Consider the following 142,808-nt stretch of genomic DNA (forward strand, 5'->3'; position numbering starts at 1 on the left):
GGCCACATACTTTTCGACGGGGCCCAATTGGATGGGGGGTTGCCCGATGACGACACGTGTTTCATGGAAACGAGCGTATAATTTTGCCACTGGGATTTGATTGATTAGATTTTTCTTTTCAGCAGCAGTGTGAGGTGATATGTCAGCCATTGGTTTTAACTTTTGGATAAATTAAAAGAAATAAAACAGATAAAAGATTATTACATTAATTCAAAGGTTGAAAAAAGGATGATGAAAAGTGCTACGTACTCTAATCAACACGCTCATGCGTAAGTACTGCCTTTTGGGACCATTTATTTCCATGCTGTATAATCAACACGCTCATGCGTAAGTACTGCTTTTCTCGCACTTTAACTGTCTTATAATCTATCTACGTACCGCTTCTTTTTTAAAAAAAAATTCTACCACTTTTTCGCTTTCGTTAGTTTGATTTTCATTTTGCTTTTCATTGCCTGTGCTTATCTAATCTTTTCTCGCATGCGCTTTCGAAATGGTGATCTTTCAAAAATGTACTCCTTTCTTCCTACGGATATGTATAGGAAACTCGATACACTTTACCCTTTCCAACCTCGATCGCGTGAGATTTACCGGCATTTTGTTGTTGTGTGGCCGTATAGTTCTAAGTCGATCCTGTTTGGCGATGAAAATTTTTGGAAAAAAAATCAGATTTTTTTTTTTAACTTTATTTAAAAATCAACGTTTGATCATGAAAATTCTAAATAGAACTTGAAGTTGTATTTAAAATTTAGAAAACACCTAAAATTCTGTTTTAATTTTTTTTTTTTTTTTTTACTTTTTTCACTTTCAATATATTCAAACAAGCAAATATTCTTTGAAAAAATTATAATCAAACACAAACTCCATCTTCAACTTCGACTTCAACTCCAACTTGAGAATTCCAAATAAAGTGAAAACTATTTGGTTTTCATGTCCAAAGGCCTACTTCAATAATTTGCTTTGGAGTAACTTCTATAGGTATACCAACACTTAATATAATGTGTGAAAAAATGCAGCCATAATCTTAGGTGGTTGTAGGGTAATTATACTGTTGAAGTATGAACAATCTTACTATTTAAAAGTTTAAATGGTTAAATTTTACTTAATTATATCTATAACACAATCTATGCAAAGAGTTTAACATTTAAAGATTTTAGATTTGAACTTCTTGTATTTTAAATTTATGGGTTTATACCTATTATTTGTTGTAATTTTTTTTAATTTTTAATATAAATTTATGTTTGCATCAAAAATACTTAGTCCAAATGAACCGGGTACCGGTATTTTGGATCGGCCTCCGCATTTTTGTGCTGATTTAGTTTGAGTCCTTTTAATGAGTAGTCAAGCATATAAAAATTCTGTTTGATAATTAATTTCGTTAATTAAGACTTGATTCAAGGACCTCTAATATCTTATTTAAGTATGTGATCATCTTATCTAAAAGCGCAAGATGTTTGATTGAACATAACTTTATTTACATACTAGTCTTGGGAAGCGCGTGCTGAGCTCGGGCCCAAGATCAAGGTAGAAAATTTCACAATAATTTAAATTAGAAAAGAGATAATTTGATACATGATAAGCAAATATAGTTGGATGTATTTAAAATATTTTAAAAAAAAATTGACTATAAGAGTAGTCGACCATTTAGTTTTGCTTTTCTTAACAATGGTTCTGAAAAAATTCTACTCTCTCTGTTCTTATTTAAATGTCTTAGTTTTATTGTGCACGAGGTTTAAAAAATAAAATAAAACTTTTAAATTTTGTGGTCTTAAACTTTGACATGTAGAATTTTAGAATTAAAAAACTTATTAAATATAGAAAGATACAGTCTTTTTAGGACAGTCCACAAAAAAAATAAAAAACTTAAATTAGGACGAAGGGTATATATTATTTCAGCTAAGATTTTGATATATAGAATGCTCCTTTTATTTCTTCATCACAAATTCTTGCTTTATTTTCTTAAAAAGATCACACATCACCGTAAAAGTTAATGTTTAGCTAAACTAGAAATGGTTAAGGAGTTAGAAAAGATAAATAATAAAATTAAACTTCAAAAGTTACAAAATTGTTGCAAAGTTAAAAGTTATTAAAAATAAAAGCAAGGGATAAGGAGCTGCCCACTTAGAAGGCACAGTTACATCTCTTTCCCTATTGTCCTCCACCCCTAACTTAATTAAGCTGAATAAAATGTAAAGTTCGTTTCTTTTATTTTCAGAGATCTTAATATAATAATTCTTGAAAGTTTTGATATTGTAATACACTTCGGTGCAAAATCTTTTTTTTTTTTTTTAAAAAAAAAAAAAAGCTAGAAGGACTTGTGGTTTACATATGCGCGATTAGTAACAACTATGTTTTATGAACTGTCTGGTTCAAAAAAAAAGTATCAAACTATACATTCTACATTTACGTATCAAACTATACATTCTACATTTATTCTTTTGTTGAGGAATTAGTGAACTTACTTATAAATAAGACAAAATTTAAAATTTAAGAAATTGACACTTTATACTAATGTTAGTATATCCTAATTCTAATTAAATCATACTATATATCTAAAATATGAAAAGTAGCTACTTTTCTTAATTTAAACTTTCTTTTTTTCTTTCAAAAAATGCATGTGAGAAAATAACATTTCCCCCTTCTTTTCTTGAAGTCTAAGTTGATTATTAATTTGTAAATTTTATGTCAATAATATTATAACTCAGCTATAATATAATTATTACTAAATTTAAATAATTAAATCATGTTTCAATACAACAGCGTACTTAAAAAAATTATTTGTTCTCGCTTTTATTTTATGTTAAAATGCCATACCTAAATTTATATTTTCAAGATAAAAGATAAGATCAGGAGAAATTTAATTATAATCTTAGAATTTATAAAGTGAAAAATATCATTTAAAGACTTCTCTCTCAATACCAAATGAGGTATTCAAAGTTATTAGTATTATATAGTTTTTGTCGTTGTGGATAGTTATTTCTTTTGGATGACATCATCAACATTCACAATTTTTTAAGCATTTTAAAGAGTTTTAAACCTTTTTATATTTACCAATTGAAAGTGGCAACCTAAGCAATAAAGGAATAAAATAGGGCTAAATATATGACACAAAAAAAGTCATGGTACATACTTCACTTGCAAAAAGTTGAACTAGGGGGCTATGTAATTACCAAAAAGATTTGAAAGTGTCTTGATTTGGATGAAGCATACTTTAGTTTATCACGCAATAAATAGCAAGTACAAGGGCAAATTTGGAAGAGCTCTTCTTTTGATTAGCAAGATGTTCAACTAAATAGTTGAGATGCAACTAAAGACTACAAAAATCATTGGATTGTCCCTTATTATATATAGTAATTTCATCTTTCTCAATTTATGTGATACTCTTTTATTTTCGGTCTATCCCAAAAATAACACATTTTTATATTAAGCAACAATTAAACTCCAAACTTTTCATTTTACGCTTAATGAAATGATTTATAGTTATGCAAATATTTGTGACTTATTTTAGACCACAAATCAAAAGTATTCATTTCTTTCTTAACTTCCGTGCGTAAACGCTTTCACATAAATTAAAATGATGGATACTTTATTAATATTTGTAACTGGATGAACTAGTTGCTTTTTAATCTTTAAGGGGTCGTTTGGTGCACGGTATGATAAAGTCTGATATCCCAAACACTAATTTTATCATAGTGTTTAGTAGGAGGTATAAATTTATCTTGAGATAAATTTATACCTCCTACCAAACACGGTACAAAATGAAGCATAATCCCAAGGGTGGGATATCCCACCTTATCCCACTTATCCTGGGATTATTTTATACCATCTTTTATATGGTATAAAATAATTTCAAAAGGTGGGATAAATTAATCCTGGGATTATAATTCAGGGATAATTTTGACTACCTACCAAACGACTACTGAGTGTATATTTACAAACGCACTTTTCAAAACTATTTACTTCAGATAATTATGCCAATTGATTTTTTTCTTTTGGTTTGCGGTCGATGATTTTTTTGTTGTTTTGTTAGGAGTAGAACTGTAGCGATGGGGCAGCTGGCAAGGCTGAAACCGCAATATGAGGAAAGTGTCATTGTATAAATGTAGGTGGGTAAAATGTAGGTGGCTAAAAGCACGTTAAGAAGGCGACAAATAATGGAAAAGTAAAAGAATGACAATAGAATTAAATACAGTACAAAAATCACATCACACCACTTGCCTAATATGGAATTATTGGGGACATTTGTCTGGACGCATCTCTTGTCGCTTAGTGGAGGTGGCTAAGCAAATGTCACACACTACTTGTTCAACTTCAATAGGCTTTTTACAACAATTTAAATTTTAGGCATGATGATTTATAGTAATATCTTATACACAATATCTAATTAAGTTGCTCATAATTACTCATTTTAAGTTTCATTTTATATGATGCCATCCGGTGAGAGTGGCATTAGTGGAGGAAAAGATGGAATTGGGATTAAGATGGTTTGTGCTTGTGAAGAGGAGGTGCGAGGATGCGTAAGTACGGAGGTGTGAGAGGAGGTTATAGGAGAGAGTAGAGAGTAAAGTTTGAATAAAAGGGAGGTGATTAAACAGACATAAGACAACTTCGCACTTGGATTTCTTTACGCGTAAGCATCTATACCGTAGATTTGCTGCAGAAACACCAATAAATCTAAGGCCGCGAAGGGGATCCGGAGGAGCATACAAAGAGAATATAGAAAGAGTAAATTCACTCAGTCCATGAGAGAACTCCCTTTCTGATCAGCTTTAATTTGAGATAATTTTTGTCACTGGGAATCAGCTCAATGAGCACCTTTGCACGGTGCTTTCTCGATTAGACATGATGTTGGGTAGGAAGATATTGAGATAGATGATTAGATAGAATGTTAGTAGGTAGTTGGGTGTTGTTGCACTCTATGTGAGAGAGGGAGGAGGCTAGTCTCCTCCTCTCCTCTTTTCATTTAAGTGCGTAGATGTTTTCAGTTATCCCATAGTTTCTTATTATTCGATATGTATTACTATCTGTTGTTACATTGTTTTGTATCTTGCTACTTTGTTGTCTCTTTTCTTACAATATGCGCTGAATACTTTTTATTTTTAGACGATGGTGAACCAGAAACATCCTCTCTCCTCACAAATATAGGGTAGGGTTTGCGTACATCCTACTCTTTCTAGACCTACTTGTGGAATCACACTGGTAGTTGTTGTTGTCAATTGATTTGTTTTACTTGAGCCAAGTTTTTGTGACAAACAACCGCTCTACCTTCACGAGGTAGGGTAAGAATATGTACACACCGCCCTCTTTCAACCCCACTTGTGAGATAACACTGGGTATGTTATTGTTGTTGTTGTTTACAATAATTTAACTTCAAAAGTTTCGTTTTGTTTTCAACAACAATATATCTATTGTAATTTCACAAGTGGGGTATGAGGAGCGTGTTTCAATAATTCAAAGATATCTTTCCCTTTCCTTAATGATACGAATTTCTTTAGGTGTCTTCTTCTACTATCACATGTCATGTATCCATTATATTGGGATTATGATGTTTTGCAATTTCTGTTGTTCTTTCCACTATACCCATGCTTCGTCGCCAGTCACCCCTAAAAAAAAAAAAAAAAAAAAAGCCTCATACTAAAAACACTAAGCAATATTTTTTTTTAAAAAAAAAAGTGGACCTCACATTAAAAAAATCAAGCAATATAAAAAAAAAAAAAAAAAACGTGCACTCCATATTAAAAAATCAAACAATATTAATGCAATTCTCAAAGTATCCCATTAAGTCAATAATGGTGGATTCATTGCCACATGTGTATCAAACCATTAATGGGAGCAAATGAAATTATTTCTTCAAAAGGTTAAGTAGCCAAACCATACAATTTCCTTTCTTTTCTTATATTAGCCTAAGATCTAATCTAGATATTTAACTATTGTATTTGCTATTCCGCCATGTCATTTATTTGTTATGTTTACTAAAGGCCAAATGCATAGGCAGCCCCCTAAAGTTGTCAGAAAATTTCATTTTGACACCTCAACTATGACTTGTTCCTATTAGACACTCCAACATTTGTTAAAGTGTGTCTATTGGACACAAAAGATGAAATGGCAGAAAACGTGAGTTTCACTCATTTTGAGCGCGTGAATGCAAAAAAAAATGTTGAAATGCCTAAAAAAAAAACCCAACATCTTTTCTCTCTACACACCGATCTTCCTCCTCCTTTAATCCTCTTTAGTTCCACCGTTGTTGCCCAACATTTCTTCAATTTTCAAATTTGAAAACAGAGCTAACCATCGTTTTTTATCCACAACTCACGTTTGAAAGCCCTTCACAACTTCTTCACTTTAAAAATTAACACCAGGACCTCCCTTTCCCGTTTTCATCATCAAAGCATTGTTACAGTCGAGTACCATGCAAAAATAAAGACACACAAAAATCAGTATGCTCGCCGAAAATTAGTTCTTCTCACCGCGAAACACCATCTACTATTTTATGTAGGTGTCTTACTTTGTTTTTCTTGATAGAAAGAGATGAGAGGAGGGGATAGAAAAGAGAAATATTTTTTATTGAAGAAGATTGGACGACGAACTTGGGGGTGGGGCAGCATGGAGAAGACGGTGGAAGGGGGTTGGGAAATTATAAGAAAACTAATTTTATTACTTTAGGTATTAGCTTCTTTTTTTATCCTTACGTGTACAGTTTTTTATATTTTTGCTAATATGTAAAAATTTTATTGGTTTTGTTTTTAGTTTCAGAAGAGAGTAGCATCCACGCACCAAGACTAGTTTAAAAGTATGAAATATGTGTTTAATAGACACACTTTAATGAATCCGCAACTTAAGTAGTACAAAAAATAAAAAGTTGAACCAAACTAGTGCAAAAAAAAAAAAAATACATTAGTAGTATTCACGCACGAATTTCGTGCGTGAATGGAGTCCATAAAACGGTCCCCCATCTTCCCCACCACAGATCCGCTGCCTCCCCCACCCGCCCTTAATCGCGTTTCAGTGGTCCCCAACCCCCTTAAAACGCTAATTTCGTGTTATTTTTCATTCTAAAACTCAATATTCTTGGTATATTGAAGTGTAGGAACAAGTTTCTAAGGTTGATTTCGGAAGAGCGGCGTATAACACATTTCAAAAACTCAAAAAAAGCTTCAATCTAGGTATTTCACTACGAATTTTCTATTACATTGTTAAATATATTATTACCCTAAGCATGGTCATTGTATAACTGTGGTGGATTACTCGTAATTTTTTTTTTTTTCGTTTTTGGGCAGTCCGTGCACTGTTGGGACTGCCCATTTTTTCCTTTTTTTTTTTTAATTTGTTTATCTATTGTTAATTAGTTAATTATTTATTGCTTGTTTATTTAGTATTTGTTAATTGTTGGATTAGCGACTTAAGTATTTATTAATGGTTAGACTAGCTATTTCAATTGTTAGATCGGCTAATTATTTATTTTGTTTTTGTTAAGCCAATTGTTTATTTGTTAATAATTTCTTAATTGTTTCATTAGTTAATTAATTGTTTATTTGTTAAATATACGATAATAATTTATTAATTTTTTGATTAGTTACTTAATTGTTTATTTATTAAATATATGATAATAACTTGTTAATTATTTGATTAGTTAGTTATTTGTTTATTTATTAATTATTTATACTAATTGTATGCTAACTAATTGTTAATTATTTGACTTATCTTTATATTTTAGGAATGAAAACCCTTAGTTTATGATTCATAACCCGTAGCTTAGGATTGGAAACCCTTAATATAATTTTCGATAAAAGATTACATAACTAATATTACTTGTTAATGATTTATTTAAAATACGTAAAATGTATTGGTCACCACAATCTTTAATAAATTTTTCGATAAAAGATTACATAACTAATACTAATACTACTTGTTAATGATTTATTTAAAATGCGTAAAATAGATGGATCACCACCCTTCGATCCGGGCCCTTCGACCGAGAGTTACCGTATCTTCACCCCGAGCATAGGTCGCAACATATACGGACATCCGACCGCAGCTCGAGTCTCGTGTCCGTGCCGGTGCTAGGGACTCGCACGGGAGATCTTAGCCGCCGCTCCCCACATCCTCGTGTCCCGGATATACTACGTCGGGCGTATCTCCCAAGGCGTCGAAGCTTGGCCTGGCAAATCACGATAGGTCGCTAGCGACGGCATTGATTGAGAGGTGGCGGCGACCGGAGACGCACACATTTCATCTCCGCACCGCGAGGCTACCATTACCCTTCGTGACGTGGAGGTCATTTATGGCGGCCGGTGTCGACGGACGCCCATTGTATATCGGAGTGAGCCTCCCGTGCTTCCGCCTTACGGGACGAGTTGATTAGGCTCACCCTCGCGCGCTCGACGGTCATATTTCGCCGGTAGTCGGCTTTTGTTGTACGCCCCTTACGCTCACTCGCGCCTCGCGGCATACGCAAAGATCCGATTGGAGAGGGACACGCCTCGGTGATGTTGATCGACGCGCGCGTCTATACCTACTCATCATATTCGGGGGCCATCCTATTCCCCGAACACTTCGGGTTCGCATACGAGCTTCGAGGTATCTTCGGTATATCGACGATCTCGCCGAGATAGATGTTATAGTTGGGCGCCGCCGTGCCGGGCTACATGTATCGAGGATTCTGCCGATGTTCTATGGGCACGAGGGTAGAGGTCCCTGCATTTTGCTCGCTCCTTCAGGTTATATATTTAAGTGTGTGTAATTATACACAAAATATATTTTTTTAAACGACGACTGATAAATTTTTTTTAATTGACTATATCAGATATGGGTGTGGACTAGGTTGAGATCTTTTTAGCCCATACCGGCTGACCCTCCCGCTGACTATCTTACTGTCCCGATGCCATACGCGCGGAGATGGTCGCGAGGCGTACGCCGACGTGTGGAGACGCACCACAACCTTCTCCCGTTTAGGATCGCCTAGACCGCATGACGGCGCGGACGGTATATTCATATTTTGATTCACACGCTAGAACACATAACTACTATTTTAGTCTTATGTTGTTAACTAGTTCAATTCTTTTTACTGTGCTTTTATACGGACGCCGTATGATCATATTTTGGATGAGCGCCGGCGTTTTTGTAGGCGGTCGCACATGTGGATGTCGCGATGTCCATTGATACATATGGATATCGTCGAGTATCACGCGCCCGACCGCGTGTTACGCACGGGTATGTACGAGAATATACCCGCGGCCACGGTTTGAGCACGACCACTATGCGAGGGACGAGCGCGCGGGCGTCGATGACGCATGGCGACTCCATACGCATGCGACAGGTCCAGAGTCGGGATGCGAGGACGGCGAGCCTAGCGGTGGTCGGACACGACACTCCCATCCACGTGTACACGGAGCGGTACACGCGGATCACTCGCATCATTATTGGCAACCCCTCTAGGCGTCGTCCGTACGGCTTCGGGGATACGTAGCTCGGCAGAGCGTACGAGGCGCCCGGTAAGTTTTATTAGTCTTAAACTTAAACCATCGTCTTATGTACTACTTTACAAATTTATTAAATTGTTAATATTTGCAAACATACGTGTGCGGACCGTTCGCACGACGCGCTATGAGAGCACCGCCCGTACGAGTCCCCCGAGACGGCGGAGTATGCAAAGACGGATGATCGAGCTCGCCGAGACCGGTATGAGACAGTGCACATGACTTCGAGCGTCTCCACGAGCGTGTTCCCGTGCCCCCACCCGTGCAGCGGTCGGTCGCCGAGGAGCCGGTGGCCGTCGCGGGGGAGCGGTAGGGTTGGCAGGTAGCCGACGAGGCTCCATCGACTACACATATCCCATCGACTTCTCATTCCCCGCCGTCGACTTCGTCGTACACCTCTATATACGCCGGACCTTTTTTCGTGTTACGTGCCCCGGCCTTCACTTTCACATCCACCGCCGTGATCCACGGGGCGAGCGGCCGGCCGCGTGATGTACGTAGTGGCCTACATTTGCGCTCGACGACTCCATGTTCGAGGACTTCGTATTTGATATGGCACCATCCGCATCACCTCGCCGTGGGGGCCGCTCAGAGCCCTCTCACCGGCATCTCGCAGAGGCCGTCGACACACAAAGCTTGACTTTTACAATAAAGTAAAATAATTTATTAATTATTTATTTATTTCGTGTTCATTTTAGAATAAATCAAATCTAAATTATTTATATATTATTTCAAAGTTCGTCGTTCTACGCCCGCGGGTCCACAGAGCGACCCATCCATGAGACTACCTCATATTCACCACCCCACCCATCTCGTGAGCCTACAGACCCATCTCGAGCCTACTGTGCGCCCGTCGACACACAAATGTGTTCTATTAAATAAATAACGTTAATGTATTCAATATAAATAATAAATGGTACTAATTGTTATATACTTTTCGTGTTCATCCTTCGGCGCCCGAGGTGGCGACTCCCGACGAGGTAGAGGTCGAGACACCGCACCTAACTCGACCGAGGTTCGAGTGTGCCACGGGATCGATCCCAAGAAGAAGCACGTTCTAGTTAAGTGATCACGGCCGTGCGAAGAGATGATGATCATGACTTGAGCGCCCGGTTATAAGAGGAAAAAGTACGATGGAGACGACGACGAGGGCGGTGGGGATGGTATGAGCCTTAGGCCTGGGATAGTCTCCCGCATACTACACGCGGGACCCATCCTCGATAGTGTATATACATTAGTGTTGCAAAATTTATCGTAAATAATATATATTTTTTTGCATATTTAGTCTTTATTATTATTTCACATCGTAAATTGATAATAAGAAATTTTTTTTCCCCTTTCACGCACGTAATAAAATACGATTTTTTCACTTTCACGAACAAATTATGTTTTAAGGGTTAAATATGTTTGTTCCAACGCACGTATAAAGTGAAAAATTTTTTACCCTTTCACGCACAAATTCTGTGCGTGAAAGGGTAAAATATGTTTTTTCCACTTTCACGCACAGATTTTAGGGTTTAGGTAAGTTTGGACTTTTGCACTTTCACGCACGTATTGTGCGTGAAAGTGTAAAATATGATTTTTTTTACTTTCACGCACAAAAAGTATTGATTTGACAACACACCGTGAAAGTGCAACAACTTACAACTAAACCACTAAAAGCGTATTTTAGTGTTAGGTAAGTCATAAAACTTTATTATTTGTATTTTTTTTGTATTTCGCACCAATTTAATGCGCACTATAAGTATTGATTTGACAACACACCACGCATGACAATTTCGTGAATCTATGACACATAAAGGCTTGATTTGACAATACGTTGTCGCATTATTTGACCGTTTTGTATTGCGCACCAATTTAATGCGCACTATAAGTATTGATTTGACAACACACCACGCATGACAATTTCGAATCTATGACACATAAAGGATTGATTTGACAATACGTTGCCGCATTATTTGACCGTTTTGTATCGCGCACCAATTTAATGCGCACTATAAGTATTGATTTGACAACACACCACGCATGACAATTTCGGGAATCTATGACACATAAAGGCTTGATTTGACAATACGTTGTTGCATTATTTGCGCGTTTTGTATTGCGCACCAATTTAATGCGTACTATAAGCATTGAGTTGACAACACACCACGCATGACGATTTCAGGAATCTATTTAACTTGAAGGCTTGACGAGTGAAAAACTCATCAATTGCATAAGTCTAAGTCTTACAAGTCATAAAAAAAAAACAAACTTCATTGAAAAAATGTCTCAAAATGCTTCGCGTGTTAAGGTTTCACTATTTTGGGATGGAGATATCGTCGAGGACAATTACTCCATTCGTTATAGTATCAAACCAAAAGCCCATGTTAAATTTCCAACAACTTTAAATTATGAAACACTAGTCAGTTACATACACGAAAGAATGAAAACTACACCCACTGAGTTTGGAATCTCAATAATCGGCGATATCCACAAACAATATCAAACGGTGTAGGCGTTATGGCATGCACAATATCAACGATGATGAATCTTTGAGTGATTATTTGGGATCGCCTTAAGAATATCGTGATTTAGTATTCATTAATGTTCTTGAGATGTATGTTGAAAAGATACCTCGGGAAGAAATCCCTCAAGTCCAGCCTATTCATGGTAACACATATGGGGACTTTAGTTCTTATGGAGATATTTTGAGTGGTCAAGTGCGTCACTGAAAATCTAAGCCAAAGAATATAATCAAGCTTACAATGAAAATTGGTAAATATGAATTTTTTATATTATTATTATGTGTAGTAGCATGTGTTTGTTGTATGAATTGGTAAATAACCGCTTCAAATCTTTATAGAACTATTCTCAAAACTCACCAAAGGTACCAAATATGGATGTTGGTCAATCCTCTCGGTTCGGTGGAGTTGATCATTCTCCACACCATGATGCATGCTTATGAACAACAAAGTAAGTTCATCACCTTGATATTAAATTATCTATATATATGTATGACGTTGGTATTTAAAATATGTTACTTTTCATGTAGAGGATGAATGCACTTAATAATGAAGATTTTTCTAATTATTATGAGTCATCATCAAGTGATGACGATGAAATAGCTAATAATGCAGTAGGTAACCGACGATATGAAGACGATGATGATGACGATGTTCAAGTTGGTATGACCAACAATATTCCTCAAAGCCAAAACCAACAAGAACCAATACACCACCACATACCACCATCGATGGCCGAAAACCCAACTTCGAAAGCCCAATCCAGCAACAGCATTCTAACAATATCCCTTATCTTGATAGCCTCCCGCAGGTCGTGATGATGCATTTGTCTTCACAAGAGAAGATTATGATAGTCGCTAAAAACCGGATTGAACCTAAGGATCTCAACAAAGATCGATGCTACCTTGCAAAGGGAATGTTGTTCGCATCCAAAAAGCTTTGCAACGGTCACAAAATTTATTGTTTTAAGGACATGAGGGAGTTTAAGGTTCACCGTCAACCTCAAAGATATGGAGGCTAGTTTGTAGACGACGGTATCGTATCAAGGTCGTGAAAGTTGTTGCTTCGGGAATTGTTAAGCCCGATTTATGTGGGCTATCACAAAATTCCGCGAAAGACACACTTGTGATATGGAAGAAAATCGAGCGATCATTATAATTTAGATACAAACATGATTGCTCAAGTGTTACTTAAAGACATTGCCGAAACGCCAAGGTAACTTATCCTACCTAGTACATTATATGTCTTATATCAATTGAAAGATCATTACTAAATGTTGTTTGTTTAAACTTGTGGTTCCCCATTAAAGATTGTATTCGAAACGTTCAAGCCGTATATAGTAAAACTATAAGCAACGAAAGGATTTCTCGGGCGTAGACGCGCTTTGAGATGGTCTTTGAAATTAGCATACTTCTTTTCGATCGCCGCTAAGGTATATGGCAAATTTCACAACATTTTAATCATGGTACCGTTGTAGGTAGTGGCGACTTATAGAGGGTAAAATCTTCAACTTCGTATTTTGGACATTCAAACCATGCATTGATGGTTTTGCTCACCGCCGACCAAAGGATATCCATAGACGGTACGTACGTATATGGTGCCACGACATCAAGCTCCTAATTGCAATAGGAATGGATGCCAACGGGTCAATATTTCCTCTTGCTTTCGCAATTGCCGCTAACGAGAGCAACGACATATACCGGGGATCTTTTTGACCCATTTGAAAACTCATGTTATTAAGGATCGTATCGCATACGCGTGTTGTCGATCGTCATAAAGGCATATTGCACAATATGGATAATTTACCGGGTGGCAAAATTTCCTTTGTTTACCATCGCTATTGTTTAAGGCACTTGAAGGCAAATTTGCAATCAACGTTTCACAACGGCACTCTAAACAAATTGATGTGGGGGATGCGATGAGCATCAACAACGAAAATGGGTCGCAAAAACGGATCTCATCGGAGTCGGTGAGTGAACCCGATACATTTGGTTGATGAAGCTCAATGTTGAAAACGGACGCTTCATGCGCGATGGAGGAAAAAGATGGGGCATGCTCAACAACAAACATTTCGTAGTCTTTCAATGGCTTGTCGAAATCGCTCGAGGACTACCGTCACCGCAATGGCGAGAATGACTTTTAAACAGGTGGTGGAGCGATTTGTTGTTAGGACAAGGCGTGCCGTAGCGATATTAGCCGACGGCGGATACGGATGCCAAAGCCCTTCAAAACTATGGAGCATTATAGGCAAAAATGTGAGCGTCACCAAATGACCGAGTATGACCCAATTCAACACGTGTATAAAGTTAGGACGGGTTATTACAACGGTAAGGAAACGTGCATACCGTTTACGAGGCAACAAGAACACGCACTTGTGGTAAGTGGCAAACGTACCACATGCCGTGTTCTCATGCTGTCAAGTGCTTCGAGAGAATGAGAAAAACGGTAACAAATTATGTGGCGGGGGAATACAAGGTCCACAGTTACCTTAGAGCATATTCCGGCCAATTTCACCCACTTGGTAATGAAGCTTATTGGCCAAACGAGCCGTTTTCGATGGTTGCTAACAAGGATTACATTAGAAAATTGGGCATTAACTCACGGAGTCGTAGACCCAATCAAATGGATGTTAGTGAAAGAACTTACTCTCGCAAGTGCTCTATATGTAAGCAATATGGCCATGACAAGCGTTCGTGTGGGCAACAAGGCCGTGGTAGTACAAGCACGTCTCGAAGTAATAGAGCCTCTAGAACTTGAAGATTGTATTGTTATTGTAATTTATTATTGTATTGCTTTGAATTAGTATTGTAATTAAATGGAATGAATTATTTTTTAATTAGTATAAACCTCTCGTATTGGATGAATTATATTAAATCAAATATTTAAATTTGTACATTCAAATATAATAAAACACTTAAATCAAAACCCTATAAATATTACAAGTTTCAAAACTTGCTTCGGGCACTTTAGAACCCCTAAAACGACGATCCAAACGTTTAGGTGGACTTCATGTAATGAGCCGACATTATTGTACGCAAAAAAAGATATTAAGTTTTATATAAAATATTGATATTTTGGGATTTTGAAACATGACTAATCTTTGCCCAAAGTATGGAAAAAAACGTGATTGGAAAGGGCAACGCCAAAAAAAAAAAAAAAAAAAAAAACACCCCGTTCACGCACGGAATTCGTGCGTGAAAGGCGCAAACTGTATTTTTTGCGGCATTTCCTTTCACGCACGAATTTCGTGCGTGAATACTAGTAATGTATTTTTTTTTTTTTTGCGCTAGTTTGGTTCAACTTTTTATTTTTTGTGCTACTTAAGTCGCGGATTCCACTTTAATAGATGTTGGAGTGTCTAATAGGAACAAGTCATAGTTGAGGTGCCAAAACGAAATTTTCTGACAACTTTGAGGGGCTGCCTATGCATTTGGCCTTTACTAAATAAATATAATTAAGATATTGATATTTTAAAATAAGATAGAATTTAATTACTTTTTCATTTTCATTAATTTAATTACTTTTTTATTTTTATTTTTACTCTAATAAATGCGAAAAGAGATTAATGTCATAAAAGAAAAAATAATATTAAATGGAGATCAAATAGTTAATAAGGTAAATTAGTCAAATTATAATTCTAATTGACGTTTTCTTAAAAAATCATGCAAAAGACAACATGACAAGTAAAATGAGCTAAACCAAGAATATTTACCAAAAATTAAAAAATAGTAGTTCTTCATTTAAATAGAAAATCAAATTTCTACTTTGTTTCGTTTTAAACATGTAAAATTAATTTAATAATTTGAATTAGAATTATCCAAATCAAAATTTGATTAAAAAAATAATAAGTATTGTTTAGATTCAATCTACATACATTAACAATAGAATATTTTACACCTTTAAATTAATCAAATTAAAATTCAAAGTATCAACTGATGCTTAAATATTATTGTTATATCTCAAAGAGAGGAAAATAGTTTCCTTTTAAACAAGTCTTCTCTTTTAAAAAGTATTAATAAATTTTTGCTAATTTTGTATTCATAGCAAACACTAATATAGTAAAGTTTTAGATACGGGACAAATTATAATGTTATTTTAATATATAAATATATATATATATATATATATATATATATATATGTATGTATGTATGCATAAAAATAGTGCAAACTTATGTATGTTTATTAACAATATAAAATATATATATTATCACTACCTAAACTTAACAACATACATATAAATACATTATAATCCAAAGTATTGCGCACGGGCATACGCCGTCTAGTAATTTTATAAAGCTTTGAATTGAAGAATGAGACCAACAGTTGGGTAGGGATCTAAGAGGCTATTGGTTGGCTTCACTCGAACTCGCGCTATTAATGAGGTCAATCCCCACATTGTAATCTCCTTCTCCGTTTCCCCTTCCCTTACCCCTGTGTAATAAAAACAATTTAAAAAAAAAAAAAAAAAAGAGACCAACAGTTGAAAAATTGGCGTTTTGTGCGTTAGGTCAGCAACTAAAACAACGTTTGGCTTGTCGTACCGTTTTGGTCATTGCCACCAAGTGGAAAACAAATCCTTGTTTCTTTTGTTTTTTTCTCCAGTAGACTACTAATAGTCTAACATGCCAATAATAATAAAGTAGACGTAATTAAATTAGAGTGGTTTCTTTCCACACCAGCTGACACAACAAGCGAATGCGCAATTACTCCAAATTAGTCTTTTCTTCCCCTCGTTTTTCCATCTTTCACTTTCAACTGTTTTTGTCATTTTGTCGTTTCCATCAATATTTTTTGTTTGATTTTTCACGTAAGAATTCGATTAAATTTGATTCGCAGCAAGAAATCCCTCATCGAGAGTAATGCGGCTATGCGAGTTCATACGATGACCTGATACACCTAATTAAAGATGGATGAGTACTTTTTACTTCGACATAATCGGCGTGGTCATAAATAGTTGGCTCTCATGATCTAAAAAAATTAAGCTAAGTCTTCCTAATAGTTAATTGAGTTTATTTAAGTAAACTATGACTTTATGGTCATTTCTATATCAACTACTTGTCTAGTTAATTTGTTTTATTGAAAACAAAAAATAATTAATCAATCTAATATCAATGTAAAAGAAAAGTCTAACATCTCTCCTCTAAACTCTTTTTCGGGTTGACCTTTTGCTTTTTCGTTTTATGAGTTTTTTTGTGATTTTGGGCGATTAAGTTAGTAATAGGTCGTATCCTGATTTGACATTCTTATGAACAAACAATTGTAGGCTACTCAAACGAATCATAGTGCTAAAAACAAACTAATATTCCCAACCTAAACTAATTACTGAATTTAGAAGCAAGTTATTATTTCGATAGTAACTATATAGCTCAATAAGCACGGTAATCAACCTTTGTTATTAATTACAATCAGATTCATTGCAAATCCATGTTTTCAGAAGAATTATATTTACTAGATCTAATTTGGTGGCTCGAGTAATACTTTGTACAACCAAATAAACACTTGTAAAAGATTATAATCAATTCAATGTTACCAGAACAATAAGGTCTTTTGGCCACACTATTTTAGCATTTTTCATATGACTAAATTTAAACGCACTTAGTTTAACGTTGGAATTTGACATAAGAAATTATGTTAAAAAAATTTTTTGGATTTTGAATTTAGGTTATATTTTCGATTTTAAAAATATTTGCTTTAAGATTTTCATTGACTTATTTCACTTCGCATTTATTTATTTTTTCACTTACAACATAGAATTATTATCAAACATTTGAATAGTGTTATAGCATTATATTTATAAATATTCCCTTTTTTGTCAAACATCCAATCCCATAATGTTCTCGCAAAAAAGGTATGCTTTTAAGTTTTATAATCAATTAAAATTTAAATATTATTAATTTGAAATTATATATCAATTATTTTTTACAATATTAGTTACAAATGTATGATTATTAATTAACATATTTTCAAGAAACAATGTATTATTAGATAACTAATTTAATATCATTTATAAAGGCACATATTTTTTAAATATTAATTTTAATTTTTTATAATGAAAATTTATTTTTAAATTAAACTAACTCTGTAATTACACTTGTGCAACCAAACAACACGCTTGTAATTACACTGTAATTACATTATGTCAAATAAACAGGCCGTCGTAATTACAATACTGTGTAATTATTAGGCTGTGTAATTACTAGGGTAGTAATTACACTAATTCCAATTACCAGGTGGCTTTCCAAACAGGCTCTTAATGTGTTGAAATTTTAATATTGCCTTAAAGCAAGAACACAAGCCGTTATAAATCATCTTGTTACTAGTTACTACATTGTATTGATATTTAATACACAAGTAGTTATTTTGGTTAAAAGAACGAATCCAACCTCGTTCTTATAAAATCTACAAATTAACTTGTTTGTATACGATTATTATTGTTACTGTTATTCTGTAGGCGAACAATAAGTGTGCATCTGCCTGTGTATCCCGTAGGCTGTAGCTCTCATCTCTTGCCTATTTAAATAGACAGATTGAATAAAAAATTAATTATGGCCAGTAGCTTTTGCACTGACTCTATATATGTAGTTATACTACTAAATTTTTATAATAGTTGATTGTGAACATAATTATTAGCGTATGGTAATTTGAGATTTTTCTAAGAACCCATAAACATAAAATATTATATTCACCTCATTCTTTAGAAGTACAAGCTTGTCGATTAAATATGTATAATTAATCATGATTTATTAATATTCTATTAACAAATACATGTTATTAATTTATTAGAATAGTATAAACATCGGATACTAATAAATTTTTATCTGAAAGAGACAAGGTATTTGTAGCTTTTGGAAAAGCCAAAAGAGATATATAAGGACAGTGCATATATGTCCAAAATGTTAATGGGGTTAGCCTTTGGTAAACAGAGCACGCGTCTGCTAAAAGCACATCCAAACAATATACTTCACGACACAAACATGAACATACACATATTCTTCTTTCTTCTAAACTCTTCACCATGCAGTTTGCCAGAGTTGATTGATTGTACTTCTCTATCATCCATCAATTCCACAAAAATCCTGTACGAATTATTGCTAACTCTGCCTTTACGCTTTGCATTTGCATAACATGTCTCAAATTTGGATAAAGGAGGAAGATTATGATAAATTAAGTCTGTTAGTAGGACTGTCATGTACTGGGCTGGGAAGAAATGAGAAATATTACTTTTCGGACCGTTATTTAACATATAGCTATTTGTGATGACCCGCCACATTATCATGCCACCTAGGCGCCACGTGCAACTATTTTTGCCATGTAGGAAGCTTATGTGGATGCATACATGGAGAGGAGGTTAGCTTATGTGAGAAGGTTCTAAAGATCCGAATTTCCTATTTAATTATTTTCTGCAGCAATGGAATAATATTTATAGAAAGTGATCACACCTCTTCATGAATGGATGTACCCTTAAGATTGGATGACACCTTTTCACAATGAATAGGTGCATCCTTTAAAGAATGAGTAACGCCTTTTCATAATATATTTTGTCTTTCAAAAATGGTGCTTTGAAATTTAATCACTTCTAAATAAATTCCAACAAAGTCTCCTGCAGTTCAAACATCAATTTTTTTTAATGGAGCTTGAATTCATGTCTCATTCTAGACTCTAGGACAATGTTACTGAGCTTTCATGGTGTTCAATTTGAACTATTCAGAAAATTTCTTAGAGTTTCGCTTGCACCATTTCAAACTTAAGAATTAATTTGTGGAGTTCCACATGCACAAATTTGAAAATTACTGAGTTAATACATTGCACCATTTTGAACTAAAGAAGATTTTCATGGGTGATTGGTCGTATTGGAAGTTTTTCTTTTTTCATCAATGTTGATCCAGTTCTCACGTGTGCGCAAGTTTGAGAATGTTTATGCGATCACTCTATGTAATTCCTAAAACCAATTTATGCTTGTAAATGACGTAAATTAGATTGCAAGTTTGTTTATGTCCTTTGTTGAATCTCTTTAACGGCTTGATAGATAATTTGATAAGTCAATCATTTTTTTCCGCATAATTCTGTTCCAAGGATTCACATAAATACCTCGAAGTGCCACAAGCTATTCATTGTATCAAAAGAGGCTCGTTTGGATACTAACTAGACTGGACGATGAGAACAAAATGGCCCTTTGAAGAAAACAAAGACAAAAGAATGACCTTTAATTTATTTCTTTTATTTCTTTAGAAATAGTTTAGTCCAGAATATAGAGAACTATAATCAGCGAATTTCACGGATGATACCTAAGAATATAATAGAGTAATTTCATGGACTATACTTCTATAAAAAAATGAAATATTAAAGGTTCAAATTCCATAAAAGTGAACAGATAAAGGTTCGGGACGCGATGAATCTTTCCTGGAGTTTGAAATTCAAAATAAATTTGATTGCTGGAGTATCACTTATAAAAATTTCGAACTCCATCATCCTATGCTGCAATTTTTTTATATTTTAGCTAGGTAATTCTTTTCCTAATTTTATTTTTAAAAAGTAGTAATTTTTTAATTGTATTTTAAATGGTGGTCAAATATTAAAGAGCAGTGCAAAAAACTTGCCATCCGTGCTTTCACACTGGGATATCCTGTACTGAACTCAAGTCATTTAATCCACCAAGCAGCAGATAACTATGCGGCCCAACTGCATGTATTGGTATAGGCTTGCATTGGTAAGGTTATTTCTGAGGTGAAAGGTAAGGTTACCAAAAAAAAAAAAAAAACAAATTACTTTCTCCGTCCCATAACAAGTGTCGCCTTAGCAAAAAAAAATTATCTCATAATAAGTGTCACCTTAAGAAACCAAGACATAAATTGACTAGTTTTTCCAACTCCACTCTTAGGCAAAAATTGACAAGTTAGAGTAACATCTAAATGATGATTGGAAAAAACCACATAATAACTTGGTATTGTTGGATTTCCAATATCAAAAGGATTACTAGTCACACATGCTCTAACCAAGAGGAAAAAGTAATTTATTTTTATTATATAGTGTAATTTCATAAAGTTTACATTGCATAATTGATTTCTTAATATGCATGTTTTTGACTAAGGAAACACTTATTATGAGACGAAAGAAGTACTAGTACTTAAAAGGTCGTGAAATGTAAAATAAGTTGTATAGGTGAAAATAAAAGACCGCCTAGCATTGAGCTACCAAGGAACAATAGGAAATTCGATCTCCTAGACCTCAATTTACGTTCTCAGAATAATAGGAAATTCGACCTTCTAGACTTCAACTAGTTCCATGAGGCCCGTCCTAAGCCCGGGCCCAAACTCATGATAAAAAGATAATAATTTAAATTAAAGAAATATAATGGTACATTAGTTATATCTTGTTGATAAGTCTTTGTAATTATTAAAGTTTCTTGGTCACATAATTGAATATTCTTTAAAGAAAAAATATTTGTGAGGAATAAAGTTTAGAAGGAGAATTAGCAAATACAAAGGAATACAAAATTCAATATTACTTTATGATTTAAACTATGTGAAATAATTACGACTCGGTGAGGATCATAAATTGAAAAACATAAGCTTAGTTTTAAACAAAATTAAGTGAAAATAAATTTGTTAAAATGAACCTGGATATTAATTAATTTAATTCTTGGTTAACCAAACAATAAATTTTCAAATAATAATAATAATAATCCATCTTGATTGATAATACTACCTTCATTTTCAACGCTATATGATAACAGTTAATTACTTTTACTTTTAGAATTAGTAATATCAAAGGCGATCAACAAAATTATTCACAAAATCTTTTATGCAGTTTAGATAATTAAGTTAGGACAACAGAAGCAATTACATGAGAGTCATACTGATTCAACACGAATAAAATATGACATCATACAATCATAAAAAATTGAAGATAATTTTGACATCCAAAATAATAATTGAAATATATGTTTTTTTTTTTTGTAAATTTATACGTCATGTACAAGATAGTGATTTCAGAGTACTTTGGACCAATAATTTTTTATTTTATTTTAACCCATAAAAGAGTAGGTTTTGCTTGTCTTAAAAAAAATGTATAAAGTAAAGACACATCGAGAAATTAGTGGTCTATAATATACCAAAAATCAATAAATCTATCTTAATTTGATAAAATAAATAAATGAAAAAAAAATTATTACTTTTTTAATATAAGGGGCAAGTAAAAAAAAAAAAAAGAGTGATTTAATACTTCCTCCGGTTCACAATAAAAGCGTTAGCACACTCCTTAAGAAAATACTAACTCTTTGTATTTTTTTAGATATTTTGACTAAACTATTCTTAATTAAAGACCTAACTAATATAGTTTCTTGATTACAAATTCACTTATCTAAATAGAGGCAAATTTGTAATAATTAATTTCTTCTTAATTATGTAAGTAAGCACTTATTTTGAACCAAAACAAAAAAGTTAAAGCGACCACTTATTATTAATCGGAGGGAGTAAGGAATAGGAAGAAATCCACAAATTATTGCTTTAGTGTCAAACAATGCACCATTACAAAGGCCAAAGTGAAAATTGTATGAGGAAAAGGAATGAGGGCAACATGTGCCACGTGTAAGAGCTCAATAGGACAAACATGAATGTGAGGACGACAAAATGTTTTCATCCGTGCTTATATAAAGTAGTAATGTGGTTGTCACGACTTGAACTGACTTTTTTATTTTTATTGTTGTAGAATTTATCATAAAACCTTCACGTATTGATTTGTAAATACTTTTAGGCTGAAACACATATTTTTTTAGTAAAAAATGAAAACACATAATGCCTTTTTATTGCATACTATAACCAAGCTCTACTACATTAAAAGTAACAAAAATTCGTAGTTTCTATTCATGGCCAACTTGTGAATAAAAACATGACATATGTGACCTTCGCTGGTATTTTTTAATTCATTATTTACTTTCGACTCGAAGTTTATATACCTACACATATATTAATAAATCTCTATATTTTTTGGTCGTATAATCTACTTCTACTGTCATAAAATGTAAGCTCAAAATTCAAATTCTAAAGCAATGATAATTCGGCGGCAATCAAAGGAAAAAACAAACAAAACAAAATATTAAGCGGCAAAACTAAAATGGAGCCAATTTCTGCAAAGTTGAATTAACGGATTGGCGATCCAAGTGAAATTAAATAGCCAATGAAATAACAACACGTGGCCTTAAAATCACAGTTGTAGATGTCCACGTTGGCGATCCGCGTGAAGCCGTAATGGATTAGTAATTCTACTCACCCCGTCACTATATAAACACCATACACCAAATTATACTTCATCAGCATAGCGGGAAATCAGTCTTTGTTCATTTCCAATCAAAATTTCAAAAACATGAGTTCTACAGCAGAAACAAAATCAGTTGGGGGTAGAGGAAAGGCTAAAGGTTCAAAAAAATCAGTGTCCAGATCTCAAAAAGCAGGTCTTCAATTCCCTGTTGGTCGTATTGCTAGGTATCTGAAAAAAGGTCGATATGCTCAACGTCTTGGATCTGGTTCACCCATCTATCTCTCTGCAGTTCTCGAATATCTTGCTGCCGAGGTACTTTTTTTTTTTTTTTTTTTTTTTTTTTTGCTTTTCGGTTAATTATTACTACCTATTTTGGTTTGGCTGATGTGATTTTGATTGTGGAAATTTATAGGTGCTAGAGCTTGCTGGGAATGCCGCGAGAGATAACAAGAAGAATAGGATTGTTCCGAGGCATATACAACTTGCTGTGAGGAATGATGAAGAACTTAGCAAGTTGTTGGGGTCGGTGACGATTGCTAATGGTGGAGTTCTTCCCAACATTCATTCAAATTTGCTTCCTAAGAAGAATGCAAAGGGGAAAACAGAACCTGGATCCCAGTCACAGGAGTTCTAGATTTAGGTGTTCTATTTAATTAGACCACGGCTTAGGAGGTTGTAGTAGGTTTTTGTGAATTGGTAATTGTATCTGGTTCTGGGATAGCTTTTTGTTCTGTTTATTGCCCTATATGTGAATGAGAAGTTCGTTTGTTTCATTTTGGTTTGCTGCACATTTACATTTTCCTTGGCATTTTAATTCTATCGAAGAGAAAAAAAATCCGCTATTTGATACAAAGAAAGATCTCATGTTGATGTACAAAATTGGATCAGCACGTTTTGTTTGATTGAAGATCAATTCTGCACTGTGTATAAAATGAACTAAGAATGTATGGGTTGCTTTTTATTTAGTTGAATACTGGGTTGTAAACTGAAAAATGGGGACCAGAATTAGTTATATGCTTTTCTATGATAAAACTTATTGCATTGGTGTTTAACAAATGATATGGATATTTTCACTTATATTGTTAATTTCTAAGGCTAATTGTTAGCTAGGTGTAAATTTTCTATGCGGTTAAGTATGTATCTTTTCACTCTTGTATTGAGTTAGATGTTGTACATTCTCAAGATGAGACTTAATATTCAAATTTGAGCATCTTCAATGCAAAGCATGATTACAACTCGCTTGTTTTAGAGTAAACTAGGAAAACTCCAGTATATATAAGAGGGAAAGTTCCAAGTACTCCCAACAATTGTCATAGGGTTATTGTTGAGATAGATCAGTCTATTTCACTTCTCCCCCGTCTCCTTGTCAAAAAAGAAAAATTAACTTTTACCCCCATCTCTTGCATTCGTCAATTGACACATTAGAATCAGAATTTCCTGTCTTTTAGTGGGCGTTTGGCTATAAAAATTATTTACTTTTTTCCGGAATTTTTTTTCACTTTTTTGCCTTTTAGCATTTGGCCATAAAAATTATTCACTTTTTTCCGGAGTTATATTCCGGAATACCAAAAACAAGAAAAGTTTGTTTTTCAAATTTTTTTTCACCTTTTTCACTTTTTTACACTATATTTCACCAAAAACTATAGTTTAAAAAACTATGGCCAAACACAACTTCAACTCCAAAATTTCAAAAAAAAAGTGAAATATTTTTTGGTATTTATGGCCAAACGGCACCTTAGACTATCCTATGGATAGTACAGTTTGGGCTACAACATCCAAAAAGGTGGTCTGAAATACAAGTAGCAGTAATTAATTTATCGAGTCGAATGCACCTTATTTTTCTAACAAACACATCGTGTTTTGCTCTCTTTTTTCCCATTCTTTTTTTGGTCACGGGGTTCTTTTCATCTGCCTCACTAACAATCCATATCATCCTCTATCAACCAAGGAGAAGAAGCAAATTATGACAAACCCACCATTCAGAAAGCGTATATAAGGCAAATCCTCGTGGTGATCCATGTTTTCACATTCTCATAAACTTGCTTGACAGTTTGATACAATTCAAAATTCTCATTTCCATAAGCAGTAAACAAATCCAATGAGTTCCGCAGGCTCAACAAAGGGAGGAAGAGGCAAACCAAAGTCCTCCAAATCGACATCCAGATCTCAGAAGGCAGGCCTCCAATTCCCCGTTGGCAGAATTGCTCGTTTTCTGAAAGCGGGCAAATATGCAGAACGTGTTGGCGCGGGTGCCCCTGTCTATCTCGCCGCTGTTCTCGAATATTTAGCCGCTGAGGTAACTAATCTCCCATCCATATGGATCAATGTTCACTCAAAACAATATATTCTACATCGCATATTTCACATCTAAAAAGGATCCGAATAGATATATGAGATTCATTTCGTCAAATCCAATTATTTCAAACTGGAAGTGGGATTGATTGATAGGTTGTTCAAAAATACAAATTTCTGTTGTTCTGTACCTAAACTGTGAGAACCGAAACGTGTTTAATCATTGCACGCAAGCATTCTTTTTCTCTTTGACTTCTTCTCTTTGACTTCTGAGGTAGAGGTAAGGTCTGAAATGGATTTCACTGGGTATGTTGTTGTATCTTTTTCTCTCTGACTTCAAAGTTCTATGAACTAAAGTTATTTACACAATCCAGTCATCTGATTTATAAGAAAAATAGTTCTTCTATGACAAACATAAACTCCATAACCCATTAAGACAAAATCCCTGGAAACAATGAAATGAAAAAGATACTGGGGTAACGATCATGTTATTACATTGATAATGGAAACTTAATCCTTTTCTTTTATATGATTGTAATGTGCAGGTTTTGGAGCTTGCAGGGAATGCAGCAAGAGACAATAAGAAGAATAGGATAGTACCAAGACACATCCAACTTGCAGTGAGGAATGACGAGGAGTTGAGCAAGCTTCTAGGTGATGTGACCATTGCAGATGGTGGTGTTTTGCCCAACATTCACCAGACTTTGTTACCCAAGAAGAGTGGCAAAGGCAGAGATGACTCTGCTTCACAAGCCTTTTAGTTATTGTTTTCAGATTTAACTTATGTAGTGACGGTTTCAGAATTATTTACGGACAGCTTTTTTGACTGATCTGAATAGGTTATGTACTTTCTTTTCAAGTTACCCATTATAATTAGAAGTAGATACTAGTATACAAAATTGTACTCTTCCCAATTGGAAAAAGTTTTATCATGTTAAGACCCACTTGTACTCATGAATACAACATACTCTCTTCTGAATGGCTAACTGACCAAATGGCATCTCTTTCTGAATTTTCCAATAATGACAAGCACCATATTAGCTGCCATCGTTCTATTTCAGTGTGTTTCATAGACTACACCAATTTATGTTTGTGCCTCAACATACGTGTGAAAGATAGGATAATTCGCCAACCGGATTTGGGGAAGAATGAAAAATAAGCATCAAGCTTGTGAAAAAGAAATTTATCGCAGGATGCATCTAGTTATCACTTCCATGTCTTTATACAAGAGAACAAATATATGGATTATTAATAAAAGAAAAGAGGATTGGGAATGATCCTCGAGGCATTGATCGTTTGTGTTTAAAAAAGAATAATCATCTGTGCACTTACCATTCAAGTTGAGTACTTAGTCTAATTTTCAAATGTTTTCTTGGAAGGATAATGATCTGTTGCCAATGATAATGTAGAGGAGAGACCAGTCTTGAGCAAACTGCGAGCTTCAAAAGACTGCAACTTATAAATAACCTTAAATGGAATTATAAATGGTTTCCGCAACCAGAGTTTTAGAACCTTTATGATAAAAAGATGAAATAAAAGAACCGAGGAATTATACCAGCAGACACTAAAACATGCAATAAACATAATGGGCTCGATGCTCAAGGAAGACTGCTCTATGAGAAGAGAGTCACAACGTAAACAACCCTAACCCATGAATTTTACTCCAACCACCTGTATTAAAGCAAGTACTATAATTTAACCAAAGTAACCAAACACATTGGTGGTCAATATAACAATAGGATTTCTGCACTGCAAACATGTCTACCACACACTAGAGTGAAAGCATAAGGACTCAGAGAATGCCACTGGATGCTTTGTTGTTGCAGTACCTGATGACTGTTCTTCTAATTAAACTGCGATACTGCTGCTCAAGAGGCACTAGCCATGGATTCTATAAGGAGCTGGTAACCTTCTGGGACAGCTGACTGTGTATGCACGCATCCCGCCAAAGCAGGAACATCTGCATTAATATCCAGAAACTTGGCCACCAGCAGTAGCAGATGGAAATCGGAGATTCGCTTCACAAAAGAAAGACTCTTTGTTCGATTGAAATGATCCTTCAATGCTTTCATGCTCACTGGAACATTCCTGTTTTCAATGGGAAATGCTGTAGAAAGTGGACCCTGCACATTCATAAAAATTCACATGAGATGAGAGCAAATAAGAACAAGCGCTCCAAATAAATATATACCACTAGTAAGAAAGAAAAGGGCATAAGACAAAGTCAGAAGGGGGTCAAAGGAACCACTTAAACATCCATCCAACAATTCGCAATGACAGTATATATGTGCAAAATATATATCAAAAAATAAAGGTAAAGAAAAATGATATAATAACAGGCATCCACATTGTACTGTCAAGGACATCACTTTTTGCATCCCTTTCACCTATGGAGACTCAATTTTCATTGGTTATAGCCACTGGCAGAATTTATAGCCAATAGTAGGCTCTAGTTTTACTTTAATATACATCAGAACTGAGAACTTCCCCCAAATCCTATATTTTAAAAACTGGTAAAGTGGTAAAGCTGCCCTATAGTAAAGGCAGGCTTAGAGATTCAACTGATAATCATCAAAAATGAATGTCACATCCTAGGGATTCTTTTGATTTTTTGGCTTCAAGAGAGAAAACAGAAATGAAAGGAACACCACCTAGTACCATTGCTTCATCCTACCTAATCAGAAAGTATTTGATTTGATGTTAGTCAGAGACAGCTATCACATGATTCTTAAATATTTGACTCAAATTAAGTGCACATTGTTGCTTTCACAAGCTATTAAATTTTATCATAGATCACCAACTATATCAGAAGATAAAGCAACATGACTATTTTCCTCACTATAGCCTAATAACAACTGAAGATCACGCAACAAAAAGCATTCAAACCCCACCAAACCGAATGATTCAAACGCAATTAATAAGAGGTCATCTGAACAAACAGAGGAGGAGATTTTGGATCATCTTGAATTACAGTTTGGAATACACTAAATTTGCAAGTTTCATGTTGAGAATGTACTACCACACTTCACGGCAAGTATACTATAATATAGTGTATTCTCTATCCAAAGCCTTATTGTCAAGCCACTTGCCATGGTGTCCTAGGCAGGCATTCGGAAAACAACGTTTGCCGTGCACTTTGCTTAATCAAATACTTTAGGTCCCTACATATAGATCAAATTCAAAGGATTGAGAAAACTAGATTTGAGAGCATTGCCTTTATGATTGAAATATTAAAGCTTCAGAGATTTCATTAATATGTTCTTGCTTTTCCTGAGAAAGACAACTTCTTTTTGATGAAATAAAGTAATTTTACTAAGTACTTCTCACTTGAAAATATATCCAACCTGTCAGGACCACAATCAATAGCAACAACAGCTAACACACTGCTGTATCTTATTTATCACATGATCAACATCAAGTGAGAGGGGTTACAATTATTGAAGAAAAACTGAATGAAGAAGAATGTGGAATAACTCCTTAATGGAAAGATTCGATGCTATTGTTCCGTGGAAATTTTCTAATGAAGTCGAAGAAGAACTCCTTAATGCAAACATTTTTTTTTTTTTTAATCAAGTAAAAGTATTTTCTCCTTAATGGAAACATACGAGTTGATTCTAACAGTAATACTTTCACAGAAGTGTAGATGGACTGATTCTCAAGTTTGGTAATTTTATAATGTAGTCAAAGTTGTAGCCTAAATATTTCCAGGTCAATCATGCTCAAGCGTAAACATTGGACAGTCCAATGACCTCAGGCTAAGTTTTCCCTAATTCCACACTTGAAACTATCCCTAGCGATGTTCTCTTGACCTTATAAAAATGAGCATAGATAGATGTGTTCATGTCTGCAAACCATGCTTCATGTGACGCCTAAAAGTGGAAAAAAGAAAACAACGCAGAGTTCTCTCATCAGGTGTCACAACTACAGCTAAAAGAAAGATGACAAGCTGAAAGAGCAAAAAAGAGACAAAAGATATAATCAGGGGCGGAGTTGATGGTTTAGCGCAGTGGTTAAGGGGTTGCAAAAGTTGCCTAAGGTTGTGTGTTCGAACCTGTGTAGCAACATATCTATTTTGACACCACTTGATATATATCCTAGGTCCGCAACCGGATATAATGAAACATGCTACATCACCTACTGAAAGAAAAAAGAAAGAAAAGCAGACTACATTGCCCAAAAATCTTTAAAAAGGTAGCAGCTTTAGGAAGTGAACCACAAAAAAGGATGATTAGATGATCTAAAAGATGAGGAAAGTGATTAGGTCAATCGAGCTTCACGACCCTTCTGATATCACAGAGATCTTCCGACTTTTTAAGATGTTATCAAACCACACAAGAAACCATAAGTTAGTAGGTAGCCTAACAGACTCTAAATGTTGGGTGAAGGCATATGACAACAGATATCTACTTAGGGGCTTTAACCAACAACCTATCTGCTATAAAAATCAACTAAAGCATACAGTTACTTAAATTAAGCATGCGTTTCAATGCCATAGTAAGGTTTCACTATCCTCAGTAGTTCCAACGAAAGACCGATTAAAAAAGACGCCTTTACCTCATAATTAGACGTTTTTACTGCTAATTCTTATCAGCAGTGTAGTATTCTCTTCTGTTCAGTTCTGTTTGTCACTTTTTGCATCCCTTTCACCTATGGAGACTCAATTTTCATTGGTTATAGCCACTGGCAGAATTTATAGCCAATAATAGGCTCTAGTTTTACTTTAATATACATCAGAACTGAGAACTTCCCCAAATCCTATATTTTAAAAACTGGTAAAGTGGTAAAGCTGCCCTATAGTAAAGGCAGGCTTAGAGATTCAACTGATAATCATCAAAAATGAATGTCACATCCTAGGGATTCTTTTGATTTTTTGGCTTCAAGAGAGAAAACAGAAATGAAAGGAACACCACCTAGTACCATTGCTTCATCCTACCTAATCAGAAAGTATTTGATTTGATGTTAGTCAGAGACAGCTACCACATGATTCTTAAATATTTGACTCAAGTTAAGAGGCACATTACACCACAAGCTATTAAATTTTATCATAGATCACCAACTATATCAGAGATAAAGCAACATGACTATTTTCCTCACTATAGCCTAATAACAACTGAAGATCACGCAACAAAAAGCATTAAACCCCACCAAACCGAATGATTCAAACGCAATTAATAAGAGGTCATCTGAACAAACAGAGGAGGGAGATTTTGGATCATCTTGAATTACAGTTTGGAATACACTAAATTTGCAAGTTTCATGTTGAGAATGTACTACCACACTTCAAGTATACTATAATATAGTGTATTCTCTATCCAAAGCCTTATTGTCAAGCCACTTGCCATGGTGTCCTAGGCAGGCATTCGAAAACAACGTTTGCCGTGCACTTTGCTTAATCAAATACTTTAGGTCCCTACATATGGATCAAATTCAAAGGATTGAGAAAACTAGATTTGAGAGCATTGCCTTTATGATTGAAATATTAAAGCTTCAGAGATTTCATTAATATGTTCTTGCTTTTCCTGAGAAAGACAACTTCTTTTTGATGAAATAAAGTAATTTTACTAAGTACTTCTCACTTGAAAATATATCCAACCTGTCAGGACCACAATCAATAGCAACAACAGCTAACACACTGCTGTATCTTATTTATCACATGATCAACATCAAGCGAGAGGGGTTACAATTATTGAAGAAAAACTGAATGAAGAAGAATGTGGAATAACTCCTTAATGGAAAGATTCGATCCTATTGTTCCGTGGAAATTTTCTAATGAAGTCGAAGAAGAACTCCTTAATGCAAACATTTTTTTTTTTTTTTAATCAAGTAAAAGTATTTTCTCCTTAATGGAAACATGCTGGTTGATTCTAACAGTAATACTTTCACAGAAGTGTAGATGGACTGATTCTCAATTTTGGTAATTTTATAATGTAGTCAAAGTTGTAGCCTAAATATTTCCAGGTCAATCATGCTCAAGCGTAAACATTGGACAGTCCAATGACCTCAGGCTAAGTTTTCCCTAATTCCACACACTGAAACTATCCCTAGCGATGTTCTCTTGACCTTATAAAAATGAGCATAGATAGATGTGTTCATGTCTGCAAACCATGCTTCATGTGACGCCTAAAAGTGGAAAAAAGAAAACAGCGCAGAGTTCTCTCATCAGGTGTCACAACTACAGCTAAAAGAAAGATGACAAGCTGAAAGAGCAAAAAAGAGACAAAAGATATAATCAGGGGCGGAGTTGATGGTTTAGCGCAGTGGTTAAGGGGTTGCAAAAGTTGCCTAAGGTTGTGTGTTCGAACCTGTGTAGCAACATATCTATTTTGACACCCCTTGATATATATATCCTAGGTCCGCAACCGGATATAATGAAACATGCTACATCCCCTACTGAAAGAAAAAAGAAAGAAAAGCAGACTACATTGCCCAAAAATCTTTAAAAAAGTAGCAGCTTTAGGAAGTGAACAAAAAAGGATGATTAGATGATCTAAAAGATGAGGAAAGTGATTAGGTCAATCGAGCTTCACGACCCTTCTGATATCACAGAGATCTTCCGACTTTTTAAGATGTTATCAAACCACACAAGAAACCATAAGTTAGTAGGTAAAACAGACTCTAAATGTTGGGTGAAGGCATATGACAACAGATACCTACTTAGGGGCTTTAACCAACAGCCTATCTGCTATAAAATCAACTAAAGCATACAGTTACTTAAATTAAGCATGTGTTTCAATGCCATAGTAAGGTTTCACTATCCTCAGTAGTTCCGACGAAAGACCGATTAAAAAAGACACCTTTACCTCATAATTAGACGTTTCTACTGCTAATTCTTATCAGCAGTGTAGTATTCTCTTCTGTTCAGTTCTGTTTGTCACTGCCTTCATTTTTCTCCTCATAGTATGATATAAAGTTACTCACTTTATGCAATTTAAGGAAAACAAACAAGCGTAATTCATAATCAAGTTCGAGCAACTAATGAACACAATAAGCAGCACACAATACAAAGAAAAAATAAGCAAAAAAACACAACGCACCTGGTGATCAGCAATCTTGACAACAACCAAGAAAAAGTCGTTATCAACTTCTTTGGTGTCCTTTACTCCTAACACCACGTCTTTCTTCATCTTAGAAAGCTTTGGATCAACCTCATCCTTATTAACCTCTGTCTCAAACCACCCTTCCTTAAACAATCTAATACACATATCACTCATCTGAAAAGCCTCAAAATGTACATCCGCAGCGCCATCCTCATTCACTTCAAGCTTAACTATAGCCGTCACCCACTCCTTCAAATCGCCCTCCGCGTGTAACTCAGCCGCCTGTAGAACTTCCACGGTGGACATTGTGTAATCCTTCTTATCCTGACTAATTGTCTGTGTAAATATAAACCCAACTTTCCTCATCCCTAATCCAATAGCTATTGCATCCACATATTTCTCCTCTTCAGGATCGCGAAAAAGCAACAAGCTTTCCTCAGTCCCTTGCTGTGGCGGCTCGTAAATAAAATCCACTTGGACTTTCCCCTCGGGTGAAACCGTACCATACATAAACCCGGCCCGTTTCACAGCAAAGGCTAATGTCTCATTAACATAATGCTGAAAGGCGTTCGCAGCATCGCGATCGAATGAAACGAGCTCACAGTGAGGGTTTTCTTGTCTTGTAACTCGCATTTGTTTGGCAATTAGGTCATCCATGGTCATCTTTTTACCGAATGAACCGGCCGGGTTGACAGCTGGACCGGGAACGGTTCGTTCACCTTCGTAAGCGAGATAAACCATGGAACCGTGGGTGAGGTTTAGGGTTGAAATCGGGGAATTAGGGTTAGCCATATCGGTGAAACGAGACCAATCATCAGGGGTTTTGGCGAGTAAGAGGTTTTGATTTGTAGATAGGGTTTGGGATTGAAGTGGAACACGAAGCTGGGATTCGATTTGGGATTTGAGTTGGGAAATTGTGGCCTGGGGATTGTCGATTCTGACTCGTTCTAATCCATCTCTGCTTCTGATTCTGATCATCATCTTGGCGACTTATCTTTGTACAGCAAGAATATAGAGAGATTACTATGCTGAGTTTAAGGGAATTGATGAGGTGTATATGTAGATGAGCACCATTGAAGGACAAAGTTTGAGTGCTCTGCAAGACAGGTTTACAGAATCTGGAACTTGAACCGACCAAGAAGAAAACAAGTAGGAATTTGCTGGTCCAATCGAGAATATAGTATAATAAAGGAAAATTGCTCTCCTATTCTATTTAGGATTGGGCTGGACTTTGCAGATCCGTCCTGATTAGATTTGGGTTTGGACTTGCTTTGGGCTGGACTCACAATTGGACATGTTTTCACTTCATTTTTTTGTGCGGATTGTCATTCAAAGCCACTCGGCTTTAATTTTTATTTGAAATGTTTAAATTTTTGTCGCCCTATAACATATAGGTTAAAGTTCGAACCACGCGCAATTAAAAAAAAAAAAAATTAAAAAAAAACTCGCCCGAGGCCTAACTTTAAATTTCGCTAACTTTATGAAAGTACAACATTAAGGAATTACACATTTAAACCTTTAACCCGGACAAAGGACAAAAATTAAAGACCACCAATTTGAGGAGCAAAAATTAAAGACCAGTGCCTTTTGAAGGATAATCGGGCAAATGACCCTTCTAACTTTTGTGTTGACTGTTGGGCGATGGAATACAACTACTGCTATTATTATGCTTCACTTTTAAATAAATTGAGGTCGACAATATAATTTGTCAATGATTATCTTTCTTCATAAAAATTAATCTTAAAGCCAACATTATAACAATGAATATGAAACTTAGGATGTTCTCTATTAATTTCTATAATTGCATAAAAGGATCAAGTGGCGTTAAAGAAACTCATAGAACAAAAAATCATTGCCTACGTGTATTTGCTGCTATAATCACAACTAGAATTAATTAGAACAAAAAAAATTCCATCCAATTGAAAATAAATAAAGTGATATATTGCAAATGAATGGTCTCAAATGTTAATCTGATAATGCAAAAAGGTTCCCTACATAGGATAACGGGAGTGTGAATGGTTTTTAAAAATCGACTTAACTGATCGAACCGTACTGTATCGAATCGATTTCAGAGATTTATTTTAACAAAACCGACGGATTTTATATAAATTTATGACCGGTTTTTAATTTTATAAAAATAAACAGAAAAAATACCGAATCGTACCGAATAAGTTTATATCTGTAAAATATATTCTATATATAAAATTTTCGCCTTAGGTTCGGGATGATGAAAACAACTACAAGCCGGCAACATAATTAACACCTAAAGTTTCAACTCTGAAATCTATTATACTACTCCTATTGAAATTAAATTAGTTTTACCATCTCGAGTAGTAACTAGCTTGTAAACTACAAGCAGGGGCGATTTTATGCACTAATTTTGGGTCACGTGAATACATGGTCTCTCCATAAAAATTAGGTATTTTATGTATATTTTTTTAAAAAATATATATATAATATTAATTTATTTAAAAAAATGATTAGATTTGGAACGTTTGTTATTTACTTAGATGTCTGGAGATCAATGATTAATACATTTTTCCTTCTTTTTTTTTACTGGTGAACCCATTTTAGAAATCCAGATTCTGCCACTCATTCCAACGATCTGGACAAAGTAATAGATATATTTCCTCCCGTATGATTTAAAATTTCTCATATTTTGGATAATTAATTTTAGTAGACTCAATTCTTGAGTCTCATCTTGATTGGTTTTTGTCCCCTCGTACGATCTAATTTATACTTTTTGTTTTTGCTTAAATATTTTTTTACACTACCATAAAATAACGTGATCAATCTTTATTCTTGTCGTCTTCCATATTTTCTTGATTCATCACCTTTTAAATAGTAAAAATGTCTCGATTTTTGCCAAAAAAAAAAATCGCGATATCGTTTTGCATTTTACTAGTGAATCTAGCATGATGTTCTTTTAAAAAAAAAACTAAAATTTGCACATACCGAAGAAAAACCGAGATGATGAGACGGTTTCGAAAGTCTAATTTTGATTTTACAAAATGAAATAACAGAAAAATTGATATGGTATAAATTTTATTTTATTTTTCACACCCTCGATAACCCGTGTAATATATTGTCATGCCGTTGAATGGTGCCATCATGGCGCGATGTTTCGGTTGGTGGACCAAACTAGGAAAACCAAAAGGGACTATGGGTGTGTTTGGTACGGAGGAAGACAATTTCTCCAATTTTTATGTTTGGTTAGTCCAAAATTTTAAAAAATATTTTCTTTGAGAAAATTAATTTCTTAAAAGTGAGTGGGAGGAAAAAAAAAAATTCACTAATAATGACTGTTGGGCGATGGAATACAACTATCTGCTATTATTATGCTTCACTTTTAAATAAATTGAGGTCGATAATATAATTTGTCAATGATTTTTCATATTTCTTCATAAAAATTAATCTTAAAGCCAACATTATAAAAAAAAAATATGAAACTTAGGATGTTCTCTATTAATTTCTATAATTGCATACAAGGATCAAGTGGCGTTAAAGAAACTCATAGAACAAAAAATCATTGCATACGTGTATTTGCTGCTATAATCACAACTAGAATTAATTAGAACAAAAAAAAATTCCATCCAAAAAAAATTTTTTTTTGAACAAGAAAAAAATTTGCGAAACTAAAGTGTTATATTGCAAATGAATGGTCTCAAATGTTAATCTGATAATGCAAAAAGGTTCCCTACATAGGATAACGGGAGTGTGAATGGTTTTTAAAAACGAGTTATGACCATCTAAAGTTTGACCACTTTACAACTAGTTTTTTCACCTTATATTTTTTTTAGAATTAGATTTATATTCAAAATAAAGTTATGTCTTGATTAAAAAATAACACGATTTATTTTAATAAAAACCAATGGATTTTATATAAATGACTACCAACGGTTTTTTATTTTATAAAAATAAATATAAAAATACACACGACTAATCGTCTCAAAGTATGGAAAAAAACACTAAGTTTTTTCATACAAAAAATATATTGACTATATATAAAAAAAAATATCGTTTCTATATATTGAGGTCTTGACACACGACTAATCGTTGGTCAAAGTATGAAAAAAACACTAAGTTTTTTCGAAAAACATCAAGTTTTTTCAAACAAAACTTACTGCATAATTTCAACCCTAAAATGATTATCCGAACGTTTATGTATCCTTGATGTATCTACATTATTGTACTCCTATTGAAATTAAATTAGTTTTACACACGAATAATCGAAAGTAGAAAGAAACACTAAGTTTTTTTTTTTAAAAAAAAAAGTTTTACCAAATAGCTTGTAAACTAAAATCTTTAGCGTAGTAAAATATCGCGCTAAAGGAATCGAACTTTTTTTGTTGGGGATTTTATTGATTTTTTATTTTTTGGTCGCGTGAACTATACACAAGAAACAGAGAAAGATAAATCAAACAAAAGTATTAGATAGACCAAGATCCTACCATAATAATAGAAAAACAAAAATTAAAAAAGAATAAAAGATATTTTATGTATATTTTTTCTCAAAAAAAAAAGGACCCATATATATAATAAATAAAATAAAAAATAAAAAAGAGGAGGAAAAGTAATTAATAAGAAGAAGAAAATGAAGGGAATGGTTGAAGTGGCGCAAGGAAAGAGAGCAAAGAAGTCCGACAAAACGTCTATTCAATTTTATTGTTGAGTTCATTTACTTAACGCACTAAATTAGTGCGTAATCCTATTGTTATTTTTTTTTTATTTTTTCCTTCTTTTTTTTTTTGTCCTACAAAAGTCGCATCTTTTATTCTTTTTTAATTTTTCTTTTTGTTTTTCTATTATTATTCTATTTAGGATATTCTATCTAATACTATTTGATTTATCTTTCTCCGTTTCATCAGATAGTTCATTTTGGGGTAATAGATATATTTAAAATAACTCCTGTAGCGCATTTTATACGCTAAAGAATTTTTTTTTTTTGCAAAATTTCTCATATTTTGGATAATTAATTTTTAGTGTGTGTCAAGACCCAAAAACGTTAATATTTTATATAGAACTCGATAATGTAGGCCCAATACATCAAGGATACATAGACGTTCGGATAATCATTTTTAGGGGTCTTAGTGTTTTTTCATATTTGACCAACGTTTGTCAAAACGTCAATATTTTATATAGAACTCGATATTTTTTTAAATGCAACGTATCTAATTTATACTTTTTGTTTTTAGGGGTTGAAAAGGTGCTTAAATATTTTTTTAAAAACTACCCATAAAATAACGTGATCTAAAGTTTATTCTTGTTACAACTAGTTTTTCACCTTATATTTTTTAGAATTAGATTTATATTCAAAATAAAGTTATGTCTTGATTAAAATGTCTACGATTAAATCAAAAACCTTAAAAAATAAAATACTTAACCCATTTCAAAAACTTATCGTGCACTTTTCACTTTTAAAATGAATATAGAACGTGATGTATCTTTTAAAAAAAAAAAAAAATATGGAATAAAAATATTAACCAACTGAGTCTTGACACACGACTAATCGTTGGTCAAAGATGGAAAAACACTAAGTTTTTTTCAAACGATTTTGAAAGTCTAATTTTGGTTTACAAATTATTGAAATAATCGTGTTCTATATAAAATTGATATGGTATAAATTTGGTATAAAATAAGTTTTTTCGAAAAAACTAAGTTTTTTCACACCCTCGATAACCCCTGTAAAATATTATCATGCCGTATCTCTGAATGGTGCCATCGTGTTCGATGTTTTAACGTTGGTGGACAAACTAGGAAAACGTTGGTCAAAGTATGAAAAATCACTGTGTTTTTTAAAAAAAAATTTACCAAATTTTTTTTGGTTAGCTATAAAAATTTTAAAAAATATTTTTAGCGTAGTAAAAAATTAATTTCTCCGTAACTTTTTTTTTGTTGGGGTATTTTTGTTCAATTGATTTTTTTTTGAGTCATTTTGTGAAGGGAGGAAAAACAAATTTCACTAGTAACATTCCATAATTAGATAGACTTCTCCCCAGCATTCATTATAGAAAACAAAATTAAAAAAGAATAAAAGATGCTACCCCACAAAAAATCTACCAATATTCATCCCCTGCCCTCAAATTGTTTGTTTAAAATAAAATAAAAAATAAAAAGAGGAGGAAAAGTTTAATAAGGGAATAATATTTTCTATTTAATTATCAAACACAAGAAAATAAATATTAACACCACTTATTTTTCAAAAAAAATATATATTTTCCTTGAAAAAATACTTTCCTTTTTTTTTTTTTTAAGCGCCCTAAATGTTTCGTTTGTTTTATAACCATCATTCAACTTTTGTACACAAAGAATATAAAAGATAACAAAACAACTAATGCAAATTGACAAACTTAGAAACTAAAAGTGGTCCAACATTGGATTCTGTACCACCTTGCAAAATGTATACAACAAAATTCCTCACCTAACAGATTTGACAACATAAAAGAGAATAGGAACTGAAACTGATTAGGCAACAAAGAAATGATTAGGCTAAATGTTTAGACAACCCCTTGAAATTGACATCATTTGTCAATAAGTCACTTCAATTTTATTAGTGACCAGGTAGAAATATGTCTTTTAAACACATATGTCAGCAATGTCAAGCATGTGAAAATGAAGTATCAAAGCACTAATAGCGTTTGATTTGCCTACAATTTTCTCCCACAAAATCGAATAAATGAATATAAAGACTCAAAACTTAATAAGAGACACTTTTTAAAAGCAAAATTTGCACCGGTTCTTTTTTGCATCCTCTTCTTCTAGTTCTCAACCCAAGCTGACTCATCCAGGAAGACCCACGAAGATGAACAAGGCAACAACTTCAGAAAATTCCTTGAGAAGAATTTATGCAAGTCAGCACAATCACGCACTCAAAAACATCTTTTTCATCACATGCTATAGGGTTCATATGTTTAAGAGACACATTTCTATTGAACGAGGTATCTAATTGGTCACTAGGTAAATTAAAATGTCTAATTAATAAATCATGTCAGTTTTAAGGGGCCATTTAGTTATATAACTATATGAATGCGACCCAAAACTAATTCAGAACTTGTGAAGGCATGATTCTAGTGTTTAAACAGAAAAATAGACTAAAATCCATAACATTTACTTGGAAATCCAAGAAGACAAATAAAAGGCATAGAAAGATAATTTTTTTGTGGACCTATTTTAGCTTTGTTGTTGGTTCTTTTTCTTTGCATTTTTAGTGGGAGGAGGAGGAGGAAAGTTTTGATGAGACAATCAGGGACAGGAAAGGCAAAGGAGGCATCCAAAACCAAAAAGAACATAAAAGTGTAGTAACGATCAAATACTTTATGGTCCATTGGAAAGTTACATAAGATTTTGAATTTGAATACTCCTGTACCAACTCAAGTTGACTATAAGGCGTACTGTTGGGCGAACTGGTTTGAAATCATTTGGATATGCGATTAAAATCATTTTCTCTAATAAAAACCCCACAAGTTGTGAAAACTATCAAAACATTCTCAATTCTTATACAATCTTATCAAATGAGGCCAGTCATAATTCATAACAAAATTAATACGCTAATTCATAACAACCGGCTCAAAATTAATACTAGAAGACTTTTCTAAAAATACAATATCAATTGATCAAATTTTAGTTCAATAAATAAAATTAAACTATGGGTCTATTTTTACAAAATTAAAAGGTTGGTAGACATAAATAAAATTTGGTGGAATTTAATGAGATTGGCAAATGATTGATGGGGGTAATTATTAAAAATATCTACCAACTTATGAGTCTTTTTTTACAAAATATAAACTTATGCGTTAAATTTTATATTTAAAAAAATTAAAACCATACTTTTTTGGATGATTTGGGGTTTGAAGACATTATTTTAAACCATATGTAAAAACGCATGTCCAAACGCTGATTTGAAACCATAGTTTCAAAACTCATGGCCAAATGCCTACTAAGTATGTGGAAGAGATTAAATCAAATCAATCATGGTCCATGATTCCCAAAACTGTGGGGACCGTTTATGGGCCCCTTGGCCCATTTCCAAGACTTTGGATTCTACTCTCTTGTCCTCTCCTTGTTCATTGGTAGTGGCTGCAGCCCAGCCCATCCCAGCCCAGCCCGAAATACAGGATAAAACCTCTAGCCGTTGTTACTCCTTTCAACCTTTTTACTCTACTTTTAGAAATACAATCATGTCAGCTGGTTGTTAGCTTACTGCACGATTAAAGACATTATGCACAACAACGAAACTGTAAATTGGCCAATGTACTCATGTACATCTACTGTTGTGGTTTAATAGTGCTACACATCATAACTATGCTTTAGAGATTTTTTATTATTAAATTGCATACATGTTTTAAGGGGAAAAAGAAAAGGGACAAAGATCTCGAATCATTATGGGAAAAGCTGCATATTGTAATTGGAATCCACCAACGGTCTGGAGGTATTCTATTAGAATCTCTTGCTCGTCTTTTTTACTGGTTTTATTCTCATTATCCCACAATTATTCTATTGATAGACTAAATCAACCTCTTCAATTCTAGCTCAAGATTTGTTGTCCCCATAAAAAATGTCTTACGACACTATAATTTTACCAACTTCGCCTGTGTGAACTTATTTATATTACATGTTTCAAGCCCGAATAAAGGAGGAGAATTATGATAGGCTGACAACCAACGTAAAATTCGTCAATTTATGAAGAATCATCATATTACAAATATCATTATTGTGCTATAGTTTTACTACCAATTAAAAAGCAGATATCATCCTGAAAATGTTACCTATAGCTATCTATTTAAAATGATTGAGTTAGGCACGAGACCCAACATTTGTTAAGATAAAAAATTGATTAGAATGTATAAGTGTGTGGCATATCCATCGACGAGGTAAGTTAAAATTATGGGGGACTAAGAATCAAATCTCACATGCTTTAGATTTTGATGCAAAATTATGCGATATTTATGCATCTTTGATCATTTAATTGTTATCTCCTCAACAAATACTTTTTTGCTTTTAGGTGTGATATAAGTATACATCTACGATGAATAATAACTAGATTATGTCAATAATGAAATTTGACACTCATAAAGTAATAAAGGACGAGTAAATATCATTAATCATAGATGAGCTAATAGTAGTAGCAACCGAATGCAATTTAATACAAATGTATAGGATAATTACTTAAGGTCATCAAAATCTAAAGATCATAGCTTAATTAAATTGCTAAAAACAAGCTTATTTATTGTTACAAATCTTACACTGATTGTCGAACAACCTTCCTGAAAAGCAGAAAGTGTACAAAAGATGTGCCATTATTGAAATTCCTTAGTAATGGAAGGGCTTTCTTGTCATTCCATGTGGATCCGACAAAAAGAAATTTGAAACGAGTGGCCGTTTGAACCCCATAATAAAACTTGTCTTCAATGCAACAACTCTATCTCTTCAAATCTCACTCCAAACCCATTCATATATAGAGAGAGAAAGCGATACGTATAGAGAGAGAAAGTGAAATGACGGGGTTGGTAATGGTGACAAGAGGGGGTGGGTGTGGAAATGGGAAGAACAGCTCATCAAAGGCCACTGCTCAAGAAATACAAAATGAACAGCAGTTGTCTTTGGTGGATTTCATATTAGCAGCTTTAAGGAAATCAATGGTGTCTTGTCGGGTAGATGAAGAAGAAGAGGTAATTTCAGCTGTTCAACAAATGGAAATAGGGTGGCCCACTAATGTACAACATCTAACCCATGTCACTTTCGATCGTTTTCATGGGTTTTTGGGTCTTCCTGTTGAGTTTGAAGTTGAAATCCCATGTAGAGTACCTAGTGCCAGGTTTGTTCTAAATCTCAGCTTTTTTTTTTCGTGTTTTGTGTTATATTTTTCATATTTTTGTTCTGGGTCGACCTTGATTTCTCAGAAAAATGTAGCTCCTTGTTTCTTTTCTTGTCTTATTTGATGTTTAGATCTGATTACTAATGCTTATGACTGAGATAAAGCTGAGACTTTTGGGACTGAAAATAGATTTATCAACTTTTTCGTGTTAAAAAGTGTCTTTATTTTCTACTTGACCAAGTCCGTGCTCTTTCAAGGAGAGAATTTGCTTTACTCAACTGCGCGTCTCGAGTAGTAAATGTGATTTTTATGAGTTTTAAGTTTTGTGAGCTCACAATGTATACGTTTTTAGCACCATATAACAAAAACATGTAAGTCTTCTTCGCAAGTTTGACATGCTAATCTGAAAAATAGAGTAATAATCAACTATGGAGTTTTTGAATGGTTCCTGTAAATGCTGAGAAATTATTAAGGACCCGTTTACCAACAAGAATTATTTACTTTTTTTTTTTTTTTTTTCAGAAATAATTTTTCATTTTATTCCAAAATCAGTATATGGTTATTAATTTCCAAATTCAACTTGAAGTTAGATTCTAAATTTGAAAAAAGGTGAAAAGGGTTAAATATAACCATCTACCTTCATTTATTGATCAGCTTTATCCTTATTTATCTGGCTATTTTCACCCTGTGTTAATAAAGTTAACAAATATACCCCTAATTTGACTTGACGATTTCCCCAAAATCGACCTTAATTAGCTGATTTCACATAAAATTACTCATTTTAAGCGAAACTCTTTTAACTCGACCCCGACCCACTAAACTAAATAACCCATAGTACTAAATTAAACCCCAAATCGGACTGTTGAGGGTTGTGAAAGAGCAGGAGATGGCAGTAGAAAGATGTTTGGTTTTGGAGCATTTGTGGAGACTTGTGGAGTTTGCTTTTTCTTCTTCTTTTTCGCTTTTTCCATTTCTGTTGAAGGAAAAAGTATGATAAGAGATAAAATATGATTTTTACATAATAAGTAAAGACAAAATGAGAAAAAATAATAAGGCGATCACACCAAATCGTTTGTTACATAAAATGGTACTTTTTATCGTTGCGCAATGATGAATTTAACAATACGATACAAAGGCTGAGAAATAATGAAGCCTTTAATTTTGCAGTAGCTGCAAATTTTACTTTGTATTAAGTAGATGACAAAGCTAATCCCTCTCACAAGTCAATACTTCCATTAATGCATGTATCTACTTTCAAAATCTTTCCCATTTCCAGGAGGACTGGAACTAGGTCACTTTCTGCTATGACACTTAGTTATGAGCCTATTTGAGGTCCCTCTTCCTTTTGAGGTCCAAGTCTTATCTCATTTTTGACCAACCAAAATGAAGGTTTATTGATTATTGGTTTCCTATTTAATGATCATATCAGTATCCTTAATTGATTCTTGGTTTTCTATTTAATGATCTGATCAGTATCCTTAATTACACTGCAGTAAAGGAAGGTTATGACCTAGCATTAGTTGGTTGGGACCTTAAAGTGACTAATAAATGATTTGTACAGCCATGAGCCAACTCTTTAATGCTAATAAATTAGAAGTGCTTTTTCTACAGAAACTGCAGACTTTAGGATGTCAAGAGTGAAGTTTTCATCCGCAATCTCACAACTCAAATAGAACATTGGATAAAAATTGAGTTTTGTGTTTAAAGTCAAAATTATGCCTGGGCTCCAGTTTAATGGCAAACAAACTAGGCATTGGTGGGATCATTGACCTGCACTGCATTAGGTATTTGGTCTATGTCATTACAATGTGGAGTACTAATAAGTAATGCCTGATGATGAACTAATGAGTTAATCAAGCTAAAGTTTGCTTACACCTACTTTATCTTACTGATTACCATGAAGTCACTAGCTACCCGCAAGCAAAATTAGTCCCGGTTCAGGAACCAGAATAGCAGCTTAAAAATAAAAATTTGAGGAAACTGGTCATCAAAATTAAGATATTTAAAATGCTGTGCATAGTGAAGACAAAACAAGAATGAAGAGAGGCAGGTGGATCTTCACCTGTGTTTCTTTAGCAAACTATTTAAGAAAATAATAGAGAACGGAAACCTATTTACAAAGTTGGAAGTTAAAAGCCTGTTCAACTATCTTAATCTCTCTCAATTGATACTAATTCCACAATCCACATATATTAAAACTCTTTTAAGTCAGTAATTCTCTTGTATTATGCAGTTCCTGTTTGCGTGTGGGTTTCCTCATGCGGGTGATTATACTTTATTAGGCAGTTGTATGCTTTTCTAACTGTAACATTTTTATTCTGATGAGATTATTCTTCAGAAAACAATAGTTGTCAAATAGAAATCCACAGCAAAATTGATTTCTATTTCTATTTAGTCTTATCTGCTGAACTTTTACCCATTTATTTTGCAGCGTCAGCGTGTTTGGTGTATCTGCAGAGTCGATGCAGTGTTCTTACGATACAAGGGGCAATAGTGTCCCAACTATTCTCTTGTTAATGCAAGAACATTTATACTCACAAGATGGTCTTAAGGTATGACAAATTTTGTCTCATTTCTGATTGATAGAACTTTCTACTGTATTATGTTATGTTGACAATTTTCTAACCAGGTATTTTTGGATGAACCTTTTAGGCTGAAGGAATTTTTCGAATTAACCCAGAGAATAGCCAGGAGGAGCATGTAAGGGACCAGCTAAATAGAGGCATTGTGCCTGAAGATATTGATGTTCATTGTTTGGCCGGTCTTATCAAAGCCTGGTTCCGAGAATTACCATCAGGCGTGCTTGATGGGCTTTCACCAGAACAGGTTTTGCAATGCAACACGGAGGAAGAATTCGTTGAGCTCGTCAAACAGCTTAAACCAACTGAGACTGCATTACTCAACTGGGCAATTGATCTTATGGCTGATGTTGTTGAACAAGAGGAATCCAACAAAATGAACGCCAGAAATATTGCAATGGTTTTCGCCCCAAACATGACTCAGGTAAATGAATATAGACTAAAGCAGTTGGTCATATAAAATATAACATTTCTCATTTTTCTAAGGAGTTGAAGCATTCCATTTTTTGGGACAAGTTACACATTTGCCCCGTCGGCCAAATATGACTACGTTCTTTAGCCAAATATACACTATTATGTATCAAAAATGTATATTTCATGTATATTGTACATTAGCGGGATTACGCTGGGTATGTTGTTGTATACATTAGTAATATACAAAAATTATACATTTGCTGGCAATTATTTTGATAGGCGGCTATTTATGTCAATTTCTCATTTTGTTTTTTTGGGATCAGATGTCTGATCCATTGACAGCTCTCATGCACGCTGTTCAAGTGATGAACTTGCTGAAGACCCTGATAGTGAAAACACTACGGGAGCGTGGAGAAGCAGAAGAAGATGGAGAATATTCACCCATGTCATCTTGTTCTTCTGGTAGACAAACTGATGAGGAATTTGACTCCCAACAAGAGATGGACACTAGCTGTGAATCAGCAGGACCAGCATCAGACGATGATGAACATCGCTACAGCTACAGCAGTGAAGAGAGAGATGAAGTCGAGTCATTGAGTGAGATAGAAGAAAGCTTCTTGCGACAGTTGGACGAGAATGAGCATGCCAAAAATGACTTCCGGAAACAGCTAGAAGGAATTTTGTGCAGAGAACATGTTATTTCCACAGCTACATCTACGGATAACGGAGATTCTTCTGTTTTATTTTCTGACAGTAAAATCGAGACGTCTGGCTTGAGCACTAGTGATGGTGAAGACTCAAGAGGCACTTCAGTTACCCTGGGGCATAAAGTGGAGTCGAAGAGATCAACTGGAGCATGCGGAAGCATGGAGGATGTCAGTATAGTAGACTTAAAAATGGTAGAATCTGCTGTTCCTGTGCAGTAGGTTATTTCTATGTATGTGTTTGATTGAATCTTGCATTTTTAGGAGTCCTGGATTTGTCTTTTGTTAGTGATCTGATGGTTTTTTATGTAAAGTGTTGTAGGCCTTGGGATAGACACAAAATGGTTTGCTTGTGATTGACTTGTGAATCACTGTTCAGCATGGGCTGAACTTGTGCTTGATTGATTCCTTTGTTTTGCTAGCAAAAACGATCTCTAACATTGACAACCATCAATCAATGGTGTAAGAAAAAGGTTTGTTGATCAAGATTGAAAAAGAAAGGCGGATTTGTTTGTATTAGAAAAGCATGGACCTTGATTTCAGATACTAATTGAACTCTTATGATTTGACAAAGAATAGTAGGGAAATTTCTCTCTACAAGATTGTGCTTTATTTCTTGTAATTCTTTCTTAAGACACTGCTGATGTGACAATGAGTACTTTATTGAAATATAGTGCCCTTAAATTAAAAGGAGCGGTTCACTAATTGCCACCCAAATTGGTGGCTATCGATGGAAGGGAATTCAAGAAATGGAAATTTCTCCGTACACTCAATATAAGTTTTTGCATAGGCGAACTACATAAACATCCTTTTAAAAGTTGCCACATTTTTACATTTAAACATCTCAACTGAAGATGTTTCCTATTGAACGACTAATGTATGTCTAAAATGTGCCTGTTAAACCCTTCGGTACTAATCAGATCAGAATGCGTGAATTTTACACAGGATGATTTGGCAAAAACAACCAGTGAAAGGCATTGGTGTCCCTAACTAATACCACAACATAAAAACACTAGTCGTTTGGTAGGAGATGATAGAGAAAATGATACACGCATTAGCTTTGTGTAATCAGGAAAGAAGTTCTTAAAAATAAAGGAAAATTGTTCGACACTTTTTCACTTTGATATACCATGGTTTGCTATTAGTATATTACCTCCGAGATTTTAAGAAGCCAAACAACTTTCCCAAAAGAGCCTATCGTCCTCTTTTTGGTTCTTCAAATTCTCCATAACCAAATCACCACTATCACTAGCTTTGAATTTCTTACAGCGGCCTCCGCCATATCCAATATTATTCCAACGTTGTTCAACTACATCCTCATCATCTTTCTCACTGTTATAAACACTTGTATCTTTACTATCAACTTGAAGGCAACAACTTACAGAAGTCGCATCATCATCATCATCAGCATGAAAGTCCATTTTATCATCATCATAAGCCCGAACGTTGTTATCGGATGACGACTTGCATGACTGTGCATCATCATCGGCAAGACAAATATGATGATGAGAATCCACGGGACCAGTACTATAACTGTTAGAATCAAGCTCTGAATCGCCAGTAGCTTCTAAAAACATAAAGGAAGACACATCGACGAGAATAATGTTCCTAATGTATTCCTCGTCCATTAATTTCCACTGCGACACTATAGCATGCGATAACTTAATAAACGTAGAGAAGTACTATAAAGAAAACGGGAGCAGAGCACACGCAGAGAACAAATAGAAGAAAAGAAATAGACAATATTGTTTGTTAATTGCTGCAGAAGAATTATAAAAAGGCTTGAAGGGAAAATAGTGGGAATTAAGAGGAGGCAGGCTGGTAGACAGCAGCACGACATGTTAAAATAGGAAAAAGCGAGACGATAGCAATAATAAAGACGTGTTGGTGCCAAACTTCTAGAAGGCAATCCATTTTCATGTCCATGTCACATGGACTAGGCACGAAAACTTCGAACTAATCCGGATGTGTAAAGATTTGATGTTAATACGTGCAATTTCTTGTTAATTTTTAATGTATGTTGAATCATTTATACTCGTTTTATACCAGCCAAATGAAAAAGTCATAGAATGTAGACTTTGCAGCTATCAACATTACATCCCATTAAGCATTAGGAGCACCATTTCTTCTAGAAAAAATATCTACGCTGTCCCACGCGTTGCCTAACCTGAAAGAACGTGTCAAACCTTGAATACTGGAGTGCTATACTATTAGTCTAAAAAGATGTTACTATCTTGATGACCTCGAAAATGGTCTGCACCAAATTAGGATCAATAGTGAATTTGACTAGATTCGTACCTTTAAAATTCAAATTAAGTCATTTACCTAATACTAGCCTAGCTTTTTAATTTCTCCATTTTAGGGGAAAAAAGAGAATGTCTTTTGGCTTACGTGCCTTCTCTTCTACAACTCTGAATAGTCTAAATAAATGAAATGATTAACAGAATAATTTCTCATATAGTTGCGAAGACCCATGTAAATACAGTAAAATGCTCATATATTGATCTTTTCAACAAGTTGATTAAGCGTCTTGTTAAGGATTAACCTTTAACTCCTAATTAATATGATTATTTTTGCACGCTTACCCCCAAGCCCGTGGCGTAAGGGACACTTCATACCTCAGCAAAGCTCGCCTCAATGCATTTTGTCTCATCTCACTTTTCTTATAATGGTAGTGTTCAAATAAGCTTGGACGCACCTTCACTATTCTACTAGTACCTTGCTACCTTTCACCAATACAAGTACCAAATAACTTTATCTAACCTTTCTATCTCTGCTGAGATTTGAACACTAATCTCTAAAATTTTCACCCACTTTATTGACCACTAAGCTACACCCTTTAAGTACACTAACCTGAAATAATAATTTTAATCTTAAACTACCATTATTGACCCAATAACTTCAACTTAATCCGTAAAATAACAAGTACTAACATTCTACATCCTCTAGTTGATGCAAACAATAAGCTTTAGATCAAGTTCTCGCCATGTTCTCTGACACACTCCGGCAAAGACCACGAGAAAAACAAAGGAAAAATTAGGCACAACAATCAGAAAGAACTTCAAAATACCATATTATCATAACTAGAAACTGGACCTAATGCACAGGAAACATGTTTTCTTACTACCAAGCTGACACAAAAGGTGTTTCTTTAGTAGGTATATAATCCTCTCTTGCAGATCCACCAGAAGCTTTGTGTTCATATGATGCTTATGACAGGTACTTTGTGCATGGAAGTTTCTTCAGTAATGATACATCTGCAACCATGATACTCCTTTCCTTTATAGTGTAATATTTTATGATTTGTGCAAACAATTAGTGCAAATACAAAGTAAGACTAAACGGAACACGGGACAAAATTTTGAGGCTGTCCTGATGAACCCATTGCATAACAAGACAACTCCCTAGGACAACTTTCATCGTACTTGAATTAGAATGCAACACCAAATAAGAGGGGTTCTGATAAAGTAGAGGTGATAGAGGCAACCGAACGATTGAAATACCGGGGCAACAATTGCTGGTTCAACAATAAATGGCAGAAACATAACATAAACTTTGGATAATTGAATTCTACATCAGACCTTACCATCCATACAGGAATGAGAACCTCCACCAATCATCAGCTAGTATTGAATTAATTGCTTTGGAATAACTAGCATTACTTACATATAAAAAGAAAAGGTAATAACAATTATAGCTAACAATATGATAACACCATGGAAAATTTTCAAAATACACCAAGAAGTCCAACCATTTGATGAGTAAGCATGCTGATGAATGAAATGCAGATCTCTACAGAATATGCAAATGTTTTCTCCAAACCTCCACGGAAAACGGCACCTCACCAACTAGACAGGAAATATACATTCTCACTATCCTTGCAAGGCGATAGGCGATAGGAACCTGATTCAACATCCTGAAACTAGTAAACGAGAGAAAACAATGAGAATCATAATCTCTTGGCAAATAAGCATCAATATTGCAACCAAAGACTAAAAACATCAAAGTTGATCTCAGAGCCAGAAACCCCCCACCCCCACAGGGTGTAGTTAAGTCATGAACGGAAAATGCCCCCAACTTCGTCTGACTTCATATATAATTTCATAGGCTATTAAAAAAGGAACAAACTTGTAAGTAGTGAGCATAGAGGTGCAGAAAGGAAAAGAATGCTTCCAGGATGCTCTGTGCCTCTATGCGCAGGGGTATATCTTTTTAAAAAATTGCATTTTGAAACAGAGGAAAGGGGGAAGGGGGAAAACATTACATTTAACAATATGAAGGAAAAAGAAACAAGAAACTACTAACTTAATGACAATCATAACAATTAGAAGAATCAATGAATTTACAAATGTCGGAATGTTTATCCATGCTGCACAAGTTACAGATTAAAGTGGAACAAGAATTACAAGTTTCTGGGCCTTCAATCCATAGGGGAACTACAATTAGCATTCAGTTGCCATGTCACTGCTAAATTTTTACAATCAGCTCCCAGTGGCTGTTCAAATGTAGCAACTCCCTAGTGGCTTACGTGGGACCACTGATGCACAGAATCAGCCTCCCCCCCACATATCAATAAGGTTTGTTCTGTTTATTTTCTCTTTTAAGCTGAACCTTCAACTTTTTCCCGTCTAGTTGGAAACCATTCATCATTTTGATTGCGGATTGTGCAGCATCTGGAGAGTCATAACTTACAAATCCTGCAGAAAGAAGCTCAATCATAAATGGAATACTGATTTTGATTGAATTATTAGAAAGTCTAAGGGTTCATACCAAAACATTTACTAACACCAGTAGCTTTGTCCACAAAAACTTTGGCACTCAAGACCGTACCAAATTGTTGAAATGTGTTTGCAAGCTCTTGATCACCAAATTCTTGAGGAATGTGGTAAATAAATAAATTAGCACCAGGTGGACCTGTAACAATGAGATTTATCTTTCATAAGCAAGCAACTTAATTTCATATAAGAAAATCAACTATTCACTGGGAAAGTTAAGTGCAAGCAATTCAAGTTAACATGCTAATCAAAAAACAGAAAGGTGGGGGGGGGGGGGGTTCAAGTGACACTTCCACCATTCTACTGCATAAAGTGGTCCAACCAGGCAAATATCCTAAATATGTGTGCTGCTTACACTGAATTTGTGTCTATATAGTCCAGATCTTATCCTTTTCTTGTATGATAGTAAGTTTGGAACTTGTCTATGAAATCTCAATCAAGAAGTTGGAAGACAGTCACGCTAGGCAAAAAGAAGGAAAGGAAATAGCTAATTAAATAATGCAAAGATAACAATACTGGCCGAAGCTCTCTACGCTCTTTGATAATTGTTTTACTAAGGACATATTGACGAATTTCGTAGTTCGCACGACAAATGCATTAATTTAATTGGCTCCAGGAGTCCCATCTAAAACTAAGCCAAACTAAATATCATCAGTAAGTCTGAATAAGTACTTTCTACATCAAGATCTCAGTCATATTACGACTCTGATTTTCTTCTTCTGTTTCTTCTATTAGTTGCTTCCCTTAAAAATGAATAGGTGCAAAATCACCATCTCAGATGTCCGGTAATCATTAATGATATGGAACACAAGCTCGGGAAAAGAATAAACCAAGAAAGAAAAAGTAGCCTTGTTCAGATAAATGCACTGGGAACCGATCCTTCAAATCAACAAGTATTACTAAAGCATTTTAAAATAAAATTTTGACAACCTTCAACTTGACCCCCAGTATTTGAACTGACATCTGAAGATGCTGCAGAATGCCTGTTTGCGGTATAAGGAGGTAGATAACCAGTAACGCCTCCAGGATAGCGCATGGGATATTGAAGCCCTTGTACAGCCCTGTAAGCAGATGCCAGATAGCTTCCAGGTGACATGGCATAATTTCTTGGGATAATTCCAGGTGTTAGACCAGCTGCAACTCCACGTAGAGTACCTCGTTGGTTTATGGATGGAACAGTATTCTGAAATGAAGGTTGATTCTGTACTGATGGTTGACGATACTGCATGAGCCCATATGTCCCAGTAGTCTGCAAAATGGCATGTTAACTTGAACTACCCCTTAAATTGATCACTGAAGCAAGAATGATATAAATGTAATGAAAACGAAAAGAATCACGAAAGGAGCATGCCAATTCAATATCAGAGATAAAGCAAGGAAACCAGGAGTTTGACTTGATCACAGATACTGCTGAACACAATTCAACCAACCTGATAACCATAGCCATTATATGGTGGCATATAACCCATGGATAGAGATCCATATAAAGACGGATGCTGTCCAGAGTTGGAAGCATTAGATGCCTGAGAGAAAGCTTTCTGAGCCCTCCTAGCTTGCCTTTCCCTTTCTGTATCTGCCCACTTGACCACCAAAGGGACAGTTGAACCCTGGATGGACAGTATAATAGAAAAAATTAATCTAAACGACCAGTAAACAGAAGTCTTGAAGAGTAAAACTTGACATGACAATGTAAAATTGATAAAAGGATTTAGTCAATGTGCTTAAACCTTCATTGTGAAAAGAAAGCAAATAAACTTACACAGCTGTAGGGTCCCCTGTTCCCAGAAAAACTACTAGGAAAAGAGATGCCTAATGATTCAGATCATCACTACCGCCAGAATCAAATATCTGGAAAATGACAATTTACATAGAAAGAAAATAGGAAAGCAATAACCAGCACCTACTCAGGTATCGTAATGATACAAACTTCGCACAGGGTTAGATTTCGAAACAACAATAATTTAATTGGATGTTTTAAAATTTTAACATACCCATCAGTCTGAGCACTAAATTTCCCCATGTTGGCTTCTAATTTCTAAATTAATTAGGTAGGTATAAGTGAGCATCCACCTTCCGATCAACTGCTTAGGATTCATAAGTTCCTCTAGAACATATGAGCTCTGAAGCGATCAAATACATATCTCATAGCACAAATGTTTGATTTTGCTTCCTAGACATTACTATCTCAACCTGAAGAATTACACCACAGTATCTCCAGAGATTAATCAAACAGCTTGGTAAAAATTTCAAGTACACTAACATCCAGCAGATATCCAACATATAATAAAAGCCATTCAAATAAACAGACCAGAAGCCACCTCCACTAATTGACCCCAACTTACAGCCAAAATTGGCAATCCCGTGATGAAGAGAATAGAGTTACTCCTACAAAGGAGTAATGATTACATAAGCAACTCAACAAACGAAGGTAACTCGATATTCAAAATATTTGAACTTACCAAAAGGAAAAAATTCTGAATAATTGAGCATTATTACAGCTCCAGAGAAAGGAAAATAACCAGATCAATTGTTAAAGAAAGATCACACACAATGCAAATCTCAAATACCCACAAAAATCAAATTTCAAAGGTTTCACAGTAGTGACCTAAGAGGCTAACATGAAGAGAGAAACAAACCTCCATGGTATGCTTTCCATTAAGGGCCTCTACTGCTGCAGTTGCTTGTTCTTTTTTCTCATACTTCAAGAAAGCATATCCTACCAGAAACAAAGCCATTTTTTGGTGATGAATTAATTATTTTTCCCTCACGAAAAGTTTACGTGAAGGATTATTAGACAGTGTCGGCTGTACCTCTACCAGTTTGCTGAGAACCTCTGAGAATTTGCAAATCTGTAATGGTCCCATATTGAGAAAATAAGGAGGAGACTTCGGAGTCAGAAACATTCTTTGGCAACATACCCACAAAAAGCTTGTGCTCTGAATTTCATGTTAAGAGAAAGAAGAAAAAGAAAGAGAATGAGAGAAAATAAGGAAAAGTAAAGAAGGGGAAACTTGAATCATGTGAATCAAATAACCATGTAAGAACAAATATCATAAGATGAGAATTTAAATTATAGTACACCTAGCCTCTCCAACTCGCCATCAGCATACTTCACTTGCAATGGACTAGAAGCCTGAATTGGACACAGAGAAGAGGACGCCTTTATTATCATAAGACAAGCATGTCATGCCAAATATAAAAGAACAGCAGATCACAAATAAACTTAATAAGCTCAGTATTCAGGTTAGATGTTCTCTTGCATCAATCTTTATTTATTTGTGATAAAGAGTTAGAAAGCAAAACGACGACTTAGATGCGTTAAATGCTCCAGTGTATCAACACCAATACCCTATCACTTTAATACATTATGTGCAACTCTTGACGCGATGTCTGGAAATAAATGTGCAAAATTAAAGCATAAATACATTTTATCAGACCACTGTGGAACAATCTGTATAAATTTATCAACTATGACTAAATTTTTTTGAGAATGAACTATGACTAAATTTTGGTCCCATCCATAATAGCAACACCTCTAGATTAGCTGCTTTTACCACTTGTATGTTTTAACGGTCATTAGATGCTCTGACCAAGATCAACTGCTAATTGATACAACCAACCATGACATCTACTAAGAAACCAAATTACTCTGGAAAGGACCTTCATCATACTTTTTTGATAAATAGGTCAGTGAAAGGACCTTCATCATACTTATTCCTTTTCTTCTGAACACAAGAGACTAGCACGGAGTGGTGAAAAGGATGGAACCTAATATTGACCGCTCCTAGTTTGCAATGTTGAGCAACTCAGATTATTTTCTTTTTCCCGAGCATATGTGGGCCCTTCTCGCCTCTCCCCCATAAAGCATGTGAAGCTATTATCCATAGTATAGTGCATCCTTCTTTCTTTCTTTTTATTTTTTATTTTTTTTATTTTTATGACATGGGAACCCGCAGCCGCTACCCTTCGGGAGCGCACAGGGGAAACCCCGCTCGTGTGCAATAGCCCGCAAACCACATAGAAGAGAAAACCCGCACTAGGCAAGCCCCGTGCGACAAGCTCGACTCAGAAGGCAAATCCCTTGTTGTTGTAGGCAGGGGGTTTCGAACCTAAGACCTCATTATGGACCCCATGCTCAACCAACTGAGCCACCCTTGCGGGTTATAGTGCATCCTTCTTCTTTTCCAACTTTCTCACAAGCTTCTATTCTCTCCTAAACAGCTGCTTCATTTTCCTTAACATTCTTGTAGCTGCAATATACTGTCAGTAAGTGTGCAGTGTACCACGGACAAGGCTGTGTTTATATTGTACATATCCTGTAACAGCATAGGGAAACTAGATACTATTTCTATTGCTACTTCTTCTTTCCCCAGTCACCTATAGGCTCTCCTAGAGAAGATCTCTCCTCATTGCACACTCTACTTGTAGGTACAAACATACTAAGTTGTCCAGTCAGTTAAGACTTCAATGAAAACTGTTGTAATTCTCTGTGTTGTCAAACTTAAGCCCTGAAGCGCGGCTCAAAACATGTTGAGCGATTCGCCTCGCTTTATGTGCGCTTCAGTGTCATCGTCAAGGCTCTAAGTCATACTTTCCCTTGCCAATGAGCCTCTCTTGAAGAGGTGACACTAGATAATTGATATTTCACTTTATTGTAATGTTTTTACATTTTCTTTGCCCATATATTTGTTATTCATGCTTATTATTATTGGTCTTGGACTTAACATATATATCTTCTTTCACCATTGCGCCTTGTTTCATTAAAGCCTACGCTCCTTGCGCTTAAAGCCCCAGCTGACCTTAGAGCTTTTTTGTGCTTTTCGCTTTTAATTTACTACAATACGAAAACATGAGAGGACGGGACATGCAGCTTGAATCCAGAATTCAGGTCTTAGTAAAGACCACTCACCAGCTGGAACAGCCTTTATCTCGCAAAAGCCTCAACTGTCCTCACCCCAGTTCAGGAGGTCATCCACATTCTCCATTATTACACCAAGATAGTACAGTTCGTAAATAAAAACATCCAATCATGGTACTTATTTTTGTCTATATTGCTAAACTCACAACTTTTAGTCGGCAATTCACTTCTCACTACACTGTCATGCTGAAAACAGATACTCCTATATTCCTGGTGTTACAACATGAGACAATGCCAAAACATTTCTCTTGAAGATGGTCAATTAAGTAACTTCAGTCACTAGGTAAAATCAACATCGAACTTTATCATGGCTCTATTGGGGATTATTTTAACAAGAAAGACTAAAACCAGCAGCTAAATTTTAGAAAATAAAAGAAAAACTTGAACAAATGACACAGATTCCACTGCATTATAATGTTTCACTTATCTTGTTTAATTAATAAAATAAAGTATAATGCATGTCCACATTATACAAAAAGACTGACCCCAGGAAGTGTGTGTTTATTGTGACAAGCAGTTACAGCCTTGTCCGCTTCTTCTCTCGACGGGCAAATCACAAAACAACATCCTGAAAAAACATGCAAATCCTTTAAGGAACAGTCAACGCAACAATTTGCGATCCAGAAAACATGTAATTTAACCTCGAGAAGCGCGTGTAGTCTTGTCTTTAATGATGTTGACTTCCTCAATAACTGCAAACTCTTTGAACATCTCCATAAGTTGTTCTTCCGTCATTTGCTTCGGTACTTGACCTACAAACAGCTTCACGCTCTCTTCGCTGTGCTCACGCGCTCTCTCCTCCTCAGCCATTACTGCCACAATCACACGCGCTCTCTGTCTGCCTATTTTCGTCCTCGGTGTCGAGTTTTGTTTTCAGGAAATTGGAGACTTTTTAGATGGCAAAAATGGACTTTCACTCCCTTTTTAGTAGTTTGATGTGTGTAAATAACCTTGGTTTGGGAAGTATATTACGAGATTGCCACTGAATTTGTTCTTTGGCTCCTGTGACAGTTGAGGGGTCGTGACAATTGTAACCAATAAATTCGACAAAAAAGACACCAATGTAGTGTGGATCTGGAACAGCTTGCATGGTACATTGACGTAATTGTCCCTTTACTATTATAAATGTCTTGTACCGAGTCTCACGTGTCTTCTCATTTGAGCTTATCAAAGAGGGATATGCAAAAGTAGATGTGCCTGCGTTGACTAAACTGAGGTTAGTACGCCATTTTTCTTGCTTCTTTTTTAGCGTGTGGGTAAACGCATGACATGATCACGAGGAAAAAGTCCAAATTTGCTGATCAAAATTGCGAAATGATCTAAATGTGCAATTTCATTATGATCGGGGTCAGATATATGTTTGTTATTACAAAAATAGATTATATTTGGCCTTATTGATAACTACTAGTGTCAAACTGACGTTAAAATTTTAGTTTGTAGATATCTTTTAAATTTTTCTGCTTTTGCTACTTTGTTTTTGTAACATCAATCTGGTACTTCGAAAGACTTCTAAAATATTAAAGTATAAAAATGTACCTGAAAACTCAGTTTATATATTAGATTTTTTTTAAAAAAAAAAAATCAAACATTTGAAAGCTCTTCTAATTTCTATTTTACTTACGTATTTTGAGATTAAAGTCTCTGATGATCCAAATTGAGTTTCAGATGTTAAATTAATTTCATTTGTTTCTTTGAATTGAATCCATATTGGCTAACTTATTTTTTACCAAAGATATTACAATATTCAATGTATGTCAAATATATTTGATGCGCAAATATTGTTGCATGATGAAATCAATAAAGTTAACTTACAAATAAATATAAATAATTAAAAGCCTTGATATTACAAGAATTTTTTGTAGATTCTTTCAAATTAAATTAAAAAAAATACTGAAAAGTCAATAGAATTAATTGTTCTGACTTTAAGCTTTCTTTTACTTTCCAAAAGGTGCATCTTAAAAAATAACATTTTTTTACCTTTTCTTAATTTCATAAACCATTTTATGAAATCTACATTGTAATAATATTTTCATGTTAAATGTAACTATTTTATCCTAAACTATATAAAATATCGATTATCCGATATTTTACAAAATATTTTAATATTTAAGAAAAAAGTAAAAAATATAATTTTTGCAATTGTCTAGTATTATTACTGTTTGAAAATCAAATTGTATTTTCTTTAACTACATTATTTTTTAAAACCTTTTTAGAATATATAAAAAAAAAATATAGTTACTCTTTTAATATAGTAAATAAATTTTATTTTAATAGTGTGCGCACATAAAATTTATTAATTAACTACTGTACTTCGGAATTCATTTTTTCGATTGAGACGGAGGGACTGTAATTTACATTTTGGAAGTATTTAATAATGATATAAGTAATTTATATTTATTTTCTTAATTTAAAACTTAATACAAACTTAAGTGAAATCCTTATAAATTACTTATGTTCGCCAGTATGTATGACATAAGATTGTAGGAGAAAATTAAAAAGAAATTACTAAATGGATGAATAAAAATTAAAATAGCAAATGATAAATGGTAAATAACATTAATAAATAATAAGAATAATATTTTAGTTCAATAATTAAACCTATATTAAGATAGAATTGAATGACATGATAACTCTTTATGTGTCTATAATAAATTCTTAAGGAAAAACATAATTTGAAACAAGTTTAATAATATTTCTACATAAAATATTCAAAAATGTATGAGTTGCTTTGAGGGGCCTCTATAACTTTTTTCATAATCATTATTTTTCGGGGCATGAAAAAAGTCTCCAAAGTTTTCAAAATTTACCAAAATGTGTGTAGATTCACAAAGCCATTAAAATTTTAATTAAGGGTAAAAAGAGTCAAAAACAAATTCACGTGAAGACTACAAAAAAGTAAAGTAATGAAAAGTAGATAATAAAATTAAAACATAATTTGACCTTAAAAATAAATTTGGGACCTAGAAGTAATTGATTAAAAAGTTTAACATTAGATTGAAATTTTTTGTGAGGACTACAAATATCCTTTGATTGTCCCTTATATATAGTAATAATTAGAATCTTTTCAATACGCGGAAGTGCACATATACCTGATTTTCAAACCACCATCACAAAATCACTCATTCAAATCATTTCTCTCACACCTTTACCTTTACGATTTTCATAATCACCATTTCTCGTCCACTAGAAGAGCACCCGCCCTAAACCCCTATAATCCATCTCGAAACCATTTCACACTCTCTTATTAGGTGTGTAATAGGTCGCCGGGATAGTTTAAGTGTGAAAATGACTTTTGGGGTATAGTTTAAGGGTTAATTTATGTCTTTTCCCCATAAATTTATTATTTTACTAGTATATAGTCTTAAAAGCCGTAGAAAACAATTTCTATCATCACTAGATCATAGCCGAGTTATTTTTCCTTAAAATAATTTTCAAGAAAAGAATTAAATGGAATCCGATTTCTTGGTGGAAAAGAAAGACCTAGCAGGTTAGGGAAAAGGGTTTAAACCTTAATATCTGTAGTTATATAAGAAGTGTTATTCCATAATAAGGCAATTGTTAATATAAGTTTCTACACTTTTTTCATAGAAATTTGCCCACGCGAATTTCATAAATTTTGATATTATTGGGGTTACATATCAGAAGACCGTGGAACTGGAGGGACGACTTTTGCTCATGATTGAAGGCTGGATTCATGGTCGCATTCACGATTCAAGAGATAAGTATCGATTTTATGTTTGATTAAAATCTTAATTATGTATTGTCTATATTACATGCAAATTCGATCCTATCTACTTGTTTCCGTTGTGTATAGAGGTGTCAATAGTTTTCAAAAAACCAATTTAACCGACCGAATCGTACCGTACCGAACTGAATTTTAGGTTTCTTTTAATAAAACCGACGGTTTTTATATAAATTTATCACCGTACCAAATAATTAGGTAGGTTTTTAATTTTAGAAAAATAAATCAAAAAAATACCGAACCGAATAAGTTTATATATGTAAAATATATTTTATATATTAAGTTTAAATATAATAAAAAGTTAAAATTTTCTCCTTGGGTTTGGGATGATGAAAATTACTTCAAGCTGACAACATAATTAACACCTAGGGTGTGTTCGGTATGAAGGAAAACATTTTCCGGAAAATGTTTTCCAATTTTCTTATGTTCGTTTCGTCAAAAATTTTGGAAAACATTTTCTTTAGGAAAACAAGTTCCTTAAAAATAGGGAAAATGACTTCCCTAATAAAAGTAGGGAAAACAAGTCCACAATGCATTCCACCAACCACCCAACCCACCCCCAACCACTCCCACCACCCCACCCCCACCCTACCCCAAAAAAAAAATTGTTTTGAAAGAAAAGTTTTGAATTTTTTTTTTTTTTTTTTTTTTTGGTTTTTTTCACCACCCACCCCCACGTCCACCCCCACCCCCTACTACCAAACCCCAACCGCTCCCACCACCCCCACCCACCCCAACGCCACTGCACCCCCCCTCCCCAATGTAGCATCCCCCTTAGGAGGATACCACTTACGTAACAAAAGATAATTTTACACTTACCCGTTTAGAAGGAACTCATGCCAAAGGATATTCACAATTATAGTTAGTAGCGGAAATGGCCCCCGCGGAAAAAAATTTGGAAGTACGGCATTTTTTTTTTTTTCAATTTATTTGTGCGCTCCGAAAAATTTCTTAGGTAAAATACAATATCAGAGTACCATTTTAATATAGTAATTCCCTTCTCAAGTTGTCGACACGCTTAAGAACTTCGCATTGAACTTTTATTTCCAAAACGACACCATTGCGGGTCCATACAATACAAAAAAAAACCCAAACTAGAGATTTTCACGAAACTAATTTCACCCTTTGTACATAATTACAAGACAAAATACAAATTCGGTATATGGCATGACTTGGGTTAAAAAACACACCCTAAGATAGCAAACCAGTCACCAAGTTTAAGTTACAAGCACATGGTCTTGTTTTCCACAAGCTTCCAAAATTTCATACATAAGTGCCACACCTGTATCATGTACAAGTCCCCAAAAAGTTTACAAAAACTAAATACATATGCACATGTGATCTTCACTAAGGCTCCCAAAAGTATACTCAGTGGCCATCTTCATACCTCATCTCGCACATTACCTACGATAGAAAACAACTATCGCTAAGCATAAAGCTTAGTGGTGTATAAACTTTGGGCTTGGAGCCATTAAATTCTCCAATTCCCTTGTTCGTCGTAGGTGGTTCGATAAGGTAAAAATAAGCCCAAGTGAACAAGTATATCAAGGTATCGAATACAAACCTTGGAGAGTTTCAAAATGTCAATACCAATATTCTAAGGCTCGAGTATCAAGAAAGCTTATAATTCAATTCAAGAGAATTGTCAAATAATCACTTTCGCCCAATATGTACGTCATGCCATCACACTAAGCACAACCAATATCAAGACGGGCCGAAGCCCGAAATCAAGAAGGACCGAAGCCCGTATCCGGAAGGGTCGTCACCTAATATCAAGAGAATCAAGAACCATGTTGAAAGTGGCTTTCCACTCGTACTCGAAAATGGACGAAAATCCATCGTCAAGACGAAATGTAAGTCCAAAGTCAAGATGGGCAAGATCCGAATCGAGGGGCATGCCAATATCGATGACTAGTCACCATAACAAGAAGGACAAAGTCCCAACAAGAATGCAAAATGATCACGCAATTCGTACAAGTGGGTGATTTAGCAAAAGTTTTGCAATACTTGAGACAATAACCATACAATAATATAAGATGAAGAGTAAAGAAATAACTCATCAAGATACTTCAAAATTTCAAAAAAAAAAAAGATATTTTAAGTTCAAGTTTATACACAAACCTCGGCGTTTTACCACACAACAAGTTCTACCACAACTCGAGGAGTTCAAATCATCTACGCCATAGACCAACCAAAGTCCACTTCGTCAAATAATTCCTCTTAGCTTGTACAAGAGCATATATACCTTAAATACACAATCAAATATCTACTTAAGTTCAAAAGTCCCAGCACATCACAACTAAACACGAAATCAACGAAAATCAGCCCAAACTATCAAAACAGAAATTCTGGACAGCGCTACTATCTTGTATTGTTGCTCAGTTTCGAAGGGGTAAATGGAAAAACTGGACTTTGTGTCCTCAATGAAAGTTGTATATATATGTCTTAGGGTCTCACACAATTTCGAATCACCCCTACAGCAATTTTGTACAAAAAGATATGCTCAAAATACTAACAGCAGTCCATGTAGAATGTTCAAAACAGAAATCTGGACAGCACCTCCCCCTGCACTTCGTCCCCCCTTTTCGAGTAGCTAAACGCAAAACTGGGTTTTAAAGCCTTGATGAAAGTTTTGGGTCTACAAAATAGCTTTCTAGAACATCTTGAATCACTCAAAACGGAGCTGTATACAAGGAGTTATGCTAAAAACACTAACAGCAGTCCCAATCCAAAAACGGGTTTGTATACAATATTTTCATACACTTTATTCTCCCAAATTCAAGAACAACAACTTATCAACAACATCAATAACAACATCAACTGTTATTATACATCATCACTCCATTAATTCCACCCATCTAAATCCAACAAAACAGCCCCCAATCCATAAATTGCAATAAGGCAACAAACGAGTTTATAATGCTATTTTTCTCCGTTCTAATCCGTTAAAACTCCAAATAAACACTTTAATAACATAAAATAAATCTCATACATACCTTAGCAGTAGCTCAACCACGAAAGTATCCTTCCCCAAGGTCAATATTTAGCTTAAGATGACGATGACAACTCGTACTACACTTTCCTCTTCACGAGCTTTGAGATTCGGAGCTCAGATTTTGATCAAATCTTGGTTTTTTTTTTCTCTCTCTCTTCTCTCTCTTTCTCTAGGAGGTTCTGGATATTAGTTGATCTGAAAATGAAGAAGAGGGGCTTAAATATCACTTAAATGTCAAGGAAATGGGCCTGACCCGACTTGAAATCGGGTTGGGCCGAATTTTGCTGTCCAGCTTGACCTTTCTGCATTAAAACGTCCATAACTCTTTATCCAGATATCACCTATAAGCCCATAATATATGGTTGGAAAGGTATTTCAATTATCTACAACTTTCATTTTATGCGTTTTCCCAAATTCCTAAATTCGGATGGGGTTACGACCTCCCGAAGTCAGATCACCCGAAACATAACTTAAAAAAAATATTTTTTTTTCTTCAAAGAAAATTTTGGGGTGTTACAACTCTCCCCCCCCCCCCCTTAAGAAATTTCGTCCCAAATTTACTTTATACTTACCACAAAACAACTGTGGGTATTGAATTCGCATATCCTCTTCTCGCTCCCAGGTAGCCTCTTTGCCAGAATGATTTCTCCAAAGGACTTTTACTAATGGAACTTTCTTGTTTCGAAGCTCTTTTGTCTCACGCGCCAAGATTTGGATGGGTTCTTCTTCGTATGTTAAGTCGGGGCGACATCTATGGATTCAACGGAAAAAACATGAGATGGATCTGAGCGATATCTTCTAAGCATAGAAACATGGAAGACATTATGGATCCTATCCAACTCCGGTGGAAGAGCTAATTTATATGCAACTGGTCCAACCCGCTCTAGTACTTCATATGGCCCAATAAATCGAGGACTAAGTTTTCCTTTTTGGCCAAATCTCATAATCTTCTTCCATGGAGAAACCTTTAAAAATACTTTATCTCCACTTGATACTCAATTTCACGCCTTTTTAGATCAGCATAAGACTTTTGTCTATCCGAAGCAATTTTTAGACGATCCTTGATGACTTTTACTTTATCCTCAGTTCGTTGGACAATCTCAGGACCAACCAATTTCCTTTCACCGACTTCACTCCAACAAAGGGAGTCCTACACTTTCTCCCATATAAGGCTTCGTAGGGAGGCATGCCAATACTTGATTGGTAACTATTATTGTAAGCGAACTCTATCAAGGCTAGGTGTCTGTCCCAACTACCCTCAAATTCCATAATGCAAGCTCGAAGCATGTCTTCCAAGATTTGAATCACCCTCTCGGGTGAGCCGTCTGGAGGATGGAAGGAAGTACTAAAGTTCAACCTAGTGCCCAAAGCTTCTTGCAGCTAGTCCGAGAATCTAGATGTAAACCTTGGATCTCGATCGATACAATAGAAACGGGACACCATGTAGCCTCACAATCTCATTAACGTATAATTCGCTAAACGTTCAAGTGGGTAGTCCATTCGACGAGAAATGGGCGCTCTTGGTTAGCCTATCAACTATAACCCAAATTGCATCATGATTTCTTTGAGTGCGTGGAAGCCCGAAACAAAGTCCATAGTTATTCTTTCCCATTTCCACTCGGATCGACGGGGTTGTAACAAACCGATTGGGACTTGATGCTAGGCCTTTTAAAATTGACAAACTAAGCATCTAGAAATATATTCCGCAATATCCTTCTTCATACCATTCCACCAATGTTCTTTGATGGTTTGGTACATTTTAGTACCTCAGTGATGCATTGCGCATGGTGAGGTATGTGGTTCATTCAAAATTTGCTTCCTTAAGTTGTCATCTTTAGGGACACATAACCTATTTTGATAAAGTAGAACACCATCCTCCCTTAATTTAAAATCAAGCTTTTCTCCGTTTGAACCTTTTTGATCAATTTCACAATTCTTCGTCTAACCAACCGTTCAAGTATATTAAAATATCGAACTTGACTTGCAAACTAGCAGAAATCCGAATTAAATGCAAGACAAGCATTCACGGCTTGAACTCATTAAAGATTATATTTGCACGATTGATTATCATCCGGGTAAAATGAAAGTTGTAGATAATTGAATACCTTTCCAACCATATATTATGGGCTTATAGGTGACATAATGCAGATCAATATATAAGCCCATTAAGGGATATTTCAGCTCTTCTTCATTTCCACCAAGAAATGTCCGAGAGAAAGAGAGAGAAGAGAGTAGAGAGAAAAAAATCCAAGATTTGATCAAAATCTCAGCTCCAATCTCAAAGCCCGTGAAGAGAAAAGTGTAGTACGAGTTGTCATCGTCATTTTAAGCTAAATATTGACCTTGGGGAAGGAGATTTTCGTGGTTGAGCTACTGCTAAGGTATGTATGAGATTTATTTTATGTTATTAAAGTGTTTATTTGGAGTTTTAACGGATTAGAACGGAGAAAATAGCATTATAAACTCGTTTGTTGCCTTATTGCAATTTATGGATTGGGGGCTGTTTTGTTGGATTTAGATGGGTGGAATTAATGGAGTGATGATGTATAATAACAGTTGATGTTGTTATTGATGTTGTTGATAAGTTGTTGTTCTTGAATTTGGGAGAATAAAGTGTATGAAAATATTGTATACAAACCCGTTTTTGGATTGGGACTGCTGTTAGTGTTTTTAGCATAACTCCTTGTATACAGCTCCGTTTTGAGTGCTTCAAGATGTTCTGGAAAGCTATTTCGTAGACCTAAAACTTTCATTAAGGCCGTAAAACCCAGTTTTGCCTTTAGCTACTCGAAAAGGGGTGATGAAGTGCAGGGGGAGGTGCTGTCCAGATTTCTGTTTTGAACATTCTACATGGACTGCTGTTAGTATTTTGAGCATATCTTTTTGTACAAAATTTCTGTAGGGGTGATTCGAAATTGTGTGAGACCCTAAGACATATATCTACAACTTTCATTGAGGACACAAAGTCCAGTTTTTCCATTTACCCTTCGAAACTGAGCAACAATACAAGATAGTAGCGCTGTCCAGAATTTCTGTTTTGATAGTTTGGGCTGATTTTCGTTGATTTCGTGTTTAGTTGTGATGTGCTGGGACTTTTGAACTTAAGTAGATATTTGATTGTGTATTTAAGGTATATATGCTCTTGTACAAGCTAAGAGGAATTATTTGACGAAGTGGACTTTGGTTGGTCTATGGCGTAGATGATTTGAACTCCTCGAGTTGTGGTAGAACTTGTTGTGTGGTAAAACGTCGAGGTTTGTGTATAAACTTGAACTTAAAATATCTTTATTTTTTTTTTGAAATTTTGAAGTATCTTGATGAGTTATTTCTTTACTCTTCATCTTATATTATTGTATGGTTATTGTCTCAAGTATTGCAAAACTTTTGCTAAATCGCCCACTTGTACGAATTGCTTGATCATTTTGCATTCTTGTTGGGACTTTGTCCTTCTTGTTATGGTGACTAGTCATCGATATTGGCATGCCCCTCGATTCGGGTCTTGCCCATCTTGACTTTGGACTTACATTTCGTCTTGACGATGGATTTTCGTCCATTTTCGAGTACGAGTGGAAAGCCACTTTCAACATGGTTCTTGATTCTCTTGATATTGGGTGACGACCCTTCTGGATATGGGCTTCGGTCCTTCTTGATTTCGGGGGCTTCGGCCCGTCTTGATATTGGTTGTGCTTAGTGTGATGGCATGACGTACATATTGGGCGAAAGTGATTATTTGACAATTCTCTTGAATTGAATTATAAGCCTTCTTGATACTCGAGCCTTAGAATATTAGTATGGACATTTTGAAACTCTCCAAGGTTTGTATTCGATACCTTGATATACTTGTTCACTTGGGCTTATTTTTACCTTATCGAACCACCTACGACGAACAAGGGAATTGGAGAATTTAATGGCTCCAAGCCCAAAGTTTATACACCACTAAGCTTTATGCTTAGCGATAGTTGTTTTCTATCGTAGGTAATGTGCGAGATGAGGTATGAAGATGACCACTTGGAGTATACTTTTGGGAGCCTTGGTGAAGATCACATGTGCATATGTATTTAGTTTTTGTAAACTTTTTGGGGACTTGTACATGATACAGGTGTGGCACCTATGTATAAAATTTTGGAAGCTTGTGGAAAACAAGACCATGTGCTTGTAACTTAAACTTGGTGACTGGTTTTGCTATCTTAGGGTGTGCTTTTAACCCAAGTCATGCCATATACCCAATTTGTGTTTTGTCTTGTAATTATGTACAAAGGGTGAAATTAGTTTCGTGAAAATCTCTAGTTTGGGTTTTTTGTATCGTATGGACCCGCAATGCTGTCGTTTTGAAAATAAAAGTTCAATGCGAAGTTCTTAAACGTGTCGACAACTTGAGGAGGGAATTACTATATTAAAATGGTACTCTGATATTGTATTTTACCTAAAATTTTTCGGAGCGCACAAATAAATAAAAAAGAAAAAAAAATGCCGTACTTCCAAATTTTTTTTCCGCGGGGGCCATTTCCGCTACCAACTATAATTGTGAATATCCTTTGGCATAAGTTCCTTCTAAACGGGTAAGTGTAAAATTATCTTTTGTTACGTAAGTGGTATCCTCCTAAGGGGATGCTAAAAGTGGGTATTTACCACACAACAAGTTCTACCACAACTCGAGGAGTTCAAATCATCTACGCCATAGACCAACCAAAGTCCACTTCGTCAAATAATTCCTCTTAGCTTGTACAAGAGCATATATACCTTAAATACACAATCAAATATCTACTTAAGTTCAAAAGTCCCAGCACATCACAACTAAACACGAAATCAACGAAAATCAGCCCAAACTATCAAAACGAAATTCTGGACAGCGCTACTATCTTGTATTGTTGCTCAGTTTCGAAGGGGTAGATGGAAAAACTGGACTTTGTGTCCTCAATGAAAGTTGTAGATATATGTCTTAGGGTCTCACACAATTTCGAATCACCCCTACAGCAATTTTGTACAAAAAGATATGCTCAAAATACTAACAGCAGTCCATGTAGAATGTTCAAAACAGAAATCTGACAGCACCTCCCCTGCACTTCGTCCCCCTTTCGAGTAGCTAAAGGCAAAACTGGGTTTTAAAGCCTTGATGAAAGTTTTAGGTCTACGAAATAGCTTTCTAGAACATCTTGAATCACTCAAAACGGAGCTGTATACAAGGAGTTATGCTAAAAACACTAACAGCAGTCCCAATCCAAAAACGGGTTTGTATACAATATTTTCATACACTTTATTCTCCCAAATTCAAGAACAACAACTTATCAACAACATCAATAACAACATCAACTGTTATTATACGTCATCACTCCATTAATTCCACCCATCTAAATCCAACAAAACAACCCCCAATCCATAAATTGCAATAAGGCAACAAACGAGTTTATAATGCTATTTTCTCCGTTCTAATCCGTTAAAACTCCAAATAAACACTTTAATAACATAAAATAAATCTCATACATACCTTAGCAGTAGCTCAACCACGAAAGTATCCTTCCCCAAGGTCAATATTTAGCTTAAGATGACGATGACAACTCGTACTACACTTTCCTCTTCACGAGCTTTGAGATTCGGAGCTCAGATTTTGATCAAATCTTGGTTTTTTTCTCTCTCTCTCTCTCTCTCTCTCTCTTCTCTAGGAGGTTCTGGATATTAGTTGATCTGAAAATGAAGAAGAGGGGCTTAAATATCACTTAAATATCAAGGAAATGGGCTCGACCCGACTTGAAATCGGGTTGGGCCGAATTTCTGTGTCCAACTTGACCTTTCGCATTAAAATGTCCATAACTCTTTATCCGATATCACCTATAAGCCCATAATATATGGTTGGAAAGGTATTTCAATTATCTACAACTTTCATTTTATGCGTTTTCCCAAATTCCTAAATTCGGATGGGGTTACGACCTCCCGAAGTCAGATCACCCGAAACATAACTTAAAAAAAAAAAAAAATTTTTTTCTTCAAAGAAAATTTTGGGGTGTTACACCCAATCCCCTAAAAAAAATTAATTTTGTTTTGAAAAAAAAGTTTTGAATTTTTTTTTTTTTTTTTTGAGTTTTTTTTGCACCACACCCCACCCACTCCCACACCCACCCCCAACTACCAAACCCCAACCACTTCCGCAACCATGTACCACCCCACCCCCCAACCACTCCCACAACCCATGCACCACTCCGCCCATACCGCACCCTACCCTCACCTTGTACCCCACCCCCCTATTTAAAAAAAAAAAAATTCTTTTGTGTTTCTACACCACCACATGCCTCCCCCTCCCACCCCGCACCCCACCCCTACCTTTTTTTTTTTTTTTAAAGTTTTCTTTTTTTGATTCTCTACACCCACCCCCGCGCGCACCCCCCATCCTCCCCCCCCGCCCCCGAATTTTTTACTTCCTATTTAATTTTACCTTTATTAAAAAAATTATAAAAATTGAAAGTTTGCGTGGTTATTGGAGGGGGTGGGTGGTGTAAAAATCCGGAAAAAGTAACTTTTAAAACTTTTTTTAAGAATTATTTTTTTTGGGTGGGGGGTGTCCACGCGAGGGGGGAATGTGGTGGTTTAGAAAATCCGAAAAAGAAAATTTATATATATATATATATATATATATATATATATATATATACATAGTTGGTGTGGTATGGGTCCAGTGGGGGGAGGGGGGGGATGTTGTGGTTTAGAAAATCCGAAAAATTAAAACTTCAAATAAAAAAAAAATTGGGGGTGGGTGGTTGTGGTATGGGTCCACGTGCGGGGGGGGGGATGTGGTGGTTCAAAAAATTATCAAAAAAATTAAAAACTTCATAAAAAAAAATTGGGGGTGGGGGTAGGGCGTGGGGGGTTGGTATGCGTATTGTGGTGGGGTTGGAGTGGAGTTGTGGGATTTGGGTGGGTATTTTCTGAAAATATTTTCTATTGAACCAAATGAACATGATAAGAAGAAAATAAGTAAGAAATTTACTTATTTTTCGTACTGGGAACAAACCTTGAGAAAATAAGTAGAAATTCACTTCTTTTTCAAGAACATATTTTCCGAGAAGACTTTTCCCTTGGAAAACATTTTCCTCCATACCGAACACACCCCTAAAGTTCCAACTCTGAAACCTATTATATTATTCCTTTTGAAATTAAATTAGTTCTAGCATCAAGAGTAGTAACTAGTAAGCTACGAGGTATTCCAACAATCTTGGATAGAAAGCTACAAAGTATTAGATATCTTTCCTCTCGTATGATTTTAAATCCTCTTATTGGATACTTAATCTTAGTAGTCTCAGTTCTTGAGTCTCATCTTGATTGATTTTTCCGCCTCGTGCAATCTAGATTTTTATTTTTTTGTTTTTGCTTAACATTATTTTACACTACCGTAAAATAGTGGGATCAATCTCCATTCTTGTCATATTTCATGTTTTCTTGATTCATCACCTTTTAATCAGTAAAAATATCTAGAGAGTTTTTGTCAAAGTCCTATAGAAGTATGTATAATATTGTGTCTTAACTTTTACTAGTGACTATAACATGATGTTGTTTTAAAAAAAAAAATCGAAACTTAACCGAACCATACTGATACCGACATAATGGGACGATTTCGAAAAATCTAATTTTGGTTCTACAAAATGAAATAACCGAAAAATTGATACGGTATAAATTTTATAAAATAACAACAACCGTACCATTACACTCGACAATTTTGTATGCCTTTATTCCATTACTTTCAAATTAAAAAGCAAGAAAGAATGTAAAACTATAGTCAAATCTCTCTATAATTGTCATTCGCTATAACAAACATTTCACTATAACGGCCTGATTTTCTCCAGAACCGATTTTTCATGTTATATGTTACTTCTCTATAACTACATTCTACGTATAACAACAATGACATTCATTATATTGGTACGCTCTTTGCAAAATTACCTCTCTATAACAACCATACTCAAATAGCGTGTAATAATATTTTGTAAGAAATATATTATGTGACAACAAAAATATTTATGTTAAGCTCTTAGTCAACTTTAATCTTGGAGATAAGAAGTCCAACTTGTTAAGCACTTAAACAACCTTCAAAGGACAGCTATTAAATTTCCTTTTGTTGAAAGTTTGGACAAAATTCTTCGTCAGTTTAAGCGTTATATTATCACTAAGAGACTAGAATTTACGAAACAACATACAATTGTAAAGTTCTTACGTCAAACTTGAAATATTTAAATTCTCAATTAATTTAAAATGTACATGTTCCATAGATTTTAATTCTTTATTTGTGTGGTATAACTAGTTATGGATTTAGTAGTAAGTTATTAGTCTTTTCAATTTTTAGTTTATGAGATATGAAAATCAATTGAGATTTTAAAATTTATAAGTATATTGTTTTTGTTTATAACATAAAAAGTACAAAAAATTAATTGTTTGCGTATTTTTGTTTAGAATAGCTAAATGAGATTTAAATATCGAATGTCAGTATACATGCATAACAACACCTCACTATAATAGCCATGAAATTTTCAGACAAACGCTGTATAATTCAATGTCTATCAAATGTAGGGTACGGAACCAGGAAAAAACATTTACAAGTGTATGGAAAATAGATCAAAAGAAATTGAGGGGCGTTCCGAGAATCGAACTCGGGACCTCTCGCACCCAAAGCGAGAATCATACCACTAGACCAAACGCCCTCATTGGCATTAGTGTATGTAAATATTCTGATATTCAATACTTCAAATCCATTAACAAGCAATTTCATAAATCATACTTACTCCCATTGAGTAAACAGCTATGCTTTCAATTGATACTTGATACAACTGAAGCACTGGATATTTTGACAAGAAATATATTACTTCTGTTTGCCCTAAAACTTGTTGGCCTAATGTAATTATTTTGAGGGTGTAGTAGAAATAACTATAGAAATCACATGTCATGGCATCATTTCAATTCATGCTTTAAAATATACTACTTGTATGTGTGTGCGGAAAAAATCACTAGATAAGTAATCATATAGAGTAGTATACATAGAGAATTCAAATCCAATAAATCTAGATGACATGTAGTAATATTTCAAATCCAAACCTATATAATATTAAAATCCTAGATCCGCTTATGTATCTTGGTCGATTAAAGAACAAGAATATTACTACTAGCTAGCATCAAATCAATTCTCTAGCTACCAGGGTAAGTAGTTGGCCTTAAACAACGGGAATGGAGCTTGAATGCGTTATCTTTTTTGATGAAAGGGTATTCTAATTTATGGTACCCCGTTTTGAGAACATTAAACTATGAACAAGTTCGATTCATATGGTTGACATCAAAATGTATGTTAGATTCTTTATTCGGATGATTCACACCTTTGAGTAGTACAAGCTAAGCGGCATGATCAGCTTTTGATCTGAGGTTCCTATCGAAAATCGAATTATCACATCAAGATGCCTCAACCAAGTTGACAAATATATTTGATGGAAATACTTGATTTGTTTGGTCAAATAGTTTTCAGCATTATATTTCTCACTATCCTTGCATGACTGGCTGAAACTTCAATTTTATCGTTTGGTTGTAATGGAGCTTAAGTAAGTACTGTTGGGCTTTAAAGATGAGAATAAAATGATGGGAATAAGTACGTACTGTGTGAATTGGAAAATGACGGGAATAAAATGGAGGCAAATTAAATTTAAATAAATTTCATTTGCAGAAATCGCACTATTCCCCATTGGTGCAAAGACTTCGCGTCTTTATATATAGAATCACCTCTTCCGACTTTTAAAGAGTTGAGAAGAGGGACTTCCCTCGCGTCGTCGTCGCCGCTCAGCTTTGGATTTGATCAAATGATCTGATTGATTGATAATCTTTTTGGACCAAATTTATTTCTAAAATTCTATTATTTATTTTCCCTTAATAATTTTTAGTGTAATTTTAATTAAATAAAATTCGCGGAATTGTTACTTTTATTCCCAACGGTAATAACCACTGAATAGACACAACACTTTAACGAACATGCACTTCTGCATCTGTTCAGAACAAAACATATGGCTATAAATTTTGAGGTTTTGCTTCAGTTTTTGACGACTGAAAATTTGAGTTTTATACTCCTCTCTCTCTTATGCATTCTGCATATTTTTCCAAAGCAAAAACGTAAGTATCTAGTTTGATTTCGCTGTCGCTCTTTGAGTTCCCCGAAGTTCTGCAATTTGCATTGCTGCTATTGCAGAATAGTTTTCCGCTCTATCTTGGGAGAAATTAATCCATTAACCTTGGCAACTGTGAGGGGATTAGGTTTCTTAAGGACACACAAGAAACTTGTGGGCTCGAAAATTTTCTGTTTCATCTAATTTCTGTCTTTAACGTTTTCTGATTTTATAAAACAGAAACTGATTTTATTAAATGACTGGTTGTAGCAAATTACCAGTTTTAGTAAATTTCTGGTAAATTAATGATTTGAATTATTCACCTTTTTTCGGAATTTTTTTTTTTCACTTTTTCAAAAATTAGTGTTTGGCCATGAAAATTCCAAATGGAATTTGAAAAACAAGAAAAACTTATTTTTCAAGTTTTTCACAATCAAAACAAGTACATTTCAACAAAAAAATCTATTTGCAAAAATTATGACCAAACACAACTCCAATTCTAAAATTCCAAAAAAAGGTAAAAAAAGTTTTTGATTTCTATGCCAAACGCCGACTTAGAGATAATACGTACGCACTTATATTAGTTTTCAAAACTCAGAAAACAAAAATAAAAATAAAATAATGTATAGCTAGAAAGCAAAGGAGCACAGTTGGCACGTCGTTTTCACCAAAAACAACTTGCGCAGCTCCTAATAGAGGAAAAAGATGCACATCTATGGTTTAAGACACTACGTCAAGTGAGTTTGTCCACACATTGAAGATTTCAAGATTCCTTTAGCTGCAATGATGACAATGTAGGTAACTTTTAATTAACTGGTATATAAATCTAAAATGCTATTGGACCTCTCTTTTAATGTCATGTAATAAATGGATTAACCTAATTGGAAATTAAGACCATATCTTCTTACAACGGTCCACATCTATGCTCTCATACTGCTTTGTTCGACTTAACAGAGAGTTCCAATATTTTGGAGTGAATTTAATTTCTCGAGGGACTGTTATACGGAGTCCACTTCTATAGTAAATTTTAATATTTGGTGAAGTATGTGACCATTTTATTTGAAAATTTAATAAATTATTAGAGGAACACATTTTTATTTACATGTGCGGGCAGGCACGAACGATTACTTTCATGTGCCAAGTGCGTGAAAATCGAACTTAGGATCGATCTTTGTTGCATCGATACCAAGTTGAAATGCGTGACTATCTCATCTAATTAAAATGTTTACTTATCAGGGGCATATTTTTATTTACTTAATATTCTTCCAATATTGACCCTAGTGTTATATTGTTCATCCAGATGGCATACCTAGGCATGAGAGGAGGGTGTATGTGTTAGGTGTCCCGCATTGGTTGAAGGATGAAAATTATTTGCATCTTTATATGGACTTGAGCAATCCTAGCCCCCACGAGCTATTTTTTGGAATTGATTTAGTAATGTCCATTTTTTTAATCGTTTTTGGACACCACGTAGTTGGCAGTAAATTCTTCTTGCAAATTATGAGCTCATCTTCTAAAATTTATACCATCAATTCATCTTAAAAATAACTCAAGCCAAATGACAGTATTACCCTGTGTGCCTAGTATTAGAGAGAGACCCATCATAGTAATTACAAAGGCATTGATTCTGCCGTATATTAAGCGATGAGTACCCTCTGTGTATTGTTGACTTCTTGAACTAATTATAATTCAGTCTTATTACTACTTCTCTCATCTCTGTGAAGACGAAGGAGAAGAGAAAGAGAAGATGCTGAGGATAAGATCAAGGTAAGCCTCACGATTCTCTCGTGTACTTCTTTTTCATTTATTGCAGCACTAGCTAGGAAATTAATAGGAATAACATCTTCATTCAACTAAGCTTGCTAAATAGAATTTACTAAAGATACATATAGATCTGCCATTCGAATAATTTAGTCAACCTATTCATCATCAGTTTATTATTATATTTTCTTAATTTCTTCTGTTTTCTACAAAATGGGGCCATTATATTTGTTCAAGTGGTCAAGTTTTGTAGTATATCAAAGACAGCTAGCTATAAGCTGTAGATATATTCATGAATTGATGACGTACTAATTTCTGTTTTTATTTCCAATTTATGTTCTTTTTCTTGTGAATAACTTTTACATTTTGTTACTCTACTATATTTTTAACTCCACTGCAGGATCATCTCCATTTCTAGATCATTGCTTCGTCAAACCTCCAATAACAAGTTTTCTACCCACTCAGAAAGGTGTGCTAATTGCTCTCTCTCTAATAGTAAGCACGCAGGATGTAACTAAACAATGACTTAATTAAGTTAATGTTGGGCGTAAAGTAAACAATGAGTTAAGTTAATGTGAAGCAGAAATCCATACGTAATAGACTTTTTATTCAACGGAGAGGATTACATGCGAGTGTTTTGTTTTAATTTAGTTAATTAGCAAGCTTCAGATAGAGATCATACAGAAAACAAACGACTAGCTAGGTTTTGCATCTCTATTTTCTGCTATAAGGGATGAAAAGACAAATTTAACTTTATTACTTTATGCACGTGTGACTGCAAAACTTATTGTGACTTTACCATATAGATTCTCTGCAACTATGATGCTATAAATTAAAGGCGAGGAGACACTTGAAACCATATTCTAGTAGATAAAACTTGACATGATTCCGTTATCCCTCATAAATACTGTATGAGTTTTTTTAAAATATATTTTCATATAGGATTTTAAGTTACTCCTTATATACTAATAATTTAAAGATTTATTTATGAAATTTAACCAGTGATAATAGCGTAGTTACTATTTCTTCGAAGTATCAATTAACGGTAACCAAGAAATTTACTTATAATTAATTACTTTAGAATGATCTGATAGTGTAAATATTTTTGTACTAAATATATACTCTCGCACATATGCTCAACAAAACTGACCAAGATCCAATTAGACAACAGTAGCCTAGAGGCTATTAAATTTTTGAATTCATGATGTTGTGGTTCAAATTGTAACTCCCGGCCACTAGTCCTTCACGGGGAATGTACAATTTATGATCACTATGAACGTGGATGATATTGATTCCTCAATAGACGTTTCTAGTGTGGTCCCTTTTTGCTTTTCTTGCTAAAGGTTTAGCTTGCGCTAGTGTATGTAAATTGTAAGTAAATACGTAAAAGTATACATTCTGGAAGTCAATTTTTAGGGAGATGACAGATGTTTTCATCATGATTACATTAATATGTCTAAGCGAAGAAAGGATAAATGACTGACACTCTGACAGAAACTTACCAGCACTAATCAACTCAATGATTAATACATGATTACGTCTTGACATGAACTCTTATAATTGAGTTATAATTAATTAATATATATTTTTATCTTAATTACGTAAGTCCAGGAAACTAGAAGGGAAGGTAGCAGTGATCACAGGTGCTGCAAGTGGCATAGGAAAAGAAACCGCCGCTAAATTCATCAGCCATGGTGCCAAGGTGATAATAGCTGATATACAAAGGCGGCTCGGCCAAGAAACGGCAAGTGAGCTCGGACTAAACGCCACGTTTGTGCCATGCGACGTCACAAAAGAATCTGACATTTCCGATGTTGTGGATTTTGCCGTTTCCAAACATGGACAACTCGACATAATGTACAACAATGCAGGTAAAAAATAATCTAATATGCACGTAAAGTTAAAGAGTTTTACTGTTCCAAGAATGAATTGTTTACGGAGTTGATTTCTCAGAAAGTCACTCAACTATCCTCATTGTAACGCAAAAGTTACTTAACTTTATTTTATAACTTAAAAGTCACTCAACTAATGTCATTGTAACACAAAAATTCACTTAACTTTATTTTGTAACTAAAAAGTCACTTATGACACAAAAATCACCCAACTCATTTTAGTCAACTTTTGCTGACGTGACATTTTTTTAAAAGTTAAATCCTTATTTAATTATACTCACCAATTTTTACCATTTGGTGATCCGCCCCACTAAACGGACCTGCTATCCAAATTGTTATAACAAAACACTAAGGACTAAAATTTTACTAGTAGTTTTTTACTGGTAACGTGGCTGGATTCTCCTCCCTATTCAGGCCTTAAAATTTTGTCTTCATCTGATTACTATGACTCTCTTTCACCGTTTAAGCTATTTGCAAGTAAACAGTTCTTCAAGGATATTTATACATACTATTCACAAAATATTACGTAAATCAACCGAATCTAGTTGTACCTTTGTTTTTCTTTTCATCTAGGAGGTACTCAGAATACAATTCCTTGAGCAAGCAGCTTGAATTTTACAAAGAATACCTTAAGAAGTTGGAAGTGATTGCAGGGAAAGTAAATGCCACATCGATAATCAACCTTTCAATTCACTTAGTTAATGCAGGAGCCAGGAAGTAGTGATTTTGTTCAAAATTACTATATTAATCCTTTGCTCCACAAAATTTACACTACTGATCAGTTCTCAGACATCTTCATCAAGTCCTACACTAAATTTATTAGATAGGGGATCAGGTTAGTAGGGTGGGTCACTAAATGGTAAAAATGGGTGAGTTTATATTAAATAAGATTTGCCTTTAAAAATAATGCCACGTCAGTAAAAGTTGACTAAAATGAGTTGAATGATTTTTGTGTTACAAAGATGAAAGTTAAGCGACTTTTCAGTTACAAAACAAAATTGAGTGACTTTTGTGTTACAAAGATAAAAGTTGAGCGACTTTTCAGTTACAAACCAAAGTTAACTGACTTTTGTGTTACAATCAGGATAGTTGAGTGACCTTCTGAGAAATCAACTCATTGTTTACGCTATTAGCATACTGCAATAAATAGATTTCTAATTTAACTTGAAAATACGGTAAATAATTTGCTATGACGAGTAAAGTCACACTGATAGTGTAGACATTATTTATATTGCCTACACATATAAATTAGAATAGTTTCTTTTGAATTTTTATACATGCGTTATTAAGAAGTACACTTGCTACCTTAAATCTGAATTCGTGAATGATTATGCAGGGATAGCATGCCGAACTCCGCTGAGCGTAGTGGACCTTGACCTTGCGCGATTCGACCAAGTCATGGCCATCAATATCCGAGGCGTAGTGGCGGGGATCAAGCACGCTGCTCGGGTGATGATCCCACGGGGAAGTGGTTGCATTTTGTGCACGGGCAGCGTGACCGGTGTGATGGGAGGACTAGCACAGCCTACTTATTCAACGACCAAATCATGCGTAATAGGAATTGTGAGGTCCATTACAGGGGAGCTGTGCAAGAATGGAATAAGAATCAATTGCATATCTCCATTTGCCATTCCAACAGCCTTTTCGTTGGACGAGATGAAAGACTACTTCCCAGGGCTGGAACCTGAGAATCTTACTAAAATTTTACACGGTGCTAGTGAGCTCAAAGGAGCATATTGTGAGCCCATTGATGTAGCCAATGCTGCTCTTTTCTTGGCTAGTGAAGATGCCAAGTTTATTAGTGGCCAAAATCTGGTGGTAGATGGTGGTTTCACCTCGTTTAAAAGTTTAAACTTATCCCATCTAGTACAATAACGTTCCGTACAAATTTATATTTAATATGCAACTTGATTCTTTCTAGAATCACTTTTCAAATGCATAACATCAGGGTGCACAAAGGGAACTGTATGTATAAACCACCTTTCCAGGATAAACGCAACTTTCCAGACATTAACTTCCTATTATTACAATAAAAAATTATTTACAATATGTAATCGAACATACAATCTGATTTTGAGGAAGAAAAAGAAAACCAATCTCATGGTATTTGATGTATCCTTCTTTCTCATGTTAATCAATTTGCATTTGGAAGCTGAGGGAGCATCCATATGAACAAGAAGAATTTCAGAAACATCTTCTATTGAGCTGGCAAACATGATCCTGGGCCTAGTACTGCCTGATTTCAGGAAAAAAAAAAAAACAGTACCTTTCTTCTAAAAGAATCAAAATTGTTCATATACAATCCTCCGCATAAAGTCTACTGGTGCTGCAAAAACAGAAGTTGAAAGAGTTAACGAATGAAACCTATGCTTCGTAACAGCGTGTTGCTTCAAGACATAGGGGCAAGCAGACCGAAGGTTCTTTGAATATACTGTAAATAAAGTATAGGGAAGAGAGAATAGCTACCTAATCCATTGGTGAACAATTTGAACTGCCCAAGTGCCTGCCTGACAAACATCTCAACCCCACTCACCACTGTAGCTCCAACCTCTGTAGCCTCCTGCAATAACCGTGTATTTCTAGGCGTGTAAACTGCATCGAATACTAGCTCGTATGATCTCAAGGCCTCCTGAAACAACAGCAGAGTTGTGGAAAAGTTCAGAATGTTTGTATTTTCTCATTCAAACAGAGAACATGTTTCTTTTGTTGAAGACTCCGCAAGAAAGACAACCTTGGATATAGGAGTTTGATCAGTCTTTGGCTGCATTCCCACAGCAGAAGCATTTGCAAGAATCATTCCCTTCTCAGGGCAGAAATCGTTTAGACGTTCATATGGCAGGGCTTCACCAGATACTGCTGCAGCCAGCGATTTTGCTCTCTCTTTTGAAAGAAAAAATTGCAATAAGTGAAAGGAGACATAAATGAATAAAGAGCAAAAGATGACATATCCATAATCCATAGGGAGATAGGAGGTATTACCGTATTTGCGGTTGAATATTACAACCCTTGCCCCTCTGCTTTTGGCACCAAAGGCAATAGCTCGCCCTGCACCACCTGCTCCAACTAATACAAACAATTTTCCAGCAATTGGAGAAACATTTGATGCATGGCCATTGGTCTTTTTTCTCTCTGTTTACACACAAAATTTGAAACTCTTTATGTAATTGGATTCAGAAGTGCTTGAAATGGTTTCCCAAGAAGTTTCTACCTTTTCTTACGGGAGGGGTACAGACAGACCAAGGAGGGGGAAAGGACTAAAATATTGAAAACAGTAACTGTAGTATTGTCACTATCAAATATGTAATCCAATTGAAGCCAGTAACTAAGCAAGACTAACTCCACTCTCCACCTTCTCCTGCAGACCACACTAAATTCTGCTTTATCAGGTGGGATAGGAGGATTGAGAGGAGGGACCAGGCCCACCTAACAATCAGCATTGTCTCAAGGAAAAGATAAGAAGATGTGAAGATCATCTGGATTTTGGATTTTTTCGCCTTGAAAAGTGACTACAGAATAGACCACTAAACTATATTGTTAAGGCTTTCACTTGTACCTTTTCTAGTAACAGTATTACAAACCTTTTAACTTCCAAACGAAGAATAATCAGTACCTCTAAGTGCATCTTCAATTGCCGTCACACAAGCCTCGCAATCTGTGTTGTAACCAATGAGCTTGCCGTCAGAAGGTCTCCTTATAATTGTGTTTACAGCTCCTATAGACTGATTTCCGGAGCATGATACAGTTAGAAAGTTTTACTAATAAGACAACAAACACTGTAATATAATTTAGCCACAAAATATTCTGGAATGGCTAAACAAAAAGCTATTGCATAGAAAAACTTTCAAAATACAGAACTAATCTATATGACAAAATGTTCTTCCAAGCAAGGATAATAGCATTCTAGGTCGTGTGAACTGCAATGACATAAGAAAGAATATTCATGTTGAGAATACATGAGAAACCCAATCTTTTTCTTTTTCTGGTGGGTGCTGCTACACATTAATAGCTCTACTTAGGCTTCCTTCAGCATTGAACCGTAGTGGACTATGGCTTAAGTTATTAATGAGCCCACCAACAACAACATACCCCATGAAATCCCACAAAGTGGGGTCTGGGGAGAGTAGAGTGTACACAGACTTACCCCTATCTAGGGAGGTAGAGAGGTTGTTTCCGGTAGACCCTCGGCACAAGGACAAACTATTCAAAACAGTATAAAAAGCCATGGCAAACTACTACAAAAAACATGATAAAGCTGTCCGAGAAAGTTATTCATTAGCCCATTATGGAAAATAAAACAGATAGTATTGTGTGTAATATGATAGGGTGATTCAAGCACATAAAGAAGGTAGGCTTTTGTTTCCTATGAGTATATCATATATGCACGCCTCTATAAACATACATAAACAAAGTTGTGCTTAGAAGTATCCATTATATAATAACTGAAGCTGAGCTAGCTTCAGCAAGGACATTCCAAAAAGATTGTGCATTTTCTGGTTCTTCAACCCCCCAAAATACAAGGCAAGTTACACAACACACTGGAAATCCCAAGATTTACTTGGTTTACCATACCATGTACAGTAGGCTTCTTTATAAACCGTGTTAAGCTGGTTGGTGTTTTTTTTTTTTTTTTTTTTTTTGGGGCGGGGGAATTGAACAGCTTGATATTTTAAAGGAGAAAGCGAAAAGGCAGAATAAGCAAAATATATAAATTATTTTAAAAGAGCATAGATTGACACTTAAGCACTCATTAGAAAGAAGAATTGAAGCAAACATGACATGGTCATTCTTTGAAACTAATCAGACCTTAGCAAGTGGATCAACTTCATCACAGCACCGTACTGCTGCTTCCTTATGTGGGAGACCAACACTACACGTTCCATCAAAAGGAAGAAGACTATACATTAGATACTTTTCTACATTTAGACAATTTTAGAAAAACAAAACTTAGTAGGGTTACTAGGGTACATAACTTCTGGTCCCAAATGTTTTATGCAAGTGAAATTTTCAAATAAGTAAAGATTAATGGCATTTATTAGTTAAACTAGAAGAAACATATGTAACAAATATATTGATACCTAATATTAAGCAGTAAAGTTTGTTAATATTCCTACAGATCTTGTACTAAATAAAGCATAACTTAATCTTCATGCAGAACAACATGCGTTGAAATTATCTGAATGAGGCATATGTTTATTTCTTGATCAGCAGGAATCTTTAGACATGCCTAATAGAATCTGGCACTCATTCATCAGTATGTGGTACAAAAATTAAAGGAACCTTAACCAAACAACTTTTCCTTGTACGGAAGGAGCATACCTGAAACCAGCATAGTCATTGCATGAGAAAACCCGGAAAAACTCCTTGACATTATCAACTAGTAGTGGCACATATATTCCATTGTATCCTGTATGCCTAAAGGCAGGGTTGTGCAGAAGAGGGCCTTTGCTATGGCCAACAGGATTTGATATCACGCCAAAAACTCTAGTTTCTGGATTCACATATTCCAGTTTATAAACCTCTTTAATGCTGGTCAACGGTGGCAAGCCAGGGGTGGATTTGCCTCCCAAAGATCCACAAACAAAGAAAGCACCATATTTTGGACCCAATAGTTGGCTTATAAGACCTCTATCCCCTGCTGCCCTAGCAATTAGAGGCACCTGCACAGAAACCTTGCAATTAGGCAAATAGCTTAAAAGTGCCCACGTTAGAACTTCAACAAATTGTCACAACTCACAAGGAAGCTAAAATTATAAAAAAGATTTTCTCTGACCCCATAATTGCAAAAGTGCAACGAATTCAGTAGTGCTGATTCCATGAAAGTTAAATCATGGATTTATTTCTGCATACCATTGGTGAATAATAGCTACACGGGTGCAAGGAAAAACTAACTGTTTAAGCAAGATAAGAGTTGTACCTGACAATGTGTAAGCATATGGAAAACTGGTGCAACATCTGTAATATAGGCTACATCAATCACAAGTTTGATGATATCTGCCCCTGTAGACTGCAGGTTTATGATCAAATTACAAAGTCTCTCTTTAGTTGGATTTCCACCACTCACTTGACTGGAAGCAATTATCTTGCAATTTGATCTCTTGCTCATCAGTTCAGCCACGACTTCATCGCTGCCAACCTAGAAATTTGCAAACATATATAAAAGAGCAAACTTGTATTATGACAAATTTAGCTTCCACATCAATTACAGAGTATTTTGAGAAAACCAGATGGACTGACCTCGCGATCGACTTCGACAAACTCAACGTCCAATTCAACAGCTAATTTGAGAACTTGCAAACATGTTTTCTTCCAGTTTTCTTTGCAAGAATTTCTCGGCGAATTTGGCCTGAGATAACAAACCCCAAATTCCCAATCAGCAACATTTTTCGCAAAGGTTCAAGCTTTAGGCCATTTGGCTTCACCCTTTTTTTTTGCGCGTTGTTCACTAATTGGTGACAGTTGACATAATTAGACAAAGCTGGCTGCTTTTTTATTTCAAAAAGTAATTTGGTGAATTTTCTAATATTGAGGAAAAGTTGATGACTTTGTCAGTGCAAAAGGATATATTATGACTTCAGTAAAAAAAAAAAAAAAAAAAATTAACTAACCCAAACTGTTACCGACGGAAAGAGTTAAAATGAATAATAATTCCAAAATTCATGAGAATGAATAAACGCGCCAGTCATAGTGGACCCCCTATGGTCACAATCAAAGCTGCAACGTTTTAAATGGTAACTCACTCAGCAGCCGTGGCCTATGCAGGGCTGCGGTAACCATTCAATTATGCAAAGTAAACGGTAGCTGCTCAGAAAACATTTTAATAAAAAAAATATATAACAGGCTCAAAGGTTTTTCCTGCATTACACTTACTACATTTTCCGCTTGAAAAATAATGACATTATTTTCTTATTAGTTTGTCTAATAGAAATGGAATCTTTTTTAATTTTGAAAATAATTAAGTTGAATCTTCTCGTTTTATCTTTAATGATAGTAATATCATATTTAGAATCAAAAATTTAAACTTCGTACAAATTCAAAGTACGCCATATGAATTGAAACGAATGGAGTATCTTGAAACTACTTTCACTTAGGTCATTTAATGTAGCACGTATCTTGAATTGCTTTGCCTTTATTAATTGCAGATATTTTGTATAATAACAAGTCATGCCTTAAAATTCTTATGATGTGAAGTGTGATAGACTCTCTTCTGAGTAAAAGGAGAAAATCAAGTTCTCTAGGCATTAAGACATCAGACAAGAATTACCGTACTGATGGAAACATCCTTAAGTTATCAATTGGTTAAATGGGAGGGAAATCTTGGTTGGTCATCACATATGCTTCACCTACCCACCTCACGCTCCTTTTGCATCTTCACGTGCAGTGTAGAATTAAAAAATACAAACTGATAACACACTATTTTGTAGGGGAGAAAGAAGAAAATCCAGAGAGAAGCAAACAAAAAGAAAGTGTGTTGGAGATTCAACTAACACTCTCCTCCTCACAAAATCACACATATCATGTCCTCTTAGCTAATTGAAAATAGCCAAAACGCACCCCTACCATTTCTGGAACAATCTTGATCACATTCTTTCTTTACACTTATGGCACAACAGAAGGAGTAAAAGTAGAAAATACCCACCATCACAAAGTGAAGTTAAGCTGGAAAAACATGGCCATCATTTGGAAGAAACCAGCTCCATTATTTGGCGGCTTGAGCTATCAAGTAGCTAGTGTTTGAATATTTAAGAAAAGCATAAGAAGAGTTGAAAGCAGAGGTGGATCTACTGTGCAAAACTCGTGGTCGAATTACGCGCACACACATATGCAAACAGTTTGGAACAAATCGCATTTAACCTCAACTTCACTAAATCCTAACTCTACTTGAAAAAAAGAGTAAATCTTAGTACCTGAAAGAAACGATGGAGGGTAAAGTTCTTTGTTTGAGGAGGAGTTCAACTTCAAAAATGTGAGAGAAAGTCAAGGAGTCAATGCAAAGCTCGACGAGATCTGCTCCTTCTTGTTTAGCTTTGTGCATAGAAGCTGCCATTTCCTCAGAGCTTTCACATTCTAATGTTGTGTACACCAACAGGTCGTGCTTGAAACCCATGGCACTGAGCTATGTTTATAGCACTATTAGTTACAATGCTCTGTTTCTAAGTTTTAAGGATCCCTGATTTTTGGTTAATAATTGTGGATGAAAGGAGAGAGGTGTTAAATAAAGGGAAGAGATGTGCGGTCGGTTATCAAATTTTGTAATTTGTGATACTTGGCTGCACAAACTCTGCAAAACGCTCGCTTATATAAATAGAACGGACCTATATAGAGTCATATCAAGTTATTTAAAAAATTTACACTATTGTTCATATAACTTGAGATGGTTACTTGAGATAGTAAGTTCATTTTCTGCCTCTACCATCAGATGCAGCTGTCCACAAATGTCAAGTCACGAGGAGTGAAAAAAGTTAAAAAGGGACGAAATATGCCTAAATTACGTGTTACTTGGAATAATAGGGAAAAAAAACTATATGAAAACTTAATGGTTGCGAATATATTTTACTCCCAAGCACTTAAACATCATATACTTTCTTAAAGATTATTTAGCTTTTCAGAGTAAAATATATTACGGAGTATAATCTTATAATTTTATATAATACGCATTTGAGACTAGTCGTTGTCCTTATTCATGTAACTTACAACCTTTTCCATATAAAGTTGAGTCCGGAACCAAAATGACTCTTAAAAAAACATTTTGAATCAAAATACCCCAACAAAAAAAAAAGATTACAAAAGTATTTTAAATGCAAGAAAAATCTTTAGCTTAAAGCCTTAACCGTAACGGCTCATATGCTTTAGCGTAGTATTTCATCAAGGCTTAAAAGAATTTTTCTCTCACCTATAAAGCAAAGAAAATATTTAGATTATAGGACACCACCATTTTCCAAAATAAAATTTCTTATTATATTTTCACTCCTTTTTACGTAGTTTAGCCTTATATTAATCATGCTTTGAGACTCCAACTTCAATATTTTATATAGAACCCTACTTATATTTGTACAATTAATAAGATAGGTAATACATCAAGAATACGCAAAACTTTGGATTGTCGTTTTAGTGGTTGAAAAGTGTCAAGTCCTTTTTTGTTTGAAGACTTGTAGTCATTGGCCTTACGTTATTTATCTTTTAGGGTTTCGTTTATTTTTAAATTAATGCTTAACTTTATTTCGAATGTGTCACGTTTTTTTATTATCAATTTGGATGACATAAACTATAAACAATAATAAAGACTAAGATAATATTTATAAATATTCAAAAAATATATAATATTTACGATAAACTGTACAACACTAATGTATATACACTATCGAGGATGGGTCCCACATGTAGTATGCCGGAGGGCCGGAGACTATCCCTAGACCTAAGGCTCATACCATCCCCACAGCCCTCGCCGTCGTCTCCATCACCCTTTTTCCTTTTAATAATACGTTTCAAGCTCGCCATCATCTCCTCTTCCCCCCCGCCCGCGTGCCTCGACTTGATACGTGCTTCTTCAGGTCCGATCCGCTAGCACCTGCGAAACCTCATCAACTCGGGTCCGGAAACTCGCATCGTTCCTCGTCGTGAGTCGCCACCGCAGCGCCGGCGATGAACCTCGAAAAGTATATAAATATTAGTACCATTTCTTATTTATATTGAATACATTAACGTTTGTTGAATAATCAAACACGTGTGTCAACGGCGCGCCGAGTAGGCTCCCGAGATGGGTCTCGTAGGCTTCCGAGATGGGTGCCGTGGTGAATATAAGGTAGTCTCCTGGACGAGTGCTGTTCGAAGTCCAAGTAAAGGTTATAAAAATTAAATAAATATTTACGTTATATTGAATAAAATTAATTTTAAGTAAAAATCTTACATGCGCCTCGATAGTCTCATGAGAAGACACCTCTGCCTCGGCAGGCTAATGAGAATGCTCCTGAATGGGTCGCTCTTGTGGACCCACTGGCGCCGAATCCTAAAATATGAAAAAAATGAAATAATAAGTAACATACATATTTAAAATAAGTACTTTAAATAATCAAATATGTATATTAAATATTGACCTTATATTGAATAAAACAAATTTTAATAAAAAGCTTACCTGTGCCTCGACATCCACGGGAAGACACCGCCGGCTCGGCGATCCCGCTGAGAAAACGCATGAGTGGGTGGCTCTGGTGGACCCGCTGGTGCCGAATCCTAAAATATAAAATATTACTAAATAATGAGTAACATATATATTTAAAATAAATAATTTAAATGAACAAATAAGTATTTTAAATACTAACCGGGATCAAAACTCATCGAAGTCAAGAATCCCGGCTCACTCTAAATTCCTCACGGCCGCTCATCGCCTAATGAAGCCGCATAACGCCGCCCAATCAACGTTATCACGCTCCTCCATGTATGCATTCGGCTCTTGTGATGAAGACCCGGTATCTCGGCAAGTAAGAGCGGCCGGCGTAAACGTAGGTAAGTCCCGAGCGAGCCGCCATGGCCGGAACGGCCGCGGATGGACTAGACCGAGAACGCCTTCCGGAATGGGATCGGCCTCGTCCGCCTCATCTACCGGATAGTGTCCTCCACCACCAGGTCCTCTAGCAGCAGCACGGCGTCCTCTACGCGCACGGCGTCCTCCGGCAGCACAGCGTCCTTTGCCAACACGGCCTCCTCCTCTAGGACCACCCGGTCCTCCTCCTGGCGCTACCTGATACTCAGCCTCCGGAACAGGCTCCTCTATGCGCCTAATCTCTCCTACCTGCCGGATACCATCTTCGGATATCCGTACCATCTCCGACGCAAGCCTCGCAGGCCGAGCCGTGTTAAGGCATATGCTTTCTAACCCCAAGATGCATAAACGATGTGACGACCGCCACCAATCGCATTTGTGTTCAACGAAAAAAAAAAAAAAAGTTATTTTTTAAAACGTAACAATTAATGCAATTAAATAAATCTAAATACGATAAACTTGCCAATGCCTCGCCGCCCCCGCGAGTGCCGAGTATCCTACATCCAGGGGGCGCAAGCCGGGTTGCCGATCAACCTGCCGGTGTGTGATCCGACGATACCAGCAGTCGAATCCTCAACGGAGTCAAATGGCGACCACCGCTAAAAGTGCTCAACCCGTTCTCCCGACGGTGGAGCCGGACATCCATGAAAGCGAGGAAAATCATCATCGACGGCGGATCATCGTCCCGCTGGTAGTGTCGGAGCTCATGACGGACGTCAGGGGGTATACTCTGTGTATGCCCAAACTGTCGTAAGACACGCTCGGGCATGTGGTCCTCTACGATGTCCAGGTGTATCAATGGACACCGCGACCTCCAAACCCCCTGACCTGCCCTGCAAAAGGCCGGCAAACCATCTAATATAGCAGCGTACGACGTCCATATAAATAGCTGCATAACATATAAATACAAATCAGTGATCACCAAGTAGAAAAGACGTTTAATTAAATTAATAATGTAAAGTTAAATAGTTTTACCGCATCGTCCGTCATGTGATCAAGCTGGTCCCGGAATGGAAGAATACTGTGGTGCATATCCACATCCCGGTCAAAACCTACTGTCCACCTCCTCGCATAAGGCATGTCAATCTCGAGGTGATGCCTAGGTACGGGCTGAAAAGGCAGCATCCTCTCCCACGCCCATAACTGTAAGCGATATTAGAAAATACGATTTTTAAGTCGTCGTTTCAAGAGGTTTGTCTACATTAAAAGAACGCACACTTAAAATATTACCTGGAGATGAGCAAAAAATCCACACACATCTCTAACAACACCAATGGACGCTCGGCACAGGCATCTGCAAAGATACGCCAAAACAGCACCGCCCCAGCTATAGTCTCCCAAGCGGTCCAGATGCTCCAAGAAAACCAAATAACATAAACTGACAAAGGCACCCGATGAGTTAGGGAACAAAATGCCCCCGAATATAATAAGCAGGTACAACGGGCATGACGATCAACATCGTCCCGCGGGGTGCCGTCCACAACTGGATCCAGACCCTCCAAATAAGTGCAGAGTGCACTAAGCTGAACCTGACTCTGTCCCGATATCTGGGCCGCGGCATCAGGTACGAAGTGGGTGAGCCTAGTCAACTCTGTCGCCCATGTCCGACCAGGAGGAGGCTCGTACCGAGTGTATAATGGCTGTCCATCTACCGGCAATCCAAAGAGGACCTCCACATCCTGAAGTGTAATCTGTTATATCCCGTATTTTGTACATTGGGATATTCCGAGCTAACCGCGATAAGTTAAGGACAAGACTATTTCGGAATACGAGGTAGAGACTTTAACCTCCGATTTTGGTTAATGCACAAGTTGCTTATAATTTTATTGGATGGAAATATTGAGGAAAATTAGGGGCTAAAAGTTGAAAAAAATATTTCATGAAAATGGCCAAGTGGCCGTGTGGTCATGTGGGCACCCACCCATGGCTTGGCAAAATTTGATTGAGCCAAGCCATGAGGGGGGGCATGTGCCCACCTTGTATGGGCTATGTATATATCTATATATTGATAAGTGATGACCAAGCAAGATAGTTATTCATCATTTTCAACTTGAGAACCTTGGAGAAACTTAGAGAGAGTTTCGGCCATGGCTAGCCGAAATTGAGGGTGTGAGAATTGATTAAAAAAAAAAAAATCTTCTAGCTTTTCTACCAATTGGAAGGTCCTCTATAACGTGGAGTGGTTATTGGAGCAAGCAAGCATTCATTTTTGCAATTTACAAACCCTAGCCAAGTTGAGAGGTTAAGTGGAAAAGGTAAGGTTTAATCTCCTCTTTCATGTATTATGGATGGTTGTGCGTGTTGTTGGGTTTAGAAATTGATGAAATTCATGAAATTATGTGTGTTGGTGTTGTAGCCGTGGAGTGGGTCGTTTTGTGTAGAAGGAATGAATTAAATTTACTTAGTATTCTTGGTTGTTGTTGTTGTAGATTCTATGATGAAAATGAAGGTTTGATGGTTCAACTTGAAGTTGTAATCGTTGTGGGCTGTTTTAGAAGCTAATGTGATTTTAATATAGTTTCTTGAATTTATGAGAATGATGTTGTTAACGTGTGGATTATTGGTATAGTTCATGAATTTGGAAGAAAGAAATGTGTTGTTGTTGTTCTTATTGAATTTGGAAGGTTTCTGTCACGACCCAACCCCTTAGGCCGTGACTGGTGCCCTAATTGGGCACCCATACACACCTATCAGACGCTACCTCGAATTATATCAAACGCATCCAAGAATATCACAAAAGCCGACAAGGCGGTGTTTCAAAGTTAGATAATTTCCAGAAAAATTTCGGCAGAGTTTCCTTTGTTTTACTGACTATCCAAAATAACCCTGCGCACAGAAAATACCAACAAGGCCACACCGGGCCACCAACACAACATATATACATATGCGGACCGGCCGCCGCGGCGAATGGGATCGCCCAAACACAACATATCCAAACGCAACCGTACAAAAGTAGGCACAACCCACAACCATGTCCACAGACCTCTAAACAGACAGACAGAATCATATGACGGGACAGGGCCCCGCCGTACCCATGACCAAATATATACAATGCAACAGACGAATATATACCAAAAATATAAGCTCCGGAATGAGAGGAGCACTCCAAATAGCAGAAGAAGGTGTCCTAAATCGGTGGATCACCAAACTGTGCGTCTGTACCTGCGGGCATGAAACGCAGCCCCCCGACGAAAGGGGGTCAGTACGGAATATGTACTGAGTATGCAAAGTAGAAATATACAATATATCAAATCTGAGTCATAATCGGGGCGGAAATACAGAAAGTGAGTACATATCCAAAATACCAAAACGTTTACTTATTAATAATATTTTTCTCAAGAAAACGAACTATGCATAGAACTCAGTGTCACCACATACCGCGGTCAAAATCCAGCAGCACTATCATATCACATAACATACCGCGGCCAAATACCCAGCGGCAATATCGCAGAACATACCGCGGCCAAATACCCAGCGGCAATATCACAGGACATACCGCGGCCAAATACCCAGCGGCTATATCACGTAACATAACATACATAACATAACATAACATACCGCGGCCAAATACCCAGCGGCAATATCATATAACGGCATACAAATCATTATTACAAACCCAATAGAATAACTAAAGCGTACTATTATTTCCAACCCAAGGAAATAGTCAATTCAAATTTTCTCCGAATGTCCCTCGAAAGCATATCAAGCCAAACTTCAGAAATCATAATCTCGTGTCAAAATCACATGCATATGAGCAAATAAATAATTAAGCTGCCTTTCAAAAATCCGATGACCAAACATATTTACTAACATCGGAAAGTGCAGAAACAAGTTTCAGATTTATCGGGATTAGTACATCAAAGCTACAACCTTCTGAAATCGTCCTTATGTGTCAAACTGTATTATCAAACTCAATAAAGTAGTTAAAATAACTATTTTATAGTAATCGGAGCGATGGTCAAAAGTTCTCTTTCGAAATCTCGCAAACATACCAAAAGATAAGTACAATAGTCATATTTGAAATCAGAATAATCATTACAACATTTGGAAAACGATTCTTTTCTTTTCGAAGACATAATGGTTCATATTCTTATCAAGTCATGCATAAGAGTGCCAAGAATTATATAAGGTTCATATCCTGCTAGGATTTCGAATTTGGAATTCCCTTAAGGCTCTAATCTAGTCTATGTAAAACTAAGGCATGCCAAAAGAAGGAAGGTTGCTTTACATACCTCGTACGCACCCCAAGATAAACAATCTAAAGTCAATCCCAACTACGCCTCGGGCTCTCCAAGGTCTACAAATATGCCAACGAATATCCAATATTAGACATAGGCACTTAAGCGATTTATTCCAAACTAACTCTAAATTCTACGAAAATTCGGCAAGACCTTCCCCCCGCAATTAAAGCCATCCCGAGAATTTAACTCGCTCAAAATCAACAACAACAACCACAATAACCAACCTAGCAACATCAACATCCAATCTCTGAAAACAATACAACAACAATAGCTTCCTTTTCCATTATTTAAAACCTTGCAAAATATTCGTTTCGACGGCTTACATTCAAACCGCAATATAAATCATACATTCAATTACCAACCCAACTCTTTACCAACAATATTTAAAGACATTCTAAACAATTCACATAACATTCCCAACGATCCAATAATTTTTTTTTTTCCACTTTGGCCGAAAACAGTCCCAACCGAGAGCAGCCCCTTTAATTGTTTTCTTCATTTTTAAATCATGGTTTGTATCCACAATTTACATTCTAACAATGCTATCTCATCAATATACCAATTACCTTAAACATAAAATAACCTCCTAAAACAGTCCGCAACATTAACAACATCAATTTGAGTCAATAAGCATTCATTTCCAACATAAAATTCATAGCGACGACGATTAAAACATTAGCGATATTCATTCGTTCATTGTCATATAATATGACCCATTTCGACCAACACTACACATATACATAAATGGATAATTCTCAATCGTTCTTCACCTTACAATGATCATAATCAACTAACTAGGCATTAATTCATAATTTCAATCATAACACAACAACACCCATTTACACGGCTCAAGCTCCACATACACAACTCACTTCCAACATTTCATATTTCATGATTTTCCTCCAATTTAACATACTACAACAATAATATAACCTTCATAACACAAAAACAAGATCAAATCTTACCTTTCTCTCTCAACTTCCACAAGCCTAGGGTTTCCAAAAGATGAGGAAATAGTGATTGATCGCTCCAACGATTGGTCCACGCTACTTAAAACCTCAAAATAATGGGTTTACACCAAGGAATTAATTTTTGAAGGACAAGAAACGGAGGTGGATTTTTTTGGGTTGTGGCGCGAGCTCTTAATGGAGGAGTCTTCACTTTTTTTTTTTTTCAAGTGTGGATGAAGTGAAAAAAATGAAGTGGTCATCTTTATTTAAGTTAGCAAGACTTGGTCAAGGTCCTCGCCCACATTAACGTGTTGTCCCAATAAAATTGAACACCATTTGGGGCGACAACCATGGAAATTGTGGATGATTTTCATCTTCCAATTTCTATCACTTTTGGTCCCAAATTTTCCTAATTGTTCCATACCAATAAATTCATGCACAACTTATACCTCAAAATAAAATCGAAGGTCAAGAATTCCGACTTTGTATCCCGAAATAATTTTGTCCTCAACTTATCATAATTAATCCAGATTGCTCCAATGCACAAAATTACGGGTTCTAACAGTTTCGGGTGGTGTTGAATGTTGGTTGGGCTGTTTTGAATATTATGCGGATTGTTTGAAGTGTTCCGAGTCTTGTTGAATGTTCTCGACGGATGGTATTTGAACGGGTGATCATCGGTGTGCGTTTGATCAGATGTATTGAATTGAATGTAAATGAAATGTCGTCGAATTATATAGAAAGGAATTACTAACATTAGAATACGTATTGAATTACTTGTCGACGTTATTAGTATGGTTGGTCAGTATTGTTGTTGATGATTCGGCCGAGTCAATTCTCGGGGTTTGTTGAATTTATAGGGGAAATGTCGCCCGACCTTTACGTAAACGAAGTGCTTAGCTTAGTATTAGATTCCTAAGTACCTATAGCTAATGTTCTGTGCTAATGACGTTGTTTTAGATCTTGAAGCTCGAGACTTAAGTTCGGATTAGCTTAGGAAGCGACGAGGTACGTAAAGCCTAACCTTTCTTTCTTTTGGCATGTCTTAGATGTAAAGTAAGATATGATATGATACGAAACCTGGGGTAACTCCATTCATGAGATCCGAGCATGTCTACGATTCTTATTCACTTCTTGATGTTAGCCTTTTTAATATAGTCGAGCTATGATCCTTGTGTCTTTTGTATGATTGAATAGTAAATGTTGCATAAAGAGTTCTTGTTCCTAAGGGATTCTATGTCGTATAAGGTCCGTAACTTCCATAGGCGGGCTCGGAATGGGTTGATACATGTTCATGGCCCCCGAGACTTTCCTTTGTACAGTTCCAATGACATTTTGAAAGAACTTAACATGACTATCATTTTAACCCTCGAGTGTTGATTACTTACTTATTTATTGAGTCTTAAAGGATGATTTATATACATATGACTATTTACCATTCTCCGTGCGGTATTCGTATCGCATCTTTCTCCGAGTCCCTCACTGTAGGCGGGTTCGTATATCTATATATGGCGTTATGATGTGTTTCGAGCGTTACGATGGGTTTTACAAGTATGATGTGTTACGAAGTATGATGTGTCACGAAGTATGATGTGTTCGGGAGTATGATGTGTTAGGAAGTATGATGTGTCACAAAGTATGATGTGTTACGGAGTATGATGTGTTCGGGAGTAGGATGTGTTACGGAGTATGATGTGTTCTGAAGTATGATGTGTTATCGGCGCCCAACGACGGGGTGGCGACCACGTTCACCGAGTCCTATAACGGGGTCGATATATATGTGTGTATATATATATTAATATACATGTTTGTGTTTCAAGGTAAGCATCTTGTTATTCTGGATATTGTACGCATTTTTTGTACTTCTTACTTTGGTTATGCCCCGTCTACTGTATCTCATGCTTTATATACTCGCACATATTCGCATCGACCCCCTTCTTCGGGGTCGATTTCACGCCCAGTACGTACGCTCGATTTGGTGATCCGCCGCCCAGACATCTATTCGCTCGTCTTCGAGTGCTCCTTGTCCTCGGAGCCCTATATTTTGTATCGACTCTCTCCGTTGTACATGTATACGTCTATTCGGGGGTACGACGGGCCCCGTCCCGTCATATGATGTTGTTACCTCTTGAGAGGTCAGACACGCGTGTGGGTTGTGAATAGTTCTTGTTCGGTTATGTCTGTGTGATTTATGTTTTGGGCGGTCCCATTCGCCGTGGCAGCCTTATCGGCTCGCGTATATATATATTTTGAGATGTTGTGTTTTATGATAGCCTTGCCGGCTTCTGTGCGACATATATGTTTATATACGACAGTTTGAGACGACGTCTGACCTTTGTATATGTACAAGTTATTTGTATGCCGATCCGGGTTAATGGGTGTGTACGAGTGTCCAGTTTGGGCACTAGTCACGGCCTACGGGGTTGGGTCGTGACAGAATCGTGGCCTCACCAGTGCGAAGATGGAAGGTATGTGTCTCTGGACTCCACCGCTCAACCATGGTCGTGATGAGCGCCCAATCATGCTATACCCAACCAACGGACACGCAACGGTAGATGCCGCCCCGAAACAATATCTCCAAGACTCAAGGGTGCGGGGGGTGCTCGCGTAAAAGATTCCACGATCTCTGCAGCCTACGGGGATGGAGCTTAGTAGATATCCCTATTGTACCGGCCCATAATAACTCTGACCTATGATTGCCTTGTAAATACAATACTGATCTATCAGCGGGCTCCTGGTGAACAACGGGCCCCGAGTAATCATCGGGCCCAGGGGGAACATTCGGATCCATGAAAGAGTCCGGTCTGTACAAACTAAATTAGTCATTATTCTTGAAATGAAAGATAAATTATATTAACTAATTAATAATTTGTAGGGAATATGTGAATTATGTAGTATTATATCTTGTGAATAATTAACATGGGATATGCAGTAAATTTAATACGTGATAGTAAGGACACATATGTGATGACAAAGACTTTTAAGTTAATTACTTTTGAATTATGTGATGGCAAAGACTTTTAAATTAATTAGTTTGGGAATCGAAATTTAGCAGTAATATTTGTTTAGAACTCTATTTTGAATATGTGATATATTTTTAGTTGATCAAATAGCCAACACAGCTACGATAAAATTAGACTAAAAGAGTATATTCGTCGACCACATATTTTCCTATAAACTTCACATTTTTTTTCGTTAACTTATGTATTTATGAAAAGAAGAACTTTAACTATTCTTTTTTAGATAATCTTTTTTTATTTAACATATATATTCATGCTTTTAAAATAATATAGATTAACAATTCATAATCATTTACAACTTGTTTGGATGGTTGTTACCTATTGTATTATATTATGTTGTTAGTTTAAATACAATGTTTGCTTTGATTGTTACTCTAATTTTATTGTATCGTATCGTTAAATCCATCGTTATGTAACGACGAAAGGTCCTATTTTATGTAACCACTGATTTAGTCCTATACAATACAACACAATACGATACATTATGAAACTATACATAACAATCATCCAAACAAAGTGTTAACAAAATAATAATTCATTACCAATCAACTTCTTTCAATTCATAAACAATATTTAACAACTAATTAATTCATAATCAATATTTAACAAATAATCAATTAACAAAATAATAATTCATTAACAATTCATAAACAATTAACAAATTAACAACTCATAAACATATAACAAATTAACAATTCATAAACATTTAACAAATAATGAATTAAACAAAAAAAAAAATGGGAACAGAGGCAAAAGCCACTGCCCAGTCCGAACAAGAACAATTTTTTTTTTTTTGGAAAATAGCAAGGATTAAATGTTAAACATGCTTAGAATATAATGTATATAACAAAATAATAACAAAAGTTCATAGTAGAAAACCTTAATCAACATTTTTGTAGAAGTCATTTTTTTTAATCGAAATGTCACTTTTTCCCAAAAATTCGAACTTAAAATTGCTTGATCGAATATACCGAGAATCTAAACTTTCTCGACGAAATTTAATAGAAAACGACATTTTTGGATGTGGGGACCACCTTGGTATCGCCTCCAATGGCGTTTTTCAATTATTTTTTGCCAATTTGGAGTGCGCCAAAATGGTGAACCCGATGATTTATGTCAGGGTCCTATAAAGACAAGATTTTTCTCGCACTATAAGTGAGAGAAAAATCTTTAATGTAGTAAAATACTACGCTAAAGATTTAATCTGGCCCGTTATTTAAGTCTTTAGCGCGGTTTTATCATCAGCTTTAAAAGCGTACTTTTAACTTTTTTTTGTTGGGGTATTTTGGGTACTTTTGTAACCTTTCTTTTTTTTGTTGAAGTATTTTAGTTCAAAATATTTTTTTTTTTGGGACATTTTGGTTCCGGACTCTATAAAGTTACAACATGGCCAGTTGTTCATATGAGTGATGGTTAACTACTGGTACTACCTATTTACCCAAATCATGTCACATCAAGCAATAAAGTGATGAAGAAGGCAATAACATCTTTCACACTTGCAATGAGATGATCAGAAAAAATATATTTATGAGTTCAATTTTTACACGGTCTTACTCAAATAATTGTTTAAAAAGTTGTTAGATTTTACTGTTAGTGATAAAATCGGAAAATTCGCTAAGATGTTCAAGTTTCAATATATACACGAAAAGTAGTCTAGCCTTTCCTGCCTCTCACTTTTTTATTTTCTTATTTTTTAAATTCTCAGATTAACATTCCTTTTTTAAAACACGACTGGGATAGCTGACTGAAGGGACAAAGTAACTAATAATGGGGTCTCCTGTATAAGCTTTTCAGACGTCTTCTCAAATAATAGCTATCTGTTCAATCATTTTCTCATAACCAAAAAGGCAACATTTTGTTCTTCATTTTTCTCTCGATTATTAAACATATAATAATTATAATAATACTATGGTGAAAGTTCTTATTGGAAATTAAATGAGCACGAGGTTCTGCTGCCTGTCAGCTGGGTTAAAATTCAAAAGACAGGGGAAGACGAGTAGTTAGAGGATGATTGAAAGGAGATGATTGATAAGAATTTAATTATTCCTCAATTTGAAACTAGTTTGATTCAGTTAAACTCACTTTGAATAGATGTATTCTATTTTATTCTGACATTCAATATATAGAAGACCCATCATAGTTAGATTATTTTAGCCGCGGTCATCAATCTATCGCAATTTTCTCCTTTATTCGCGTTTGAATAGACGAAATAAAATGAAGGTGATTTTTGGTGCGTGGCTTAAAATGTGCTAACTGGCTCTTACATTAGAAAATATCAACAAAAAGGCTAGGATTATAAATTGACCAACTGAGCTGTGCCACTTGTCATTTTCTTACTTTTGAAAAGATATCCCAAGTTTATGGCATGTGTAAAGCAAAAAGGAAAGAGGGCAATAATATAGAAGAACGGTATCTAACTATGAGCAATCTATGATTCAAAGACGAAGAATCACATTATTGAAGGAGACAAATTGAAGGGGCCACAGTTTTATTGTCATATCACAATTATTGGAAACTTTTAAATTAAAGGAATCTTAATCTAGCAGTAGAATCTTTCCAAGTAAATCGGACACTGTAATCAATAATTTGAGTACTGGACCATCCACACTCTCCAGCAATGTTGGCCCTTGAATAGTTCTTTTAAAAAAAATAAAGAAAGAAAAAATGATGATGATAGCACCTGTTAAAGTAAATTTTCCAAACAAGTGGCCTTGGTGGCTAAGCCTAGCTAAATTACTATGTCTGCAGAAACTATCCAGAAATATTAATTTCTGCAGATTGATTCGTTCATTCCACGTGCTTACTGCTTAGCAGTAGTATTTTTTGAATATTCTTTGGCAACTTTCATAATACGATAATATAAGTTTGGTCAGATTGAATGAATGATGATTTTGGATCCTACTTGAATAACAGTTTGTGGTTATTAGACTCCTACGTACGTACACTCTTCCAATAAATCCCAAATTATTACAAAGATACATATCGCCAAGCATGTAGAATAATCTTCTTTAAGATCGTACTAAAGTATGTTAGTTCAGAATAAGTGTTATCTTAATATATTTTTAAAATTTACAACTTTTTGGTAATATATACATATATTTCAAATCAAAAGTACCAGATTCAATTAAATCAGCGAAATCGCTACGTGTCCGCCTCTATCCTTTCCCAAGAAAAAAGTGTTCTCATTAAATCCTTCGATCAAAAGTGCGATGCAGTTTTCTGCATCTAGTATTTAAAGCCATATTCGTGAGGGAGAAAAATTATTTTTTTCTGAAACTTTGAGGAGCGTCGACAGCATGATATAAAGTATATTTTACAAGCCAAGAATTTCAAAAGGTAAGGAGTTAGGTAGGAGGAAGGCTGCTGCCACCTACCCTTTAGCTCCCTACACCATTGCTTAACAATATTTTTCTAGTAGTTAAATACACGTAAGCCATGTTTTCAAAACCACTTCACGTTAGGCAGAACTGATGTCTATGTTTTAACGTCGTAAAATCAAAAGCTTTCTAAATTCTGTATTTGTATTTTAAATATTCACTCAAGTATAAACAATTTATCCAGACCTAGTAAGCTGCTTTTAATATAATTTAAAATCCATAAATTCAAAATTATAACCCCGCCTCAAATCATTATCTTTGTCTTTTTACCCCTTTTCCATTTATCATGTCTTTTTGTTGGAAAAAAGAAGAAGCTTGCTTCTAGGTGGGAAGATTATTAAAAGCCACACATTCCTTGAAGATTTGTTCTTCCGACTCAATTGAGTTGAAACGCTCCATGTAAATAGATTCTGTGCAGGGGGAAAAAGTATATTTTCTACTACGTTGATACTTGACATGTCAAAAAAGATTCTGTTATGAATTACCACTTTTTAGCAAAAGACAATCACGTGCTTAACACAATTAACTAGACAGCAAGTCCTGGTGACATCGCTATATGATCCCTCATTCGAATAGTTGCTCCCAGAAGTCATCAGAAGAATAACATGCTATATAAGTATGTTTTTGTTCATGGTACGTTGTACAATGTTTAACGATCCAAGTTAAAGGGACACGTGAGAGCGTACCATAAAAACCAAATTTATCATGTCATTTAACCTTCTAGGCTAATGTCCATGCTCATAGTACGATTCAATCAAATATCGGAGAATGGAGACAAGTGGTAGGGCCTTGCAGGCACATGCAGCATTTTTCGTTTTGCATTCAATTTTATCAGAAGTAGTGTGTTCGTGTCGCGGTAGAATATAGCAGATTTATTCGTTGTTCTTGATTTGCTACGTTTACAACAATAATTATAATTACTAATTATGCATCAACTGCAAATTAGTTAAAGTCCACCTTGTGAATGTTCATGTTACAGAGTATTAATTGCAGATATGGTACAGTTAAATGCAACTGCAATGACACGGCAGCTTGGTCTTCCAAGACGTATGTTTAATTATTGTTTCATTTCATTCTCTCCAGCAGACCATTATTTCTGGGCACACCCTTCTAAGCCCTTCCATCAATTATTGCTTTTAGAGATGTAGGCATCCACTCATATCACTCCACGTGCCACAATATTCATGCTTGGGGATTATTTGTATGCCATTCAATCATTTGACGTCAAAAAAAAATCTCTGTATGTCTGGTGTCACGTTTTGGAAAACGAGTTGAAACACATTGAGTGAATCTTAATTGGGGACAAGCCGACTATGCAGTTGGCCAATTGTTCACCAGTCACCACTTGATCAACAAACAAATTCCAGAGTCCCATTGTGCCGAATTAGTATATGTGGGGCGCAAATCTCAACGGAATCCGGAAATATGGAGCTTTCAACCCATCAAGCTTTTCGAGGCAATCGCCAATCGTTTTAAATTTTCTTTCTCAGTAGAGGCGAAAATGTTCCCGGGTTGAATTCAAGTGAAGGAGTAGACCTGCAACCTATCCTTCTCTTCGAAGCGGGGCAGTTGGTTCTTGCTCGTTTAAAAAACTAAGCGCGATCAATCGAACGACTCAAGTAAAATTAAAGAGAATACGTTTTAATTGGATCAAGAATCACCTGATTTTTTGAAAGAGAAAAGAAATGCATTTTTGCAGTACTATAACGTTGCTACTTATAGATAAGTGATTCATACAAAATGAAATTAATAACCTGAAAACATGACAATTTACCTGCAATGACAAGTTAATATAGACACTGAAATTTTCTTTGAACATGTTGGGTCACCATCATTTCATATAAGACCAACGTAGTAATTACACAGAAACGGACAACTATGTTTCACATAAGCAAGTTTCTCTATCATCATTCATTGGCCTGTCCATTGTCCATGCCAATAAACACAAGAAAATTTATGGCTACCTCAAATATACACCAGCAAATTATCAGTCCAAGGTAACATATCAAATGAAAAGCATCAAATTGATATCGTTTGTTGCTAAGCCGATATTTTTTTGAAACTTGGTTCCCCGGACCAATTGCTTTTACTACATCTTTACAGTAGATGAAAACAAACGATGCTTAAAAATGGGAAGTGATTGATCGTTACAACTGCTGACTGCTGAGGTTGTCAATTTTTTAAAATTTAATAAAATCGCAAAAACAACATTTTTTTTTTTTTACCATTTGCCCTTTTATTATTCCAATGAGAGGAAAATATTCTCTAGAATGAGCTCAGTTTAATCCTTCAATGAGCACCACAATTTGTTCACTTTTCTCTGGAAAACTGTTTTCAAGATGATACTCATAAAAAATAAAAAGAACTTGTTTTTGGGATTAGAGCCCGTTTGGATTGGCTTATAAGTTGTTTTCAACTTTTTTGAGTGTTTGGGTACTTTCCCTTTAAACCATTCTATTTATAAGCCAAAAAAATAATTGAGCTATTTGGCTTAAATATTAAAAGCTATTGGATGGGCTTAAAAAAGCAAGCACCTTAAACCCCAACTTATTTTTTTTTAGCTTATAAGCTGTTTTAAGCTTCTAAGCTGCTTTTTTTAAGCCCATCCAAACAGGCTCTAACACATCTTAACACAGACCATCGTTTCATACTTAGACCATTGGGTCTGGCAAATATATATTTCTCTAGCAACTCCAGATACCACTAGAAAAGCTGACAAACTGAAGTTATTAAGCCATAGGCCTTTTTAACCTTTTTTTTTTTTTCCAATAACTGGCCTTTGTAACCTTATTGGTGTAAGCATGTTTCTCTTAATCTTAATGCACTACTATTAAAGGATAATTCTAAAAAGACAGTCAAAGAAAAAAAAAAGGCGTGTTCGGTTGGAAGACTAGAGTTCCAAACTTTTTAAAGAGGCCAAACTATTAGTTTTGTTCAAGCCGTTGGATTATGAGACTCACTGCTGCATTTGCTGATGAGAATGCTCCATGAAAGCTTTCTTGATAGGATATGGATTCCAAATCTCCAGCCATCTTTAACAGTATCTCACCTATGTCAGTTTTATTCTCCAACAATGATCTGTAGAATGAACTTGCAGCAACTTTGCTAATCTCAATATTTGTTTCCTCTGGACAATATTCATCATCCAACCACTTGTTAAGAGCACTTCTCAACCATTCAGATTCCTGTGTAAATGCTACAAGTTCTTGAGCCATGTATTCCAGTAGAGAAAAGAGAGGGTGGGGTGAGACAATATGCTAATTGTACATTTTGTGCAATTTATGCATATCAGAAACATCTGCATTATTTCTAACTGATAAGGTAGAGGTTGCAGAAAATAGTAAGCAAAAGAAGGATGAAAAAAAGGTGACCTCATATCTAGAATTATGAATTTCGACACGTGCAGATGCAGAAGAAAGGCTCCTGAATACAATGCAAAATTTCTACCATAGGAAAGATACTAATTCTATCCCGTTTTCTTCAATGGGAATAGAGAGGATCACACCCCAACCAAATGTATCAAGATTTTGCGAGATGTATGCAATGCCATGACAATAGCAAGCCATACTGAGATGGATTACACGTCAAGCTATACAGTATTAGACAACATCCACAACTTAGGTTCAGCGCTAAAGCTACTAAAATGGCATTAGGTTCAACGCTAAAGCTAACTAAAATGGCATCTTAAGGTATTCAAAAAACAGATTTTCCACACTAAATAAAACTTGTCAAATCATTTTTTCAAAGGGAATAAAATGGAGCTCAATTTAAGGAAACCTTAAAACATGTGAAGCGAAGGAAAATCCCTACCCCTTTAGCAAATGGTCCTCGGGGAAAATCAACTAAGATATATATCAAAGACAAAAATTACAGATAACATGCCCTGCTTTAATGGTAGTCTTTACTTTTTTCCTTTCACTCGTAGTGTGGGGAAGGAGTGAGCTCTAAGGGTCCTACTAATTGAGTTAAGGAAGCATACTGTATCAATATTTGCCTTCACTGAGAACATACCAACAGTGGCGGAGCCAGGATTTCCGCCGAGGGGGTTCAAAATATAAAAAAGTAAACATACGAAGAAGCCTAAGCCATCTCTATATATACATAAAAAATAATTTTAACCTTGTAAAAACAAGAAAATATCATGAACTTGATACCAAACTTGAGAGGAATTTAATGCAAATCTTGTTCAAAATCTCATCTTGGCTCTCATCTATTCAAACAGTTGTACTGCAAAATCTCCACTTGAAATAGTCAATGTGCAGTGAGTTAGAAGAGACAGGTTCCCACAATTGCCTTACCTACAGAGCACATAGGAGTTTAAACCCGATAATGACGCCACATATTAGATTGCTATTCCCTTCGTCCTAATTTATGTGACACACTTTCCTTTTTAGTCTGTCCCAAAAAGAATGTCACCTTTCTATAATTAGAAACAACTTAGCTTTAAACTTTCCCTTTTACCCTAAATGAAATGATTTAAAGCCAAACAAATGCCTAAGGTATGTTTAAGACCACAAATTTCAAAAGCCTTCCTTTCTTTCTTTAACTTTATGCCTAGTCAAACGGTGCCACATAAATTGGGATGGAGGGAGTATTACTATTGAAATATGTTCAAACTAAATGGCAAAACTTATATGTACAAAGGATCTAGTATGAGAATTCACCCACGGGTAATGGATTAAGCTAATCGAGAGCATCAAAACAATCACTAATTGTTTCATGACAGAGTACAAGACCTTTACAGTTGACTTGCAGATCATGTCGTCCTTCTCAGCAATGACTATCCTACATCAGATGTAAAACAAAAATGATAACTAGCAGTTCCCGAGTATTGCTGAATGTAACTGAGCTACCATTTCATGCACTTTGCCTCTCACTAAATGTCTTGAAGAGATCTCACTAAATTGATTAACTTTTACGAAACAATTTTAGTGATTGTAATTAGAATATAAAACTTGTTCCCGAAAAAAACTTACTAAACACGGTCAAGAAGCCATAAACAATTGAGTTTTCAGAAAATACCGGGCATAGTCACAGCAGATAATTTATCGAAGATGACTTAGGTCATAATCCTCTAATCTCATAATGCCTTAGTTAGTAGTATAAGACTACAGTTACTTGGATATCACTCAGCCTCTAACTTTTTGATCTCTAACATACCAAGCAATTCGGGGTTTGAGCGACGAAGTAGAGGACTACCAAGAAAACTAAGCACCATATATGATTGTTAATAGCCAGACCCCCTTAACAGAATGACTACAAAAGGTAACGACCATTGATCGCAGCAATGTCAGGATCAGAAACAACCTCAAAGAATTAAGAACTATATCTTTTTGTTATTTCAAAATTTGTTATCAATTCAAAAGAATCTTAATTTCAAACTAATGTTCTTAAAATCAGACTGGCAGTGCCCAAGTAAGAACACATTCTTTATGCATGAACTGCTTGATCAGCACTGCCACACTTGAAAGTTAAGATCTTTCAACACTCGTAGGATATATAATTGACTCTTAATGGGTAATTCACAATGAACACTCTCTTAGCTTGTAACTGCAATTATAAGGTTCAGACAAACCACAAGTCAGTAACCATCAAATTCTTCCTACCAATTAAACTAAGTATTTTCTGATACACCCTCAGAGGAACCAGAAACTACAACTTGATCAACAAGAATTCAACAGCAATTAACCGTGCCATAAGTCGCTACAGGGGCAGACCCTGTATATATGTTAAAAAAGTTCACTAAATAAGTACAAAGAAAAGATTTTGAACCCAGCAGTCAGTTGGCTTTGGTAGAATCCTGAACTCGAACCAATAAAGTTCAAATCATTGATCCGCCAAGAAAGGGTATTTAAAAGATAATTGTAACCAATAGCTACAAGTAAAAATCTCGACTTTGAGCAAAATGGGATGTCCAAAAAGGCTAGCACAGCAGAGACGAAGCAGCATATAAACAGTGGATAACGATCATGCTCATGAATATAAAATATAAGTACATAAAAATAGGTGTACGTGAACCCACTGCCTCTAAATTCTGCTATGTGTAAAATGAATAATTGAGGTGTTACCTCCAAGGCTTTAGAAGGCTCAAGCCATTGTTGAGGAACCCTAAGATCTTCAATTAACTGCTCGGAGCCGTAGTCTCCATCGCTTTGAGCATTTAAAAGTGAGAATCTTCTTCTTCTTCTATCTCCAGAAAAAAGACATTGATGAATGGATGTGTGTATGATTTGACTATAACTAAAAGTATATTGACGTGTAACTGGTCTGATTCTTCGGAGACCAACACAAAGTTGTGACAGGCAACAACTTGAGATTGAGAGTAATTGGCACGCCATTTGGAGACGCAAAAAAGCGATGGCGGTACCACAATACTTGTTTCAACGGCCACCCATCTTTTTGCTTTTGCTTTTGGATAAACAAGACTGAAAAGGGTAATGTTTGGGAATTGGGAAATAGGAAAACCAAGTCAAATAATAATATTTAAGGAAAAGGCCAAAAAAACATAATTTTTTATATTCCTAAACATATAAGGGACAATTCAAGAAATATACAAGTTGGTCACTTATATTATAAAAAAATAGCTCAAAATTTATATTATAAAAAATAATCCAAAATATACAGACATATACAAATATATACAGAGACTTATACCAACATGTACAAACATACATACAAAGGCAGAGTGAGAGTGAAAAAAGTTTGGGTCATTTTTTTCTGAGAATTAAAAAGATGGGTCAATTTTGATAGCATTTTAGTGTAATTTTCTTCGAAAATACAAAGACTCCAGTGTTTCAGTTTTTTATCACAAAAAAAAAAAGAGGAAAGATTACTGTATTAGCAAATGTGATAACAAGTCCTTTTGTGAAAATATAAAAAAAATCATATTTAATAAACTTAAAAAGAAAATGCATTATATAAATTGAGACAAAGAGAATAGTGAAATTGTTAGAAAACAATAAAGTAAGCAAGAACAATATTGTAGACAAAGAGAGAAGAGAGGAATTATTCTATTTCTCTTGTTAGGGATTCTTTACAATGAAGGAGAACCTCTATATTTATAGGGGAAAAGTGACTTGATCCCAACTAATATTTCTCCTAAAGATAGACATCCATAATAATAAATAATATTTACAGCACTCCCCTTTGATGTCTATTTGATAGATAATGTACCTCGTTAAAATCTTACTAGAAAAACCCAGTGGAAAAAATTCTAGTGAAGGAAAAAGAGTACACATTTCTAATAATACGTCATTTGGTTGCCTCATTAAAAACCTTACAAGGAAAAACCCATTGGGACAAAAACCTTGAAAGGGAAAAAGAGTCCAACGCGTATTAACTCCTCCTGATGAGAACTTCAATCCAAAAACTTGAATCTTCACATCTCAATCTTGAGCACCATCTTCTCGAAAGTTTCAGTTGGTAGAGACTTGGTGAATAAATCAGTCATATTATCGCTTGAACAAATTTCTTGCACGTTGATATCACCATTCTTCTGGAGCTCGTGTGTGAGGAACAACTTTGGTGAAACTTGTCTTGTGCTTTTATGAATCCTCTGTTTAGTTGGGCTATGTATGTTGCTGCATCTTTATATAACTTGACTGTCATGTAGAACAACATCATATGACTATAATCCCTCATAGTCATAGCAAAATATATAAATGCATTAATTGCATAAAGATATGGCACTTCAAGACCAAAAAATTCTGCAAGTTTCTCATTTCAACTTCTTTCAACAGATAATAAATTGCTTTTGAGAACTCTTCAAGAGTTTCAATAATATTCAAGTAATCAACTTGCACCAATAATATGACAGATTTTGATTTTCACAAAGTCATAAGGATAAATAGAGTCATTTGTGCCCTTAGTCAGTAAATATTCATTGAGGTGATAAAATTGCGTTCACCTTGCTTCACTTAATTCATATGAGAATTATGAACAAATTTCTGCAACTTGTATATGCTTCAGGCATTTAAAATTCTTCAGGAATTTTCATTTAATTTTGTCAAGTAATTCACATAGGTTGTGACAACATCTATTTCTATTTAAATATGTGACATATTCTGGTGTCTGAACAACATGTCCAATAAGCTTTACACTTACCAAGATGCGTCATTTCACTTGATAATAATTTCTACGTTAGCATGCTTTAATAGACGTAGAATTTAGATCCTCACAATCTTTTACAATATTGCGCTATATTGTACCAAAGATATCGTCGACGATATATTATCTTGTATCGGTTTGCAATAGGACATAACTTATTGAGATCTCATCACTTCCATTATTTTTTTAGGTACCTAACCTCTCATAAAGTTTCATGAAGTGTTATGTCGTAAGCTTTTCAAGAGCACATTACCTCCTTATAATGATCATTGATCATTTGCTCCTCTTTCTTTTCAATGATTATTGCATTTGGAACCGATTAGTCTACCACACTTCATGCATACTATAGACTCTGTCCTTCAGGGACATGAATTTAATAGGAGCATTTTGCAGCTGAAATTATAAATTAATTTTGAGTCTGCAACTGCTTCTAGCATTTGAGTTGAATTATCTTTTGAATGAGGATCATACTAATGATAATTCATAATATATTCCTCAAATTTCTATTCTCTCCCCCCTATGTTAGAAAAACTAACATATATCCCATCTTCTTTGGGGGAATCCATCTTTGTGTATCATGATAGAATTAATCACATACCACACATAAAAAAAAATTGTTAGATGGAAATATCTGGTTCCTAACCCTGAACCAACTGTGAAGGGAGAATTATCATAATTTATAGTTCTGAAGCATACAAATGATGTTGTATACAATATATCATATCTCAAACCACCACATGAAGCTTTGTTCTCATAAGCAATGGTTTAGCTATTTATCGAAGGTATTCAACGCCAAACCAGCTTGGTATAAACTAGCATTAACAAGATTAATTATCTTGATTACATAATCCGAAGATTGTGCTCTCAACTCAATTATTTTGAGCAAATAACTTTGCATATGTCAAACTGCGGGTTGACAATAAACGCACATGTGACCGTCTTATCGATGCATCTATTTAAGACATCACATAACAAGTGAACGGGCCCATATTCACCTTTTATATTTTTCCAGAATTTATGGAATTCAATCCCAACATTAGCCAATATAATCAACTTATCATGAGAACAAGCAATAAAAATAATTCCTTGAAGAATCTTCTAGTTCTTCAATATATGTCAAATACTCAATTTGCACAGCATATTTGAATCGGGATAGTCAAACCGCTCATGCCTACTAATAAAATTATTTATAATAGTAAACTTCAAGTTTACCATGTCATGTGCTATTTGTTTTAGTAAACTTCTGGTTTACTATGACGTGAATACTTTTTTTTGCATCGATAAACTTTTGGTTACCGTGACATGTGATTTCATCATGCTTATATTGTAGTACACTTTGGAGAATAAGGCATATAACCTTTCACATAGATATTTCATTCTCACTATGATTTTGAAAATATTTAATCCTCCCATCATTTATAGCTTCAATATGGCAGTTATTTACTTTAGTAAACTTCGGGTTTACTACAACTTGTGTTTCGATCATAAAAACTTTGCATATTATAATCTAGAAGGAATGTCATAATAGTATATAAGCTCTTCGGGAGCCTTTAATTTATTCTCCATAATCACACATTGTTTAGACAATACCTAGTGCCATGATCTTCTAGATAAATAGTTAGCTCTTCTGGAGCCCTTAATTGATTTTGTACTATCAAATATTACCCTGACGTCACTGGTGTCATGATAAAAAATATTGCAAACAAATGAATATTATAAAGACGTTCTTAAAAATTCATAAATGACAAAAAGTAAACATTAAGTTGTACGGTCTTTGATATTTTTATGGTAAATATCTCCTTCAGGGAGAATACCGGCCATTAACATCGGAATATTTTGTCGGCAACCACATAATTATTTCTTTCTTCAGGAAATTTTTGTATGAACTGTCGTTTTCTTCTGGAAAATCAGTGAGTAAACATAATATATTCATGTGGTTCTAGTAGAAAGTATTCTACAAAATTTTGTATCCTTTTGCCTTAGAATGACACATAAAAAAAGTACCCAAGGTGATTTGACGTACAAGAGGTACGTGCACCAATGACCTTCATATCACAAAATAACATTTATATCCTTTGTTATTTTATCTCTTCAGGAGGTGTGATGTGGTATTTCTTCATTCACTTCGGGGAATGAAATTTGGTCAATTAGATGAGCTTTATACACAACTTTTAGCGGCTCATTATTTTACTCAAGCACAATAAACATATGAAAATATTACCACTTCTGGTGATTATGAGCATATAATTAACACCATCGTCTATAAGCAAATTCATAATAACAATTGTGGATAAGCAATTATAATAAGCTTCAAGCATATCCATAGTAATAAAATTGCACAAGCATATTTTGATCTCATCAATAAACTTATATATATGCCACTGTTTGTTGAAAATAAGAATTGCCGTATGTAATATCCGGATTTCCTTTTTTTTTTTTTTTTTTTTAAATTCTGAAAAGCCTGTTATCCATAGTAGCTTTAAGCTATACAGTTAGTGCCACAAACAGTAGCTTTAAGCTAATCATATGCCTCATATCAACTCAAAATTAACTAGAAATAGACAGAAAATGCGTCGCAAAAGATTTGCATCCAATTAAAACTGGTCTAACAACTTTAACATTAGACTTTCTGTCAGCATATGAATGGTCATGTGAAGTGTTATACTTGCTATAAGAAAAGGCACATGTCATATTTATACAAGTCCAAAAACTAACAAAATGTGTTAATTAGGATTAAAATAATATGAAATTACAGAAGGACTTCGGATGGTAAGCATGTATAGGCAAACAAGAAGTCACTAGTTAATCATACATTGCAGATAGAATGGACTGAAACTTAACTTTGGCAGAGATAAGATATTACTTCTGGAGTAAATTTCAGAGTTTTACTACTTCGAGTAAATTTCAGATTTACTATGTCAAGCAAAGTTCAATGTTTTACTGCTTCAGGAGTAAAGTCCAAAATTTGCTACTTCTGGAGAAGATTTTAGAGTTTGCTACTTCGGGAGCAGATTTTGAGTTTATTACTTCGGGAATAAAATATAGAATATTTAGAATATCTTTTCTAATTATTCCACCTCTTCTGGAGGTGAGGCGTGATATTTTCACATCCAAAAGCACGTCTGTATTTATAATTTTTACTAAACACCATCACATTTACTTCAGGGAATGGATCTGTATTAAAACACTTATCAAAAGTTCTCATTCTTCAAGAATGAAACATAATCATTTGAATGTGTCATAACTATATTAATTTATGATAGCTTAAAACTTCTTTTAAGATATTGCTACTTTAGGAGCAAATCGAGTCATGTGTATGCTGTAGAGAATTCTTCTCTAACATATCTTCAATTACAATTATAAATTTATAAAATATTACGACTGATGGTGGCTAGAATTTATGTGACATTCGCCACCATAATAACTCAAAACAATTTATTTATGCCAACTGGAAAAACACGACTTGCCTACATCAAATAAAAATCTGCAACATTTTAAAAGGTCTTCCATTGGCTCTTTGTCAAGAATGCTTCACAGCATATTTTAATATCATTATATCAAAGGAAAAACCATGTTTAAGTAAGTGGGATAAGATTATCCATACGTATTCAAGTATTATAACATTAAGTGGCAAAAGAGTAGATATACAACACCTTAACAACGATTGATCTTGATTGAGACAATCATCCACCAAATTAGATTGTGCTGATAACGTGTTATAAAATAATAAAGTAAGGTTAACAATATTGTAGACAAAGAGAGAAGAGAGGAATTATTTTATTTCTCTTGTTAGAGATTCTTTACAATGAAGGAGAACATCTATATTTATAGGGAAAAAGTGATTTGATCCCAAAGTTACTAATCCTAATATTTCTCCTAAAGATAAACACCCATAATAATAAATAGTATTTATAACAGAAATAATTTATTAATACGTTTGTGTAGTTAGAAGTTTGGCACCAACTACTCGAAAGAATGCTCATTGCTCGGTATGAGATGTTGATCTAAATGAACTCTTGAGATGAATTTAATATTCTAACTTGATGGATTAAAAACATAATACACTCACTTATAACAATGGATTTGAATTTAACATAAACATACAGAAATTAAAAATAAATCTACTGAACATGTTTGGTTGAGCTGACAAATATCTATGCTGGTTAAAAGTTAAAACACAAAATTAGAGTAGCAGGGCCAAGGATAAGGGAAACAGCCCCAACATCTCCTCTCTTGAGTTTTAGTTGGCAAAAATGGCAGTGACAGCGGCAAACAGCTGGTTCTCCACCGGCGGCACTTGTCTTACATCTCACCGTTTCTTTTCTACATCCCTTAGACGACCATCTTCTTTCTTCATTCATAAAGCTGCCCCCTCTCGAAATCAAAACCATGACAAAAATCTTCTCAAGAAATCATCCTCTCATTCCCCTTCACAGGTAAATTTAACAATGGTTCCTTTAAAGACAAATTTTTTATTTGTATTTGAATCAAATGGGCTTGAATAGAATGTAGTTGAATGGATGCCTGCTTCATTGATTGACACTGTACTGTTTTACTTGCTCTATTTATGCATTTTCTTAGTTTTTTTGTTCTTCTTTTGCTTCTTGGCCCAAGATTGCAGCTTTTTTTTTTTTAAAAAAAAAAAAAAATTGTGTTTGCCCTTCTTTTAAATAAAAGCTTGGTCTTGAATTGTTAAGTTATTTTCTTAAACCAATTTCATTGAAGTGGGAAAATCTTAAAAAAGGAGAGAGCCTACACTACAATATGGTTCTCTACAAAGTGTGCCCAATCTTCTGGACATACAAGAACCTCATTGGTGCACCAAAAAGAAACTAGAAACAAAAGGCTAATCCTTATATGTACAAAGTCAGTTTCAACTCCATTAACCACTCTCCTATTCCTCTCCTTCCAAGGGATCCATATCTGTGCAAGAGGAGTGACATCTGATGCTATTGTCTTCTCTTATGATATTATTTGAGCTTTCAATCTGCTTTTGGGTTTATATTGTAATTGAGTTCTCCTTTATTGGTTGCTTTGTCAAGAATTTCTCTATCCTTCACTGTTGTATTAAGATGTAGTCTAACTAATTAGAAAACATTCATAGTGGGTGCGGGGAAATTACACGCACAAATATGTGTATATGCGTATTATACATAACACATATATGTAAACGTTGCGAAAGAGAGAGACTTTGGTAAATTTCCTATCAAAAAAAAGGGAGGGACTTTAGTATTGAGTCCTTCTTTATTATATTTCCTGAAACTAGATAAGAAATGATAAATGGAGATAAGGTTACATGAATTTTGCAGTGTCGAAAAATGTATTCTGCACATTTTTTCTTGTATTGCTGTGTCTTTTAGGTGTTGGTAATTGCTAGAAAGGAAAAAAAAAAAAAAAAAAAAAAAGATTAAAGAATCTCTCATTCTCTTGCATGCTTTGAATTATCAAAAAGCGATAAGGAATGTAACTGAAAATGGAATTAAGATAAGTTGAAAGCATAACTTTTATTGTTTACTGGTTGTTACTTGATGAGAAATATTGAAAGAAGTATTTTGTCAAGAAGACTACTTTTTCTTTTTCTTGTTTTGGTCCTTATTTGAAATTTATTATTTCTTGATGTTTGATTCAATTTGAATCACTGTTATCTGCACTAGGTGTTCTCATTGGAGCTAGTCATATTACTTTGTTCCAATTTAATGAAAAGGTATTTCCTTGTTGTTTTTGAGTAAAACTTTTATTAAACAAGCAAAGCCATGAATTCAGAAAGAAGCTGGTAAACAGAAGTTTCCACGGAGATCAAAAAATGAAGGGCCTTTTGCAAATGCAGATGGAAGGAGCGGTACAAATAAAACAGGACGATCTCCGACGACAGCAACTAAATCATTTGGTTTGCAGAGAAAAGGGAAGGGAGTTCCGATAGACTCAAAGGAGCAGCAGGTAAGAAAGTCAACTTCTTCTCTCCACTTTTTTTCTCTTTTAATGACGATGATGTTCGGGCCAGCTTGTGTGCACCTCTTGCTCGACTATTACATCAGGTACTTGCTACTTCCCACCAGTAGAAGTCCCAAGTAATCACCTTCTGTTTTTTTTTTTCCTTTGAAACCTCATGGTTCTTTCATTGACCACTCGGCCACACCTTTGGATGCCTCCATCTTGTCTAGGTGATTGGCTTCTTTGTTGTTCTTGAGAAATATACAGAACAAGGTTAAATGGGTGTTAGTCATGCGACTCTCTGTGTGTGTGTGGGAGGGGGGGGGGGGGGAGGCCTTGCACTTTTTCACATTTTTTTTAATCCCTTAATAGTTTTTATCACATGATGCCATAATGTGCACATGTTAAGTTTGCATAAATGGGTGTTATGCCAAGGTGGACCTCTAACTTTAAACATACCCCTGCACCATCCGCTCTTTTCTTGCAGTAGGTGCCTTTATATATATCTGAATAAGTTTTCGCTTGCATATATTGTATACATGTATATGTGCCCGGTGTGTCTGTGTATATTTGTTCAAGTTGAAGAGAATGTCCTGCTGCCAAATACTCCATCTCTTCCACGTCTTAAACTTTTTTCTTTTGGCCTTCTTTTCAATATTATTTTGCTGCACTTCGGGACAGAAACAATGTTCTTGAGATTCTTTTTCTCTAAAATAAGATATAGGGATATTCTCTTGGACAGGATGTAGCTGAAACTCTGATACTTCTGTCTTCTTCCTAAATATACTTTTTATCCTTCCATTCCCCTATCTATTTTTTTTTCCTACTTGGTTGTACTCAAGAATATATTAATTTAGTGCTGTCAAGTTCTTTAAGTTTATTATGGTCCAAAAGATGTTGCTTTAAATTGTTCTACATCACTGCATCTAAGTTGTTTTCCTTTTCCAGGTAGATACCAGTAGCATCCAAGATGCAGCTTTTCTTAATGCTGTTGTGAAGGTGAATATGTGTTAATACGTGGCAATGTTCTAATTATGCCAATCTGTTTGGGTGCCTCATCTTCCAATCTCAAGGTGAAGGTGTAGATCATTTGGATCATGAAATTTTAGTATAAGGGGATCTCTGGAAACTATCAACTTCAGTACTCATCTTATCCTTAGCTTGCTTAGAAACGGAAATTTGTGAAATAACCTCGTGTATCTCTAAAGTTTAAATTAACAGTTACGCCGCTAGGCATGTATGAAGTATGTTGTTCCTTGCCCCACAGAAGTTATTCTCTAATTTGGTTCTTCCAGTTGGAAGATAGTAAAAGACATACTTGAAATATCCTTATCAAAAAGATATACTTGAAATAGACTTATGCAGCACTTAGAATGGTGTACACATCCGTAGATAGTCTATCTTACTCAGTTTCTTCTTTAGCCTCAGTAGGTCGGTCAACAATATGATTACTTTCAACATACCTGGAAGTGCACTTGTGAATGTCTTTTATATTGATTGCATGATAATTTTAATTCTGTTTACTAATTTTTCCCCTTTTCCATTTTGTTTGTGTCAAGGTTTACTGTACACATACTGCTCCAGATTATTCCCTTCCTTGGCAGAAACAAAGACAATTTACAAGTACTGGAAGGCATGCTCCTTCTTCTTTCTCCCTACTTAGAAAATTGTGGAGAACGGCAATTTTCCTATGAAGAGTAGTTCTGCAATGTGTTTATTTTCTGATATTGTCTGCTATATCTGGTAGGCTGATCTATGTATAGCCTACAAGTCTGACGTTAGTTTGATTTATACAGTGCTTTCATGATTGGTGATGGGAAGCTCTTGACGAATGCGCATTGTGTTGAGCATGATACACAGGTACCTCTGATGTTGTAATCATCCCTTAGAAATTCTTACAACTATTTATACCTGTTTCTGCCTATCTCTTCGTTTCTCGTCAAAAGAAAGAAAGTACGAGGTTTTGGAAATGTGCTTGCGGGATATTTGTAATGGTGTCTTCTTAATTTCTGCCTATCCCTCTTAATTAAATAAAAGAATCTTTAAACAAAAAAAAAAAAAAAAAAAAAAAAAACATTGTCATGTTAACCGATTATCAGGACAAGTATATCAGTTTAATTTTAGTTTATTTTGTGAACCCTCAGGTGTGGGTATACAAATTTGGTCTTTCTCTCCCAGCGTGAACAATGTATCTTAGTCATCTAAAACTTGGTCCATCCGACCAAAGCTGGACTTCTACAGTGGCCCGAGAAAACATGCATTACTACATTTACGAAAAAAGTACCTTTATTTTGTATTTTCTAAAAATGGTGGAGGAGGTCAGATTTTTTTCTTTTTCTTTTATTTCATAAACGATTTAATAGCTTGGAGCAAATATAGAGAAAAGGTAAATTTGAACTTTTCCATCCACACTTATAGGATTGGACTTCACGTCCAACTATTGAAATCTTTTGCACTTTGCCATCCTGACCACTTTACCGATCAAACCGTAGTTGGAAGGGAGACTAAGGGTTGGTGCCCACTTCTTTCCAAATTATTGTGACAGGGCTTTATGACTTCTCCGATAGGAAACTAGAAACAGAAAGGTAAGTGAGGCTCCTTTACCCTCATTTTTATTAGTTCTAATTACTAGAAAAAATTGGATGGCAAGGTGGAGGCTAGAAACTTTGGACGGCATTCTGTAAATAATGAGAAAAAAAGGATAGAAAATGCATCTTTTCCCTCAAAGAAACTTAATTTTGATTATCTAGCTCAGGTCCGATCCAACCCTACCCATAAAAAATTGATCCCGGGAAGTCCATTTTAACTAATTCAAGTCCATTTTCTTCACTAATCAATCCATCGTGTTTTTGGGATAATCTCTATCCCCATATTACCACCCGTACTTTTATGACACCTCGTCTCAAGTATATGCATAGTGGCTAACTTTTTAATCGGTATTCACTATTGTTGAACCCCCGCTATTTAGGTGATCTTCTATCACCCAATGAGTTAATTACATTGTTCTACTCCATCTGCCTATCAAATGTGGCTTTTAGCTTAATTAATATTCTTGGTGGCAGGTCAAAGTGAAGAAAAGGGGAGATGACACAAAATATGTTGCTAAGGTATGCTTTTCATGATAAGTTTCAAATGCCTACGTCACTTAGAAATCATTCTAGTATTATAAATAGTAGTTTTAAGGGTGAAAGTTGGGTGAGGTAGGTTGACAAGATAGACCAAACCTGCCTAATGATGTGGTGCTTAATCATTATCATGTATGACATGTAGGTTCTAGCTAGAGGGGTAGAGTGTGACATAGCTTTGCTATCCGTGGAAAGCAAGGACTTCTGGAAGGGAGCTGAGCCACTTAGTTTAGGACGGTTGCCTCGTTTGCAGGTACTTCTCATTTGTCAATTCCATAACCAAAAAAAAAAAAAAACTGTTCTATGGGCAACTTTATGTATGTTTTCCCTGAAGATGTGCTTTCTCATTTTCATGTTGGTCTAAACTTGTCAAAGAAAATGGAATAAGCCACCAAAAAACCCTGCACAAGTGTTCATACTGAAGAAAGTTCTAATTGATGCCTGCTTGATATATTAGTCAATTGCACTTGATCTTGGCTAAATTAAGTTTGTAGATGTCCTATCCTTGAGTCGAGATTTGTCTCTGATATGTATGATTATGTGAATTCTATATTTGTGAGGCAGCTTCACATTTGATAGTAAGCTTTAACAGTTGATAGAAAATGCTTAGTTATTTCTTGGGTGGGATTATACCTTAAAAGAGAGAATATTACGATTTTTTCTCAGGGAAAATATTTATTATAAAAACCTTGAAGAAATTTGGGGAAGAACCAATTATGGACTCATAATCACTATAACATATTCTTGTTGCCTCTTTGTTTGTCATTTGATTTTTGCAGAACCTCTGTAACTATACATCTTCTTGATGCTCTTTTAATGAAATACATTACTTCATCAAAAAAGAACCTTTGTTACTACTTATTTTGTGTTGCTGGCGTAATTTCTATTTTCCGTGGAATATAATCAATCTTGACATATTAGAAAACGCTTACCTCTTGCCGAATCTGATGCAACACATATAGCTTACTTATTAAGCTGGTCCTCTTTCTTTTGCAGGATGCTGTAACTGTGGTTGGCTATCCACTTGGAGGAGATACAATATCTGTGACTAAGGGGGTGGTGTCGAGAATTGAGGTTTGTTTACGTTCACTTCTCAGTTAAGGTAGTAGTAGACTAGTAATCTATTCTTGAGCTGACGGTGACTGACCTGTGGATGTTTTTACGTACCTTAAGAATTTAGTTCGTCACTCTGTAACCAATGGGGGTCATTTGTCTTTTCCTGGGTACACTATAACCTGCTGTGCTCTTTACTGATGAATGATATTGTTCTCATCATGTCATGATCTATTCAATCTTAAAGAAATGAATGCTAGAATTTAGATTAATAAATGGATAACGTTAGGAAAAGAAACTTTCGTAGATAATGCACGATAGTCACAGCCTTTGCCAATGCACTGTGTACAAGTAATATAAGTATAACGTCTAATTTTGTAAATTCTATTGCCAAAAACAGGAACCTGTGCTTAAAGGTGGTTTATCAACTATTAGTCAGGTTTCATGATCTTAAATGAAAATAACCATTGCATAACCTAGTCAAGGGGCGTAGTGATCTTCCATCAGTGACCTGCAATTAAGCATGTAGATTCACCTTAAAGAAATGTGAGGTACTTTTATAGAGATCATTGTTCTTTGTTATTATTATTGTTTTCCTTTGTTTTGTAATTTTTTTACCCTTTTATACCCTTATTATTCCCACTTTTAAGGTTGTTATAGTTAAGAGTATTCAAGCATATAGTTGTTCCCTTAAATTACAGTCAGTTCTATAGGTTGGAGAAGAGTTGATTATTACAAATGAGACAATCTTCCCTTTGCTACTAGTGATAGATACAGCCTGATTTTTGTTCTGATAGATATATTGATTACAACTGCTAACTTGTACATTGGTCTTTATCAATAGGTTACATCATATGCTCATGGATCATCTGAGTTGCTGGGCATTCAAATAGATGCAGCAATAAATCCTGGTAATGGACGTTGAAATAAGACCGCTTCTTCTTATAATCAGCCTGTATAAATTTACTCTATTGAATTTGTTTTAGAACTTATCCACGTGTACATGCACGGATCAATAGTTGTATTTTTTTTCTTGCTTTACTGTAATTGCTGCTACTAATGGAAAGGATTTTAGGTAATAGTGGCGGTCCTGCATTCAATGATGATGGAGACTGCATTGGAGTGGCATTTCAGGTAGTTGCTTGTCAGATTTGGATAATGGTTATTCATGTGACCAGATTCTTGCTTCTTTGGGCTTGCCACTTTAATTTAGATAGAGTTCTCTCCTTTAGGGAACTTTTGTAACAACAGGATGCAACTATTTATTTCAACTTTGAAATGGTTATTTAGTCACATAATTCTAGTAGTTATATTACCACTGCCGTTATTTTCATCTGTTTAAAAGGCATTTTGAGGCCAGCTTAAGAGCTCGCCCCAAGGCAAACCATAACACTATCGCTTGGGGCAACTAGGGGTGGTAATATCCTTTTGGCTATGTGCTGCATCAATAGTTCTTCAAATTACTTTTTGTATTTTTCATTTTTATTATGCTTGATCTATTTACAGAATGAGTTCAGTCACTCCTCAGGGTATAAAATGTTTTCTAGTGCATTTGCCTTAAAAACCATGATGATTAGCACACTGTATGATCTTCTCCACTATGTTTGACAAAGTTATGATCTTCTTCAAGAATCTCATGCCTTAATATTTGTTTTTTCTTACTATATGAGTTGTTTTCATATTGGTATTGCTTAAACAACAACTCCTTTAGGTTTACAGATCAGATGATGCTGAAAATATTGGTTATGTAATCCCTACTACAGTTGTGTCTCATTTTTTGGAAGACTACGAGAGGAGTGGGAAGTATCGTGGTGAGTCTTTCTCCTTTTGTGAAAGTATCTGTTCGTTCTGGTCACCTAAATGGCTAGGGCTTCGCAAACAGTCTCTTTCGTTTTCAATTATGCATTTGTTAACCGAGAATATTTGTTTTCTTGAATTAGATTATGACAACTGATTGATCTCTGAGATTAGCTTCATTTCGCTCTGGTATGTGATATACTACTTCTAACTATATCAAATTTTCAGGTTTTCCCTGCCTTGGGGTGTTGTTGCAAAAATTGGAGAATCCGGCGCTACGTGCCTGCTTAAAAGTGCCATCTAACGAGGTCCGTTTATGGACCTATACAGAATGAAAGTCTGTCTGCTCTTCAGAGTGATAGTATTTCTCTGTATAGTTCCCCACCCCACCCCACCCCCTTTATTTTTCCTATTTGTGTGGGTAATTGGTGAACTCATTGATCAAAAAAAATTTGGGCGGCTGATCACAGAAATAAAGGTATTGCTTATTCGAAGATACTTCACATGGGTTGGGTGCACATTATCCTATTGAGAAATGTACTGTAAGCTGATCCCATCCCACACTGAACAGCTGGACCCCTAATTCATGAATCCTTTTCAGACTGGAATCCTAATTCATTAGCTTAAAAAAGCTTATGATTTTTTTGCTGGAGCTCTGTCATCTGATAAATTGCAATACTTTGAATAGGCTGAAGCCAACTTAATTCTGAATTTGGTCTCAACTGAACCCCAGAAGAAACAAATTCACAAAATTCATTCATTGAGGTATATACCCAGTCTTTGACCTCCAGAAAGAAGCTTGGGTGGAAATTCCTTCATCGCAAGACTTTACAAAATCTTAAGCTATACATCTTGCTGACTGGGAGTCATTTTCCATTCTTTCTTAAACTGCATTTTCCTGATGATCCTAGATTACTTTGTTTCTAGTGAATTTTACTGAACAGTGATGAACCAAGTACAAATCAGAGGGTTATATGAAGATTAACATTGGACCTTTAGAATTGGGTAAGAGGCAAATCTTGGTGACGTTCAAAGAACGAATGATGGACAAACTCCACTAGTAGATGGAGGAGAAAAAGATAGAGCATTTTTCTTTCCCTTTTTTAGGGGTGGGGCCGGGGGGGGGGGGGGGTGAGGTTGACTGAGAGAGAGTTTCTGTATATGAACCAGATGAAGCCCTTTTTGTTTCATTTAGCTCTTGTTTTGTGTCTTTATGTTCTTGTCTCGCGGTAGAAGCCCTTGACCACTCTATTAAAGCTAGGAGAAGGGGTACAGCAGCTACAGGCACTTTGGGTGAAAGAGAGAGAGGATGATCTGGTGTGGTTCTATAAAGAGATGGGGGTGCTGTGGCTAGAGTTCAGCAAATGTCAGAACTGAATCTTTGGTTTTGGTCATATATACAAGGGAAAAGTGGGCATTGAGTAAAATAACTTTTATTTAGTTATGGGTACCTATTATAAGTTAGAAAACATAGGAACACATTAGGAGAAACAACAACAAACCCAGTGTAATCCCACAAATGGGCTCTGGGGAGGGTACTGTGTACGTAGACCTTACCCCTACCTTGTGAATAGAGAGGCTGTTTCCGAAACACCCTCGGCTCAAGGAAATCAATTCAAAGCAGTTTTGAAAAAAGAAAATACAGAAGTCAAGAAGCGTATGAAGGCATCCTTAGGCTTAGGCGTGTGAAGTTGAATTTATTTGGGCATGGATTTGAGCTGAGTAAAGCTAACTCTTCTTGATAATGAATCACCAGTGGTGAACTTTTTAATAGTTAGCTGATTTTTATTTCAAGAGGAATTCATCCTGAATGAAGCAGCATTTACATATCATCAGTGTTCTGTTCTCTAAATTAGATGTCATGGAAGTAAGTTATACCACCAGTCAACCAAGTGCACCTATCGCTCTATCTTTTTCTTAATACTCCCTCTTTTTCAATTTATGTGAACCTATTTCCTTATTAGTCTGTGCCAAAAAGAATGACCTCTTTCTATAATTGGAAACAATTTACCTTTATGAAATGATTTATAGCCACACAAACCATATGTGCCTCATTTAACACCACAAGTTTAAAAGTCTTCTCCTCTTTCTTAAACTCCGTGCCCAGTCAAATGGGTTCACATAAATTGAAACGGAGGGAGTACTACTTTATGCCTCTCCAGGAAAAAAAAAATAGTCCTACATGAAAGCAAACCTATTTGTCTGGAAAATTTACTACTTGTATAGTGCTTCTATACGCCCTCTTTTAAGTATTAATACAGCTGGTTTTTGGTTTTATAGGGTGTACTTGTCCGGAAAGTTGAGCCCACTTCTGATGTCAGTAATGTCTTGAAAGAGGTATTTTTACTCTTTATTTCAGTAGGCTATTTCTGATTTTACTTTACACATGGATTTTCTTGCACCATTGTCAGCAGTTGGTTGCTCCGTTCTGGTAATGACAGTTAATCTAGTCCAGAGAGCCTCAGCTTAATGGTATTTTGATCAAGTTCAAAGTTCTCGAAATATGTAACCCATAAACTGCAACCTCCAAATGGAAGGACCATAAGAAAAAGATACCATTTGACCGTGTAGTGACAAACAGTGATTAGCTGAGATTCGGCTGAGAGAATTCAAAATTATAAAAATAGAGCTATTAATACTCGGGGGTGCGGATCCAGGTATGGATACGGGTGTGGAGATTCGGCTAAGAAAATTCAAAATTATAAAATAGAGCTATAAATACCCCAACTTCTTCTTTCAAGCTCTCTTGGTTCTTCCCCTCAAAAGATAAAAAGAAAGCCATTCAAGGCCTTCCACCAATTCTCCTCACAGATCGCTGCCACTGTCTTCCAGAAGTCAAAACTCAGAACACAACCCCTTGAATTCTTATTTCTCTCTGTTTGGTATGAAAGATGAAGCAGCGAAAATGAGACAAAAGGACTATAATATTGAAGGTATGCCATTTCCCATGTCTTAACTATGTTTTATCTTTCATTTTGAGAAATCAAAATCTCAATTTTCCCCCAGAATTGTCCATGGACTCTGGTCAAACCGTCAAAGCATCCAAACTTGGTTGATTGAATCCGAAACGTATCCGCACCCGCACCGTGTCGAGAGGGGTGCGGCAGCAAAAATGAAGAGTCCCGCGCAACTTAGGCGTGTTTGCTTAATATAGTTATGTTGACTTCCTACTTCCCTTGTAGCCGGTAACTTTTCTTTGAAACCAATATCCACTAAGGACGTGCCCCAAAATAGAGCATAATGAATATGGAAGATTTATGTCGCTGAGTTCAACTAGTTTGGGATTTAGGTTTTATTGATTGATTGAGTATGGACTAGGGACTCAAGTTATACATTTTACATTCTTTTCATGTATTGCTATTTTTACAACATTGATTAACATGCACCATAGATGTTCATGGCATGGATAACATGGATATTCTGTCGGTATCTAGTATTCATGTTGCCAGAACATAGAGAAACTGTCCTATGACTAAATTAATGAACAGGGAAAGAGGACTATACCAGAATCTTATGACCATGTTTAGTTAGTCCGACCTATTACTGCATTAGTACACATATGTCTTTGATTTTTTTCATTCTTATGTTGTTAAGTTGGAAGAGGAGCCTTGGAGCAACGGTAAAGTTGTCTCCATGTGACCTATAGGTCACAGTTTCGAGCTGTGGAAGCAGCATCTAATGCTTGCATTAGGGTAGGCTGTCTACATCACACCCCTTGGGGTGCGGCCCTTCCCCGAACCCTGCTAACGCGGGATGCTTTGTGCACCGGGCTTCCCTTATGTTGTTAAGTTACTAAAGAAATTTCTTTGGATCATTGTTTCATATGCATGTTATTTTGGTAATATCACTAAGTCAAATAACATTTGGTACATTTTTCCAGGGCGACGTGATTGTTAGCTTTGATGGTGTTCATGTTGGGTGTGAAGGAACGGTGCCGTTTCGATCAAGTGAACGTATAGCTTTTCGCTATCTCATTAGTCAAAAGTAAAGTTCGATTACTTGCTAAGAAGTTAATTTTGCATTTTAAAGGCGCTAGTATGTTTGCCAAACATTTTTCTTTATTACATACTACATTTGACAAACACTATGCACTTAATGTTCCGTTTGAATGGCAAAACTTTGAGACTGTTAGTTGATGTAACGATTACCAATTTTCAAGACAGCACTTCCCCATTTGTCTTTTCCACATAAGTTTCTGCTTCAATTAAATTTGCCAAAGCTAGCAGGGAATGCTTATCATTTTGTATACTGTGAGGGTTGAATAGTCTTTTTTGTTTTTTCTCCCGGTGGATCCATTTCCTTGATGACCGTGAAATGGATATCAGTTAATGCTAATAATTCACTGAATCCTTAATGTCAAACTCCAATCACTCCCCATCTTCCATGTCGATAAGTATGCACTTGCTACTCTATAGTTTACGAAATTGTTGTTTTCTTTTCAGATTCACTGGTGATTCAGTTGAGCTTGGCATTATAAGAGCGGGAGAATTTATGAAAGTTCAAGCAGTTCTGAAGCCGCGTGTGCATTTGGTATAAAATAAATGTTACCTGACCTCAGTTTTTATGTTGACACCATCACTTGAATATCAGTTTAATTGATATAGATCTGTTTGCTCTCATCTGAAGGTTCCTTATCACATAGAAGGTGGTCAGCCTTCATACTTAATAGTTGCAGGCTTGGTGTTTACACCGCTATCCGATCCACTAATAGAGTAAGATTTGCCAGAATTCCTCATATTGTTATATGGAGTAGCTATCTGCTAGTTTTCAAGTACATATTAGTATAAGAGTTCTCTCTCTGATAACAAAACATTCATATTTTATTTGGCAGGGAAGAAGAGGATAGCATTGGGGTGAGTCTTGTCAATGATTAGAACCTTTTATTTTGGTTTTGTTTTGATAAGTCGATGATTAGAAATACTTTCTTGTCTTGATTGTTTGCTTTTAATTTTTTTAGCTAAAACTATTAACCAAGGCTCGATACTCTTCGGCCAAGTTTGAAGGGCAGCAGATTGTTGTACTATCCCAGGTATGTATGGATAAACTATTGGCCTTTGTAAATGATTCTCGGATATAGTGACTGAAAGATCTATCCCTTCTCTTGTTCATTACTGGACATGAAAGTAGGACATACCCATCCCTGGGCCATGGTGGGAGGAACAGGAACGGGGGACATTAACCTAAGGGTGTCACAGAGGTGGCGGAATGGTTAAATTGGGTTTTAGCCTGCCCATTTATCACCCTTGGGGTTCTAGTCTACCTTATCACTTGCTTACACATTTTTTGCCTCTGAATGATGCGGAAGAGTTAATTTACGTAAAAAAAATCTATTGTCAACGGTTTATTTTGCTTGTAGGTCTTGGCGAATGAAGTAAATATCGGGTATGAGGATATGAGCAATGAGCAGGCAAGTTATTTATATTCACTTTGATGTTGTAATTCTACCAGTTAAATGGTAAACAATAATTGGTGTGAACATCAAACTTCAAATTTTTGTCACATTTTTTCAATGAAGTGGATTCATATGCCGACCCCAACTAGCTTGGAATTGAAGCATAGTTGTTGCATGCCTTGGTTAAGTCTCAATTTTTAGTTTACTGGCAGGTCTTGAAGTTGAATGGCACCCGAATTAAAAACATTCACCATTTGGCTCATCTAGTGGATTGTAAGTGTTTATAGTTTGAGTTCTCTTTCTCTTGAAGTGGGGCAGTTACAGAATTGTCTATTTGTGCAGCTTGCAAGGGAAAATATTTAGTATTTGAATTTGAAGACAATATTTTGGTCGTTCTGGAAAGGGAGGAAGCCCAGTCAGCCTCAGCTAGTATTCTTAAAGACTACGGCATTCCAGCTGAAAGATCATCAGATCTTCAGGGACCATATGTTGATTCCATGGAACAAGGCGAAGCAACCAATCAACAAACATTTGGTGATAGTCCAGTTTCTAATTCGGAATTTGGCTATGAAGGGCTTCTTTGGGGTTGATCGCATAACATATGAAGCTTGACCTTGATTCTCACTTGAAGCCACCCATTTTTTCAAAGTTTTTCATGCCTAAAATTGTTATTCTGGCAGCAAAAGATCTATTATCACATTTGTGAAGCTGACAGGGGGAAAGAAGTCGGATAACCAAGCAAAATCTGCATGGTGACTCTACACAACAGTGCTTAGTTGGCTGCCTCCTCAGTCTCTAACAAGATAGGCCAGCAAAGTGGATAACATTTATGTAGCAAATAATACGATTGATGGATACAGAAAAAGATAAGGTCCAGTTGAAATCGTTATGCTGGTGGCTATTGCCTTTAGGTGTAATGGAAGTGCATGGCCCTGCACATTAAGTATGCAGCATTTTTAAGCTTTATATTTACAGGTGTAGGATGTAATTATTGATTTTTAGGAAATTTTGAGAGTTGATGTGATTTGAAGTTTTTGTAGCCATTTACATAATTGAAAGGAGTTTCCATTTCTATTTACTTTTCTTTCAGTTTAAGCTCCCCGGCCTCTCCCCACAAAACAGTATTATTTGGCCTGAAACGTATTAAAGGTTAGCTTAGGAGCATTTGCAGCAATAACAAGTTTTGTTATGAACGTAATGTCTCTATAGTTTGTATTTTATAAAAGAAAAATAGAAGAGTATATTAGATGGTGTATTGATTCATTTTTCTTAACCCTATGTGGGTCACATCACAATCCATTGAGCTCAAAATGTCAATGGACTGTTCTGGCAGCAAACTGTAGAATGGACCTACCATACATAAGGTTCCAAATTCTTAAACGTGCTTACTTATAGACTTCAAAGTACACACAGATATATCAAGCATTCTAGTGGTTGAAAAAAAGGAGATCTGGAAGTGAAGTATCCTAGCTTTCCAAAATTTGTTGGGTAAATTTAACAATATTCGGTTTATAACTCTACGAGCATAAGCCAGCAAAAACAGAATCAAGTAGGTATATATGCAAAAATCATGTTTACTGTTAGCAATCACCTGCAGAAAAAATGGTTCTCTGTTTAAATATCACTTTACCTTGTCAGTGCGTATAAATTAAACCAAGTCAGTGATTCTTTTAGTGAAGATAAGTCTGTGACACCAGTACACAATAAAGCCCATTATAATGAGGTGTTCCTCTTTTTCATTGCATTTAATTCAAGTGTAGACAAATGGGGAAGGTGACAGCTTTAGGTAAAAGGATTCAAATACCTATCATTTGATATGATTAGATATTAGAATTAAGAACAGCTTTCACTTCTAGAACAGCAAAACCCCTATAAGGTGTAGAGTCCTAACTAATCAACTACCAAGGGTGGGAAAAAAGTCATCCAAATAGATGGAGATGGTGGAGTTGAGTGGAGTTGCCAGACGCAATTTTAAAAATGGTTTGTCAGACACAGAAAATTCCATAGACTATGAATGGCAACAAAAAATGCCACTGAAGAAAAGGACAAACAAGCTCCTATTCATCCTCATGTGATTTCACAACAATTACCATTCATCAATCTTGTCCCAATGCCAATACATTCCAAGCTGTCTTCTTAACATCATTCCCTTAATACATTCGTCTTGATAATCCACCCTTCAATCTTAATACAAACAATCTGTCATTCCTTCCACCAAAGATAATACCTTTATTATTTCTTTGCCGAGAGTTGGCAAAAGGGTGTCCATTCATTTCATCCATTAATGGCTTCCACTTCCAAAAAGCCATTCTTGATTCCACTCATGATTTTCTTGATTTGCCAAACTTTTTCTTCTTCTCCAGCTACCATCCCAGCTTCAACTATTTCAGCTGCACCTGCATTACTGCCAAATCCACCATTATCTTCACCTCCATTTCCTGCTCTATCTCCAGATATAACTCCTTTATTTCCTTCACCTGGTGGCTCAGAACTTGCTCCTAGTGATTCTTCACTACCTACTATACCTTCAAGTCTCAGCCCTCCAAATCCAGATGCTATGGTTGCTCCTGGACCTTTCATGCCATTTCAGCCTTCTGGCTCATTCCCAATTTACTCTGCAATTCCTCTAGCATCATGTTTTAGTGCAATTCTGGTCTTTGCTGTGTAATGGCTGCTGCATTGTTGGTACAAATTGGATTCTGGTTTAATTTATTGGTTTATAAAATTTGACACCTCTTTTGTCTACCATGTACTACAGATTTTGTTCATATTATTTTTGCTTATCCGAGTATATCATCATTAAGTTAATTGAGATGTATTACCATTCTTGTATCAAATATAAGAAGGAAATAAAACAATGACTCTCCACTTTGTCTGAAAAATTCAAGCTTTGGCATTCTATGTTTTAGGGGTTATAAATTCTGTTGTCAAAAGAATATTCAAAATGAAACTGATCACATACACGATCATACATGACCGTTTCCCCATACTAGAAAGAATATCAAGAATAAAGTTTGAGGTATAGTACTACCATAGCAAATGAATTAGTAGTATAATCTTTGAGTATGTCATTCTAGTATACTAGCTAAATTACTAGTGCTTAGTTGTTTTTAGTATTTAGGAGATCTGCTGAAGAGCCTCTTCAAAAACCCCTTCTTTGATGTCTTGAGCTCAATGAAGTTTTCCTTTTCTAGAGAGGCCTTAGTAACACTCATCCTCAGCCTGCTGTTTTCCTCCCTCACCAAATCCAAAGCTATACAAAGTTGTCTGATTGCCTCTCTTTTCTCTTCATCTTTCTGCATTATAAGCTCTTGTTGGACTCGGCTCACTTCCTTCAGTAGCTCAATTTCTTCGTTCAACTTTAGTACTTCATCAGTTTTAAGGCTAAGGCAACCTGATGCTTCCATTTTCGCCTTCTCTACTTGGATTTGGATTTCCTCTTCGTCGTTATCAGGATCCTCGGTCTCTGATGATAGATCAGAAGACTCAGACTCGGGGTCAAAGGATTCTGAATAGCTATCGTAGGATTTCTCCATAGAGTTCATGATCAATTTCTCCTCTGAATATTTTGTCAAAGGCAATGGAGACTGCCATGATGCCAAAATGCACATCCTGGACCCACATTTGATTTGATCATATCCCTCAGCTAACAACCGATGAGCACGATAAATTTCCTCAACCATGTGGACTAGCTCTGGTCGTTTCTTGAAATACATCTCTGCTCTTTGAGCAAAGGTATCTGCATCTTCCTCAATTATCCTGAGCATTGCTTCTGTCTTCTCATCTAGTTCTGCAACAATATTGTACAATTTATAATAGGTGAATGCAGAAATCCAGAAACTAGCATGCTAGAAGAAAGTTTTGGCATAATACTAAGGCATAAGCATTCTTGAAAATTACTACTAATGAATAATTTTCAAATTCCATGATAAGGTAAAGTAGAGACTAAAAGCGACAAGGTTAGGCAAAAAGGACTTTAAATAGGTCCATCTTATAATTACGCAATCAGTTCTTCATCACAGATTTAATTGGACCACAATGATGGTGCTTTAGTTGATCAAAATCAATACTTTGCTCTTCCTAGTTGACAATAAAAAAAAAAAAAAAGGTCCAATTTTTCATAGTTCACTACCTTTTAACGAGCATTGAATCATCAAAGAAGCACGCAGAACATGTGAACGAAGAAAATTCAACAAAAACATAAAATTTGAAATTGGTCACCTTATAGAACAAGTTCATCAACATTTGAGTTATAGTTTGTAAATAGAGAAGAGTAGTTTCTCACCAGCTATGGTTGATAGAAGCCATGGCGAGCAATTTTGGGTGCTATTCTTGTCACTGTTAGACCACCACCGGTATGACGATAGCTTATCTCTTGCCACTCTCATTTTCTTTTAAACAGTCTGACTAAAAATACACACACAAAAAGATAGATCACGAGCTCAAATTTTAGCTGGATGATACCCGATAGAGTAGCATGAGCATAGAGATTTAATGAAAAAAAAAAAAATTATTCAGAATCTCATAAATTTTTGAATGTGCTTCAGTTCTCCTCTCTATTTTTCTACTGCTTGAAAATAAGTAGCAACGGTTTTATTTATAATAGTACGAAACCTACTTTGACTAGAAATTGACAAAATTATTCCTATATGAATTTGACTACAAATCCTGTTTAGATATGAATTAAATACCAAATATCAAATTCTAAACTATTTGACATAGACGGATATAAAGTGCAGCAACAAGGCAGGTTCAGAAAATATAAGTGAATGCTTGAAACTCACCTTAAAATTAATAATCTTTCACAGTCGAAAAAGGTTCAATAACACTTTGCACTTTGTTTTGCACTTTGTTTTGTGTAGTGAAAGGAACTAAAGGTGTTACTGATTTTATTTATACTTGGACTAGGAGTTTAATCCCGCTCCAGTTCAGGAAAAGTGGACTGGTATATGTTGCTTTCTACTTGGATACAGGGAGCGTGTTCGACTGATTTAGAAAATATGAAGCAACGGTCCAAAAATGTAATCCAATTTCCTATTGGTCTGTTATCGCCCGAAATACTATTAAGTGTTTTCCATATATGTTCCGGAAAGTAAAAAAAAGAAAAGAAAACTTGTCCAATATGAATTCTAAATTTGAGAGCAGGCGGCGATGGTTGAGTTGGATGTTCCAAGTCCCATTAAATACGATAAGACAAGCTTAGTAGGGAAAAAAAAATGGTCAACAACCTAATAGGTCTTTATAGCAAGTTCGAAATTGTAAACATTTTTTTATGTATTTCTTAAAGGTAGAAGCTCAGAAGATATTCATTCTCCGTTTAATTTCAGATTACGTGTTCACTGGTATAAAATTGATGAAATCTACAATAATAAAGTAAGGCCGAACATAAGAATCAGACTTCTAAACTTTGACTATAAATTCAGATATAGAAGCTTAAAATTTTTAAAGTGAAATTTATATATTAAAAAATGACATAAAAATATTATAAATTATAATAATTAACAGCTTAAAATATTTAAAATGCATAGAAAGAAATTTTGATCAAAGACAATTTGATATACTCTCGAAATTTCAACCGTGCCTCATAAATTGGGACGGATGAAATATTATATACGTAGGGCTATTGTTTTAACGGACGATTATTTAAATTAATTTTCTGTAGGGCCTGTTTGGAAAGTCACCTACATAATTAGAATTGAGTATAGTTGAATGTAATTACACAGTTTAAAGATTTATAGAGTAGTAAATTTTTTATGGCTTAATGCATATGCACCCCTTAAACTTGTCCCTTTTTTTTCATTTTGGCACCTCAACTAGGTGTTGTTCCTATCGAACCCCTGAATTTGGCCTCAAGTATGTCTATCAAACACAATCCAACTTATATAGTAACATATATGGTAAGTTTCATTTTCTTTAGCGCGTGAATGTCAATCGCATCGTACGTGAAAAATTCAAATAATGAAAACACCGCACCCTTTTTAATTATACACATCAGATAAGAAGAAGTGTGCTACCAGAGGCGAATCCAGGATTTAAACTCTATGGGTTCAACCTTAAGATTCTTAGTGTAAACCCGCCGTATTTTAAAAATTATGGGTTCATATCTACTATTTATTGCAATTTTAATAAAAATTTATGCTTCGCGTCGAAAGTTAGGGGAACCCCCACCTAGCATGCTATATCTGTCATTGTGTGCTATTGTGTTATATAAGTGAAGAAGCACCGCTTAGACCAATCAAATAACAAAACTGGAAAATAAGAAATTAAAATTGAAAACTAAAACTGAAAAATAAGAAACCAAAACTGGAAAATAAGAAGCCAAAAATATTAAGCAACATCAGATCCTATTATGTTATTCCAGAATCTCAAAAAAACTTCAAAATCAATTTCAAAAGACTAGTCTTCAATTCCTAGTTTGTCGAATTGCTTGATTCTTGAAAAAAGTCGTTATACACATATTTTAATGATGTGTATAATTAAAATGCATGAAGAGTTTTAATTGGTTGAATTTTTCACGTAGGGTGCGATTGTCGTTCACGCGCAAGGCTAAAGAAAATGAAACTCACCATATATGTTATGTAAGTTGAATTGTGTTTGATTGACATATTTGAAGTCAAGTTCAAGGATTCAATAGGAATAATACTTAATTGAGGTGTCAAAATAGAAAAAGAATGATAAATTTAGAGCGCTGCATATGCGTTTCGCCGTTTTTTATTTAAAAGTTGTATCCTTGTGGACGTGTCCCCCACCGACAGCTAAATTTAACCCTGATTAATGTTGACTCAGATGTGAAGCTCCTACCCCCGGTTAGCTTAACTATTCATTTCCAACATCATGACACAATAAATCCTCAACTTGTCTGCACATGCCTCCCACTCTTCCACAGTGCTTCGTCATCATTGTTGATTCAGATCTGAAGCTCCACACATAACACAAGTGTAGTTGGAAGCTAAGCTTCTCAGGCAGGGAAATTCCAACTTTGACCTCCTTTTCCGTACGACAATGGCCCACTCATTCCCAGAACAAGTGTTGAAGCACTTGTTTTCCTTCTTAACCTCAGACAAGGACCGGAACAGTGTATCCTTAGTGTGTAAATCATGGTACGAGATCGAAAGGCGGTGTAGGAAGAGAGTGTTCATCGGGAACTGCTACTCTGTCAGCCCTGAGATTATGATCAAACGGTTCCCTGAAGTCAGATCTGTAACCCTGAAAGGGAAGCCACATTTTGCAGACTTTAATCTTGTTCCTGAGGGTTGGGGTGCCTATGTTGAACCTTGGATTATTGCTATGTCTAGGTCTTATCCTTTGCTTGAAGAGATTAGACTTAAGAGAATGGTTGTCAGTGATGAGTCTTTGGAGTTGATTTCTACTTCCTTTGACAATTTTAAACTGTTGGTCTTGTTGTCTTGTGAAGGCTTTACTACTGATGGACTTGCTGCCATTGCCGCTAACTGCAGGTCAGATTACTGTTTTTTTTAGTTGTTACCCGTAGAAGAAAGTTTTAATCTTTGTGTTTCTGGTAGCTCGTATTAGTTGTTGTATTGACTTCAAATCTGAACCTTTTTCTGTTAATGCCGCAACGTGTTGCTCTTGATATTTGTGTTTGTTACAATTGTTTATTGTTTGGTTTCTCTGACTACTTTCTGATAGTTAACCTTTACCAAACAAGAAAATACAAAGCTCAGTCTTTTTTTTTTTTTTTTTTTTTAAAGTTACTACTTGGTTATATACTGGGTATGTTGTTGTTTACTACTTGATTAGATTCTGGAAACGGGAGAATATAGTTAGAGGATTTTTTATTTTTTTTTTAAATCTAAGACGACTTGCGTTATTTACACTTTTCTTAAATTTATTATTTTGCTACGTAATGAGTCATAGTTAAATTTTGCTTGCTCTGTGGGTAATATGGATCTGACTTTCTCTTCTACGAAGTTAAATATCTTTTGTTTGTTTCGTTAGAATTGTTAGGTTCTATGCTTGTGGCGTTGCGTGCCTGGGGTTTAGTTGAGCGGAGAACCAAAAGGTCTTTCATTTGCTCTTGTCATATTTCCCTTTTGTATCGTAGTAACCAGCAGATTTGGGGAAGCTTTATTATAGAATTGAAAGCTAGTTGATTCTTGAATAATGAGCAAGTAGTTTTCACGGGGTGTGCAACAACTAATACAAAGTAAAAGCAAGTCCATCCATTTGTTTTTTTTCAACATTTCCAGTCTCAAAAAAAAAAAAAAAAAAAACTACTTGCTCAATAATGTGGGTTCTTTTCTGGTCATGTTGATTAAGTATGCAGTTCAGACTTAGAGAAAATATCCTCTTTTAGTTAGCCTCTTTCACTATTTACTTAACTCTTAAAACCTGTTTGATGGAATTGTAAGGAAGTTTATATCTGGTGCTTTGGTGGGAGGCATTGTGTTATATCCCGTGGGGGCTTGTAATAAAGTTTGTCTGTAGTGCTTATACTTCAAAAAAAGGGGGAAAAATGGACATGACTGTGGTTCAGTGTTAACATGCTTAATTGGCAAATTTATGAAATGGGGATCGATTAAGTTCCATTACTGGAAATATACTTGTTCCAAAAGTTTAATTCTCCTATGTCTATTGACTTTAAGATTTTATTCTACTCCCCTTCCCTGAAATTGTTATTCGGATTCTTTGGACAGATTTTCTCATGCAACTTACATTATGCTGCAGGAATCTGAGAGAACTAGACTTGGGAGAAAGTGAAGTGGAGGACCTAAGTAGCGATTGGCTCAGTCATTTTCCTGATAGTTGTACTTCACTGGTGTCACTCAACATTTCTTGTTTGGGTTCTGAGATCAGCTTCTCAGATCTGGAGTGTCTGATTGCTCACTCTCCTAATTTGAAGACACTTCGGCTCAGTCAAGCTGTGCCCCTTGAGAAGCTTCCAGACCTACTGTGCCACGCTTCCCAATTGGTTGAATTTGGTACAGGTGCCTACTCTTCTGAGGTACGGTCTGATGTTTTCTCAAACTTGGAAGAAGCTTTTTCAGGCTGCAAGAGACTTGAAGGCTTGTCTGGATTTTGGGATGTCGAAGCAGGTTACCTTCCAGCTATATATCCAGTTTGCTCCAGACTCACCTCACTGAATTTAAGCTATGCTACTATTCAAAGCCCTGATCTTGACAAGCTCATAAGTCAGTGTCACAATTTGCAGAGATTGTGGGTATGTTCTAGATTGCTTTTTAACTTTTGTACTTGCCCTGTGTTCTCAGTCACAACATTCTAATAAGCTATGAGCATGATATTAGCCTTGAAGGCAAGAGATTCTTACAGAAGCTCACGAAATCCTATCTGTTAATTGTCTTGTGAATTCTGTTTAAAAGTTTCAAGGCTCCAACTAGTTGCAACTCATAAAGTTGCCTAAAGTAATTCACCTTTTTTAAAAGTTGAATTTATAGACCTGTTCAGGCAATTAACTAAACTATACCCTTACAAAACTTACTAGTACTCCTACACTGTTGTTCCATTTTAATGTCATTCTCAACTCTATCTCTGACTGGGTCTTTGATTTCAGGCCCTTTCTCATACGCAATGGCCATATGACATATTTATCAATCTGAATTAATTGCTTATATGTTCAAGACTTTTTTATCTGTTCTCTTTTCCTGGGCTTTAGAAGTATTACCTGCCAAAGTGGTTCTTTGATCTTTCTTGCTACAAGCTTGGTATCGTTGATTACTGTTTAAGACACTTAAATTTGAATGAATGTGACTGCAGGTACTAGACTACATTGAAGATACTGGTCTCCAGGCGCTTGCTGCTTCCTGTAAGAACCTTGAAGAACTTAGGGTGTTTCCTTCTGATCCCTTTCTTCCAGAACCAAATGTTATCCTGACAGAGCAGGGCCTTGTAGCTGTCTCAGAAGGCTGCCCTAAGCTCCAAACAGTTTTATACTTCTGCCGCCAAATGACAAATGCCGCTTTGGTTACTATTGCTAGAAACCGACCTAACATGATCCGTTTTCGCTTGTGTGTTATTGAACCTCGAGCTCCTGATTACTTGACTCTTGAACCACTTGATACTGGTTTTGGGGCAATAGTGGAACAATGCAAAGAGTTGCGGCGACTCTCTCTTTCTGGCCTCCTTACTGACCGTGTTTTTGAGTACATTGGGACCCATGCTAAGAAGTTAGAGATGCTTTCCATCGCTTTTGCTGGAGATGGTGATATGGGCCTCCACCATGTGCTCTCTGGTTGTGAGAGCCTCAGAAAACTAGAGATCAGAGACTGCCCCTTTGGCGACGAGGCTCTTTTGGCTAATGCTGCAAAGCTGGAGACAATGAGATCCCTTTGGATGTCTTCTTGTTCAGTAAGTTTTGGAGCCTGTAAGCTGCTAGCTCAGAAGCTGCCTAAGCTTAATGTTGAAGTTATAGATGAGATGGGTCCTCCAGACACGCGGCCAGAAAGCAGCCCTGTTGATAAACTTTACATATACCGAACAGTGGCTGGACCAAGGTTTGACATGCCTGGTTTTGTTTGGACATTGAATGAAGATGCCAAACATTAGCAATGGAAATTCACATTAGCTTCTGCAGGGGTGATGGGCAAGCATTCACCTTTATGTTATTATTACTCCCTGTTTGTTTAATCAGTCATTATGTAGAGCAGTGCTGGTTGAGGTGTGACATGGCAGCCAAAAAGTGTTTGGTTCAAGAGCTCACATGCCATCCACTTTTACCTCTTGGCTGAGCTAATTTACAGCATTAACTTGTTTAAACTCTTTCGGAGTCGTTTGATTTGGAACAAAGGTACTCGGGATTATAATCCAAGTACCAACGACCACTCTACATGTTGCTATGTATCATTGGGAATAAGAGTTACGAGTATTCTGTTTTAGGGGATGGGGTGCGTGTTTAACCATGTACGTGCTAGCGATTTGAAGACTTGTGCGTTGTATGCAGCTAATTTCATATCTTTTATGTTGACTTGTTCTTCTGATGAGATTGTGCCATCATGTTCTCGTAAGCCAATAATTCTTTAGCTTCCATGTATTATTTTTTTTTTAGTAAGCCATAAATTTGAGATGATTTCAATCAACCCTCCATGCAAATAGAACATGAAATGTGGAAGGAAAATGGGAAATTCCAACAGGTTGTTGTTTTGTTCTTCTATAGCATGTGTTGATATTACTAAATTTTAACAAAATCTGAAGTGTGATGAGTTCAATGGTAAGAATCATTTAAATTCTGAATCCTCCTTCGCATGTCAATGAGAATTCAAAACTTTAAATAAATAAATATGGTGCCGCTGTCTTTATTGTTTTTTTGGAAAATTAAGTGGGCGCTTGAACATAAAAGAATGTGAAATTTGAAAGAGATAGTATTTGGAAAAAGTTAGAAAAATGATGTTTGGAATTGTGTTTGGATATGAATACAACTTTAAAAACACCGAACATTTCATTCTTATGTTCAATTTTTGAAATTTTGGTGTATCAGTAACAATTCTATGTTCAAACATATTCCGTAATAAAATTCCGCGAAAAAATGAAAATTATCCATGACCAAACTGACCCTAAGTTGATGTAATTTTTTTGGGTGCGGGTATGTATTTGCAATATACACACCGCACCTAGTAGGAAATGACAGAATAAGTATCTGCTCTATTTGTCTGTCAAAAGACTGTATATCACTCCACTGTACATGATTTATGATCAAATCCATACCTAACAAAGTGTAGATCTATCCATGTCTGAAGGCTTACTGAAAATAAGTCGAGTAATATTTAATTGGACAAGACAACAAAACGTGACGTTTCTCTTTGATTTCAAAACTTTTACATCCATACAAGCTCTTCCACTTGCAAAACTACTGGTTTTTGCTACATTGTAGGCTGGTTCTTGATATTTTCCTCGTATACTTTCATAGCACTGCTTACGTTCACTCATTCAGAGTGTCACATATAGTTAAAACATCCAGAACCCGAAATTCATAATAAGTTAATAACAATGATTATGAATAGTGACTTCAGAAGAATGAGCGGGAGAGGCCACTTAACTTTTTGATCCTTGAAGTGTTTCCAAAATATGCTCGATTCTATACTTCATGACAGGTTGGCCGGACCTAGTTTTCTTGAACATTTTTTCTCTTAGCGCTTTCCTTCTAGATTCAGCTTTCTGTCTTTCTTCATTCTTTGCTGAAATAATGGCCTCTCTCTCCGTTCTTGCCTTCCCTTCCTCTTCCTGTTTCCTCTCATATAGTTCTTTCAAGCTTCGAGCATTATTCTTCTGGTTCTTCTTACTATTGTTATCCACCTTATCAGCTTTTTCAATTTCTTTTTCATCCTGACATAGCAAGAATTAGAATAAACAGCGGCCTCTCATTTCTAGTTCCAATTACCAACAATGCAGTGAAAGTAGAGGGCACTAACAGAACCCGGACCCAGAGATGCCATAGAGCAAAAGCACGTTGGACTTGTAACTTGAGCTTTACCCAAATGATTAAATTCCAAAATTACATTACATTCCACACCATTTTGAAATGAACTTTAGGTTGTCCACGTAAAGTGCAAATATATGGTGTCGTCTTGGTGCTTTAACCAAATGGAATTAGACTTGCAGAAAACTCAGAAGGAACAAACAAGAGATGGATAATGACAAACCTCTTGTTGTCTTGCACTCTCGGAAGGCTCTAACTGCTCTCCTTGTTGCTTAACTATCCTCTTATATTTATTCACATATTTGGCATTCTTATAGAACTCCCTTTGCTTCTCTGCACAAAAATAACAGCATATGTACATAAGGAAATGTTACAGTTATACGACAATGGCAGACACATGCAGAAGCGGATGTAGCCCTTCGTTATCGGGTAAGTCAGTATTTTAGGTATGGTGTATGCGTAGAAATCTGCTAAAACAAATACCAGTAGATATAAAAAATTAAATCTTGGATCTGCCTCTGGACAGATGAACATAACAAGGGAACATGAGCATAGATATCACAATTGTGGGCAAACATCCATAAAAAAGCAAAACAAACGCATGTGCAATTACAGAGAGAACATATAACGAACTGTTTCAGACAATATTAGATGGGGCCAATCCCAAGCAGGCAGTCAGTCTCAAACCAAAGTACAAAACTGTAGAATTGAAAAGGAGGTTTATAGATTTACTTATGATGGCAGGATTGTAAGTGTTGCTCTTGGTTTTGGCGTTTGCAAATGCTTCTAATGATAAGCCACCTCTTCCACCGCCTAATCTTTGCATATTCTTCTTCTTATCCTTGAACGATTTTGCTTTCTTCTTTGTTTCATCTTTCGCCTCTGCAAATTTCTTCATAATGCTACGCCCTTCTCAGAAATTTAACTTCAATCTCAAACCCTAGTTTGATCAGGTTTTCCGTTTTCCTATTTCACTCTACATCAATTTAATCAAATACCAACCCTTTTAAAATACAGGCCCAAAGGACTACTACACTAACTAACTAGTGGGCCAAAGCCCAAACTATTTTGCGAGTTTTACCAACACATACGGAAAAAAAATCTATATTCATATATTTTATGATATCTAACAATACTGTTCCACTTTTAAAATATAGCAATAAAGTTTTAACAAAATATATACAACCTCCAATAAATCCTATAAAATTACTATTTTTAGATATTTTTCTTCTCTTTTTTAATATTTTCTCTTCCCACAAATTCTAGCCGTTGGTGTTCTACGAGTTCATAGTCTTCGGAATTCCCCGTAACAATATATTTCTTACAAAACATATACGAAAATTTTCGCTCAAGGCTTGGAAAATTTGCTCAAATATTTGTGTATGAAAACTGTATGAAATATGTATATCTTGGTCAAGGTTTAAAAATTTCGCTCAAAATTTTGTGTATGAAAAATGTATATATCGCTTGGGCTTAGAATTTCGCTCACAATTTTCGTGTATGAAAATTGTATAAAATTGGTGTGAAATGTGTATATCTCACTCAAGGCTTAGAATTTCATACAAACTCAACATACAATTATCATACAACTTTAATACAATTTTGAATCTCACTTCGAAATTTGAAAAGAAACCAAATTTCATCAGATCCGCTAATTTTCCTACTTTTTTTTTTTTCGATTTGAACCCGCATGGTGCGATAATTCAACCATATAGTGATACGTAACTAATACTACTTGAAATCTTAACCGAACATCAATGTTAGGGATCTCTCATGGTTGACTTTGACTTCGATTTCTCTGTTTCTGCACTACTTCTCCATCCACGTAACCACCGTGAAGCAGGTCCCAAAAACACCCATGGAACCTATATCCATTTTGCTTGAATCAGTAAGTCCGCATAGGTACGCCTATCTCAGTAAATGAAATGGATATCAACACAATAGATTTGAAGCAGAGCTTGAGTAGAATAGGGAGAAAGGGTGGGCAGCTAGGAAAATGGGAAGGGAATGGTGGGCGGCTGGGAAAATAGGAAGGGAAAGGTGGGCTTTTAATTTTTTCAAATCTGGTATGATTTGTAATTAAATTGTTATATTTTGTAAATAAGGAAAAATATCCTTATGTTTTGTAATATAGTGTCTTAAGTGGTATTATTAGGTCATTTTCCCTATTAGAAAATCAAACATTGAAAGTAGTTTCATCAGGAGAAATATATGCGTTCAATTATACATGAAATATATATGTCTAACGGGGCAGGATTTTTTCTAAAGCATATCATGATCAAGTTAATGGTATTTGTTTTTGGCACGGTACTGAAATTTTTTATTTTTATTTCTGGTTATAACATGGTTTGAACCTTTTATTGAATAAAAATAATTAACCAAAAAGTAGTTATAGATAGAGTAAAATTAAGGCCAATTTGCAGTGAAAAAACAAAAAGCCGCTTGCCTTTAATATTGTTTTCCTGAATACTTTAGTTGTTCTAAAATTGGATTAACACACATTTGAAAATCTACAATTTAATAAATAAATCTGCAAGCACCAAAGGAACAATGAAACAATGATATAGGGTTGACCATGAAACAAATTAGCAAAGTATTTTGTATTTTTTTACATTTTTTCTAGTCTTTTTATATACATATTAAAAATAATTCAAAAAATTGTTAACAAATGTCATCATCCCAAAATCTCTTTTGCTTATTTTAAAATTACGTAGAGGATCATAACCTGAAATAACAGTTCGTTCTTTTGAGTTCTACATTTATCTCTAAGAAAATGACGTAGAAAATATATATTGGACCCGTGCTAAGCACGGGCAATGTTTTACTAGTGTAGAACATACACGTGACATACACAACATACCACTTGTATGTTACTGTATGCTATATATTATGCATGTCATCACCTAATCAAATAACTTAATCATGGTAAATCGATATAGTCGAAGTTTAACTATTAACTGGGGTTAAGTTTTTCCCAGCGTCCTCTGTGGCACTCTGCCAACTTTAAACGCTCGCCTCTTGCCCTTTTGTATTAGTGATCGTGGCTCTGCTTTTATGCACAGCTGTGGGAGTTACTGAACGAACTTACCGTCTCACGCGCAGTGGCGCAATGCGTGCTGCATTTTAATAATGTTTAGTCACTTGAGAGACGACGTTAGGAAGTGACGAGTGGAACCAATTCTTTTTGGTTTTTATTCTAATGCATCTGGTACTTTCTGAAAGTTTTCACTATGCAACAGGAAAAATGAAAAGGTTTCATCCAATGACTATAACAGATTCCTTTGTGCAGTTAACACTGGTCGCTAGAAGAAATGAATCAAAAAGGAAGAAAAAAATAAGGTAGAGACAGTTTCCTATCCAATGTGAAAATATCACCTCTTAAGTAAAGCTGAGCATATAATGTGCACAAGCCATGTCATTGGGGATCTTCGCCCGTACCAATCATGCGGGTGTTATATGAATTACAATGATTGCATTTGTGGCCAAGGATGTGAAAAAATGCTTTACCAGTACGATTGCAGTCATTGCAGAGAATTGGAACCTGCAAAGTAAAAGGTCAACCTCATTATCTACAATTCCTGCTTAAGAATATAAGTCCAACAAAACATTTCCTTCTAGAAAAGAAAATGTGAGATAAACAGTTACAAGACGGGGTCAATCTGTAAGTTAAAAACCAGCATTTCTTTTAGGACAAATTTCTAAGGTTCTCTCTAATAGTACCTCAGATCCCTCCACTCCCTACCATCATCCACCAGCAACGATTCAGGCCAAACCATCAAACCCCTCCTTCCTGCTAATTAGTCCATTCCATTGAAATACCATCCCCCCAAGCCAGTCAAAAGGGGGAAACAACTACGGTATAAGCAAGAGAAGAAAATTTGAGAAAAGTAAAAAAGGGTATCTGTGATCCCACTCCACAGCTTGGTGGCTGCAATAAGTCTCTTATGGTCAATATTCTTCTACTTCCATATAAAAGGAAAAACTCAGGAATCTAAAACGAACAAGCAGCATTGAAAAGTAAAATAGTAAGACAACATACTGAAACAGACCATTTCCTCTTACTTATACTCTGTAGTACAAACATTGCTTATAAGCAATTACAAGCATCATAAAACAAGAAAGAGCCACTTACCTCATAACGATATTCTTCAGGCATGGCTGTAGCTTCAATCTATACAAAAGAAACTTAATCATCAATTAACAGTCATAATGCATTCTGGTTTATATCATGCGCTGACATGTGCTGTAACACTTGAGCAACAATCGCAAGGTCATATTGACTCGAGATATGCATATATATGAATAAACCATGTGAACTCTCTAGTTTCTGCCCCAACCCAAAAAGATAAGAAAAAACTTGAAATCAACCAATCATCCAGCTCCGTGAAACGCAGTCTACAGCGAGCTGTGTATGTCAAATGGCGGATATCACTAAGCTGCAGAATGGTTAGGAACCTGAATAATCCTGGCAAACCAGAGGGAGGAATTTTCAAGAATCGGGTATTTACAAGGGAGAAAAAGGAAGAGCTCAAGGTGAAAAAAAGGAAGATCCTAGTGCAACTATGTCTCTAATCAGGGGCAGATGTAGTGTATGTGTTTTCATCCGAACCCAGTAGCTTTGTCTCAAACCCTATATATGTATGTGTGTGTGTGTGTGTTTAAAAGATCACTAAAGAAGCACAAATAATAGATTCCCGAACACGACATAAAGTTCAAATCCTGCATTAACCTATGTGAGACTAATCTCTTTTTTCTTTAATCAGTATTTATGTTTCTCTAAATATTATTTCCTTAAATAAAGGTTTGTGCTTCAAATTGATTGAGGCAAAACCATTAAGCAAAAACACTGTCAGAGTGAAATCAACTTCAGTCCAGAAAAATGCCATTGACTTGGATATCACTATCCGGGTCCTTTCATCCTTTATCAATTTAAGCTATATCAGCATTGGATTGGAGGGTAGTCCACATGGTGTGAGCCCCATATTCTTCACCATGTGGTGAGGGATCAAATCAAACCAATGTAATATCCCCTCCCCTTGCCCCTTCCTAAATAGTAATAATTTTCTTTTAAAAATATATATATCAGCATATAACCATTCCTTTTTCTGGATATATGAATGGCGAATATTGCTTGTAGCAATGTAAAAAAAAAAAAAAAGATTTATCAAAGAACTTTGTAGAGATTAACTGAAAAGTGTAAAAAAAAAAAAAAAAAAAAAAAAAAAAAAAAAAACACTTTATACCTCCAGGTCTAATCTTTCCCAAGTTCTGGACATGTTGAGAACTGACTTAGAGCATATAGGGCAGCGATACCTATACAGAAAGGGGGAGACGAGTAAAATAAGTATGTTCTCTCAAAACCAGGGCAGGCTGACTAGTATGAAGAAACATAATAATCATATGGGTAGACTTTACTGGTTCTGATGGACCATCTCAGTGTAGCATTCCATATGCATTGTATGTCCACACTTCATAATTGTGGTGCCTTTAACTGAGTCAAAAAGAAACTGAACCAAAGCCACAAGTTTATTATTAGAATACAGTTCCAAACGAACCAATATGAGCAAGTTAAGGTAGTGAAAGCCAAATGTAGTGTAGACTCAAAAGGTTGTGAAAGCCAAATGTAGTGTAGACTCAAACCTCATAACAGATGGGACAATGGTTCTTCATTGAGTTCTCCACACATAAGTGATTATCTCGTAGATCCACTGAATAGCAGGATCCTGTTGCAGAAACATGAAAAAAGGCTAAAAGAGAAGTAGTCCTAAAGCTTAAGGCATTAGATAAATAAGGGACAAAACTTTGTGCATATGATTCAACTTCCATTCACTCTAATGTCTTCTTTTAAGGAAAAGATTCATTCTAATATCTTGAAATCCAGCATACTATCTTGAACTTCCAACAAGTGACTTGGAGATGAGACGAGGTCGAATAAAGGCCAGATGGGCAGGAAGGAGAAATAAGTTGTCCAGATTGATTATGATGGTTTAATAAGAAAAAAAGAACACTAATTGGTGACCTCAAGACAGGAGTGAGTTGCTTTCAGGTTTTGCCTTTATTATGACCAAGAATTATTAAAAGCTCAACTTATCACAGACTTACAACCAAAATCTTTCTTTGCCGACATGAAAATTTAGCATCCTTGAAACCTGTGTCTTTCCCATTTCAGAAGATTTACGGGACACATAGACATGAGCCCTTTTGAGTAAAACATACTTAATTTACAAAGAAAACGTATTTTTTCCTTTATCCTTCACAAAGATATACCTGACTAGAAGATTCCACAGAAATAATGATACAGATTAGGAAGTTAGAAGAAACTTGAACTTGACCTCAAATCATCAATGAGCTTCTCTAGAACCATAGAGGGACTGACGAATCTACACACACACACTCTCACTCACTCGCACACAGAGGATTCAACCATATATAGTGACAAGGTTCCTCACTACTTTGTTAGGTTAAGCAGCTATAGCTACTTGACTTCCATTTTCCTTATTTGGTTTGACATTAATTTACTTCATTGATACAGAGATGCATGAGGTCAGTCAGCTATGACATGGTAGATGTACAGCAGTAAAATAGAAAGAGTAAAAATTTAACCTT

At 35.4% G+C, this 142,808-nt stretch overlaps 14 protein-coding genes, 3 long non-coding RNA genes and 1 other non-coding gene across 23 annotated transcripts in view; 8 read left to right on the forward strand and 10 right to left on the reverse strand.

The window, feature by feature from the left end:
* Positions 1-23,274: 23,274 nt before the first annotated feature.
* Positions 23,275-24,008, forward strand: LOC132053104 (histone H2AX-like). Its single transcript, XM_059444947.1, has 2 exons — positions 23,275-23,547; positions 23,648-24,008. The coding sequence occupies exons 1-2, from the start codon at positions 23,341-23,343 to the stop codon at positions 23,867-23,869; spliced, it is 429 nt and encodes a 142-aa protein (XP_059300930.1). The 5' UTR covers positions 23,275-23,340; the 3' UTR covers positions 23,870-24,008.
* A 936-nt stretch (positions 24,009-24,944) lies between these two features.
* Positions 24,945-26,490, forward strand: LOC132053105 (histone H2AX-like). Its single transcript, XM_059444949.1, has 2 exons — positions 24,945-25,531; positions 26,073-26,490. The coding sequence occupies exons 1-2, from the start codon at positions 25,334-25,336 to the stop codon at positions 26,286-26,288; spliced, it is 414 nt and encodes a 137-aa protein (XP_059300932.1). The 5' UTR covers positions 24,945-25,333; the 3' UTR covers positions 26,289-26,490.
* Positions 26,491-26,983: 493 nt separating this feature from the next.
* Positions 26,984-33,719, reverse strand: LOC132053106 (NPL4-like protein 1). Its single transcript, XM_059444950.1, has 2 exons — positions 32,562-33,719; positions 26,984-27,650 (listed from the first exon to the last, which is right to left on the reverse strand). The coding sequence occupies exons 1-2, from the start codon at positions 33,543-33,545 to the stop codon at positions 27,396-27,398; spliced, it is 1,239 nt and encodes a 412-aa protein (XP_059300933.1). The 5' UTR covers positions 33,546-33,719; the 3' UTR covers positions 26,984-27,395.
* Positions 33,720-42,040: 8,321 nt separating this feature from the next.
* Positions 42,041-46,599, forward strand: LOC132053107 (rho GTPase-activating protein 2-like). Of its 2 annotated transcripts, XM_059444952.1 has the most exons (5): positions 42,041-42,378; positions 44,810-44,930; positions 45,031-45,381; positions 45,695-46,308; positions 46,390-46,599. In XM_059444952.1, exons 1-4 carry the CDS (start codon positions 42,059-42,061, stop codon positions 46,295-46,297), a joined length of 1,395 nt encoding a protein of 464 aa, XP_059300935.1. In that variant the 5' UTR covers positions 42,041-42,058; the 3' UTR covers positions 46,298-46,308; positions 46,390-46,599. The 2 variants fall into 2 exon arrangements, with proteins under 2 accessions (XP_059300935.1, XP_059300934.1); XM_059444951.1 differs by having other exon boundaries at positions 45,695-46,599.
* Positions 46,600-50,376: 3,777 nt separating this feature from the next.
* Positions 50,377-56,731, reverse strand: LOC132053108 (RNA-binding protein BRN1-like). The gene is made up of 9 exons (XM_059444953.1): positions 56,410-56,731; positions 56,254-56,336; positions 53,932-53,983; positions 53,661-53,786; positions 53,487-53,566; positions 52,281-52,457; positions 51,781-52,099; positions 50,846-50,989; positions 50,377-50,772 (listed from the first exon to the last, which is right to left on the reverse strand). Exons 1-9 carry the CDS (start codon positions 56,576-56,578, stop codon positions 50,645-50,647), a joined length of 1,278 nt encoding a protein of 425 aa, XP_059300936.1. The 5' UTR covers positions 56,579-56,731; the 3' UTR covers positions 50,377-50,644.
* Positions 56,732-60,718: 3,987 nt separating this feature from the next.
* Positions 60,719-62,705, reverse strand: LOC132054746 (uncharacterized). Its single transcript, XR_009414357.1, has 3 exons — positions 62,507-62,705; positions 61,632-61,755; positions 60,719-60,914 (listed from the first exon to the last, which is right to left on the reverse strand). It is a non-coding gene; the product is annotated as an uncharacterized LOC132054746 (long non-coding RNA).
* A 2,013-nt stretch (positions 62,706-64,718) lies between these two features.
* Positions 64,719-66,715, forward strand: LOC132054747 (uncharacterized). The gene is made up of 3 exons (XR_009414358.1): positions 64,719-64,886; positions 65,636-65,759; positions 66,481-66,715. It is a non-coding gene; the product is annotated as an uncharacterized LOC132054747 (long non-coding RNA).
* Positions 66,716-71,117: 4,402 nt separating this feature from the next.
* Positions 71,118-71,189, reverse strand: TRNAP-UGG (transfer RNA proline (anticodon UGG)). Its single transcript has one exon. It is a non-coding gene; the product is annotated as a tRNA-Pro (tRNA).
* A 3,054-nt stretch (positions 71,190-74,243) lies between these two features.
* LOC132053110 (short-chain dehydrogenase reductase 3c-like) lies at positions 74,244-78,224 on the forward strand. The gene is made up of 4 exons (XM_059444955.1): positions 74,244-74,396; positions 74,791-74,859; positions 76,002-76,261; positions 77,619-78,224. The coding sequence occupies exons 1-4, from the start codon at positions 74,377-74,379 to the stop codon at positions 78,155-78,157; spliced, it is 888 nt and encodes a 295-aa protein (XP_059300938.1). The 5' UTR covers positions 74,244-74,376; the 3' UTR covers positions 78,158-78,224.
* Positions 78,225-78,228: 4 nt separating this feature from the next.
* Positions 78,229-84,566, reverse strand: LOC132053109 (bifunctional 3-dehydroquinate dehydratase/shikimate dehydrogenase, chloroplastic-like). Its single transcript, XM_059444954.1, has 10 exons — positions 84,187-84,566; positions 82,517-82,625; positions 82,197-82,415; positions 81,599-81,939; positions 81,086-81,149; positions 79,893-80,001; positions 79,262-79,411; positions 79,014-79,162; positions 78,749-78,911; positions 78,229-78,608 (listed from the first exon to the last, which is right to left on the reverse strand). The coding sequence occupies exons 1-10, from the start codon at positions 84,384-84,386 to the stop codon at positions 78,565-78,567; spliced, it is 1,548 nt and encodes a 515-aa protein (XP_059300937.1). The 5' UTR covers positions 84,387-84,566; the 3' UTR covers positions 78,229-78,564.
* Positions 84,567-87,504: 2,938 nt separating this feature from the next.
* Positions 87,505-88,409, reverse strand: LOC132054748 (uncharacterized). The gene is made up of 3 exons (XR_009414359.1): positions 88,050-88,409; positions 87,795-87,962; positions 87,505-87,708 (listed from the first exon to the last, which is right to left on the reverse strand). It is a non-coding gene; the product is annotated as an uncharacterized LOC132054748 (long non-coding RNA).
* Positions 88,410-101,050: 12,641 nt separating this feature from the next.
* LOC132053111 (uncharacterized) lies at positions 101,051-104,846 on the reverse strand. The gene is made up of 2 exons (XM_059444957.1): positions 104,476-104,846; positions 101,051-101,592 (listed from the first exon to the last, which is right to left on the reverse strand). Exons 1-2 carry the CDS (start codon positions 104,743-104,745, stop codon positions 101,332-101,334), a joined length of 531 nt encoding a protein of 176 aa, XP_059300940.1. The 5' UTR covers positions 104,746-104,846; the 3' UTR covers positions 101,051-101,331.
* Positions 104,847-110,668: 5,822 nt separating this feature from the next.
* On the forward strand, positions 110,669-124,889 carry LOC132053112 (protease Do-like 2, chloroplastic). Of its 2 annotated transcripts, XM_059444958.1 has the most exons (21): positions 110,669-110,949; positions 112,277-112,450; positions 113,393-113,443; positions 114,004-114,077; positions 114,241-114,304; positions 115,507-115,551; positions 115,715-115,822; positions 116,566-116,643; positions 117,467-117,533; positions 117,698-117,756; positions 118,334-118,433; positions 118,648-118,727; positions 120,700-120,756; positions 122,300-122,403; positions 122,862-122,949; positions 123,046-123,131; positions 123,251-123,272; positions 123,377-123,448; positions 123,776-123,826; positions 124,024-124,084; positions 124,154-124,889. In XM_059444958.1, exons 1-21 carry the CDS (start codon positions 110,767-110,769, stop codon positions 124,399-124,401), a joined length of 1,872 nt encoding a protein of 623 aa, XP_059300941.1. In that variant the 5' UTR covers positions 110,669-110,766; the 3' UTR covers positions 124,402-124,889. The 2 variants fall into 2 exon arrangements, with proteins under 2 accessions (XP_059300941.1, XP_059300942.1); XM_059444959.1 differs by lacking the exons at positions 110,669-110,949; positions 112,277-112,450 and having other exon boundaries at positions 113,395-113,517.
* Positions 124,890-125,646: 757 nt separating this feature from the next.
* LOC132053114 (classical arabinogalactan protein 26-like) lies at positions 125,647-126,693 on the forward strand. Its single transcript, XM_059444962.1, has one exon. It carries the CDS (start codon positions 126,096-126,098, stop codon positions 126,477-126,479), a length of 384 nt encoding a protein of 127 aa, XP_059300945.1. The 5' UTR covers positions 125,647-126,095; the 3' UTR covers positions 126,480-126,693.
* A 145-nt stretch (positions 126,694-126,838) lies between these two features.
* Positions 126,839-128,640, reverse strand: LOC132053113 (protein NETWORKED 3A-like). 2 transcript variants are annotated; one of them, XM_059444961.1, is made up of 3 exons: positions 128,596-128,640; positions 128,097-128,214; positions 126,839-127,601 (listed from the first exon to the last, which is right to left on the reverse strand). In XM_059444961.1, the coding sequence occupies exons 2-3, from the start codon at positions 128,197-128,199 to the stop codon at positions 126,922-126,924; spliced, it is 783 nt and encodes a 260-aa protein (XP_059300944.1). In that variant the 5' UTR covers positions 128,200-128,214; positions 128,596-128,640; the 3' UTR covers positions 126,839-126,921. The 2 variants fall into 2 exon arrangements, with proteins under 2 accessions (XP_059300944.1, XP_059300943.1); XM_059444960.1 differs by having other exon boundaries at positions 128,097-128,218.
* Positions 128,641-130,621: 1,981 nt separating this feature from the next.
* On the forward strand, positions 130,622-134,747 carry LOC132053120 (protein TRANSPORT INHIBITOR RESPONSE 1-like). The gene is made up of 3 exons (XM_059444971.1): positions 130,622-131,268; positions 132,500-132,992; positions 133,547-134,747. Exons 1-3 carry the CDS (start codon positions 130,814-130,816, stop codon positions 134,333-134,335), a joined length of 1,737 nt encoding a protein of 578 aa, XP_059300954.1. The 5' UTR covers positions 130,622-130,813; the 3' UTR covers positions 134,336-134,747.
* Positions 134,748-135,548: 801 nt separating this feature from the next.
* Positions 135,549-137,154, reverse strand: LOC132053115 (rRNA-processing protein FYV7). The gene is made up of 3 exons (XM_059444963.1): positions 136,935-137,154; positions 136,426-136,535; positions 135,549-136,108 (listed from the first exon to the last, which is right to left on the reverse strand). Exons 1-3 carry the CDS (start codon positions 137,098-137,100, stop codon positions 135,818-135,820), a joined length of 567 nt encoding a protein of 188 aa, XP_059300946.1. The 5' UTR covers positions 137,101-137,154; the 3' UTR covers positions 135,549-135,817.
* Positions 137,155-139,440: 2,286 nt separating this feature from the next.
* The window catches only part of LOC132053116 (E3 ubiquitin-protein ligase MIEL1), a 6,406-nt gene continuing 3,038 nt past the window's right edge, over positions 139,441-142,808 (reverse strand). The window contains exons 8-13 of one of the 3 annotated variants that reach the window (XR_009414078.1): positions 141,843-141,925; positions 141,618-141,709; positions 141,446-141,515; positions 140,335-140,373; positions 139,923-140,130; positions 139,605-139,743 (exon numbers count right to left, since the gene is read on the reverse strand). Coding sequence is in view for 2 of the 3 variants with exons in the window: in XM_059444965.1 (XP_059300948.1) it covers positions 139,618-139,743; positions 140,335-140,373; positions 141,446-141,515; positions 141,618-141,709; positions 141,843-141,925 (410 nt within the window). In the remaining variant the exon portion in view is untranslated. Of the gene's footprint in view, positions 139,744-139,922; positions 140,131-140,334; positions 140,374-141,445; positions 141,516-141,617; positions 141,710-141,842; positions 141,926-142,808 lie in introns of all 3 variants that reach the window. The other 2 variants (XM_059444966.1, XM_059444965.1) reach the window with 2 other exon arrangements.

Source organism: Lycium ferocissimum, chromosome 4, assembly GCF_029784015.1.
Source record: "Lycium ferocissimum isolate CSIRO_LF1 chromosome 4, AGI_CSIRO_Lferr_CH_V1, whole genome shotgun sequence".
In the NCBI taxonomy this organism is placed as follows: Eukaryota; Viridiplantae; Streptophyta; class Magnoliopsida; order Solanales; family Solanaceae; genus Lycium; species Lycium ferocissimum.

Bases quoted from the DNA above. Each gene is read 5' to 3' on its own strand.
- LOC132053104 (XM_059444947.1), top strand. From the start codon at position 23,341: ATGAGTTCTACAGCAGAAACAAAATCAGTTGGGGGTAGAGGAAAGGCT. The intron at 23,548-23,647 runs GTACTTTTTTTT...GGAAATTTATAG, and splicing joins TCGAATATCTTGCTGCCGAG to GTGCTAGAGCTTGCTGGGAA.
- LOC132053105 (XM_059444949.1), top strand. From the start codon at position 25,334: ATGAGTTCCGCAGGCTCAACAAAGGGAGGAAGAGGCAAACCAAAGTCC. The intron at 25,532-26,072 runs GTAACTAATCTC...TGTAATGTGCAG, and splicing joins TCGAATATTTAGCCGCTGAG to GTTTTGGAGCTTGCAGGGAA.
- LOC132053106 (XM_059444950.1), bottom strand. From the start codon at position 33,545: ATGATGATCAGAATCAGAAGCAGAGATGGATTAGAACGAGTCAGAATC. The intron at 27,651-32,561 runs GTGCGTTGTGTT...ATGAATGTGCAG, and splicing joins TCAAGATTGCTGATCACCAG to GGTCCACTTTCTACAGCATT.
- LOC132053107 (XM_059444951.1), top strand. From the start codon at position 42,059: ATGACGGGGTTGGTAATGGTGACAAGAGGGGGTGGGTGTGGAAATGGG. The intron at 44,931-45,030 runs GTATGACAAATT...TGAACCTTTTAG, and splicing joins ACTCACAAGATGGTCTTAAG to GCTGAAGGAATTTTTCGAAT. The intron at 45,382-45,694 runs GTAAATGAATAT...TTTTGGGATCAG, and splicing joins TCGCCCCAAACATGACTCAG to ATGTCTGATCCATTGACAGC.
- LOC132053108 (XM_059444953.1), bottom strand. From the start codon at position 56,578: ATGGCTGAGGAGGAGAGAGCGCGTGAGCACAGCGAAGAGAGCGTGAAG. The intron at 53,787-53,931 runs GTGTACTATAAT...CATGAAATTCAG, and splicing joins TGGCGAGTTGGAGAGGCTAG to AGCACAAGCTTTTTGTGGGT. The intron at 50,773-50,845 runs GTATGAACCCTT...TTCTTTCTGCAG, and splicing joins TGGTGTTAGTAAATGTTTTG to GATTTGTAAGTTATGACTCT.
- LOC132053110 (XM_059444955.1), top strand. From the start codon at position 74,377: ATGCTGAGGATAAGATCAAG. The intron at 74,397-74,790 runs GTAAGCCTCACG...ACTCCACTGCAG, and splicing joins ATGCTGAGGATAAGATCAAG to GATCATCTCCATTTCTAGAT. The intron at 74,860-76,001 runs GTGTGCTAATTG...ACGTAAGTCCAG, and splicing joins TTTTCTACCCACTCAGAAAG to GAAACTAGAAGGGAAGGTAG.
- LOC132053109 (XM_059444954.1), bottom strand. From the start codon at position 84,386: ATGGGTTTCAAGCACGACCTGTTGGTGTACACAACATTAGAATGTGAA. The intron at 82,626-84,186 runs GTACTAAGATTT...TTGTTATCTCAG, and splicing joins CCCTCCATCGTTTCTTTCAG to GCCAAATTCGCCGAGAAATT. The intron at 81,940-82,196 runs GTACAACTCTTA...GTTTCTGTGCAG, and splicing joins ATATGCTTACACATTGTCAG to GTGCCTCTAATTGCTAGGGC.
- LOC132053111 (XM_059444957.1), bottom strand. From the start codon at position 104,745: ATGGCGTGCCAATTACTCTCAATCTCAAGTTGTTGCCTGTCACAACTT. The intron at 101,593-104,475 runs GTAACACCTCAA...GCATTTACACAG, and splicing joins AGCCTTCTAAAGCCTTGGAG to GAATCTGAATGGTTGAGAAG.
- LOC132053112 (XM_059444958.1), top strand. From the start codon at position 110,767: ATGGCAGTGACAGCGGCAAACAGCTGGTTCTCCACCGGCGGCACTTGT. The intron at 115,552-115,714 runs GTATGCTTTTCA...TATGACATGTAG, and splicing joins ACACAAAATATGTTGCTAAG to GTTCTAGCTAGAGGGGTAGA. The intron at 123,449-123,775 runs GTATGTATGGAT...TTTTGCTTGTAG, and splicing joins AGATTGTTGTACTATCCCAG to GTCTTGGCGAATGAAGTAAA.
- LOC132053114 (XM_059444962.1), top strand. From the start codon at position 126,096: ATGGCTTCCACTTCCAAAAAGCCATTCTTGATTCCACTCATGATTTTC.
- LOC132053113 (XM_059444961.1), bottom strand. From the start codon at position 128,199: ATGAGAGTGGCAAGAGATAAGCTATCGTCATACCGGTGGTGGTCTAAC. The intron at 127,602-128,096 runs GTGAGAAACTAC...ATATTGTTGCAG, and splicing joins GCTTCTATCAACCATAGCTG to AACTAGATGAGAAGACAGAA.
- LOC132053120 (XM_059444971.1), top strand. From the start codon at position 130,814: ATGGCCCACTCATTCCCAGAACAAGTGTTGAAGCACTTGTTTTCCTTC. The intron at 131,269-132,499 runs GTCAGATTACTG...ATTATGCTGCAG, and splicing joins GCCATTGCCGCTAACTGCAG to GAATCTGAGAGAACTAGACT. The intron at 132,993-133,546 runs GTATGTTCTAGA...ATGTGACTGCAG, and splicing joins ACAATTTGCAGAGATTGTGG to GTACTAGACTACATTGAAGA.
- LOC132053115 (XM_059444963.1), bottom strand. From the start codon at position 137,100: ATGAAGAAATTTGCAGAGGCGAAAGATGAAACAAAGAAGAAAGCAAAA. The intron at 136,536-136,934 runs GTAAATCTATAA...ATTTTTGTGCAG, and splicing joins TTACAATCCTGCCATCATAA to AGAAGCAAAGGGAGTTCTAT. The intron at 136,109-136,425 runs GTTTGTCATTAT...TTGCTATGTCAG, and splicing joins AGAGTGCAAGACAACAAGAG to GATGAAAAAGAAATTGAAAA.